At 39.9% G+C, this 144,179-nt stretch overlaps 1 protein-coding gene across 1 annotated transcript; it reads right to left on the bottom strand.

Annotated features, from left to right (window-relative positions):
• Positions 1–70,473: 70,473 nt before the first annotated feature.
• On the bottom strand, positions 70,474–121,492 carry LOC137273041 (cholecystokinin receptor type A-like). The gene is made up of 3 exons (XM_067805483.1): positions 120,666–121,492; positions 72,687–73,064; positions 70,474–71,030 (listed from the first exon to the last, which is right to left on the bottom strand). Exons 1-3 carry the CDS (start codon positions 121,096–121,098, stop codon positions 70,474–70,476), a joined length of 1,368 nt encoding a protein of 455 aa, XP_067661584.1. The 5' UTR covers positions 121,099–121,492.
• Between the last annotated feature and the right edge of the window lie 22,687 nt (positions 121,493–144,179).

Here is a 144,179-nt window from a genome sequence, read left to right as displayed (position 1 = left end):
ATTTCAATAAATGATTTACGTATTTGTACCCCATAAAGTATGTGTGATTTTTAACATATTTGTAACGGTATAAGAAGTGATAATTAAGCTGTCCTAAAAAATGAAACATGATAAGTCTAAAAATAAGAGCTTTAAAGAACGCATCTGTTAATATCAACTGAGGTGTCAGGTTTTGCTACTTAAGAACTGTTAACAGTTGGAAGTCTTTGATCTTTGTAAATTACTTTTCATTACTTGTCTGAAACGTGGCATTAAACAGTGCTGGGATGCTCATGTTCATTAAACTGGAATGTCAAAATGGCTGAGTAAACATAGAGAACACTGAACAGATGATGGACACAACCAGCGTAGTTGGAAGCCGAGATATATATTCTAGAAAGTGACAATGTTTCATGAAGCCATCAGACATCTCGGATATATTCTGAGATGAAAATCTCCTTGCTAGTCGTATGGTTGACTGTAGAGCCGTGACTGTAAGCAAATGACTGTTTCATATTATACTGACGCTGGTCAGTAAAGGTGTCAGATTCGCAATAAATCTTTAATCAAACTTCTTAGAGTGGAATAACAAAATGAAACTAAGTGAGTGAATGAGTCAATATTTAACGTCACATCGGCAGTATTGCAGCCATATCGTGACGAGAGCATTCTTAAAAAAGGAATCTATGCACATGATAAAAACCTGTCGACGACGGACAGTAAAACAACTAGATTATCACAATAAGAAATAAAACTAGCGTGAAAAGTTAAAACTAATATCCCTATTCAGTCAATACAATATAAAAACAGGCTATATAGATCACCAACAACTGAAGGTAGATCACCATACTAGGGGCCATGGGGACTTACAGTACTTCTGTTATCTGCATGGTGTCCAGCTGGATTTACATCATCCCCTCAGCTGCTGGTGATTGTATGCAAGATTAGCCACAAATTAAAATGACAGAAATACTACATCTAAGAAAACATGGAAGATCAAATTTGACATCAAATGTTTTGGGACTTACGTACCCTCTCAGGAGGACAATAATTTTACAGTGCTTTAACCCCCCTCGAGGATACAGCCACTAACACTCTAAGTTACTAATTCAAACTTCCAAGCATAACATATTTATCTATTTACAATTTATCAAATCTAATTCTTTTTAAAATGCAATAATTAAATGAGAGCTAACATAATTAAAAAGATCCTTCAAAGCTCTTGAGTTAAAATATTTATCTCTTGTGATGGAAGATTCAACACAGTCAAACAGGACATGTTTGACTGTGATTCTTTCATCAAAAGGGATACAAAACGGAAGATCTCACTTTTTAATAGATAATCGTGAGTATATCTCGCATGGTTAATGCGACATCGTCGCATAATGACCTCCTCAAATCTGGACTGACAACCCAAGTAAGTATAACCGATATAAGGTTTTATTTAATGTAATTTATTTATACCTACCTGGGTGTCCCACTTCTTCTGCATCAGATCACGGATATAAGATCTCATTGTAGCTTTATAATCTCAGTGTGGATTAAGAAGTGGTGTCACAGATTTGTTGAGTGTTGCCTTAGCAGCAAGATCGGCTATTGTGTTACCAGAAATGCCAACGTGACTAGGTAACCAACAAAGGACGATGCCAGTAGCAAGATTATTGTACAATTCAATAATTTCTATTAAAAGTGGATGTTTACAAGAAATATTTTAATAGCCTGAAGGCAAGAAAGAGAGTCTGAATTCATTATACACTGTTTATGTTTAGGGTGTCTTTTTATGTATTTAAGAGCCGTTAGTATGGCGTTAGCTTCTGCTGTAAAAATAGAGCTTTTTTCTGGTAATCTAGAAGATATTGTTCTGGATCCAATGACAGTGGCACAAGCCACTGTGCCACCGTCCTTGGTCCCATCTGTAAATAAGGATTTATAATTGCTATACTTATGTTTCAATATTCTTGTTGGTTCATGATGGTTCATCAGCCTCGACATACAGGCTGTCAACAGCTGAAGTTCTAAAGGATCGACGGCAAAGTCTTAGACCTTGATGATGGACTGAATCTAATAGTTTTAAGTTGCTTTTGCAGGCTCCACCATAGACGATGGAGCCATATGCAAGTTTAGAACGCACGAGAGATCGTTATAGATGGAAAAGGGTAGCTTGATCCCCTCCCCACTTTGAATTTGAAAGTCAAGTGCTTTCAGGCATTTAGTTTTAAGTGACCTAATATGCGGTAAAAAGGTTAAGTGTGAGTCAAAAATGAGACCCAAGAACGTAGCTTCCTTCACAACTTTAATCGGTGCGCCATCTAGAGATAGTTCAGGGTCTTTATGTGGATTGTATTTACGACAAAAATGTATGCAGTTGGTTTTCGATTTAGAAAATTTAAAGCCGTTTTCAAGACACCATTTATTAATCTTGTTTAAACACAACTGCAGTTGCCGTTCAATGGTATGCATATTTGTACCACGACAAGAAATATAAAAAATTATCCACAAATAACGACCCATCAATTGAATCGTTTTAAACTTTGGATAAACTGTTCAACTTTATACTAAAAAGTGTGACAGACAAAATACTGCCTTGTGGAAAACCTATCCTGATTGTAATGATCAGACAGGGTAGAACCCACGCGGACTTGAAATTGTCTGTTATTTAAGAATTTGGCTATGAATTCAGGCAAACGACCTCGCAAACCGAAATCATGTAAATCTCTCAGAATGCCATATTTCCAGGTTGTGTCATATGCTTCTCAAGATCAAAAAAGAGAGACACATCATGTTGTTTATTAATCAGCGCGTTTTTCACAAATGATTCTAAACGCACTAAGTGATCGACAGTACTTCTGTTTTTCCGGAAACCACATTGTATATCTGTTGTAAGGTTATTTGTTTCCAAATACCAAACAAGTCGATTATTTATCATGCGTTCCATGGTCTTGCAAACACAGCTAGTTAGTGAAATAGGTTGATAATTGGACGGATCTGTATGATCCAGGTTTAAGTATTGGTACTACTATGGCGTCACGCCATGAGGGAGGAAAGTGACCCGATGTCCAAATATCATCAGAAATATTTAGAAGGATTTCTAGGCAGGATTCTGGTAAATGCTTCAGGAGTTGATAATGTATGTTATCACCTCCTGTAGCAGTATTATGAGCTTGATCAAGAGCAGTATGGAGCTCATGAACAGAAAAAGTTTCATTATAATCTTCCCCATTATCTGAGTTGAAATTAATAGTTTTCTTTTATTGCTGTTTTTGATACTGCTGGAATTTAGGTAAATAATTAGAAGAGGAAGAGTGTTTAGCGAGGGTTTCAGCCAGTTTATTTGGAATATCTGATTTATCCGTAAGTACTTGATCTCCATGTTTAAAATGATGGACAGTAGATTCAGTACCTTTACCTTTAATTCTCTGGACCATGTTCCATGGTGTGTCCTCGAATTTATTTTAGATACATAATGTTGCCCAGATTGGCGTTTGTTTTGTTTAAATGTACGCCGTGCTTTAGCATTTAAAATTTAAAATTTATTTAAATTATGGACCATAGGATGGCGACGGAGATAATGTTCTGCTTTTTTCCTTGCCTTCCTAGCTTGTTTGCGATCATCGTTGAACCATGGTGTTCGTATGTATGGGACTGCAGAGGAATTTGGTATACACTCATCAGTGCCCAGTGCCCTCAACCCCCAGACTCCCGTCCTCCACCGACACAGGGCCGCAAGCCACGGCAAACGGGTTGGTGGACCAAATATCCCCCTGGGTCCACAACGGTGGTGTTGGCGAGGTCTTGGCGTTACCCAGCACCCACCACGAGGAGGTGGCTCGCCACGGGTGCCAAATGAAACTAAGCGCGAGACACATGAGTTAACGGAGCAACCCCAACGGATACCGGACTGAAATAACGTAGTGTATATAGACTTGTTCCAATTGTTCTTCACGCCATATTGTAACGTGTTTGTGCTCAGGCGATCAACGAGTCCAACAAAAACGCCACTAAATATTTCTTCAGGTCTAAAACACACCAAAAGCAGATTAAGGCATCTGGTGTTGCGTTCATCGTTAATGACCGATTTTGGCATTTCCGAATAGGACACCCCAGTTGACCTAAAACGTTGGGCAGTCCTGGTCCATCTCAATCTGACACATGAGTGTTAGCACGTCAAGGTCACGACCTCGAATGGCTGATGCGCACGACCACGATGGCGGACGGAGTTTTCTAGCCACCGATTGAATGGATGTCCGTGGCAGTTGGCGCTTTAATGAAGACACTGTGAGGAATTGGTACAGCAGGGGTCGGACTCTTATATCTTCAGTGTCCTCATCATGTTCTCACATTTGGAAATAACCTGCATATCCAATGTAAACTACAATATTTTCTATCCTCTGTTTTGATTCATCACACAGTGAAACAGCGAAGTAATAATGATGAATCCTAGATCACAAACACAAAGCTTTACTCTAACCTTGGATGTTGTCATTTTGATGAAGCAGTCCATGTATCTCACACACCATGACAAGTAGTCCATTTGGGAATACTGCACCCTTTAAATGACATGTTTGACGGCATGTTTAAGTAATCCCTCTTGTCATTGATTTTGTTGGAGCTTTGATCACCCTAAATCTTTATGCATCAATCTAAGTATGACGCAAAGACGACCTTTCTCTGCTGTTTTATTTCCAGTTCAGATGGGTAAATTAGATGAAGGAGAGTGGGTGATAAACCGTAGCTGAACGATATCAGGTTAAGCTTATTTACTTTACTGAAAATGCCTTGTTTTCATTTTTCTAGCCAGCGCAGAAAATAATATATTTATAATATATTTGAGAACTCGGATAAGGAAGAGGAAGAACACAAATGGTGCAACTGGAGATGCTTACATATTGCTTAAATTTCATACTCGCAAGTGCTGCTGAAATATTATCAGTGCGGCCACCAAGCATTTCACATAACATCCTCTCGGCATACTTCATACTTCAAACATCGTCAAAGTGAAAATGACATTACAACAATTAGAAAGTATGCCGTTTTATTTATTTGGACACCGTTTACCTGCTTCTATAAAGGACAAAAATTAACAATTTGATAGGATTGCATAATTTGGCAGCATACGTCCACGACGACTTCTACACTCCAGCAACTGAACGACAGGGTGTCACGATCGACCTGCTGTCCGTTGCTGATAAGTCGTTGTCTTCTGGTCAGGTGTCCTGGGCTTGGCAGATGTTGCACACGTTTATTGGTGGTCTGTGCAGTAGGTAAAAGATGTATGGTCTTCTGATGTGGTTGGCACACTCCTGTTTTGGGTTTTCGAGGAGGTACGTGCTGTCCCTGGTGTTGGTAACTATTGTGAAGTTAGTAAAAGCTGTCTACATAACCAATTCCATTCAGATAAACACACGGAGAATGAGTCCCTGATTATATAACGGTCTTCGTTAAACTATAATAGATTCCTTCTTGCCAAGGACGAATACAACATCCTATTTGAAAAGAATGAACTGCTAACAGTACGATTTCTGATATGGTTTGACATCTACTTCCGTTTCGATGAAATCAAATCCCGCTGATTGTAATACTCTGGCATTATCTGTTCCACGTGGAATGCGTTCGTTACAAGATCTCCTTCATCAATGACAAGAACATATGTCCGATCATACAGTTGGTTGCATCCTGTGTAGCATTTCCTGTAACGTCAATATTGAACTAGGACCATGACTGATCACGTAATAGCACCAGCAAAATTGATCTGGTATTAATCGATGCATAATGTGAAGACACAGAGGTGGCATCTGTTTCAAATTGCTTTATCCAATTACCATGTCCAGCATAAGCTTGTTATCTTTAAGTTGTTGTTGACATTGCATAACGTACATAAATCTGTATGTCTACGATTTAGTCAAATATAGTTACTCATATTCTAAATTTGTGAATCCATCCTTAACAATGATGTAATAGAATATACTGCTATTTGCCTGACTTAAGGTTTAAATGGTTACATATGCGGTTTGTGTGAGTAAGGTAGCGTTGTTTCAGCAAGCAGCACTGATCATTTTAGGTTTCTTGTACATGAAAAGAATCTGGGTTCGTCAAACGAATATTATGTACATCCAGTGTCATCCTCAAACTTGCAAAGGCAAGACAATTGGTCATATGAAAATAATAACAGTGAACAATTTGTACCAACTGTAATGGTGAAGTTAGAGGACTCTGTAACTGACATTTACTCTAAAAGTGAAATGGAAACAAGTGCTGTAACGTTTTGCTGAGAAAGCCACGATGGGCAATACAACGTCGTAAAAACCTGAACCTTATGCATATCATCATTATAGCACACCTTCAACATTTGGAGCGAAGACACAAACTGTGAAAGGACTGTACAAGACCAAATGATGACACTAGATGATGATACTGTTGAATTTGAAAGACGTAAAAGTGTCCAAATACATCGTGATATTTTAATTTGTTTGCGCGAGTGTATTTTCTTTAAATTGTAATAGTAATTAAGTAATAATTATTATTTGGTCACAACGTTTAGTGGTTTGAATGATAATTATTATGGTTAACATTCCGTATCATAAGGTTTCTGTGATTTTAATATTTTGGCAGCAGGTGTGAGTGAGTGAGTTAATATTTAACGTCACATCGGCAATATTTCAGCCATATCGTGACGGGAACAAAACACTGAAATGGAATATATGTGTGTCATAAAACCTGTCGACAAAGGACAGTAAAACAACTACATTATCACAATATGAATTAAAACTAGCATGGAAAGTTAAAACTAATATCAATATTTAGACAATACAATATAAAAGCGGTTATAGATCGCCAACAACAGAAGGTAGATCACTATACTAGGGACCATGGGGACTTACAGTACAACCTGCATGGACCCTAGCTGGATTTACACCATCCCTTCAGCTGCTGGCGAGTGTACCATATGCTAGCCAAAATTAAAACAACAGGAATACTACGATTAAAAGCCTGGTAGACTTAAATTTACTATGAATGTTTTTGGACTTACGTACCCTCTCAGCAGGACAATAATTTTACAATACTTCAACCCCCTTTGAGGGTACAGCCACTAACAATTCTAGTTACGAATCCAAACTACCAATTATTAAAATTGAAATCTTTCTACAGAAACATATTGCTCAAAATTCAATAAAAAAATCAATTTCTTTTAAAAAACCAATAATTAAATGAAACCTAACGCTGGTGAAAAGATCCTTCATTGTTTTGACATTGAAATATTTATCCCTTGTGATGGATTTGGCAGCAGGCTTTAAGGTAGCACTATAAAGTTACCTACTCTTGAGTTTTGTTTTTTTTTGATTACGTACTTCCGGGACACTACCAAAAGCTTCTACGTTGATGGGGATGGTCGTATGTGCTCGAATGGTCTTGAATGAATGACTTTATATATAATGGCTGGTTGTCGTGTTGAGTACCACTGGAGTAACATCAACCTGCCTTCGTCAACGCTTGACCTACATAACCGCTGCCTGAGCCCTCTGGTTCTGAGGGGATTTCCTACACCTTTAATTTTTGTTACGGTGAATAGTTTCCCGTGACAAATGTTCAGTGAGTGAGTGAGTTGAAGGAAGGACAGTAAAACGACTAGACTATCACAGATAGATATTTAAAACTAGTAATTACACCTAAAAGAGTTTAACTGTACACACGGGCACAATATAATATCGGCCCATAGATCACCACCACCTGAAGGCAGATCACCACACTAGGTATCATGGGGACTTACAGTACCTTTGCTACCTACATGGTCCCTATTTGGAGTTACATCACACCTTCAGCCATTGGTGACAGAGGACAAATCTAGCCATAAATTACATGCACACATATTCTACGATTAAACAAGTGGCAAGTCTAATTTTCCATGAAAGCTGTTGGGACTTATTTACCCTCTCAGGAGGACAATAATTTTGCAATACACCAACCCCTTTGAGGGTACAGTCCAAATATTCACAAAAATTCATAGTTTGATGTTTCATTAAAAGCGTTTAGTGTTGTATCTTATCAAACAACTCTTGTACAGGAATCACATGACGCTCTTTCGCATTTTGTTAGTGAGATCGCGTTTGATTGTTCTTGAAACATTTGCGCTTGATATGAAAAAAGGTAAGTCTGTTTTCATTCTTCACTCAAGATGTAGATCAGTAGAAAGGGACATTCTATATTTCCGAAACATGTTAAGAAGCACTTGACTGGTGGAACCATACTGTTACGATAAACATGTTTTAGATTACCTGTCTGAACGAGTGAGGCGCAAACGGTGTTGAAAAGCACAGACTTATTGAATTTAAGGCTCAAATTAACCCAACCTGTGTGGGTAATAAAATCCTTCGTTTGTGCTATGGCAAACTCGAGGGTATAATCAAAATGGAACATGGAGATTTGCATGGCTGTAGTTATGTGTTTAAGATTAATAGAGGCAGTACTTGATTAAAGGTGAAGATTGTAATGTTTGATAAATGAACTATAATGTCTAAAACGCAGCAATCACAAGGCTGGAGTGTTGGTAGGTTACACTCGCTTACCTTTTTATTTTCAAACACATTTTGTCAGTTGCGGGGGCTAGCGGTAGTGCGGGAGGGACATTACCCTTTTGGTAGACAACTGGGTTCCGCATTGACTGTCTGTGATCCTTTCAAATACAGTTCACCGATATTCAGTGCCTTTACTCCATTTCATAATGTTGTGTTCTTGGATATGCAGATTATATGTTTGTTGATACCACATGACTTGACTGACTTCCTCTAAGACTCGTGGTGACCGGCATAAAAGAAAACTGCTAAGGATATCTGTTCAGTGCTGCTTGTAGGCATCAATATAATATATACAGAACATTAATGTTTATCATTTAACATTTGTCCTGCTGCTACATGATGCTTTTCTACCAAGACTGACAAGATTGATTTTGCCCCATAATGAAGGACTTTGCTTGAATGAGGAGGCATGGCATTTATTTGCTTTATGTCAAGCCAAGAATTATCTTTGCACCGTGTGCTCATGTGTAGAGGAGACCTTTAATTAGGAAACTTCAGTTTATCAAATTCCAATTTTTAAATATTTGGGTTTTTCGTAATACAAAGGGAAATTGAAAGGGAAATGTCATAGGGATAAAGCTGGTTTTATTTGCGTTGGCCCGAAGGTGTTGATGAATGACGGTGGAACAACATCTTTTAAGAATTATTAGGAGGATAGTGTCCCGGTATGCCGTTCATTAACAATCAATACTATCTTGCTGTAAATTCAGTTTGTAAAAAAATGTTGATGTTGTGCCTGAAACGTAATCTCTTCAGTTATATAATTGAATGTATTTTCATTTACAGACTGGGAAGTGACAAAACTGAGATGGCTGCAAATCAAAGGCCTAAGTGTTAAGTGAATACGTGAGGCGGGTAAAACATCAGTTTAAACGGCATTTGACAAAGCTGACATGCCGACAGATTAAATGCAAATCAGGGGGTTAAGTGTTAAGTGAAGACGCGAGACGGGTAAAATCGTTGGAAAATATTCCCTTCTCTGTGTTGTTTGTGAGCAATGCAATATTCTAGCTCTATGCCTACTATCTGATAAGATCAAGTCTGGATCACACAATATGTGATAACTTCATGGGCTTCGATCGATGCTTTTGGTATACGATGACACGTGTCAACCATGTCAGCGAATGTAGCCACCCAATCCCGTTAGGCAACTCTTACGACAAGTATTGATTGCTGAAGACCAACTCTGACACGGATACTTCACGCCGCGATATGAATGGATGAATAATTGTAAGCTGCTACAAACTGTCTATTGTATAAACAAAACATGGTGAAAAGTGCAATTACCTCATTTCAAACATATTATGCTGTCGCATAATTAAGCTACCATAACAACTGGAAAATAATAAATAAATAAAATTGCTTTGATGAACCCGTCTGTTAACGTCAACTGACGTTTCCGATAAACAGCAGGGAGGCTTTGATCTTTGTAAAGTAGTTCTGATTTCTGTAAACATTAAACGGTCCTGAGATGCAAATTGAGATTGAACTGATCAATCTGACTCAACGTGACTGAATATAGAGAACATTGACAAATGATACACATACGACCAACCTATTTGTGGCTCTGAGTTATATTCAACTACGACAATGTCTCTTGAAAAGATTAAGTGTCTCAGCTGTATTCTGCGATGAGTGTCTCCGTCTTCAGTGAAGCTGTGAGTCGGAGCAAATGTCTGTCTATGGGTAACTGATGGTCAGTATCACCCGCATATTAGAGGCGAAATTGTTTTTACATTCAGCTTTTCTGACTATCTGCATTTGAAAACAAAGGAAGGCTGCAAACATTTTGATTATGTCTCGAAGATTAGAATGGATGCTCTCTTTCATCACTTTATAAAAGAGAAAGGTTATTCAACACATTAGTTGGTTATAATGATTTATGTTGGCGTGACCTCCCTGTTGGGTATTCTCAGAAGAAAAGATAATCTTTGTTCAAGAAATCAATGCACCGCTGGCACAGATCTACATTTGCCCCCTGTATCGTTCCTAGGGACGTTTGGTGAGTGTCAGAATACTAATGACGATAAAATAGTTACAGTGTGTGCCCTAAATAAAAGAACAGCATCTCGAGACATGTCAGAAACTTACGTGCCTTGCGAAAAAGTGTACACACCACTGATAGACTCAAAAGCATGCTCTTTCATCAGTTGACAGTTCGACTTTGGAGACACGTGTTTTCCCTCTACGCTAGGTACTTTTACCTGCGTTGGCTACACCTTTGACTCCATCGTCCGTTTACTCGATCAACCAAACGTGAGATTTCATGTTGACGTCGCATTAAGGCTGTGTGAAAACGATCTGTAATCCAGTAGCGACGTGTAGGTACTTAACACTTTAGGGTTTTGTGCTCGATACCTTAGAACAAAAGTTTTGAAAAGGTTATCCTAAAGAGTTTTTTTGTATCCTCCGTGTCCTCATTATGGCCTGAAAATAAGGAAACCATCTGAATACCTTAACCACATCAAGGTGTCGCTGTAATGTACTTATGTTACACATTTCGAGTGAAACAGCAAACTAGTAAGTATTGATGATCAGGTACGGCACGTGAATATGAGACACGAATTCCTTCCCGTGTGTAAAGGCATGTCACGTTTCAGCTCAGAAATTTTCATCGAAAAGCACACACGTACCGTGAAAGGTAGTTGTTCCTGGCGTAAATGGCAAGGCTGTAATAACGTTAAAATAGCCCCTCTTACCACCCTAAATCATCAGCCTTGAATTTGAGCCTGGAACACACACGAATGTTTCACTTGTCTGTTGTTTTGTATTTCCAGTTCAGTTAAGTAGTATCATTTGAAAGAAATTGGCTAACAAACTGTTGTTGAACGATATCAGGTTGTCGATATTACGTTTAACAACATCTCTAAGAATGACCTTTTTCCTTTTGCTAGTCTGAGTAGAATATTCAGTATGCTGTATTTGTGACTACAGGTATACAGGTCACAACTGGTGACACTGTGGATGCCAACCTATTGCCTGAATTTCCCCTCCGCATATGTATTACCGATGAAGACATCCAGCAAATCACATATCATCTGCTCATTCGTAAACTACAGATGAGATTTACTGTTTCTAGATCCTCCAAAGATAGAATGATCCAAAGCATGTAACGATCTCTAATAATCTCAGAGGGCATCATGTCCAAATTTTGTCGAAGTAAAAATGTAACTTAACAACAATTAGAAAAGACACAGTATTGTGAATATTATGAAATTCGGGGACTATTTGCCTGCTTTTAAAATTGCGACGTGATTACATGGTCTGACAGAAAATGTTCATGACAACCTCTACACACCATCAACCTCATCAACTGCATGGAGACCCCTGACGGGTTCCTTAACGACTGTCATCAGCAACTGGCTAGAAATCCTCTCTGATGCTGTCAGTTTATCACCATCCGGTCAGATGTCCAGCGGATGGCAGATGCTGTACACGTTTCCGTGGTGCTCTCTGGCAATAGCTGCAAGTCAGATGTATTGTCTTCTACGTTGACTGGCACACGTCCTCTTCTTGGTTTTTGCCAGGGTTGTCCTTTGTACCTGGTGTTGTTATATATTCCGACGTTTGTCAAAGTACTCCCAGGTGTAAATGACCAATCCCCTTCAAAATACCGACCAGAGCACCGTTGATGAGAATGTGCCAAAGATTATACAGTGATATTTAACACATAATGGATCCCTTCTTGACAACATCTTGTTTGACAAGAATGAAGTGCTAGATATCTTCTGTAAAAGGACGAATAGACGAATACGACATCGCATCTAAAATAACACGAACTGATTATACTTTGTACGATTTCTGATTTGGTTTCACATCTACTTTCGTGTCAATGAAATCAAATAGCGGGTAATGCCTACTGATTGCAATGTTATGGTATGATATGCTTCACATGGAATGCATCCGTTACATTATCTACTTTATCAATGACAAGAACATATGTTTGATCACACAATTGGCTGCATCCTGTGTAGCCTTTCTTGCAACGTAAATATTGAACTAGGACCATGACTGATCACGTAATAGCAACAGCAAAATTGATCTGGTATTAATCGATGCACAATATGAAGGCACAGACGTAGCATCTGTTCCACATTGGTTTATCCAGTTATTAATGTACAAGAAAGACTTGTTATTCTGGCGTCGCTGTTCACAACGCATAGTGTACTTAAACGTGCCCGGTCTAAGAAGTCATAAAACATAATCATACTCTGAATTTAAACATCAATCGATAAACAATGATGTAATGACAGAATAACGTATCTGGTTTCACAAGAACATTAGTGGTGTCACTGAAATTTCTAAATGTAATGAGTGGGGTAGTGTTGTTTCTGTAAGTTGGCGTCAATTAAGGTTTCTAAATTCGGTTTAAAAATCAAATCTGCACGACTGATGTTACGACCCTTCGATGTCATCATCGAACACATGCATGTCAACATTTCATATGTACTCTTTTTATACTGTTTTTCTTTTTAATTTACAATTAAAAATATTAAGGAGATTAATCGGAGTCAATCAATGTTGATATGATTTTATTGAATGTTTTGAGAGCGCATCACCATTTACATTTCCTTACAACCATAGTTATTTGGAATGTAGTCGCTTTTGAAAGATGGTGTGTGGCGTGTAATTTGCGCTTGTGTACGATTTTCATTGTAAAACAAACGACTAGAAACAAGCACTAACAAATGTGTGATGCAAGATGAGTGTAAAATTTTCTCGGTCAAAATCAACAATGAATGGGACCCAATGCACGTGTATGGAGCTGCTGTGTCGTGCACGTGCATATCATGCATTGTGTTTAGGGGTGGTAATAGAGGGAAATGATGGTGCGTTCATAAGATGTCTGTCCTTGAAACGTTTACACTTCCTATCCAAATTGAAAGTTCATTATCCCCTACTACGAGTATAGAGTAATAGCAGGGAACGTTTCACACCACCGAGCATTGAAGTAGAATCAACCAGAAACAAAACATTGTACAAACCCTGACTTTATTTCCCTTTCATAGGACCGAATTCCGACTTCACTATCACCAGTAGCCCAATGTCTGCACAGGAGTAGCACGAGTCTCTTTGAAATCCTTGTAGTGAGATTATGTTCAACTGGTCTTGAAACGTTAGAACTTGATAAGAAACAGGTGAGGCTGTCATCATTCTTTGTTCACGATGTAGATCACTGGAAGGGACCATTTTCAGAAACATTTCAAGAAGCATTTAACTGGTAGAACCCTGCTGTTACGATGAACATGCTTTAGATTAACTGTCTAAAACAGCGAGACGCAAACAGTGTTGAGATGCACAGAATGATTAAATTGAAGGGTCAAACTGACCCAGGCTAGGCGGATAGTGAGATCCCTCCTTTGTGAAGGTTGGAGGAAATAATCACAAGTAACACGTGGATCTGTAAACCATGTGAGGAAACTCTCTGTTATGTTCCTGTATTAGCTTCTCGGTGATCGGTGTTTGTGTACAGCCATGTGTCTGAACAAATGTTTCTCAGAGCGCCAAGTGCTCCGCATCATAGTCCCTCTGAACATTTTGTTGTTGCTACAATACCAGAAGAACAACGGCAAACGAGGGATCAGACACATTATATGACTGGAGAGCAATGCCAGACTGAAATGGTTTAATGAATAGATTCCTGTCTGTGTGCTTTAGCCAACCCTTACAGAAGAGGTATCATTTTCGGCGAGACTTGCACGAGGCCATGTTTGATGTCAGAACATATCAATACGAGATCACGTTTGGTATGATTCTACTTGGATGTAAAAGTATTCGAGCTTTATTTTAAGTTGCAGGATTTTTATCTAAATACTTCCTATGTGTTGCAGCTTATGAGAGGTGGAACTTGATTCCAATGTAAGATTTTGAAGTTTTACCAAAGAATTACTTACACGCAGCCGTCGCATGATACATTTTGTGCGTCTGTGGTGATAGTGATAGTACAGGAGATACATGCCCTCTTGACAGGGGTCTTCAATGATTTCCCGTGATTCTTGCATGCTAATAATTTTCACGGAATGTTTATAAAAGAAATAATAGTAGGACAACTGGTCAGTGCTGCAGAAAGGATCAATGTTTAAAGAACACATGCATTTACAAACACGTGTATGCCTCGGTGAAGCTTAATAAAACGAAATATGAAACAGTAAAAAGGTAAGAAGCTACCATCTGTCCAGCAGCTACATACTGTCCACAAATGACAAGGCTGATCTCGCCCCATGATATCAGACTTGAATGAGAGAATATGACTTCTATTTCTTTTATGTCAGGTCAAGAATTATCTTTCAACCGAGTATTCGTGTTGGTGACTCTTCATGTTGGAATTTCAGTTTATCAGGTTCCAATTTTAATTCAAAATTGCTATATTATGTAAGACAAAATGTTATGGATGTCAACTTCGTATTATTACACAACGCTTGCTATTCCTTGCCCCTTCATCGGGTGGATGCTGACTAAAAGTTAAACAGGGTATACGTACCAGAATGTACATGAAGCCAGAGTGATGATTTTAAGCATGTACATACAACACTAACAGCAGACAGAAAACATGAAGAATTGATTGTTGTATCGCTAACTGAAACAAGGTACTCGTTCCCATGTTCACTAAACAAATTGGACGATTCAGCGGTAACTCCGTCTCACCAAATGACGCTCTATATTTTACAGATGCCTCTCTGCTATTAATTATCTGGGTATCTGGCCTGAAGCATATCATTTCCCCTACTTCCTCTGCTCGATAGTAATTGAAAAATCATTTGCGCCACATATACAACTAAACGAGTGTCATCCCTGTTAAAACATCTAATATATTATAATTCTTAATGGGAAAACGAATCCCCCAGCAGCAGGATAGAGCTGGCTTCTTTTGAGTTGTTCCGAAGGTGTGGCGGGTAATAGATGCAGGTTAGAACACATCTTTAAAGAAATATAATAGAGACCAAATTAGTGCCCTAACTTTCCGTTTCTTAAAGATCCATGTCTTCGGCTGTAAATTCAGCTTAACAATAAATGTATAACAATAACTGATGCGCAATCTTCTAAGTTACAGAGTGAACTGAATGGTTTTCCATTCACAGACTGTGACATTAAAACGTGGCACGTAAACTGCTTAAAATGCACATTAATGTTTCCTTTACGAGTTTTGTATCTCTATCTCCCCGGTATGTAATGTAGGGGGATCTGGTCGACGTCTCGCCCATCTGTCTTGCCCCTCCGTAATCATCCGTCCGAAATCATTTTGTTTCCGTACCATAACTAAGAACAATATTTTTCAACAAAAAATGGTGCATATATCGAACAGGACCTAAAGTGGTGCCTTTCGCAATGTACACATTTTTCTTCCTTTTATTTTCCTTGTTTTTTTTTAGGAAACGATTTAAGCTTAGTCACAAAACGGGGAATTAACTTTGTTTCCGGAGCACAACTTGAAAACGTTTTAGTAAGACTTGGCAGATGTTTGCGACAGCTATTAAACTGCTGTTTTTGCTATTTACAGACTTTTTGTAACTTTTAATTTTCAAGATTTCTACGAAAACTATTTTGACTTTCAAATACGACTTGTCCTTCCAAATGTGTTGGGCCCGGGGGATATGTCATCTTCCGAACCCTTTAGTTTTAAAGGATTGTGGCTACGAAGAAATTGCATTTGATGTGTCTTTATGGCATTGTGTTTAGTTTACTACTATGATCAATGTGTGTACGGAGAAAATTGACAAGAGTGACATGGTAGATCTGTCATTAAGAGAGGAAACTTATATCCCAGACAAGTATCGATAAGAGTAGGTGACCTCCACAGCCCTACACCGATATCCAATTACACGGAAGTCAAAACGAACGTTATGAACCTGTGGCTCTCTTGTAGATTTTCCACCCAAGATCAAACCCATAAATGGCATGTCCGAACGTCCATCTGATCAATCTCTAGATACACACACTCTTGTTAAAAAGTTTTGTGTTCGCGAAGAGTCCCAAATATTAGACATCAATCATTACCAGTATTAGACGCTGTTGCATATTTTCGTCTGGTAAGGAAAATATTCAACTTCCGTCCATTTTTTTTAAATGTCTATTTTTTCCGATAAAAGCTTCTAATAGGAAGTAGTAAGTGAGTGAGTTTAGTTAGCAATTTTCTATCTATAAATAGATAGTAAATAGTATTTTTTGGACCAGACAATGTAGTGGTCAACAGCATGAGCATCGATCTGCGCAATTAGGAACCGATGACGTGTCAACCAAGTCAGCGAGCCTGACCAACCAATCCCGTTAGTCGCCTCTTGCGACAAGGATTTTATGACAAGCATGGGTTGCTGAAGGCCTGTTCTACCCCAAACCTTCGCAGGTCAACAAGAAGTAGAATACCCCCTGAAAGGCAACCAGCATTATATTATTTTTCCATCTTTGTATAAAAATACAATCTGGAAATATGGTTGTTAAAGCAATCTATTTTGACCAGGATTCTGGCAGTCCATTAGTATCGCATTTACATATATATATTCTATAAAGCCACAAGTCTAGTCATCAGAGCTGACATATCCAAAATTGGAATTGTGTATCATTGTTATCAATACTTTGGAATATGGTTAAAGCACCCGTAAACATTCACCGCCCTGGCCACCCCTCTATCTCACACACTTCCGACCTCGGATCCTGACCTAAAATAACATCTTTTTTGCAAACCACTCATGGAGTCATCCTATAATTATTCGTATATCTCTCCTGTCTCCCTGTCTATTGCTTATTTCTCAATCCTACTTTGTGTTTTGTGTTGTCATTTCCACTTTCACGTCGTGCACCTTCGACGATACTGCCTCTTTCAAAGAAAAGTGTGTCAGTCGGATTTGCAGTATGAAAAATATTGTGTCCTTGTCTTTGACTAGCAAGTTCTGGATTATCCCATGTCTCTAAGGGTTTCTCTTAGTCCATTCCTATTATGGACATGGTTTATTGTAAGTTTTAAACTGTAAAGAGATTATGTGAACCCGTTCAACGTCTCTGTGTTGTAGTGACGCTTCCATGACATGGTCTCTGACTCGTGCATGGCGTCTGTTACTTTCTCGCCATATGTATTGTAGGACTCGTTTTGCACTTTTGGGCATATCTTAGTTGATGATGTCATTCCCTCTACTTCGCCTTTTTGGATTTCGATTGTACGCGGATTTAAAGTGTTGATTGTATTGTCCAAAGAAATTTCAGTTTCGTCCACTCTATTAATCATACCATCTGGATGATCAAACCCGATGTTAATATCCGTATCTCTTCTTTCATCGACGGCATTGCCTCTTCATTGACATAATATAGGTTGTCATAATATATGATGTATTATTGCAGCATTAAGATCACCTGTGGGTCGACAAGTGAGCTCTATGTCTAGTGCTAAATGAAGTAAGCTGTCTGGATGCTTCTTACAATCGTGTTTGAGGTTCAGTTTTCCGTAAGACGTTGTTTGTTTGTTTTTTTTCAAAGTACCCATCGCCAGGACACAAGTGGTTGGTGATCCATCGTAGACAGAGCATAATCCATAGTAGATCCGATGACTGATCCTAGCGACCACGATTCAAGAGGACATGTACTTCACAACAACCTGATGCACCACGGTCGTCCCACCAGTCCACCGTATGAGCAGGGTAGTTCCAATTCGTGCTCTCCAAAACAGTAGGAGTGTTTCCATTGTCATTGGAATGGTATGGTTATGTCGATTTGCATTGGTAGTTTGGATTATGATATATTTTCTAGCAGAGCTGTCGAATGTGTATCCAGCCACTTGGCGGGGGTAATCAGGTCATGCATGGTATCACCACTGTTCAGTTGTGATTCATAAGCAATTGCTCGAAATCATTTAGTGAATTCTGCTCTTGGCTAAGGTCATAATTGTGCCGCTCTTAAATGTTTCTCGGGGTTGTGAAGAATGGTCATATGTTTAAGACGGTTTGCATCAATGACATGGACACATGTTTGATCACAAATCTGACAAATCTGACAAATCTGACTGTATCCTTTGAAGATTTTGGCGTACCGTCAATATTGGACGCGGATTGGATATTCGTGGATATATGGCGATTATACGCGTTAGTTATCCTTTGTGAGTGAGTTAATATTGAACGTCACATCGGCAATATCTCAACCATATCGTGACGATAGTTATCCTTTGTAAAATATATCTTGTTATGATATGTATGCATCAGGGTGAATTAGGAACGGGTGTCAGCACACAGCCCACCTTCCAATTGCAATTGCTACATAACACGTTTACGGTTTGGATAGGATATAATCGGGGCGGAACAATAATATACATCGCAGGATGCTGGTGCCAGCATGTTTGTCTTGCGGTGGAAGAAAATTATTGTGTTATTTTCTGTGCGAACTTAATACATGATGCGCACTACTTACGTATCTTACCCACTGCACATGAGAGGAATTGATAAAATGCAGTGCTGACACTGCAGAACCTTTCTACAGCTCAAGTAAAACACTTGCAAGAATGCATCTAGACATACCGAGCCACAGCTTTTTCTCCACTTACATTCACTATCCCATCATATCTATATCGATTAGAATTCAGTGAAATATTATTTACGAATCAAGCCATTATAATTATATACTTACGAACATTATGAATGACGCGCCAAAAAGCAAACGATATGCCCACAAATCCTTCAACAAAAAAATGCTGCATACACGGACATAAAAAATATATACAGTCACGTCACAATCATATTCGCAAGCCCATGGAAAGAACACAAACGTGATTTACTCGTCCTATTACCCTATTCAGAGACCCTGTTCTCACAACACGCGAGTAGTGTGACCCTTACATAGAGGGTTAACGCTTACAGCTTCAGCAGTGCGAGTAATTTATGGCTACCTCAATTATAGCTGACTAGGGACAACGTTACGTCTGTCCATAGCAGTAGTTACGCCAAGAGCGATACATCCCCGCAGTAAATTTCGTGCGTCCTGCTCTTTGAATTACTCCATGGACGACCTCGAGCAACATTAGGTGAAAAGGGAAAACCTTGGGATGAACATCACACATTTAACGTGAAAAGAAGACATCTTTATTCCTGTAAACATATTGGATCCACCGACAAATAACAACTGGAAAAGAAACGGTTGATTTCGGAAAGATCCGAATCAAGTTGTTCATTCAGTGGAAGATCAACTGGATTCAATAAATTATCCAAATAGGAGAAGTAGCATTTCAGAAGAACCACTTCCTCGGAACATTTCTCGGGCCATTCATAACAGAGATGACCTGACAAGACCAACAGAACATTGAGTCTCGATTTATGGCACACGTGTATGAAACTTTGCCTTTTTGATGACCGATTCCTTGGAAAATAGTTAAATAACACACTCATGATGGTGGACCGTTACCAAGTAACCTGGATGTATTACCACAGGATATAGTTTATACTTTCATTCTGCGTTTCTGATCATGTGTTTCTTGCATAGTACGAGGGGAAGTCAATATGTTCATAGAACTCGATATAAAACAGAACACAATGGTTGTGATATTGGTTTTATTTTTCAATATAGTCTCCCTGAACCTCGATGCATTTTGCCCATTTGTCTTTGAGACTGTCTATGCCCTTGAAATAGAAGTCTTCAGATTGGTCCCTCAGCCACGCCTCTGTTGTTGCCTTGAGGTCATCATCATTGGCAAATCTTGTTCCACGCAAGTGAGATTTCAAATTGCGAAACAGATAGTAGTCGCTGGGGGCCAGATCTGGACTGTATGGGGGATGGTTTAGTTGTTCGAAGCCACATTGTTGAAGAGAAGCTTGTGCAACACGGCTCTTGTGGACTGGTGCATTGTCGTGGAGAAGCATGACTCCAGCTGTCAACTTCCCACGCCTCTTCTCTTTGATGGCTGCTCTCAATCTTTTCAACAAGTCAGCATAGTAAGCCCCTGTGATCGTAGTTTTAGGTGGTTTATAGTCTATGAGAATCATACCCTTTGAATCCCAGAAAACGGTTGCCATGATCTTGCCAGCAGAAGGTTGTGTTTTGAACTTCTTGGGTGCAGGAGAATGCTTGTGCTTCCACTGCATGGATTCTTGTTTGGTTTCGGGATCCCAGTGATGAATCCAGGTTTCATCCCCAGTAACCAGACGAGCATGAAAGTTATCAGGATCAGCGTTGTAGATGTCCAACAGCTCACGACTGGATTCAACTCTCTGGTGAAGATCATGTGCATTTAGGTTACGAGGGACCCATCTTGCGGATACCTTGGACATGTGCAGCTGTTCATGGATCACTGTGCAAACACTTCCATGTGAAATGCCACACTCTGAAGCTATCTCGTCCACCTTTATTCTCCGATCGGACATAATTAAGCGTTGGATCCGGGCAATTGTATCTTCTGTAATGGCTTCAGAAGGTCTTCCTGACCGTGGGTCATCTTCCAAGGAGCTGCGACCTCGCTTAAACTCAGCTGACCATTTTGCCACAGTGGAATATTGAGGGGCTTCCTCGCCATACACATTGATCATGCGTTTGTGGATTTCGGTTGCATTCACACCTTCTTTAGTGAGAAACTTGATAACTGCACGAAACTCAGTTTTGGAGGTTTCCATGATTTGTGCAGGGTAATCGTCTGTTAAAGGCTCTAACTCTCAAGGAAATGCTCGAGGAAGGTTGGGTATCAGTATACAGAGTCACAGATGAATCAACTCAATAATGACACCAATGACAACATCACCAAGGATATATCAGCACCCACTTCTATGAACTTATTGACTTCCCCTCGTAACTGATTAACACGTACATTCTTTGTAAGAAGGTTGCCGACAGATTATGGGCGTCTAAGACGCCGACTGCAAGGTGAGATAATTGATGTATAATGTGGAGTTATTTTCTCGTGATACAGACAGGTGATACAGACAGGCATATTTGGCTGCTGTACTGCTTCAGGCTTGAGGATCCTTTGTAGCGTTTTCAGTCGAGTAGACACAGACACTCTTCGTCAGTCAACATCAGTATCCATGGCATCCATGAGAGTGAGATGGCTTCGGAACTGTGACACTTGTGTCTAATACGTTTCTTACGCAGTAGCATGTATTTAAATGAAAATAAATATTGTATCGACGCTGTGATGTTGCAGCGATGGCGGTACCTTTAGAGATACGAGGGGCGTTCATTAAAGGTTCCCCTGATCCACTTACAGCGGGCATAGTGGAACAGAAGTTGGCACACTTAGTAGTCCTTCACAGCAACCACCAAGAATACACACTTTTCACATCGTTTATCATCATTGGCTAACTGGCAAACAGTTATACGACGATATACCAAAATGGCAGTCTCCATTTGACGACAATGTCTTCGTCAATGGCTGACGTCGACCGGGAATCGGGGCAGTTTCAACAGATTTCCCAACACAGTTAAACTGTTGATTCCAGTTTTTAACTACGTCACACTATGGGACATTCTCCCTTGAGTTGCTTTCATTTCATCGACGATCCCTTTTGGTGTGCGACCTTTCAAGTTCAAAAACCTGATCACAGCTCGGTACTCAACTGGCTCCATTGTCACATCTAACTTCAATATAACGCCTGTCAAAGGAATAGCTTTCATAGTTCAATGCTGAAAATTACCATATGATCCATGCACATATGAGCCATTACAAACATGAAGTTTCAGCCACATGTGAAAACCAGAAATGAGTCCAGAAATTTTGAATGAACGCCCCTCGTACAGTAAAGCAGGAAACAAATAATCCGATAATCTAATTTATCATGAAAACAGATCTTGCAAATATTCACCAAATATCATTTGGCTGTATATGTTTATAAACGTTGAATTGATTTTGGACTAACATGATTTTACGCGACTACCATCATGGGCTAACAGTTACACGACGATCTTCCAAAATGGCAGTCTCCAATTGACGGACAGTGTCTTCATCAATGACCGCATAAGGTCGAGCAGGTATGGGAGCAGTTTCCACATATTGCAGAACACATCTGGTTCCGAATTAACCATATCACCATACGATGGGGCATCCTCCCATGAGTTGCTATTATTTCAGCAAAGACTTCTTTTGCTATGCGACCTTTCAAGCAGAACAACGTTATTACTGGTCGGTACTCAGTTGGCCCTGTTGTCACACCTTACTTCAATATGACGATTGTTAAAGAATTTAGCTCTCATATTTCTTACCTCATGACCCATACACATATGAGCCATTACTAACATGAAGTTTCAGCCACATGTGAAAAACAGAAATGAGTCAGGGAAAACCTTTAATGAACGCCCCTCGTACAGTAAAGCAGGTAGCAAATAAGCAGATAATCTAACCCACCATGAAAACAGATCTTGCAAATATTCACCAAGTATCATTTAGCTCTAGCTGAATTAATTTTGGACTAGCACATGCAATACTGGTATATAAAGCAGTAACTGTGCTAAGATTACATATGTTGGTCTTGTATATCTCTCCTAACCATGTCTGCCAGTTAAATAGATCAGCTTTCTTAGAAAGCTTTCACCTCTTCGAAATCCAGGTTCCAGCCATGCGCTGGAGATCAATACGGTTAACTACGTTCCCTACTCCTGAATTCTGTAATTTGATTTTATTGGTTAACTGCTGGTTGATTATTGTTCGACTAAGATGATTTGGGGTTGTTTTTGGTTGTTTACTGGTTAATTGTAATTATATGTTGATTGCTGGTCCATGGGATGTTAAGTGAATGTTGATAAATTGTTGATTGGCCCCTAGAGTTCGTGGTGAGAACGAATCCCCAACTACCGATGCTTATCATAAGGTTCTCAGCCACCAAACGGATCCAGAAGTCCGGAGTGGTCATGTGATTGATTGAGCGTCGTCCTATTAAATGAAAAAAAAAACATGTATATGAATCACATTGCGGTTCGTGTCATGACTGTAATATTAATCACTAAAATTTCTTGTACATAGATCTCTGTCATGGAGCTGGAATATGAGTGACTTTAAACAGCAGGGCTGTGCACAATTAGCAAAATGTAGTTGATTATTGACTGGTTACATTTTTTAAAAACACGTCGATAATTGATCACAAGTAAGAAATTATACCCCTTTACGTTTCGAATAGGTGATTACAAACGGCAGATCATGTTCCAAAAGGTTCCCGAATATGCATGGGATAACAATTAGAGAATGTGCCAAGGTGCTAAACGGACAGAGATGGAGGCTGAACAATGGACTAGATAACGTACGTGTAGTGATGCCATGAGAGCAACCTACACGCAACCAGCGTACACAAGAGCTCCAACACGTAACACATCATAAATCTTGGAATTGGGGATTCTCATTTTTGGACTCACATCAGACCTATTAGTGCCGTTGCAGTGCACCGACGTTTGCGCAGAAGAAACCTCCGCTATCACAGACTATATTGTGGTCCTGTCCTCAGCACTCTGTTTTGTATTTCGTCATATGTTCATACCAACGGTAAAAGGATTTGCACATTGAGCCTCGGTTAATCGAGTTATAACGCTGTCTGTATAAATGGGAAACCTCTCGAACTCAGCTTTCTAACAGTGTACACTACTGGTTGAGTTTGAGTCTGGCTCTATGAGTCTGGTACCAAAAATGGCAACGAAAAAAATGTTGCGTGTGATATGCGTGCAAATGAAAATGCACTTATATACTGAACCAACCCAAACGACGAAGGGGAATCCCAAACTCGCCTTAAATAGAGTTTAGCGAACCGCATCTGCGACGACTGCAAATTAGCAGAGTGCATTTTAGGACATCTACCGGGTGCAGGAGCGTTATCAGTAGCGTCCAAGACTGCCCTTCAGTAACATCATAACGTCAAGATCGACAGACTGCGTGCAACCACCTGCAGGATCGCAGACATAGCACGATAGACACTTTTGACTCACAGCAGACCTATTAATGCAGTTGCAGTGCACCGACGTTTGCGCAGAGGAAACCTCCGCTATCACAGACTATATTGTGGTCCTGTCCTCACCGTTCGTCACTGCAAAAACCGAAAGCAAAGGGCAACTCAGTATCGAAAGTGACTTTATTGACAATGTAGAAATCTGTGTTTTTCTCACGAAATCCGAGATTGTGTCTCGATATCGGATGGCAGAGTAAGAGTATGACGAAGGCGCAGGAGACGGTTTTTCAATGAGTCTGTTGTTGAGTGGCCTCCTGGGATGGTCCAAGCATCATGGTGTGGGGTTCTATCAGTCTTAACCAGAGAGTTGTTGGTGTTCCAGACGAGGAAATGATGTGACAGCTGCTCGCTATATTGACCAAGTCAAAAGATCCCTCGTGGTTCCACATTTTTGACGTCACAAGACAACGCTCGTACCCACACTGTCAGAGCATCTTTGGGCTTCTTAAGGCAACATGGCATCAAAATCCAACAATGACCAGTTCTCATTCCGGGCTGAAGGTTCCCAAAATATGTTAGCCATAACTGTCGATTGTGAATTCAATCCTTCGTCTTGGTTGTTAATTTAAACATGCTAGGTCTGCACCTTTTATTTGTACCGTCGTAATGTCCACGAAACTGAAGAATTCGTTTAAGCCTGATATCATGTGTACAGACTCAAATATTTTCTGAATGCAGTGTTAAACAAACACTTGCTTGTGATATACATGTATTCTGGATTTTTCAACTGCTTTTAGCAGTCATGATTTCCTGGGAATTTGTGAAGTGTTTTGTCGCCTCCATTTCACCATCGTCATATACCTGTGCACCATTCGACTATTGGAGTGTTGGTTCGATACGCTTATCCGTGGATGCCCTGGTTCAACATGACGACAAACGTCAACATCTTGTTGCAAAACATCCACTCTTTTAACATCCACTCTTGGTATCCATTTTAAAGTATTGATATAGACAGTCATATCTCCGTGGAAATATTACCGCTATAATTCCATGATGCCATCATCATGTTCATATTTCTGCAACGCCCTGATAGCTAACTAGCTAGGTTACATCCTAACAGCTACAGATAGTTGACTTCACGCCATATTCGTGCAGAAGCTACTGTGACAAAAATATAATGTACACATATACTCTACTCAACGAATTACAATATCAATATGAATGCATAAAGTCATCATACCATGTTTATATCCAGTACTTTCCGAGATCTCAGTCTATATGTAATTCGTTTATTGAAATTTAATCAATACTGTACCGTTCATGTAACGATTTCTTACGAGACATGTCATATTCAAGGTTTGTAGTTAAGGATTAGCTATAGAATTCTCACCACAAGGTCCTGACCCATCACATCAATCCGATATAACCATTTCGTAATCACGAAATTACGTCCCAATCTTGGCGATCTGTGGCTCGTCTTTATGATGCGCTGTTGTTTATTATCTGTTCTTTAAATGCTGTCGGGTTGTTAGTACTTATGACTTGTAATTATCGACGACAGATTTTCATTCCTTATGTATATAGTCTTAAGAGGGACATACGTGTCAAAACTCCCTACGTAAATTTCAAACCTACCAGGATTTTAAACGTAGGGTTCTTGTGATTTTAATTATTGCTAAATTTGACGCCAATCTCCTGCATCTGAAGGAAGGATGCAAATCCAACTAGGGTCCTTGAAAGTACTGCAGGTAACTTTGGTCCCTAGTATAGTGATCTACCTTCAGTTGTCGGTGAGACATAGCCCGTGTCTTATATTGTATTGTGTTCTTTAACTAAAATGTTTTAGGTTTACATGCTAGTTTTATATTCATATCTGTGATAGTCTAGTGTTTTTCGGTGCTTCCGTTCTCAATTTAGTTGGTTTAATACTGATATAAATCAAATTCACCGCGTCACGATATGACTGCACTATTGGCGATGTGGCGTTAAATATTAACTCACTCACTAGTCTCAAGACTCGAATTCTGGTCATGTTGTGGCTGAAACATTGCCTATGTGACGCTAATCACGTCAAGATCTAGCATCAAATACTCAACTAATGCGTTTATACGAGGCATGGATTTGCAAGTTGCGTCTGCTGGTATCCGTACAATGCATCTCGACATGCCATCCTGCTCAGATACCGGTATGAATCTGCGTCTGATCAATCATGCATTATAAACAGATTCTTGATTTTATATAAATACTTTCCATACTAACATTCAGATTTATCTGCTTGTAAGATATAAAAGTATGCATTTAGCAGTGTAAAAACACATGGTGTATTACAAATAGCAGAGAGATAGATATTTCACAGCTGCAAGTTTCTAACACAATCACGGTCTGTCTTGTTATCTGTGCAAGACAGAATAACAACAGAAATAGAATTAGCCAAATAAAGTCCTGAAAGAAATTATTATGCCTCTTCCTTTCATCTCCAGGAAATCATAATTGATTTTTCCAACTGATTACACATATCTCGTTTATGATCAACGATAAGATGATGACGCCTACTTCAAAACAACATTGCATGAGCCACAGCCACCGCGAGGTATTGTTTGTCGGCGTAATGTTTATCTTCACTACCGGACCTTCATACCGCGATCCCAAAATAACATTTAGCGATCAGGGGTCCTTGTTCTTAATGATTGCGAACGGGTTACAGTTTTATTGAATGTGTGTTTGGCGTTGAGGTTTCAAGGAGAGACAGAAGGGGTGTCTTTGAGGGAATGACGTGCATTAAGTGATGTGGGGAGTGTGTAAGTTTCGTATAACTCTCCAAACCACGGTAAAGCAGGTACGCTAAACCCTCGAGATTGGAACCGGATTTTTACCTATATGTGATCTCTCTCTCTCTCTCTCTCTCTCTCTCTCTCTCTCTCTCTCTCTCTCTCTCTCTCTCTCTCTCTCTCTCTCTCTCTCTCTCTCTCTCTCTCTCTCTCTCTCTCTCTCTCTCTCTCTCTCTCTCTCTCTCTCTCTCTCTCAGCCCCAGCCCCATGTTTTTACATCACACAACCGTTCATGATAATTTTCACGATACTACAGGTGTCGTTTCTAAGTATGAGAAAAATCCCTAATCTCATCTGAATTTTCAGGTCCACTGCCGTTGAAATAATATTGCCCTGTTTTTGTAACTCTGCATCTTGCGGATTTCTTCATTTCTTTCTCATTGAAATGAAAATAGAACCAAACACACATGTCATTGTTCACTGTTTCTTTGTGAGGACTTGTTCATATATGAAACCCGTTGATGACGCTGAGTCAAGGAAGAACACATATATCTGTTTCAATATGGAGTTGCTCTCTTAGCCATTTTCTACATTTTCGGGAAAAGGTGTACCTATAGCAAGTGGGTTACAAAGTTACTTCCGAGGCAATTTTCAATGAGACATTGTGGTATATGATGTCAATTACAGACAATGATGATAATGTAGGGGTTTTTGCAGAATCTTCCAACAATGTGAATCTTCCAGATCTTGACACACTGGTGGTTTATCATATGCGGGTAATGTGTGAAATTGTTATGTTTCCGATAAATTGTCATTCTGTAACTATTTACATGTTGCCATGCATTTAGGAAACACCACTTTTATGAACGGTGCAATAGAAGTTAACCTTACTTGAACTCAGTACCCTAACTCTGAAAAACCACACGTCAATCAACATTATTTGGAATGTTTACGCCTTTCACTTCAAAGAGGCTTTCGAACAACGAGGCTTCCTCAGTGATTGAATTGACAAAGTAGGCCACAAAATACGCCCATGTACCGTATATCAGCCAAAAAGCGAACTCCCATGTGGTAGGGGCAGTTTCTAGGGTAATGAGTCGAATCTATTACTACTAGACAGTCGTTTGCCTCCAAAGATAATGGCCAATGTATGGCAGTTAGTGCATGCATTTCTCTCCTGAACTCCCTGGAACTGCAAAGGGGATGTTTGATGCCAAGGAAGGATGCCATTAACTCAGACGTGTCTGTGTAAACGTTGATTTGCTTGCCTTATATCAGCTAAAACAAAAATGCATTGCAATTAAGTCATGCTTGGAATCTCTCATGCTGGTTCCCGTCCTCAACCAGAAACTTTCTATCAAAAGAAAGAGCATTCTCCACTTGTGCATTCATAGAACAGACTCCTTGTAACCTCGGTTCTTTACTCCTCGGGGAACTGAGAAAACGACGTTGCCCTGATAAGCTGACCATGTTAATACGGACATGGCTTTGTAAACAATCTTCGGCTGTCAACTGTGCACGCTGAGCAATGATTTATTCGAGCAGTCGTGACAAAATGTATTGCGATTTTAATGGTTTGGATTCTGTACATTCGCGGTGACATCGTATTTGCGGAAATTGTGTGAGCGAAGGTAGGGTAAGATGCACTTTTGTCTGGAGCCAACACTGATTTTCACCGCTCCATCATTTCAAGTTTGCCATGGACGCCCAGAGGAATGTATTTTCACAGATGATCGAGACTTATTTTTTCCTGACGTTGATGTTAATCAAAGTGACTACGTTTGATTTGTATCAATAAATTACTGTTCAGAACTGAATACAACGAGATCACTGTCACCTTTGCGCTCGTCAACACTACCTTATCTCGCTTCACGATTACCATTTTCTCTCAGACTTTCGATTCTAAGAGTGTCATTGTCTGTTAATATATGGACCTCTGAAATCTTTCACTACATATCATGTTATTCATTACTGTTCAACGATACGTTGTGGATTGTTTCGGGTGTCTCTGGAAATAAATGAAATAATTGCTGGCTTAATGTTAAGCACAGAATTCACCTTTGATATGTTCCAGTTACAATACACCTGTCACCGCACAGGACACCTCGCTTTCTGCTGACCAAGTTAACCCATTTCACCCCAAGTAGGATAGTTCAGGTCCTCGCTGTCAGCTAGACTTAAACACTAATTACTTGTCAGAAATCGAGTGTGTAAGCCAGACATCAGTAATTGTCAGATCGACGAGTCAGTCTGTAGCATTTCAACGTCTGCATCATTCAGATGCACTGTTCATTTGATGAAAGGATCGACTGTTGCGGCTGAAGTTATATAGAGGTATAAGTAGTGGTGTTTAACGTTGTATTGGAATGGATAGCAAACTGAGTTAGAACATATGTGAGTGAGTGGATAGAGGTGTGACAGGGATGAGTAGACGAGTGAGTGAGGGCCTGGACCTGAGGGAAATTGAGTTAGTGAAAGGTGATTTTACTTTCACTCTCACCTATGTGTGTAGTATCTATTTAGTAACATCGAAACATATGTGTTACCTATTTCAAGTGTAAATAGAAGCCTCAGAACCAGAACCATACTCATTTTACATATGTACCATATCTACATCCAGTTACACATATCCGCCTACCTACATTTTTACCTGCATAATCTTTCGAAATGTCATTTCATTGCTGAATACTCATTCAATATTCTTTCAGTTAGGGGGACGCTACATCTTGGTCAACATAAAAACATGTGGAAGTTGACGTTCTCAATATTTCATTTATTTACAGCCACCAAATAACAGCTCTCGCACAGTCAGCAATTGCACATTTTAGTACAATGACGCCACAAAGTGTGAAGTTAATTCGCGTCTCAAGGTGAATGGCTGCTTACATATGATGTATGTTTTGGCTGTTTTTCCAGCCGAGGTGTATAAAACATATGTACTATATCACAATATTTCAGCCAATATTCCCACGGCCCAATTTCTGTATTCTGTATTTCACAGAACGCACTTCGGAGGCAAAATTTTCAATTGTTCCGACACTAAACGTCACAGCATAATTGAATTACCCATTGCGTGGAGTTTCATTTTTTCATTATTCATCGGTTGCATATTCACCAACTGATTTTCGCTTTTCTCAAATTCTATTTACATGTGGACTTTAGGAATTGCTCTCCGAAGTTCTGACTTGTAACTAGTGGTGATTCATCAATAGCTAATCTGAGCGCATGACGCCTCGCCACAGCAGTCCAGTCATGTTGCGTGATATCTGCTTGCTGAGAGAGTCCGTGAACACACTGGAACATAAACTGACCCATTAATTAAAATTTGTCAGACCATCCAGGAAACTGACATCATAATAAGTACATCATTGAAGCATCTTCTCTGATTCTAGAAGGTCAGCCTAACCTGCATTTCATATACGATTTGCAGAATCACTTAGATATACCATCATTCACGAACATAAGTTGTACATGTGCCGTTTCGTGACACATGCGGAATATGACACCGTTTGGATGTTGCAAGGTTTTTTGAATATACTAGAAGCACTTTATCCCGTACACTAGCTACATACATGCTCCAGTTGACTTCAACAATACCTAGAATCTTTCTGATGGTATCGTCACGTGAATTAATATAAAACCTGCACTGTGCAGCGAAGTCTGCAAGCAGTAGCGCCGTCGTGGAAACAATAATCCCCCTTAACGCAGATAATCTCATGAAACATGGAATGCATTTCAGAAACAGTATACCGCTCTTGTGGAGTAATGATAAAAGCTTTCTGATATCAACAAAGATAAACACAGATCCACGCGAAATCCAATTTTAGAAAGGAGGCATATAGCGACTGCAGGGGTTTAGGCTGTCGACTTGTGAATGTTAGATACTGGCGATAGCCAGGTAATGTCAGGGTTTATGGACATTGAAAGTGCGGCTACGGTTTGAGCATTAGCGATAAGGCCTACGTTGTCAACCATGCTAAACACTTGGCAAATATCATTTATCTTATCAAATGCTACCTTGAGTGTATTACATTAACATAATGTGTCATGTCATACACTGAACAACATGTGTCCTTCATTGATTTGTTCACAAAAACACAAAAGCTTTTAGATTAAAAAAAGTAAATAATAATTAAAATAGTTCACGCTTTTTGTGCTTTTTTTCCTGCTAGGTCCCTTTGGAGAGACCACTGCAGGCTTTCATATGTCTAGTTTATAAAGCTTTAATGCATGTACTTATGAAATCAGTTGTTTCCTACCAAATGCGTGGTGCACAGGATATAGCCATCAATGAACATGTATCTCTTTGTTTTCCACTATCACTGTACATGCCTTCATGTGTTTTCCTAATATTGTTTCCATAAGTGACTTCTATCCCATCATGTGTTTTCCTATCATTGTTTTCATAACTGGCTTCCAATCATCCTATCAAGTTATCCTATCCTTCTAGTTGTATAAACAGGCAGTACATACATATATACAGTGTTCCCAGAAATTATTGAGAAAATCTGTGTTTTTTTTCTAATGATGCTAAGATTGGAAAAAAGGGCTTTCACTATGCACTAAGCATACCAAATAAGGGAGACAAATCTTGAAGGCTTAGAAGGCAGCTAATTACGTCAATAGTTATCTCCCTTGTCTAAGCAGACGGCTTCCTCTGTTGACATGGCAGAATTTACAGCAAGAGAGAAAAGAAAGCTCATTCTAGATGATTTTGAAAGGGGTGAGGCTGATGCTAAAGTGTTAGCTTGTAGACATGGTATTCCTCTGTCTACAGTATGCAGAACTTTGAAGAATATTCGAACAGGAACCGGGATAGAGCACAAAGCAGGGGCAGGTCGGCCCAGGAAATACATAGCCCGAAGTTTCACATGTGGGGTGGCATATCGGCTCGCGGAGTGACGCCATTGTGTGTTTTCACGGAAACTTGACAAAAGAAAGATACGTTGACATTCTAAATGGTCACCTTCTTCCGACAGCACAAACATTGTATGAAGATGATTAGATTTTCCAGCATGATAATGACCCAAAACACACTGCACGCTACACAAAACAGTGGTTGTCGGGCGAGAATGTTCAAGTTTTAGACGGGCCCAGTTACAGCCCAGACCCAAACCCAATTGAGAATGTGTGGGGAGTCATGAAGGACAGAATAAACCAAAAGGGACTGAGAAATATTGAAGATATGAAGGCCGAGGTGGTCCAATATTGGGATACCCTGTCACACGATTACCTACAAACTTTGATGGGTAGTGTGCCTAGGCGTATTCAGGCATGCATTGCTGAGCGAGGAGGTCTAGCAAAGTACTAAAACAAGACTGAGACTGTAAAAGGATGATGTTTTAACATGTTTATGTAAGTAAAACGCCAGAAGTTAATAAACGTAATGAGTTACATGACGCAACATGATTCTCAATAATTTCTGGGAATACTAGTACTATATCAACACTTCAGTTAATCCTATTGATGCCTGTATATCTCATCTGTAAATACTATCTCACTGGCTTCCTGTACATACAATTTAAATGTGCTCATCATACTATGTCATTCACCTGCTGAAGGGGCAAGAAGTAGCCTAGAAACGTCGTGTTGTAAAGATTAACGAAATTGTAAATCCATGCCATTTGTTGTCATGTCACTTATGGAATGCTGTGCTCTTCCGTGCGTAAACAAAAAACAATTAATTTTGAACACACCTTTTGTATCCTCATTTTACCATAATTAATGTTTTGTACAGGATAAAAAGAGTGACGCCGACTGTTCATTTTATTATATTCAAGTGGATCAATGACACCATAGCCTTATATCTGTTGGAGAAGTGATCATATGATACCATAGCCTTATATCTGTTGGAGAAGTGATCATATGATACCATAGCCTTATATCTGTTGGAGAAGTGATCATATGATACCATAGCCTTATATCTGTTGGAGAAGTGATCATATGATACCATAGCCTTATATCTGTTGGAGAAGTGATCATATAATTAAGAGCAGTTGTAATTGTCATGCCTGCTTGTGGTCAGCGCTACAGTTATTATCACTGATTAAATTTATGTTCAACCAAGAAAATAACATAACCAGTATAGTCGTTGTCAGTGCTACCATTATATACGTGCCGGTCTACTTTATCAGTTTTCAGAATATGAGGCAGGTATTACATATACCCGTGTTGCTGATGTTACAACAAGCATTATGACATACATCCATGTTGGATGTATTCCAAGAATCGTTATGTCGTACTGCATATGTATTAGTGCAGTAATTATGACGCACACCTGTGTTGCTGGTAATACAACAATCATTATGATGTAAATCCGTGTTGCTGGTATTACACCAATCATTTTGACATACATCCGTGTTGGGGGTATTACAACAAGCATTATGTCGTGTTCGATATTATTACAATATTATGACGTACAACCGTGTTGCTGGTATTACAACAAAGATTGAGATTTACATCCGTGTTGATGGTGATACAACAATGATTATGACGTTATTACAGGATATTTATATAGCACACATATCCGAGCTGCCACTAGGCGCACCGAGTTTGTTGTGGCACTGTCATCTTAACGAAGTACCCAATTCACAACTGGGTGGACTGGGACACATAGTCACAGTACTTTATCCAAGTTTACTGCACGATGCTGTACCCGCAACTAGGTGTATGCACGTATTCATGTGTGTTTCTGGTACCACGGCAATCATTATGACGTGCGCACGTGTTGCTGGTACTACAAGCATCAATATGACGTACACCCGTGTTTGCTGGTATTACAACAATGATAATGACGTATACCCATGTTGCTGGTATTACAACTCTTTATGAAACTACTGGGGATGCCACACGCTAATTGTCTTCCCAAGCTCCTACTACTGATAACGACATATTTTACATTCGGTAAATGTTCCTTTTCGACAACCGAAAAGCAGCACATATCCTGTCGACTTAGCATTGCATGAAACAGACCACGTGGTGGGAACTTGTCCTCTCTTACATTTTCGTTTTACGATTGCAGTAATTTCTCCCTAATGGGATGTTTTGATTACTTTATCACATATTTTATTGGATTACCTATCTCGATTTTATCTTAACGTAGACGAGCGACACAGCGGGTCAATGTGGAAGGACACCAGAGAACGATTGAACTACACTGAATCGATCTATCGCTGCGAAACCAGCAAATATCTTTGCAATTCGTTTTATACCAGAGCTCGATTTGTTTGAATGAAACACAACATGTTATTTTTGCATCAGCCAGTTAGAACAGTCACGCAATTTAAGCATCGGAAAGTTGTTGATTGTTACGTTGGGAGTTTTGATTTATTCCTCTTTTGTACGTGAAACAGTTTTCTGATAAATAATGGACCGTTTACGCTCCTAAATACCAGACGCATGTATGACTTTTTTCGTATTTTCATATATTCATACTTAGATGTAGCACTCTGTATCTATAGGTTAAAAGAAGCCACTACAAACCTGCGACACGTTTGTTATTTCGATTTATCCAACCTGCACGCCTTATAGTACACGAGCAGCCTCGTGCGAGCTGACAGACACCTGCGATTTTCAGAATGGCTTTGGCATTACGACCGGAGTCCACGACGGAAATCATGTTACCATGTGTTCCGTCGTTTGTCCTGTGGGCGGAAACGTGTCCGATGTGTCTACCACGAACTTCTGCAGCTCTGGACATAGGTCACCTTGGCTCTGCAGCCGTTCAAAATTATCATTGTGATGGATGAAACAGATGTCAGACTGAGACACATAGTCTATACGTTGTTTTCTTATCAAAAGACAGTTGTCGTTTGATGATGAATACAAAGATATTGATATCATCATTGTTACAATAACCTTTCGCGGGCATGTATTGGACTTGCCTCGAGTGCCTTTGATGAATCTACACGATATGACATAGATTGAGGTGTCTGCGAGGAGTGAAACTAATCATTGTTGAGTTTGCTTGAAATAATCAAGTGTAAACACTGGGGCAGCGACCAATGTCAGATGGCAGCATCCACATAGTTTCCTGTCGCCATTTCAAGTCGTATATCAAGAAAATATTTTTATGGTCCTTGATCATGATCTGTGTCGAATTGTGGTCCGTATCTAATCTCGATCTGTATCGAATTATATTTCTAGGTTTTTCACCACCTATGCCACTCTTGTGTTCTTCACTGCATCATTTTGGCCTGATGACCTATATACTCATGGGACTCACAGGGTACAAGCGCTGTCCACACGAAATGTGGAGATGCCTCAAAAGCAACTCCATTTCCTCGATTAACAGTGAAAGAGGAGCACGCGACACGTGAATAAACGTAAGTTTTCCTTCACATTTTCATTATTTTGCAAGTATATCAGGCTTTGCCAATTGGCAGAAGGGTCTAGGAATCTACAGATCTTCTGTAATAGCTTGACACCCACTGTTCAATTGGGCGTTAAGTGGGGGCATTCTCCTGAGTGTCGAAACAAGATCGCGGAAGATGATCGTTTCAACATGAAATATCACATCCTCATCAACAGAAGCGCCTCTTTTAAGCTGTCAGTTCTTAGACAGTTATTTTAGGTCTCCACTCTCAGAGTAGGCTTTAATGCGCCAGTAACTGTGTAACTATTGTCCAAAAATCAAACCGTACATTTCCTATGGAGTTGAGATGAAACTGTCCATTGCTTTGAATGTTTACGTTGAAGTAACTGTCCATGCAGTTACATGGATATTGAGCATTAACTGTCGAAATCCCACAGTTGTAGGTACCCTGACGTGGCAATGGAAACGGTAGTGGATACCCTTATCATGCAGTCTCAGACAAATGAAGACTTGCAGAACCGAATGTGTGGCACAAGTCAAGCCTTAATGTTAAGCTTTTAAAAAAATAGTATCTCAATATTTTATAGGTTTAGCAATGTCAAAACCTTCAAGGATCTTTTTTCCACTGTTGCTCCTCATTTAATTATTAGTTTTTTAAGAGAGATTTATTTTTTGGTTGAGTTTTGAATGGTGTGTTCTGTAGCTAGATGTATTTTAATTATTGATAGTTTAGATTAGTAAGTTGACGTGTTAATGGCTGTACCCTCAAAGGGGGTTGAAGTATTGTAAAATTGCTGTCCTCCTGAGAGGGTACGTAAGTCCAAAAGCATTCACAGTAAATTTAAACTTTCCACTGTTCTTAATCGTAGCATATGTGTATTTTTAATTTTTGGCTAGATATGTCTAAATTGCTAACAGCTGAGGGGATGATGTAAATCCAGTTAGGGTCCATGCAGGTAGCAAAGGTACTGTAAGTCCCCATATGCATAGTCCCTAGTATGGTGATCTACTTTCAGCTGTTGGCAACCTATAGCCTGTTTTTATATTGTATTGTCCGAATATTCATATTAGTTTTAACTTTCCACGCTAGTTTTAATTCAAACTGTGATATTCTAGTTGTTTTACTGTCCTTCGCCGACAGATTTTACAATATACATACAGTCCTTTTCTTTTTTAATTGTTCTCGTCACAATATGGCTGAGATATTGCCGATGTGACGTTAAATATTAACTCACTCACTCACTTTATAGGTTTAAGTCACGCTAATGAGACCTCACAGACTGCCCGTTTGATGAGGTCGTAAAATTATTTACAATTCATTTTGCTCACTGCTCACTGCTTACCCCTGATGATTGATACAATATCAAGGCCGTACAAGACCGCTTAACTAGCGGCCGAGTCTCGTTTTGCGATTTCCGCGATTTCCAGTTTTCTGTCTGTCAGAGTACGCTGTACGACAGAGCACGCTGTACGACAGGGCACGCTGTACTACAGAGCACGCTCTACGACGAATGCGTGCTGCGCGGAAGAATATAAGGAGCGTAGTGTTGCAATGTACAGGTGATTAGATGTATCAAATAATACTGGCAAATATTTATAAACCCTGTTGAATGACTTGGTCCAAATAATTTGGACTGGTTATTAAATTCAGTTCCGCAATATGACGGAACCCAGTCTGTTTCTATTTCTTCTTTGTTTTTAGTGTGCTTGACAACAAACGAGTGGTATTGAAGGATATATGCGACTCGTTCAACTTCATTATTCATTTCCTGAAACCATAAACATATCAAACTAAAACATATACAACAAAGTATGTACATGATGATTTCTTCGTAGGTGCTTAGATTTGTACACGTGCCTGCAAATATAAAGATACACGAAAACTTCACTCAAACACACTCAACAGAATAAGATAGTTATCATGCTGCGCATAGATAGTGAAATCTCCGAAGGTACTCGCGACTTGCCCAGTGCAAGTTTGATGGCACGTCATTACACTGCAAACATGCACTGCCTTATCGAAAGAAGCAACTATCTAATAGGGTGGTCAGGCCCATTGACATGGTTGACACATGTCATCGGTTTCCAGTTCCGCAGATCGATGCTCTTGATTACTGGATTGTCTGGTCCAGACTCGATTATTTACAGACCGCCGCCATATGGCTGGAATATTGCTGAGTGTGGCGTAAAACTAAACTGTTGCCGTGATGTTTAGTATCTTTGAAGTATTCGTTGATAGACATCCACCAATATGTGTCATAAAACGTTAGCAGTGAAAATGGCACTTCGTGTTCCATAACGTCTGAAAATTATGGATTTGCTTGACTCTCACCATTGGTATATTATTCAGAATCTACACCAACAAAGCATTTTTCTTGATAACAAGCACCTCTAGAACAGTTGATGGCATGGCGGTTAAAACAACAAACTGTCAACTCCATGGACAAGAAATATTACAATGCAATGGACAGTATTTTCGCTACATGTGACTAACTCCAAATAACATATATAGTTTGATTTTTCAAGAATATCTTGCTAATTAGTGACGCTATAAAGCCGAATGCTACTGCGAATGAAGAGCTAAAATAACTATATCTAAGAACTGACAGCTCATAAAGTCACGTCAAGTGATGAGGATGTCATATTTCGGGTCGAAATGACCATCTTCCGTGATCTTGTTTCGGCACTCAAGAGGCCTAGGGTGTCCTCGCTTAACGAGCAATTGCAAGCTATTACAGAATTATCTGTAGACGTCTAGACCCGTCTGGCAAACGGCAAAGCCTGATATACTTGCAAAAAAGAGGGAAAACGTACCTTTACTTTCGTGTCACATGTTCTTCTTTTACTTTGCATCGAGACAATGGAGTTGCTGTAGGGGTAACTACACATTCGTGTGGACAGCGCTTCCACCCTGCGAATCAGGGTTGGGTCTTTTGAGCAGATGCACTATTCACTAAGCACCATCGTGTTGCTCCAAGAAAAAACGAGAAAGAGCCAAAACGCCGATTATTACTCCGTAAACTACAGTTCGAGCGTGAAATGGTAACTAGTGTATCGCGGCATATCCCATGTATTATACGCTCAGAATTCATTTGTGGCGAATATCTATGTTTCTCAAGTTTACATGGTTTTCCCTTTAACAGCAAATAAATTCATTTTCACTCTATAAATGTGAAAGCTATATTAAATCCAAATACAAAAATGAATAAATAAATAACATATTGAATGTTCTGTCGTCCCATAATCAATGCAAACATTTTATAGCTGTAATATTCTGGTTGTGGCATAAAACTGAACCTAAGCTCTCTCACTCACTTTAAGCAATGCAATGATAAAGGAAGTGCAAATCACACAAAAAAGTCACTCATACTTTACATTGATTTTATCCTCGTTTCAAGTAAGTTCAATTCGTCGTTGCTGTCAGTATTCGTCCAGAGGCTCGCTCTCTCTCCGTGTACTCATGGCGAATACATCTCTTCGTCCATAATGCATCTCTTCGACAACCTCTCTTTTGTCTGATCTCGACTTGACGATTTAAGAGGACGCCACTAATTATTTTTCCTGGAATTTCGAAGCAAAGATTCAAGAAGGACGGTGAAAAATGTAACTTAGATGGCAAATATTTCCTGAAAGTGTGAAAGTGCGAGGACGCGAAAGTCATTCAATATTTTGGGGGTCTCAGTGGAATCGGAAGCAAACTGAATCAAACCGCGGACCTGATTTTTAGCTGATTTGTGAAGCTGAATATAGTGGCAAAGCTGACTGGTATGTGAAACGTACTCACTCTACTCATTTGAACTGCATAGCCTAGCTTCTAACTAACAGTCCGAAATAAGACCCTTAATAAGCCTGTTGGGACAACGGGTTTTCAATTACTCGTCCACAAATTGTGCCATACGAGTTTTAAGTGCAGCCGAATAGCAAATGAAAATAGATAGCTTCCTGTTGTAATTTGCATTTAACCTCCTTTAGCACAAACATTGAATCAATTGATAAATGACCAGCGCTTCGCCTGTAGGACTTTAAAAATCAAAAGGATTGGGCCAGTTAGTGAAATGGGCGTGCATATTTTAGCCACGTTCCTTTCTCGAGTTTAATGGCTCAGTCCCCGTCTGGGGCAAACATTATTTGTGATCGGCAATACATCACCGTGCATCGTGAGACACATCCATCTTTCTGAGATACCATTAATGCTTGAAGCCGAGTTTAGCAAATTTAGCCAACAATTTAAATACTAGGTTACACCATCTACACAGATCATCTAACAAAATATAGCCATGTAGCTGGAATATAGCAGAGTGCGGCGTGAAATAAAACTCATTCACTCACTGACTCTAACAAAACATAACCGGTCTGAATTCATTTGAATGCATCAAAATGCGCTAAAATACACAAATATACACCAGTACCCATTCACAGGTACAATGTGCAATTAAACAACCAAATAACGATATCAACAGATACAATATATTAAGGTACTCAAATGCGTATATCAAATGCATCAATGCCATAGCTACAGGAACAATTTACACATAGTCCACTTAAAAGGTAAAACTATGAAGAAAAGTATACATCTTTGGATACAAAGTACAACTACGCGGCAATAACTATGGAATAATTAAAGTTATATCTACAGATACAACATAAACATATACACATACTGGCTCACATGTATCAGCACCTAATCAACAGGAACAATGCATACACAGACAACGATGCGCATATATACATATGCAATGTAAAATACATGCCACAGTAACCATGAATAGCCACACCTACAGGTACACTGTCTATATTTTTGTATACAACGCACAAAAGGTGACAATTTATGGACACAAAGTACACGTATGCTACAATAAGTACATCTACAGTTATTATGTACAAACATTGTGTATTATATCGTCCAATACCCGATACAAATAGAAGTATTCTATATAGATACTATAACAACATTTACCTAAACTTAATCAAATTACGTATTTCCATGTATCTGTCTTCAACAGTTACATATGAGTATGTCAGTGTGCATGTATCTGTATAATGTATTTAATCATGCCAGCCTGTCGTACTCTTGTCATCCGTCGATACCTTGGATCGACTTCAAATGGAAGCTCCATCTCATTACAACAGTGTCAGATTCTATTTTCTGAGGTTTCGTCTAATGCACAAATAATGGAATGCGGATGTCTAAGTCCGGCACAAATTAGCTCATGGTTATACGAGATACCAAAGCGTAACGCCTCTTACCTGATTCACATTTAAAAACACTCAAGTCAGTCTACGTGGGTGAGCATTACCAATTATGTGAGTTTTAGAGGCTTAAATGAGTGACATCAACATGATTCAAGTGAATACCTTGATCAAAATCTCATAAAAAATACAACCCGTACGTTTACTTTGTGAAAAAAAGTTTTAACGTTGAGGGAGGTTTGCAGTTTGTAAAAATATAACCGTAACTCGTAACTATAATTGACAGCAATAAACTACTATATCCCATTAAATGCATTTCCAAATTAATGCGCAACCAGCCAAGACGTGACTCAATAAAGTGTTTGTCAGTTTCTCAAGCTCACTGGTAGCCTGTTGCTGGAAGTAAATCTCCTTTACGCTCGCACTGTGCAACAGTTCCACTGACACAAGAACTAGCTAGTTGTTTCTTTAGGGTCCTAAGGCAAGGTAACCGAGCGGAAAATGTGATTCACGTTTTATTCAAGTTTTATAATGAAGCCACATCGTCTATCATGGTGTAGTTTTTCAACTGGTGTCACTTCCCGGCAATAGGAATCACTTCCGTCGATTTAGTTTTGACACGAAATCATGTTTTTTCTCCCTAAAGGAAGCCATCTTGTGACATCGGGTCGTGGCCAGATCACGGTCTAAATCACGTCGGAATTACATATATTTTTATATTTTTTTATATATTATTATTGGATATTTATATAGCGCACATATCCACCCAACTATTTTTTTTTCTCAAGACGATGGTATTTGTTTCTCCCGATCATTGGACGTCCGTTTCAGCGTCACATCGTACCTTAGCCTTTGTTTTGTGGCACTCCCATCCTAACGAGTTACCCAGTTCACAACTGGGTGGACTGGGACACATATATAGTCACAGTACTTTGTCCAAGTTTACTGCACGTTGCTGTACCCGCAACTAGGTGTATGCACGTATTCATGTGGCCACCATCTGGTCATACACCAACGGATTCGTGGGCTCTTTTAAGTGCACAGGGTTGTGTACTGGACACTCGGGGTTGTGACAACACTGAAAGAGTCTGCACACAAAGTTGACTTCCAAGGTTTTTACACCCGGTCACAGGTGGGCTCGTTCCCTAGTCGTCAGCCTCGCTGGATCACTAGTCTGGCGATTTTGCCAGCTCGCCCAACGCGCCCCATGAGTCTGAGACTACCTTGGCCTGTGCTGAGCTCAGATCTAAACATGCCACTAAACAAACTGGCTTACTTTCTGACATTTTTGCTCTTGCTTGTGGCCACAATTCAACATTACAAGTTTGCAATATGTGTGTTTGCTTCCTAGTTCGAAATAAAGTCAGACAATCCTATGTATCGTCACCTATCAGAATCACACTTCACAGCAAGTCAGTTGCTCACCTGAAATAACACAGGTCAAACATTAACCCAAAGAACCCCACGCATTGTTTTCATAATTGTATACATACAGGAGTATTGTAGGCTTGAGCCTTCATGTCACGTTTGGGACAGTGTCAGTTGGGTTTAGACCTTGGTTTAACTGAGATGAATATAGACAATGCATTGTATTCCTGATTGTACACATGCAGGAGTATTATGGTTTGGTACTTAAGTCAGACTCCACTATTTCATGTCATGTTAAGGACAGAGTCAGTCTGGTTTAGATATTGGTTTAACCGACATGAATATCGACGAAGTATTGTGACACCCGATGACATGAGTACTCCATGGGGAATGAGTGCAGGGCCTTCTGAGGCGGTTACAGGAATAGAGTGCCACGTAGCCTAATATTCCGTCTGCATCTAATCGTCATTAACCACTACATAACCATCGTCATCTTTATCAACATGTTCGGGTGGTTATGCGGATTTGACTCAACGTGTTGGTTTGGCCGACAGGTTAGATAATCACAATTACACCACTGAACCATTTTCTCAAAAGTGATAAACTTCTGGACGCTAGTTTTCCTCCTTCATCAACAAGCAGAGACACTGTAAGTTTGCTGAAATGTTCCCTCACTTTCTCGTCACTTCATTAGTGTGATTCACAAGGTGAGAGTAAACACCATGCACGAAAGTGTCGTCATTTGTTTCTGTATATCAAAGCTGTGGTGGTTAAATTATTCAGCCTGCTCACGATCATTAAACAATAGTAGAAACATCTTATCCACCAAGCATACCCTTAAATAAGAAATAGATATTGTTAAAACTACCAGAAACCTTTATTGATAAAGCGAAGGTTCACCAAAGTGAAGAGGTTCAATAATCAGTGAATAATAAAAAAAAGTCAAAACCTGTAAGAATATATTCTATTTTATATACACATTTAATGAGGTAAAAAATAGATTTCTGTGTGCGAAGAACATAATAATCAAAGTGTGTAGCGAGGGCAAGAGCTCTCCTTCCCGTAGTTTGTCGTATGGAAATATGGACATATCTATGTGACGATATAAAATTTCAAGACAATGTTGTATAACAACACCAGGGACCCACGAAGATACGAAAATGTACATTACGACCACTGTATAATTCCCTTCTGAAAGATCATGACATGGAGACTTCTGGCTTGAAAAGCATATACATGAGTAAATACGTAATTCTGACGACACAATTTCAGATGGACATTTTTCTTATCTAAATAATATTGGTCCAGTGACGTGACATACAGATGCATACATTAATTTGGGCAATAGGATGGCATCATACAAGGATGATTTATTGCATCATCACTGCATTAAAGGAAACCAATTGTATTTATATTTTCTCGCTGATGACACTGTGTTTAATGAGGTCAGTATCGCTACAGCATCTGTGGTGTTTCATGATGTATATGTACTGAAGTGTGTCTATATGCACAAAGAGCCTATTTGGTTTAATGACATTCAGAACTGTTACACTGTCTTCATTTCAAAACATTTGAGCTACAATTGAGCTTTAGACCAAACACCGTTATACAATTACTCCTCAAAAGGCCGGGTTACAGAATGGAAGTCCAAAGCAGAGCCTTCCCACCACATTTAGTGAGAAAATAGTGGACGGCATTGTGGCTATATTCTACAGTTAAGTATTTTCGTTTGACTTGTTACGTAATCGCGTTCCGATGTTTTTGTGTTTGTTTTCAGTCAAAGGTCTGACATTTGTATTAGTGTACTACAGATGACTTCGGTGGAACAACATGTGCCACGCGGGTCTTGAATCAAACCGTCAGAAACACACGCTGATGATGACATCGAAATATACGGTTCACTCCGCGTGTACCAGCGATTTTTTGTGATGATAGAATGGGAGGCATGTCCATGCAATGTTGTGCCCAATGAAGGATTTCTGTTCCACTGGGCCCTGTACTCGATATGGGTACAATTATGCCATTGTTCGATTTGTAAGACTAGATGTTCAGAACATAATATGGTTCTTCTGGCATATTGTGACCAATATCCGATTTTAAACATAAAACACAATACTAAACAATTCAGACATAAACATGACTTGAGTTCTAACAGCTGTTTTAGTTACAGTTCCACAGCCATGGTGGTCTGCAAAGATCCAACTATGAACCGAGCAGACCAGTTTTTGAAGAGAAGCGGCCCACTACGTCATGCCACGGGTGAGTGATGCCACGCCTAGCAACCAGGCTAATGCATTGTAACCACACAGTTCACCTCAGATAAGGTGTTGTCACTTAAAAGTTTTCTGTTTATGTGCTCACTAGTTTTAAATAACAGGTGATGTACAAGTCTTCTTATCGTCCTTAGGCGGCAGGGTTTTATAACCTTTAAATATATTTCTAAATTTTGTTGCTGTATAGGGTTCTCTAGTCATGATATTGTCGAAGTATTGTCGATGTGACGATAACTTTTACACCACTTACTCACTCACTGGCCTGATCCGACTGGAGTTTCCAGATGCATCTTCTTATTCCGGAAGTGTGGATTTTACATTGTTAAATCGATTTACGTCAGTGTATGTAGACTGGGTAGATATTTCCACTTGGTACAAACACACCAGACATCACGTTTCCTTGTTTCTGAATGCACATTCCTGCCCACAATCTCACTCTGTAAATTTCAACAAACCGGCATTCTGGCTTGTTAACGGGACAGTGTTCATACGTATATGAAGTGTCGTTCCTATAACATCTAATGTACTATTGATGATGATCTACCTTCAGATGTTGGCGGTCTATAGCCTGTTTGTATATTGTATCGTGTTCTGTAGTTAAATTGTTTTAGATTTAATTACTAGTTTTAAATATCTAGTTGTTTGACAGATTTTTTACCATTCTCTATTGTGTAAAATATTTATGGTTCCCGTCACGATATTCCTGAAATATTCCCGATGTGACGTTAAATTTGAACTCACTCTCTCACTAATGTACTATTGCACTATTACGTCACCAGTTCCTTTGCATAACAGAACAACACCATCAGTGAAACCCGTTACTCTTCCTATCAGAACCAATGTCGTTTTAACTAGGTAAACAGCGTGACCAGGTCGCACAATTCTTCTCGTGGCACGTAAACTCCCTGTCTCCCAATCTTCCATTTCTTTCAGCAGCACACCTGGCAAAAGCAACACACATTTTATCTACTCTAAATCATTAACGCCAACAAACTACTCGTCTATGAAGATGTTGTAAGGTACCATTTCCTATGGTGTAGACCTTTAAACCACAAGAATGACGGTGTTAATATGCTTTTACTATGAGTGTGTGTTCCATGAGGAGGCGATGCAACACCATATTGAGCCTTTGTTTTCGTTTCGAGCCGTTTCCTCTCACCGGTTCCGGTTTTCGCATCATTTCCACTTTTGCGGTCAGCCGATAAGGTCAGCTATATAAATAAGCTCGGAAGCCGCTGTTAAAATAAAACAGTAGATAAATGAACGTCAGGGGAATGCGCGTCAGGTGGTTTCAAGAAGATATATTATGTTACGACAATCGTTCTGTATTTGTTTCTTTTAGACTGAAAATAAAGATAACTTCAACACATGTCATCAATAGCAGAGAACGGCAAAAATATAAGACCATCAGAAAGAACACAATATAAATATACCCAAAGTTATTTTGCCATGTAAGAGGCCATGGAGTTGAAATCCGCCTGTTGAAGTGACTCTCACAAACGCCTGTCTCTAAGCACTCATCAAAATCAACGGACGTATTCTATTTCTTTTAGAAATGTAATACTTTGAATAGCAACACCTGTTAACGGCGATTTAACACAGCTTATTTGCATATCACAGACGAGGCCATCCATTGTCTGTATCTATGTGTCACTTCATTCACTGATAAATAAATAAATGATATACAAAATGATGACAAACATACAGCAGGTACTCAAACAGAGGGAGGAATAAATCTGCTAGCAACAGGTATTGGTATTACGAACCTTACTTCCGCTTCGTCTAAAAAGTGACGATCTGCCCTTTTCTCGATAAAGAACCTGTACAAAGAAGGACGTATTGCTGGATCATAATCAGAAGGGATCAGAATCCCTATCCCAAGGGTAAATTCAATCTAGCAGGGATACTATTTATGTCCACATCAAATAATTTTATCCTGTCCATTCTGAAAACGGCAAATGGTTTGGTGGTTTTAGATTGGAGAAAGAACGAAGTTCTGTTTAGTTATATGATAAATATCTTCGATTAAGTGCTCAGGTATCGCTCACGACAAACTTAAATAAAAACATGATTTCATGTCTAGTTGTAGCTCAACCTAGTAACCAAACTGCATTTACACGTCAATGTGTGAGGTTAAAGTTATCTCATGAAAAATGAAAGCAACGTCCATCTTTACTGAGAAATGCTGAACCTCGGGACGTCCTCGTTGATAATATTCATTTAGACAAGAAATAGCCATTGCCACGTGCACTACATTCGCTGAAATTAATGTAAACCTCCGGTATATTGGTCATCTGATATCATTCAATAGCCATCAAATATCCACCCTTTCCTTTCCCCCATTATGTCGAGCAATATCCCAGCAACTCTATCCTTTGGTGTCTATTATCACAACACTGACGAACAATCAATCATGCTCTTTCTGGGATGATTTATTGTGAATCATCCAATAGTTTTGGCCATTCCATTTACTTCAACTGAATGCTGCATGCTTATAATGTTCTTGACAATCGGCACTATCACTGATTTCAGAGGTCCATTTGCTTTACCCTCACTCAGTCTGCCATGTTGGGTTGTACATCCAATTTATGTTTGTTTTTGGAATTGAGACTGGATATTCACCTGTAATGACGTTCCTTGCCATGTTTCCATCACCAGTTGACAGCGATTAATAAACAGAAACATTCACCAGGAAACCGTGGAGCGGGCTTTCTCGCTTCCTGTATTTGAAATGGTCACGGAAATGAATTGGGCACATTTCATTTCACTTATGTTTAAAACAAATGTGACATTAAGACAGAGTTCCACATATTACGTACACTTGGCCATGAACTAGTTTTGTTATAGTACGTGAACGCTTGACGTGTATCGTGACGTCGGTTACCAAGGGTACGTTTCAGTACTAGGGGAAAGACGAGAATGATGTAGTGTGACGTGTGCAAGAAAAAGGTTATTTTATCGCAGGATAAACAGGACATTGTAATGTCTGCGCCTCTGATATTTCAGCGAAGCATTTCTGATGTCCGCGATGTAGCTAGAATAATGCTAAAAGTGACGTAATACGAAGCATCGTAGACTCCCAATCACACTGCTTATGGAAATATTGTGGGAGGGTGTCTCCTTCGACTCCGCATTGGTCTTGATTCAGGCGATATGATGTCAGTCGGGGTGCATAACAAACCGTTGTTAATTTCAACACTATAGTAGAAATAAGGGGGGAAATATTGTTCAAGTACAATTACGCAATTGAGAATATGGAAAGCTGGGACATTTAAGGAAGATAGTTTCCGCAATTTAATGCCGGCTTTGCTCAAACTCGCCGCCATGTTGTTTTTTTTTTCAACCATGGTCAAAGCTTCAGCTGCCAGCTCAAGTGGAAGATTGAATGAGTGAGTGTGTATTGTTTCACCCTGCTTTCACCCCGCTAAACCCATCGCCCCGTCAAGTGGAAATACTCCGCAACTGCTACATCCTTGCATAGTATCATCACTCTAGGAGCTCAGCAATTCTGAAATGGAACACCCCACAGAGGTGCATGAAAGTTAAAAAATAACAAATCGTTGCAGCTATACATATAGCTGAGCCAGTTGTATCGCCCGAAAGAGACAGGTACATGTACCATTATGCCTCAACAAATGGGTTTCAAACCAGAGAGGACAATGTTATGATAACGGAGGACGTTTAGTGTAGAGAACACGAGTGGACCTCTCAGAAGTCGAGAACTGGGATATATTTGTTGGGGCACACTTCCCTGGTTCCCACTGTAGCTGAACCGATGCTCAAACAATATGTTTCTGACAATGATAGAGTTTCTTGCACTAAAAATGTTATCTTTGTATTAACATGGTTGTCTCGACTAACTACTTCCGACCAATCGTACGTTCGTGGTTCGGTTTTGTTCCAGATGCCACAACCGGTGGAGCTGTTTGGTCATAAGCCAGGTTCCAAAACATGCAACAACTTACGGATTTAAAGTCTTCATTCTGTCAGTTCTCTGGGAAGAAATATTTGCACAGCAACGTCGCACTGAAAGCAACAGAGGGTAAAAACTGTGTCTTACTTGTACTTGTACTTCACAAGGTGAACGCTCACTGGGCCAAGAAATACAATCGAATTCCAATATCTGTGTCACATCTCCATCCAATCTACTCGTCCTTGCTATTGCTGTGACACTGCCATTCATTGTTCATTTAGGTCACTTTATCCACTTTCTCTTACTGATGCTTAACTACACTAGAAACGTGTTGGCTGGTTAATAGGGTTTCCTAAGTCCGATCAGGTCTCTGTAATGAATAGGAGAACGATATAATCTTCGGTAAATACATCGATCCTAAGACGGAACCAGCCTAGACCCTAAAGTATTCAGAATTTGTTACAATTTCTCCTTCATGCAGAGCGTGTGCTTCATTACAACGGACGTGAGAAGCAATGGCGACATTAAACGTCAGTATCACATTATCTAAAATTAGCCTATATTTGTTTCACTCATTAAGGTCATCAAGTATTTCGTGGGATGGTAATTATTACTAATTATCCTGTGTAAAACTGTGGTAATAATATTAGACCGACAGTGTCTGACAGCGGGCTTGACTTCGAATATCCACAAATTTCACGTTGTGTTTGTCTGAGTATATAACAACACTGAATGAGATTACTGTGTCTTGTGCAACGCTTTATTGTCTCAGGATATACATTATAGATATGATATTTGTGCAGCATTAGTGTAGTCTTTTCCATGCAGTACCTCTAATGTGTACCTCTCTCCATCTTGACAAATCTTCATATGAGTGAAGCACGTTCATTGAGAAGTCCGAGACGTGATTATACGACGTAACGTCTCGTGTCAGTGTCTAGTGTAGAAACCATGAACATAGAAATAACACGGACTATCGAATTCATAGTCAAACCAATCACGATTCAAAGCTGGCAGTGTATTCCTATACGAGCATCGAAATATCAGATGATCAACACAAATCTCGAGCACCCGATAATAGCCGTGTCTTACTCGTAAGTACACACATCAACGAAACACGACTTTAAAGTCTATCACAATCGATAAAATGAGATAATAATAAGATGGATCAACAGAATCTGTACAGAGTGGTAGGGTCTCGAAGAAGGGCGCCACGTGAGAAGCCATGGACACTGACACACTCACTCACACAAACACGCACACACACACACAAAACACACACACACACATATGGAACATTGACACAAGGTCACTGCGTCCACATCCCATGTCATCATGTCATATCAGCACTTCCCTAATATTGCCTAAAGCTGATACATGAGCTCACAACCCACTACTCATGATCGGAGATAGTAATCAATGATTGATCAATCTCTTGAATGTGGGCTTTTAACGTTTCAGTGACAGGCCCTTTGGTCGATACGTCCACACAACGGACATCAGTCTCTACACCCTTGTTACACACTGACACAATTACCTCCAGTGTAAAGCGAGAGTAATATTTCACGTCAACCATTCCATACTTTTGTCCAAAGAAACAACCATTGCACAACAGTTTAACAGTGCTGGACTTGGTCAGCATTCCATTGGCAAACACATAGCATATTAAGGATGAATTCCCTTCTGTATCGAATCGAACACTCACCTGATCACAAGAGACTCATTGCCACAACAGACATAATAATACTTAGGCCCTCACATCGAATCATTTTACTGTTCTTTAAGTGATACCATACGGGCTACAACGTACTGCAGAAGATGATTCCATGCTTAATGTTGAGGCTCGCTGACGCTGTGAAAATATCTGTCAGTATAATCGTTGTGTCTAGCACTGATACAAGGGCCCCAGGAACTAATCTGATATATGAGAGTAAGGATAAATATTAATCATGCCACTGCCGTGAGTGGTGTATATAGAGTGTAATGCAATTAGTGGAACATTAACAGTCACCGACACCATGGCTGAATGTCTGAACGCGTGGTGGAGACAGTAGAGAGAGTTTGTTATGTTCACAGCGCGTATACTGTACTCGATGTAATATTGTGATACTGACGATTAAGCGTTATTCAGTCTAGACTTCTCAAATGGTATCTAACGCCAACTTTGGGATAAACGCTACGTTTGCCACCAGAAGATTGTAGAAGTATTTTTAACAGTGTGACTGCTACTACGGCCGTGCATCTGAGGACTAAGATATTGGTAGTGCCTGTAACTGAGACAAGAGGAATTAATCCAAGCATTAAGTTTTGTTTAATCTGTCATTGACGCTCTGATTAGCTATATCATGTCATAGGGAATAATTGTGAAGGTCTTGACTTTCTGTAGCCTCCCGGACACTGTCCACACTGTCCACAGTCCATATTAAAGTGTGGGAGCTGAAGAGCTGAAACCACCTTTGTGCTAAAAATCAGTTTGTACATCGACACCCTGACCAGAATGACTCAGTCAAGCAGATTCATACTAAATTATGTCTTGCTGGTTAGTCAAACGTAGACTCCATCCTTGTATATGTGTTGTATGTATGTTTGTTTAACTTAGCTAGGTGCATCGATATTTGTTGCATGTTTTGATTTTGTTTTAGTGACTGAGCACGGCGCTTGTTGATCAAACGTAGATTCATGGAAACATATGTTTATTATGTTGCAATCTGACCTGATGCTAGATAACGGTATTTGCCCGTAGTCGAAAACTATCTGTTCCGTTGATTTCACTACGATAATGCGCCATGGTTGTGGGGCAAAACTCTGTCTGACTAAGTACGAGCTATCCTATAGGTCGAAACTGTGGGGACCATAATGGATACTATTCAACCCATTCTGTTCCTCGGTGGAGAATACTAAACCAGGAAACGAGCTGCACCGCAAGTATCTCAAGATGATGACTTTGTCCTCCTGAAACGTAGCGTACGGATATTGTGTACTTATACTGAAAGTGTGTGAAATGGAAGGTGAAATAATCAAAAAATATTTCATACAATTATAATTACTATTTTGGGCATTTAAACATGATGGCATATGATACATCTGTCCTGTTTCCACTAAACTACTGTACCTATACCAAACCAGTGCTCAAGATTTAATTGACGAAGGTTTCGTTAATCAAACCGTTTTCGGACTTAGACACTTTTATTTGCACGTCGAGACGGTGATTGTAAAATCATGAAAATAGATAGAGGAAATAGTCGACGTTATGGAGAGGCAGAAGGTTTAATGCGCTTTTCCGACGTCATCGAATAACCATATAGCGCTTCCATGTAGGGCTGGAGAAACTGTGTTCTTAGTTATTCTTTAGTCACACGAGTCGTAAATATGTTTTCCTAATGTTTTAAAGACTTTCAGACAGCGCACTTGTCAATAACAGCAGACAAGTGTGTTACTGACGATCTCTAAAGAGAATGTAAGAGGTTGAAAGAAAGGAAGACAATACGTTTGCCTCGACAGAAATCTTCTCGTTTTGTCTTGTGAGACGAACATGGTAATATCATTTGATTAAAAAAAAGCATATAACACTGGAATAGGCTGCAAACTAACGACTTGTCTCTTTACGAGGTTTCTCTCCTCGATTCTTTGAACGTTCAATGTTTGACACACTCATCATCATCATCATCATCATCATCATCCTTTCTGCATATAGTGTATGTAGTATGCACTAAGATATGACATCTAATGTGGATCTGTCAAATGGTGGATGTATTTTACCTATTTCCCAATTATTAGTTAGCTATTGATTCTAGAGATTCAATCCTGTGCTTTCAGTAGAATGCCTTTCAGTTTGACGTCAACAAACAACACACGAAGCCCACATCTAGTGGCTTTAAATAAACCTTAAATCACTTCTATTCTGCCACATTTCAAATTTTGAAGACGGAAAATATTTGTCGTCTTTCAAGACAAATATGTTTGGCATGTGGTGGCACCTGTCCCAGCTGCTCTACCGGTATTTCACAGTCATTAGCTTCCAGAACACATAGAAGTTCACCCTCTTGGCAGCAGTTCCTGTGTGTAAGATAGGTCGGTCACATGTCTGACGGATACAGACACAGCAGTTGGCACCGTAAAGTGCCAATGTAAACCTTGACTCGATACGCTGTCTGTTAAAAAAAAAGCATCAAGAAACCTCGAAAGTTACCGCAAAAAATAAAATCTTTAAACCTTTCATCAATCGTGAACTTGAAAAAAGAATGTTGGCGTCGTACTCCAGACAAAGGGTTTGTGTTTTTGTTGTATATTTTGTGTGTATATTGCCAATCTATCAATGTTAACCACTGTGCACCCGGGCAGGTTTAGCATTAAACACATTAATTTGTTTTAATTCCTAAATTGTGACGTTAAAATTATATTCTGTAACAGATATTCATAACTGCATGGACGAGATATTTTATGAACTTTCACACATTTGTAACAAAGATGTTAAATACACTGACAGAACCAAACCTACACTCCTGGCTTGTCGTAAGAGGAGACTAACTGGATCGGAAGGTCAGGCTCGATGACGTGTTTGCCACATATCATCTGTTCCCAACTACATAGATCGATGCTCATGATGTTGATCACGTGACAGGTTCAGACTCGATTAATGTCATACCGTCCCCATTCAGCTGGAATATTACCGAACGCGACGTAACTAATTTTACTCACTTCTGGGAAGACACCGCCATCATATTGCTGGAATATTGCTCACTCACTCCCTTTGGGGGAAGGTCGTATGAAGGGGCATGAAGCAGCCCAGAATTTATTTTTAAACATTTGTAAAGGTGTGAATCCATACCATTCGTTGCATACTACCTACCGACTTCTAAACAAATTCTAACCAAGCATTTAATCAGTTATAGTTTGGATAAGTGTTGTTTGGTGTCTAAAGCTTACACGCCCATACATCCCATAAACAAGGAAACAGAGTTGTTTACCTACATCCTTTTTCTCTGGGATATCTTAAAAAATATGAGTACAATAAAGAATACATTAACCGCTTTTTCAGCTGATTTAACATTCTCGAACACATACAGAAATCCAGCATATGCACGACATAATCTAATGTGGTTAAAACAGCACCAGAATATTCTGCTTTATGGTTGATTCAATTGGATAGCGTTCTAGACATATAAATCACTGTTCCAGAATAGCAAATAGTCTGTCCCTTAACGGTAGAACAACACTCCGAAGCAATTAGAAACCATTCACTACTTAGACGTTGTAAAGAATACCATAAACACGTTCCGGCTTCAGAATATATAAGCGTGATCCCCCTGGCGCTGCCATGTTTTGTAGTCAAATTTTGTTGTTGCTCCAAACTTAAGATAATTTCTTCTTTGATTATACTAGCGGTAGCGTTTTCAATTACCAACCTGCTTATTCTTGTTAAATATGAGGGCAGTTTCGACACACAAAACTGTTTTAATGTCAGTTTAACGACAAAGTAAATCGGAACATATATCTTTCATCCAGTAACATAAATATGATACTTAGTGGCAAGAAGCTCTTTATTCCTGATAAACAAGGAAATATACCAATTGTCGAGATTATCATGAGACACAATGACAGGCTGCGATAGGGTGAAGCAAGTGTACTGAGTTCTCACAAACACATTCAGACCAATCCAGACGGTTCAAGATGGGAGTCTTTACCTAGGTCACTCGAGATGGACAATCACTGCCTCGTTGCCGCACCCATGCGTGTGATAGTATATGCATCGTCGCACAGAGAGGCAAAATGCTGTCGGAGCGGAATTCAGAGTTAGATTTAGTGAGATTTGCAGGAACAGACGAGGGAGAATACTGCCACAAATTGAGGCCTTTGTGTTACTTCAGGTAATATCCAGAAGTAATTTACTGTGCCCTAATAAACCCGAAGGAGACCCGTTGGACTCAACTAAGGAGAGGCATCAGCCTGTATTGTACATTTGATGGAGAGTAGGTTAGAACGATTCACGTGCATTAATGCCAAATTGTTCAAGATAAAGTACGACGGATGTGTTCAAATAGCCACTAGCACACTTGATACATATACTGTTCTGAATCACAAAACGCAAAATTCGTGTGTCAGTTGTGTACCTGATTGAACTCTTCACAAACACAGCTTTGGAATTTGTTAAAAATGTATTGTACCGGTCAATTATCATTAACACAAAATAAAATTTCATCATGATATTTAAGAAGCCTAAATTTAGAGTCCCGTCAGCAACAGGGAATCCACGTCAGGTTGTGGTAATTCTTATTATCGTATTACTGCATAAAAACCTTCCATTGCAGATCCTGATGCAAGCAAACTTCGAATAATGATCACACCATATTAATGTATCCAGGTGGAAAATCGTCTGTGGTGACGCAATTAGTTTTTCAGAATAACGTAGCCCGGCCATGCCAGATATCTACGACTGTGAGTTCGAACCCTGGTTTTGCCCGGTAATGTTTCTTGTAAAGAGGTCAACACGTAATGAGCTTCTGCACCACTTCGGGATTTTCTTTAACACTAATCTGACGCGCTGAGATATAATTACAACATTACTCATGGTGGTGTTAAATTCAACTCAGTCGCCTAGGTGTTAAATTACCGCTTCTAAATAACGCCCTGCATGCACAGTTATTACATTATCTACGACATATCTCAGGCTTAAAATGTAATGATCAATTACTAATCGTATAGTGTGTGTAGTAATGTTCTCACCCATCTGCAGAGCTTCATTGAGTGATACTATGCATAAGATATGTCATATTTTGGATTCTAGTACATGTTTGGGGCAATGAGTCCATCCAGGATTCGAATCCGTGCTCTCACATTCAAGCACCTAATCGCCAGCACACAAACTCAACCGCCTAACCTTCCAGAAGTCTTGTAAGTCGCGGTGGTTGAGCGGGTTAGGCGGCTGACTTTGTGTGCTGGCGATTAGGTGCCTGACTCTGAAGATGGGGGTTCAGGTCCAGAATGGGACTCCATACCCCCACCCCCAACACACACACAAAGTACTAGAACTTGTACTTACTTATACGTTGTGTGTCACTCTTTTGTTCAGACAAATTATGTTTACATGATACCTTCCAATACGGTAACATAGTATCTCCGTGACGTAGAGCATCTACGTGGTGAAATGTATGGTGTAACTTGCCTTTGCACATGTCTTAGATAGTAAGTCCTACGTAGGAGATAGTAACACCAAAAACATTTTTCACCGTGGCCCTAGTACGCCGCCGTAAGGAACACTCTTCCTGCAACATGTCACGTTTGGGAACTCAAAACAACAAAGCACAACTCATAATCCAATGGATTACATAGAGAAATACGCCGTTAAGCACATTGTCAAGGTTTCACGTTCTGGGTGACAGTTTGGCATTATTTCCCAATGATTCCAGATACCAAACAAATAAATGGTGACAATGACTTCCTGTCATTTCACAGTGACAATGCTTCCCGGATGCAGTCTAATTTCTACATTATAACATACGAACGGTGGCCGTAGAGTCGAATGGAGGAAGCCAATTTCTAGTCTGATATTGTTGGAATACTGCTCAATGCGAGTTAAAAGCCAACTCTCGTCTTAGCATTCGAGCAATGCTATTAGTTGAGATGGCAGTGAACACAATGTAAAATATAGAACACTCAAGACATATGAACCATATGATTTCTCTCCATTAGACCGGAAGCAGGTTGCCACAAAAGCATTACAGAAACGATTGTGTATTAATGCAAAGACACAGATGCTGACCTCTATAAATGAAAGTACTAACGAGCAGCAGAGCAATGGGTAACATCGGCCGGAGGAAAATCGGACATCATCATTTCAGTTGGGTTTGGTTACCATATCGGCATAACAGTTTAATCTGCATTTAGCGAATGCTTTTGAAATTATGAATACAGACACTTCGAAAATTCGACGTCATAGAGACAGAATCTTCAGATTGATCATCCGACGCCATATATAATCGAACAGTGTCTCCAGAGGAAGGAGATGAGCAAACCAATTAAGACATATTGACAACGTCCCCTGTCACACTCGCCGTAAATATGTTTGTTTCCAATGCGTTAGTGGCCTTCAAACAGCAACGTGTCAACACAAGCAGACTGTTTCAGAGACAAGACGTAAAGAGAAAGTAATGGGTTGAAACAAAGAGACGCAAAAGTTCACGTTAAATGCGTGTTGCATTACAAGCATGCATATCATTATGATGATGCCTTTCTTCCGTTGGCATTGCTTCATTTATATACAGTGTTCCCAGAAATTATTGAGAAAATGTTTGGTTTTTTTTCTAATGATGCTAAGATTGGAAAAAGGGCTTTCACTATGCACTAAGCGTACTAAATAAGGGAGACAACGCTTGAAGGCTTAGAAGGCAGCTCATTACGTCAAGAGTTATCTCCCTTGTCTGAGCAGACGGCTTCCTCTGTTAACATGGTAGAATTTACAGCAAGAGAGAAAAGAAAGCTCATTCTAGATGATTTTGAAAGGGGTGAGGCTGATGCTAAAGTGTTAGCTTTTAGACATGGTATTCCTCTGTCTACAGTATACAGAACTTTGAAGAATATTCAACAGGAACCGGGATAGAGCACAAAGCAGGGGCAGGTCAGCATGGGAAATTCAGTGTTGTGGATCGCCGAAGACTTAGGCAGATTGTGAGTAGGGGCAAATTGAAAAGTGTTGAGAACATCAGAAATGAAATGATTAGCAGAGGAAGTCCTCAGGTATGCAATGAAACAGTTAGGCAGGAATTACAGAGACTTAATTGGGTGAAAAAACGTGGAATTCCCTCGCCGTTGATGAAAGATGCACAAAAGGAAAAACGTTTAAACTGGTGTCGGGCTCATGAAAATCAAGATTGGGATAATGTTTTCTTTTCGGATGAAAGTTCTGTTTGGCTTTTCCCTAATTGTGTGAAAATTTGGACCAAAGATACTGTCAAACCTATCTACCAGCGACCAAAACATAGCCCGACGTTTCACATGTATGAAGATGATTGGATTTCCCAGCATGATAATGACCCAAAACACACTGCGCGCTACACAAAACAGTGGTTGTCGGGCGAAAATGTTCAAGTTGTAGACTGGCCCAGTTACAGCCCAAACCTAAACCCAATTGAGAATGTGTGGGGAGTCATGAAGGACAGAATAAACCAAAAGGGACTGAGAAATATTGAAGATATGAAGGCCGAGGTGGTCCAGTATTAGGATACCCTGTCACACGATTACCTACAAACTTTGATGGGTAGTGTGCCTAGGCGTATTCAGGCATGCATTGCTGAGCGAGGAGGTCTAACAAAGTACTAAAACAAGACTGAGACTGTAAAAGGATGATGTTTTAACATGTGTATGTAAGTAAAACGCCAGAAGTTAATAATCGTAATGAGTTACATGACGCAACATGATTCTCAATAATTTCTGGGAATATAATATCAGGTGCAATACTTGTAATTTATCAAGCACCGTATTCGGATTTTATTAGTGTGAGTTTCCGCATGGCGGCCGTTTCATATTGACTAATACTGGTGATAGGTTCAATAATGAAAATGTAGTTTATTCTTTTCGCACTGTGTTAATTTTCGAATCTGAAAATTTTGCAATCGAACAAAAAGTGTCATTGGTTTAAATTAAGCATAAATTGCCGGTTGTCAGGATCACACCAACATGTCACAGGTCCTGTTTTGAGGATCTCGGTAAGGGTCACATGTTATCTATTAATCTTATAGGATATTTATTTAGCGCACATATCCATGTAACTACTGACTGCTCAAGGCGCTGGTATATGTTTTTCCACGATCACTGGATGTCCGTCTCAGCGTCACATCGTATTATCAATATCAACTCCCTGGGGAGTATTTAACTCTTGCTGCCACTAGGCGCACCGGGTTTATTGTGGCTCTCTCATCCTAACGAGGTACCCAATTCATAACTGGGTGCAGTGGGACACATAGTCACAGTACTTTGTCCACGTTTACTATACGTTGCTGCTGTACCCGCAACTAGGCGTATGCACGTATTCATGTGGTCACCATCTGATCATATACCAACGGGTTCGTGGGATCTTTTAAGTGTACAGGGCTGTGTGCTGCACACTATGGGTTTGTGACAACACGGAAGGAGTCTGCACACAAAGCTGACTCCAGACACCCGATCACAAATGGGCTCGATCCCGACACCTCAACCTCGCTGGATCACTAGCCTGGCGCTTTAGCCAGCTCGCCCCAAAATAAAATCTCAGTAAATTACATACATGCAGCTTGAATCTACGAAAATCTTTTGTTGTTGTTGATCAGCAAGTATGGGGCTTCCGCAACTGACAACTGTTAGAAGTAGATGGGAAGTTATTGATATGCAGGATGCTGACATGTCATTGAGGGCTTTTGCAAAAGATGCATGTGATCGTCCATCAAATATTAGCGAATTAATGACATAAAGGGATAGTCTAAACAAGGGAGAGGACGCATCCCTTTTCAGAATCACAAGACTTCACCCATAGATGTGAACTGTTTGAAACAGAGTGGCTTTCGCTTGACCATCAAGACTGTCCGAAATCGCCTAAAGTCATCCGGATGTAGAGCCAGACGAAATATCAGACGTCCGTTGCTATTGCTTCAGTACACAACACCACGCATATTTCAAGCTAGACGTCACTGGGAATGGTGCAATAGTTGGACGAAAGTGGGCTTCTTTTGTTCTTAACTGATGGTCAAGCTCGTGTTTGGCTTCTTATACCTTGGAGTACCGTTTGTTAGGGATTCAGTATGCAAGACAACACCGTGCTGGTGGCGATTTCCTTCGTCAAGTTGAGGTTTGGATTAGTCTGCCACTGGTTCAAGGAAGACTTTAAGACGTCCCTCGTTCGAAGAATTCCGAATGGTCAGTAGGTTAGGGGTACCGCAATGGTCACTTACAACAACATACATGTGCATGTGTACAATCAGTAGCAATGCAGCGTATCTGTAACACCATAATCATTACAGATGGCATAACATCGGGCTCAGAAACTTAACAAAGCCAAATATTTGCTCAAAGGTACCATATGATACTGACTTACATTAGAATAGACGTATCTATCCTTGGGCTAAAGTATCGTCTTCTGAAAACACTAAACAATGCATGTGATAGTATTTACCTATTGATTCCCAAGACAGCAGATTAACAGGCAGTCTGTGTGAAACCAACGACGAACAAAGAGACGTGATGTCGCTACCAACTGTTTTCCAAAGTTCACAAAGTAATTCAAAGATGTCAATAAGGTTATAGTGTGACAGTATACACTCAAAGGAAATATAATACAACAGCAGTTATTGCAGCAATAGAGACAATCACGATAATCATTCATCGATCGTTTGTGTGTTCAATATATATCTGAACATACTGCAGGCATAAAACACAATGGAATTCAAAACACTAGTGAGTTGGTCAGTTCAGTTTTACGGTACTTTTGGCAATATTCCAGCAGTATCACCACAGGGACACCAGGATTGTGCTTTACTCCTTGTACATAATATTTATGAAGAATGGAACCCAGGTCGTCAGCGTGGCGAGCGAACGCTTTAACCATAAGGCTAAGCCAAGTGTCTCTGTCATTTCCAAAGATTCACATGGACCGATGTTTTGGATTTTATCTGGTTTATTTATTTGTTTTGGTGGTCCCACAACAATTTGTTTGATTGCGAAAGTGACAATGAACTTGAACGGTTATTATATTTACACAATATCAATACTTGTATCACCTGCTGAAACGCCATACCTTGTGCCACAGACATGATGATAAGTTTGCATAGGACGTGCAAGTGTGTCAGCCTTGAGCAGTCTTCTTCAGACTGTCACTGTGTCCAGACGGAGTCAGACGGAATGCATTCGCAGCGAGATCAAGAGTTGGATCTTGTAAGATTTGTCGGCTTTGGCGAGTGAAAACTGGGACAAATTGAGGTATTCTCGTGACATCCATGATCATGTGTAGTATGCTGTCACACACCATAAGTCGCTGCACACAGATGGAATCTCGAGAGGCAAACACATGTATGGGACATTTGACTGAGAGTAGGTTATAACGATTGTCATTTGCTCAATTTTATAATACGGCTTATTATGAGTGCTGAAAACGGTGCACATTTCAGTCGTGTATCCGTGTGGCGGGGGTCCAGGGATAAGGACAAAAGTATGTCTGTATATCTTATCTAGATAACGCTGTACTTATGTATTCAGGACACGCATGTTATCACAATGGACGTATATACTACGTATTAATGTATTCCTTATCAATCTTGCTGACAGTGTAACGATTGCACATCAACTCAATACCTATAACTTATGATCCAGATATGGAGCATTCTCGCAACATACTTGCTGAAGACATGCGGATGTTTACAGCTTTCGTGAAACATAAAACCCTGGTCCTTGATAAGAAGTACCTAAAGTGCCAGTGTAGGATTCGAACTCACGATTAACGGATTTTATTTTGCAAACGAAATGTGCACAAAGTGGTTCAGACTGAAGGAGGAATTGAGTTTCTTTAACGACAAGAGAAACAACCAAACGATAGCCACTACAGAGAAAACATGTGTTTGTGCATGTTCGTCCAGACATACCACTTCACACGAGAAGCGCTGAAGTTCCGAACATTACGTATAACACATACACTTCCATGGCATTCCTCTACTCCCTATATTTTGGCAAAAAGGTTTACAGAGCTCCATTCATACTTGACAAATAAAAACACGGCCGGTGATTAATGCCAACAGAGGAGGTTTTGAAATCCAGTACAGAGCTTTCAAGCATATTTACACACAACAGCTCAGAGCAAGCATTCATATTGGCAGCTGTGTAAACATGGAAACAGTTCGCAGGGGACCACCTTACTTTGTGTAGAAAACGTATTACACCATCAGTTATTACTACCATAGCCCAATCATCACCTCGTTTAAGACGGCATGTCATCTTTTCGAAATTGTTATCAATGCGTAATTGTTTGAGTAGGTCGGTGATTTGGACTGACATAATAGTTCGGATTGTGCCCCTGTGGGCTGGCATTATGACATCGGTAGCATGCTGGACTGATTGAAGCAGTAACACACTACATGCACATTGCTATACAAGTTCAGTACTCTTCAGCGTAACGTTAAATGTCACATGGAATGATTAGTGTACACACTATTAGTGTGATTAGTGTTCGATATCAGTTTCGCTCGGAACATGAATACGAAAGACTAGAATTATGGTGCGCAGTACGTAAATTCTACCACTGAAGTGAGGCTAATGACATACGTCGATAAGGTTAGACACCAAAGAAAAAGAGCTGAGATTAAGCCTATGTTTACATGGATTTAGAGATGTGTTTAATTTCGTTACATAAGTGAAACGGAGAGAAACCGGAACATATCTTTTTGATGCAAACCGTGTTTTGCTCTGTTCTTAAAGTGAAACATGCGCGTTGCTTGGTCTTTAAGAGGACGTTCGCTTAACATATTGCTCAGTTTACTCCGCGACGTCTGTCATAGACGACATTAATTTACGTTTGAAATACGTGTAAGCACATGATTTGTATAAATAAGAGCTGCACGAAACGTTATAACTTAATGTTGGGGGAAGATGACTAGTTGTCACCATTAATTCTTTTCATAAAGATTTCTTGTGTTCCGAAGAATGTTAGGAAGGGAGTAGCGAGCAAATATCACAGTGAGTTTAAACGGTACATGCGAAGGAGATACTGTACTCATGCGCTTTCAGACATGCCATTAACATTCCCTTTAAACAGGGACATATCTCTTCAGTATGAACCTTTCCATCCTCCTCCTTCTGACATAATTTGATGTGATGTTAAATACCCAAAACAAAGCAAAACATAAAAAAACAAAGCAAACAGTAACAAAATAAAAGCTAAAACAAACACAAACCAAAAAATAACAAAAACAAAAAGCCAAAAAGAAAACAACAACAAAAAAAACCAAACCAAACAAAACAAAAACAAAAAACAAACACACAACTGAAACAGTGAAATCAGTGTTGTAATAAGATGTTTTGTCATAAGAAACCATCATGCCCGAAGGCTGTGTCTAGGTATAAACTCAAAGACCCGGCACCTATATATTTTTCCTTGTACATATGTTGCATTTGCTTGATAACAGTGAAGAACAAGAAAACATGCCAAATGCGTTATTGACAGTGTGACTAAGAAAATGTACGTATCTGTTAGGCTAGATTTGTTTTGGCAGATGTGTATAACCTTTGTGTTTGTCCCTCACATAATGACCAACAGTTAAACTCGAGAAATGTGTATGATCATTGTCTACGCGGGACCCAAATGTGATACCACAAATCTGTTGTCAACATCATTTTACAGCTGTTGGAATCAAAGATGTACGCAGATAGGACTGCTTATCAGAACCTTAATGTCTTTCATCACATTGATAACATCCTGCATCCCTTTAGGCTTTCATATCCCGTTAACACGGTGATGTAACACAAAATAATTGATCTGATGTTCAAGGACAATAACACTTACCACGATGATTTTTTTTCTTGATTGTGCTTCTACTGCAAAATACCGAGGTGTCGGTAAATTGATACAATCTAAAACAAAAGTAGGGGATATAGAGACAAACAGGCGATTGCAGATGATTTAAAAACTGTTAAAAGGTATTGAGTGGTGGTAATGGGTGGATAAGAAAAAGATAGAACTAGGTGTAACATGACAAGCTGCAGAAAACGTGGGCGACATTGAGTGGTTCTAGTACACAATGTACGTTTGAAAAGACTTGATCAATAAGGGGTGGCATGGTACGAAACAATCTGGAAATGGAAATGACAATATGAGTTAGCTGTGCCCACACCTCTTAAAGGACGTGACAGTGCACTGCTGACATCGATGGTAGCCTTCGGCATCTGCGTAAGCACCTCATGACGTCCCTGGTGTTCTCAGTAGGGGAAGATCGGAACTAATGCCCATGCTGGTGATGATTTGTTTCAGTTACAGCATATATACTACTACCAAAGGCGAACAGATATTATACGATAGTGGATGTCAGAGTCACCCTGCAGCATGTCTCCAGAACATGTCATGTTGTCTTACACTGAAGTTGGCATGCTATTCGACAGGACTCGCCCTAGCGTGTGAATCGGGACTCATTTGAAATCTATCCACGAGATCACTTACGGTTCCTCCCTTTCTATGCTCATTATCGGTTGGATGGAAAGTGACTGTTTGTTAACAGTTGTCCAACACGTGGACATTGTGCATGCATTACCTTCATGCAGATGATGTCTAATCGCCTTGCCAATCACTTGAATCACGGTGATGACATGTATGTTGTCTGCGATTTCTTAAAGCCTGATTTCTGATTCTTTCGATAGTAGAGTTTTGTTTGTTTGTTTGATTGTTTATTGGTTTATAGTTTGACACCCGCACACAACAATACTCCAGCCATACGGCGGCTGTATGTAAATACTTGAGTGTGGATCAATCGAATAACAACTTCGTAAATGAGAAATCTCACTGTGGTTACCACTTTAAACTTAGTTACATCAATATATTTAGCTAAGTCCTCCTAACCTAATATATTTCGTGTAATCCTAACAAGAATTGCTCTTTGTGTCTACTTTATTTTTCACAATAAGTTTTCTTTGGGTGTCAAGGATATAACAAGTGTATAACTATTTGAAGATGTTTGGTATATTCGTGACGTTTAATCTTCTTCGACGTTAGATGGTATGTCGCACACCTAACGCTCACCTTCTTTAATATTCTGTTTGGACCGTGATATTCATGGAATACTGCTAAAAACTAAAACCAAACTCCTATCCCTCCTAAGCTGGAATCATTTAGGTTAGCTTTAGCCTTTCCCTACAGCTGCTTTCGCCAAAAAGATATACTAAAGGTTATCAAGTAAAATGATATTTACCCTACCACCCACAGCACCCCGTGAACTGGATACGTTGATCTTGCATTCACATCTACATATTATAAATATAATACATATACCGCTTTCCGTTCTGACCATGACCTAAAGCTAAATAAAAAGGTGGTGTCAGGGACCTTAACATTGAGAATCCAGGGCAGGACCATTCCTCAGCATCAGTGTCTGTCATAAAAGCCTTAACGGGTTGGGTACTGTGACTTGGTTGATTGTTCCCTATAGCTATATTGTAGCTGTATACCGTCACTGCAGTAGTTGCTTTGCTTTGCCCCTAACCTATTTATGTAAATGCATTAGCTAGTTTACTGAGAACAAAAATATCGAAGAAAAAAAACCATATGTTTACTCGAGCCTGAATAATCACCAATCCGGGAAAGTGAGCATGTAAATGAGTAAATTAGCCGCCAGTGTATAGACAGGATCAGAGCAGCTGCTATCGTCATCTGGGCACGAGAACACACAAACAGCTAAATCTCCTGGTCCACTTCAGTTCCGATGCTGAACATCCGATGCCAGGACTTACATTGTAGAAATTGTGTGTGTAAGATATACAGCACAGGGACACTAAATATTAACGGAAGTCAAACTGTTGTACATTTTGTCTATTATATGATGATTTATTAGGTACGTTGATGAATTGGATTAATGTTACATTTTTATAGCTGCACTGACTTTAATAAAGCGCCACTTGTTGCAGTTGCAGACGTTTGAGCTATCCTGTCCATGCAGTCGGGGCGAGCTATTACACATGTTTTCCTTCTAACATTTGTCAGTACATAGTAGACTAGTCGTATCTGGAGGTGCTGTTGTAAACTGTGATAATGATTGTCATTATGCAGATTTGTGTCTCCTTAGAGTGTGTGTGAAACGTTTAGATGTGTATTGGTTATGATGCTGACCAAGCATGTCACAAGAAGCATAGACCTAATATATAGATATATACATGTTTCCGTGTGGTGCAAGAGAAATAATTCTTCGCTAAGATGTAGGGCAATATTCCAACAGCTTCAGGCTGTGGCGTTTACTTTTCACCAAGGTTGAGGAACAGTCGAGCGTGATATTTTCATCAAGGTTCATACTGCCATTCCCGACCTCAGAAACGCTTTCAAGAAGCTTTATTGCAGACAGGTATGTCATGCTGAGGACATTTCAAATTGGAGACTCGCTGCTGACAAAATACATGTTCGATGCAGTTCCATATGTTGACTTATACTCTGCGTTCCAGATATATTAGGGCAAAAATACGACTCATGCATAGATTGTGTGCCACCTGTTGATGAGAATAATGCCTGATATCATTAATATTTGGATGCTGATTCATAAACACAAAATCACGATACGGCTGTATTTGTTCATTCGACTCTTGTACAATGTGTATGGATGGTGTATGGATATTGTCATTGTGTCAAACCGCGTGTAGTATTATTTATAAGAGGCTGTATAGTGAGCAAAAGAAGGCGAACCCTTGTTAATGATCGAAAATATCAAAGCCAAACACATACAACCATAATGTAGCATTCGGCTTTTAACTAAAACAAATCACTCGCTGCCAATGTCGTACCGATCAGCGACATATGGTCTTTGCCCACTGTAACGTAGACGTCGTACAACGGTACGTCGAATGTCCAGTGCCGTTGCCCCCATTTTCCGTCGCCGTGATGACCCGGTTGCGCAGATGAAGAGTAGGCAGATGACGGTCTTCCCGCGGGGTCTCTAGCTGTTACCGGTGTCATAATTTCGGTGGTTTTCTGTCAGCTGATATGTATGGCCACCGATTCGATGTCGTATTATATCGGACAAGCATTTGCTCAGATGCACGTTTTGCCAGTTTTCGCAAAATCACATGCTTGTACACATCCAGCATGCTGCCTTTGGGGCATGATTAGTCAGTGTGTGGGCGGATCCTTTCGGTCTAAAAGGATTTTACTAACTTGAACAACTTTGTCCGAAAATCAAAATAAAAAGTATTCACTTTCCTTGGCCCACTCAATAACAACCTCCTGATGTCGATGATAATGACTGCGTTTGTGTTCACGCAGGTCGACGTGGAGTGAACATTTCATCTTTTCCAGTCCATTATACTTTTCCGACTGGTACATGATGTTAAGGCTGACCAGCGTCGTGACTAACACAGCCCGTGGCAGCTTTGATATTAAGCAGCGGCAACAACACATTTCTTGAACCTTGCAAGTACCGTTCAAATACATGTATACTGAAACATATATTGCGTGTGAGCTTTTGTTTGCACGGACTGGTGCAGGGTTCTCTTGTCCTCGTAGATTCTCTAGAGATACCAAACCAGAGTTGGAATGGAACTTACCATACCTTAATTTTATCGTTAGCAGAACATGGTAGCAAAATGTACCATCAATTACTTGTTTGACAAGGACTCAAGCACTGGTCGACCCTCAAGTGGTCAACAAAATTGAAACGTCGTCAACCGATCATGACTACTTTCTGGAACCCTCGTATGGATTAAATGGCGGTACTACATACCTACCTGCCAAGATCAGGGCCTAGATTTTTTAAGCTCTCTTATCACTAAGATAGTGCCACATATTAACGTTAACTTGCGACTATCTTGGCGCTGAGGCAGCTTTGAAAGTCTAGACCCAGGGTTAGAACCCACCGGTCAGGCTCCGTATTCCAAAAGCAATGGTCGATGGTCATGGTGTCAATTACTGGACTGTCGGGTCCATACTCGATTGCTTACACACCGCATTCATATATAAATGGACTATTGTCCGGTGCTGCTTAACCATACATAAACTGTAACGTCCACCCTCTAGGCGTTTCCACCGTCATATAGCTGATCCATTGATGAGACATCAACGACAACGACGTTACAGCAGTAGGACTGGTAGCAGTCGAAATATCCAGGTGTTAATGTAAGTGCATTTTTATGCATACGAATCAGCTGGTCTTTGTCGACACGAATCTCTTCCGGGGTCTTCGCAAAACATGGAAACAAACATATGCTTTATTGATCTAAAACAGACGAACAAGTACATAAAATAGTGTCTGCAATTTCGTAACATGTGACCCTCAATATTTACCACAGACCATCGCTCCGTTTTGCAAAATTCCGCTCATACCGCTGCTTTGTGGAACAGGGTCTTTAACAGTCAGGAGCTGTGCAGCTGGGAAAGCACGGTGATAACAAATTCATTTATAACACATTGACATGACGTTACATGGGAAACTATATGGACACTTACTGCAAGTTGTGGACCGAACATCCCATGTCTCCGTGATAATTAACAATAACAATTATTATAGTTAATTTCTACTGTAGGTACAATGAACAGGAATACCGCGCTTGGAGCAGTATGCCTTCTGAGAACAACGGAAATGTGGTGAGTACTGTGATTTTTTGTCACCATGGCTATACACAGGTTCTGGGAATCCAAAGAGGAAACACCCCTTTTGCTAGTGCTGGATAATGTCGGTGTGCCCCCATTTGCCCCTTTATGAAGCGGGTGAATGTTTAAGCAAGTGACAACATACTTCCTGTTCAGTAATCTGCCGAGTCTGGTTTTATCCTGAAAACCGTAACTCATATTCATCTGCACGTATGAAGTCGTAGGGTCAACATCAATTCTAAATCAGAGATTTTCCAGGTGAACATAGAAGTCCTTAACTGAATATAAATATTTACAGCAGTACCAAACATATCTTGTAATTGTCATATCGAACTCTGTAGTTGCTCTTCCACGGACCTCATCAGAATACGAATGCACATGGTGTATGAGATAAACAATACCGTAGGAATATCAATGACTGTAACGTTTTGTACAAACTGATAAACATGTAGTGATAGTTCATTTTCATGGATACAAACAAAACCCATTGGGACAAAAAGGAAAATGGTATGAAAACAGAAACCGATCCCGTCTACAGAGAGACCTTGTTACAATGGACAGAAATACAGTGCTAATTTCTGCGACAATAATCATTGCAGCATTTTGGTACTATTCATGATTCGTAGCACTGACTATCCCATATCTATTTCATGTTTACTGAAACAAGGAAATAACAAATTTTTACCAGACAGAAAAGTTAACAAAGAATAACAATTTTGTTGATAGTGCTTCTGACGACAAAGGCTACGCGTGCGAGTTTACGCTGTTTGTTCCACTAATCTCATTTTGTCTCTATGTACATAGTGTCTAACCCTCTCCAACTGGATCCTAATTGTCATCTGTTGTATACTTTGAATCTCGTGTGCAGACCCCTGAACCCCTGTAAAACCACAATGCTCAAAGAGCATGTTTCAGATTCTCTTTGTGTTTCGTTTGTGCAAGACTTACATGCATACATTGCCAATGTTGTACGGTACAAAATTCTGTTAATCTACATCAAGTGATGAAATAATTTGATTTAGTGCCAACAAGATAATAGAAACCTGGAACGAAAACGTAAGAGCTTAAACAGTTACTCGTAACAAGAACAATATTGACTGTCGCCTGATCAATAATAACCTCGTCTGTAAGAAAACAATACATACTTCGTCTGAATAACGAGCCAGACCACACAGACAATGAGAGCCTTAAGGCTTTGTTTTCGTTTACTGACCGTGCCAAAAGTAACAACTATATTTGACTACAGTCGGTTTCCCAAGTTTATGAGTGGACTGTTTCGTTAAATGTATATGCACATGTATATGCCAGTACATGGTTGTTTTATTCTTTTATATATTTAAATGTGTCAACTCGAAAACCGCGACTGGTATAACTCGCATGGAAACATGTGGGAATAATTACAGTATTAACTGGAGAACATGGAATGAAGCTCAAGGCACGTGCTTTTAACATTAATATCAATATGGGCGACACGGTGAGATAAACATTCTAAACAATCGCGCAGGGGCTGAAAATACATGGCATGACTTTCTCTCTGTTCTCATTTCTGCAATGGGACTTTTCATCATCATTGACATGAAAGAAGAGTTTCACAAAATGTAATTCGTTTTCGCACTTTTCAGTAAAATACAAATGCTAATACATTTTATCGGGTTGAGAACCGTCCGGGATTGGAACTCACACGAGTCACCTAATCGCCAGGATACAAAGCAGTCTAACCCACTCAGACACCGCTGGTTTCAAGGAAGCCGAACTTTAAATTGAAAGTATAACCCCAAATATAGTACGTGTTGCACTTGGGTACTTTCGAAATGGTGAATAATAGGTATAGTTGCGTATAATTGCACAACTACCTACAATAAACATGTTTAGGCTGGTAATACTAATAATGAAAACTGAATTACCTTTTACTTGATTTACAGGAATATGCAGATACGTAAAAGTTCATATCTTTCTGTCTGTGTGTCTAACACGAAAACCCTTAAACGTGGACGACATTCACCTGTGAAACTGACACCATTAGTCCCTCCAAGAAAAAGTGTATTTTTTGTAACTGAAACGTTGAAATTACACCATGCAGAGTTGTGCTTGTTATAGCAAATCACAGCAACTGATTGAAATCTTGTAACATGTTTCAGTGCAAGGCCATACTGAAGTTCCAACATATGCATGACATCGTGCTAAAACACATAAAATGTAATTCAAATGAGCACATTATCAGAGTTTACAGAACTGATGTGTGAATTCACTTATTATAGTGAGACCACTATTTGGTACGAAAGTAGCATGAACACATTTCAATCTTATAGACAACCCCTGCGTTCACAACACTTCAACTTTTCAAAACAATAAATATCACAAAATATTCCGATTCTTCCAACGTTTCTGTAACGAAGCAAACATTGTAATCAAAACACAGTCAACGTATGATTCACCCATAACATTCCTCCCCTGTATAAGTACCTGCAACCCCAGAAAGATCAGATGTTCACCTGACATGGTAAAATGGTGCTTGGAATCGCTGACAGACGACATGATGTCTCGCGATATCAACAAAGGGATTATAGTATTGGCTTGCATCTTGTTGCATTCGGGAACACGTGTTTGTCAGAATGTTGAGGAAAAAGTGGAGTACAGAGAATATAACAAATAGTTCTCACAAACATATTCACTTTTATCGCAGTGTTTCATTTTTCAGTAGCATTACTGTTATGCTGTGGCAATAAAGATACCTTTGCCTTATTTCAAAACAATTACATGTTAAAGTACACGTCACGAATGTGACATCTTGCACAATCCTCTTCTACCACAGACTGTTAATTATTTAAAATAAAATAATTGAACACTAAGTCTTTCCTCAGACGTATCCATCCTGATTGTTTCTGCATATAAATATCAGTCATGATAGGTTAACTCCATTGATATCAATCTATGGCTGAGTATGGACCTGCGACTGATGTTTTTCCCGTCACAACTGACTCCTTCAAAAGCTCTTTTCTGATATATCATCCGAGTCGTGTATCTTATCGTAAGTTCCCATGTTCGTTGCCCCTGTGCGAGTGGTTGCAGTATTTCCAGAGAAAGACAACTCATTTTGTCTGGCGTATACGTAACGTCTTCGCAAACACCTGAACGCTGACAGAAATCCTTGTCGAAAGTTCTTGTTAAGGAAACAGTATGTGATTGGGTTTGAACACGCTGACACATATGACAATAAATGAATTAAAGATTTCGTCAGGGGAGAGATGTTCGCCCGTGCACTGTCATTATGGAAAACAATCCAGGTTGCCATGACATAAGTAGGCGTCCAAAACAGGAAAAATTCAAACACAACTGCGAACAACATTTTTATAACTCTTTTTTTAGCGGCACGACTTTTCTCGCTATTAGACTGCCTCATTGCTCGGTTAAATTCGAACTTCCTGAAGGTTCTCTTGGTATTGCTGGTTGCTGTTGTTGTGTAGTCTGGTTCCATGTAACCAGCACCGTTTCCTCGTGAGCGGTCGCTGTTCGACAGGCAGCCATTTTTGTCTTTCTTATCTGTAATAGAATTGTAATAAAATATACAACACTTGAATCTGTTTATGTTTTCTCATTTTCCTAATGTTTTACCACTATTAAAAGTCACAATGCCTGATATAAAACTGTAGGCTTCAGCGATTCAGTGAGTGGAATCAATTTTCAAATGTCACTTAGTTCGGTCTCCTGATATGGGTTTCTATTAAAATCACAATCTCCTTACTACAGCTTGTCAAGAGGTGTTGATAGCAGTCATGTCCCTGATGTAATACGTTAAAGCAATACACATTTTTAAAAAAAACATATCTCTAACATCAGCCTCAGTTCCTATTGGCACGAAGGCTGCATTGTGGACCGTGGACGTGTTGTTCGGAGAACATAGTTTAGAGGCAGTTTGTCCTGATTACGATTCGTGCTTTCTTGTTACAATATCTGTACTCGGAGGTTGATGAAATGTCTGGTTTGGTTCATATAAAAATTCAGTTTTTAGAGACAATGGGATAGAGTCATTTTTTGAATGCATCCGTGAAAATTCTGTAATGACACTGGATGTTCGCGAAATGGCCAAACACGATCTTTATTTATAGATTTTACTGAAATTGACAGCGATATGATAATTAATATGAATCATGTCTGCTATGCACATTAATCCTTTGCTCATACAAATCATGGGGTTGTTTAAATATCGCGACGCGATTCATTCCTTTGTAGTTGACTCGGACGAAATGAAAAATGCTACTGAGCTTATATGACAAGACTCGAGGACAAACATCACCCTTGTTAGATATAAAACATGAATGCCGGAGGATACCAGAGGTCTGTAATCCTACTTAAGCTTACACTCTGTGATATAACTGAAATACCTGTTCAAAGAGGCGTAAAACCAAACTCAATCTATCAGTTCAAGCGAAGGCTACGTGTCTTCTTCCAGGGATGCATTGACTATTGAGTCTGTTAGAAATCATACATATTCAGTGGAACATATCATTTGCAATTTTATAGAATCCCTTATTTCAGGAGGACTACGGACGTTTGCTGAAATTCCACTTCCTCGTAAAACTGGGCTTGGGGGAAACTCCACGTCAGGTGTTTGTCTCACCAAGTTGACACTGTCAGATTGTTGATGAAAGAAGGGTGTCCTGAACTGAGATATACGTGTATTTAACATGGCGTTGGATCGACCAATAGAACTGAAGATTGATCTTAAACTGTTGCCTCTATACAAATCATTGCATCAATTTAAACTTTAGTTTGCTTGGTTCCTGCATGAGCGAGCCACATTTGCTACAGATAATGAAGGGTTCGGACGGGACCGTTACGGGTTAAGGTAAAGGTTAAGATACAGCTAACCGACATGTCATTTAACTTGGAAACAAATGCGAGTCAGTCACAGTATCAATAGCTGCATGTCACATCGGAAATGGTGAAGGTACAGACTGCTCGTATATACGTTCAAAGAGGACATTATAAAATTGGAGGGAACTTGTGAAACAAACGCGTCATAAGCACCACTACACACACGCATCCACGCATCCACGCATCCACGCATCCACGCATCCACGCACGTGCACGCTTATCTCTTGTACGAATACACCTTTAGGCCAATGCGCTGGTCCTACAGAACCAAAGAAGAACGTCATCTTGACGGAAATATCACCAGCGCCAGGAAATACTTACTTTTATTTCTATCCGACTGTTCCTCCATCTTAATACCAAGCCACAGTGTGTAAGATATCATCCCATACGCAACACTCATGATGATGATGGGCAGAATAAGCAGTATCAAATTGAGAGTAATGGTGTACGCTTTTTCCAAGTTCTTGTCGCCCCACACCTCGCCACAGATGCTGACGTTGACTCTGGGATAGTGAATGATCTTCTGGAACACGGCTATTGGAATCATCACAACAAAGGCAAGGAGCCAGCACACTGCCAGAGCTTTATACGCGTGGGACAGGGTTTGCCACGACCGAGAGTGGAGGGGTCTACAGATGGCGAAGTAACGCTCCATTGAAATCGCCACCAAAGTAAAACAACTGACCCCGACTGAAACACCTGGAATGGAAAGAGATAAAGTGTCAACAATTTACAGATGCTTTATGAAATTATAGCTCAACTGAACATGTAATTCGTCATGTTGATTTGGAATCACCCTGTGAATGGTCAAAGCGGGATCCTTTGGTCAACGTTTTAAAACTGTCATTCCCTGATATGATCCTTGCTATTGGATGGGTGGCCGTGATGTCATCGCTGGCACAAGTCACTATCAATGAAAAGCAAGAAAACGTTGATATATGAGTTTTCCCTACATTAGCCCTGATTACGATCCCGGTTTGTCAGTACTTCGTGAGACAAATGAAAATATATATACAAAGGCTACGTATATAAATTACATTAGTCACTGACGTATTGCTATACGTCAAACAGTGAATTTTACAATGCCCTTTACTTTATTTTATCATCACAATGTTATATGTCAGTCATTACACAGGATGCTGATGACATTAGAATACCCCCAGTTATATTGCAGTTCATCAGATCATACTATAGTACATTACAAGGTATTGAACACTATCATACTATCAGACTGACCTACGCTGTAAGTGTCTGAAGCCCTTACGTATCAACTCCGAGACTACCTCAAACTCTTCTTTTAATATGGAAGATGAAGAATGTAAACTGTCCACCACAGGGAAATATACGTATATGTTTGAAAGTGACTGAATACGACACAAACAAGAAAGAGGCTGTCGATTGATGTCATCTCAAATGTTTTAAGTGTACAGTCTTTGCAAGATTTGTGCCTGTGTAGGCGATTTGTCATAAGGAAATTCGCGTTAGGAAGAAGTTAAATGTTTAAAATTAATTGCATTTTTCGTTTCAGGTTTTATTATTTTTTACAAGATGTAATATCTGCTGCTTTAGGAAGAAGTTAAATATTGAAAATTAATAGCATTTCTCGTTTCAATTTGTATTAGATTTTTATTTAATATAATATCTTCTCGTGCAATTGATCTCGTTCGTTAGTTTCCGACATTTAAGATGAAAGACAAAGTGAAATTAGATACTAATGTCAAAGTGTGGTATGTACACTAGTAAAGAGTTGATGTTAGGAGATGAGCAATCACCAGGATGATAAGATCGATCAAATATCACTCAAAAACCTGTAACATGATCGGGCTGATCGGATGTCACACAAGAAGAACCTGGTCTGATCAAATGTTACCATGAGCAATATGGGATATATTTATCGATAGCTATAATTTTGTGTGACAGTACGTCCAAGGAGAAATGTCATGAGAACATGTTCATCTGCTACTTCAGTGTCTTGTCAAAGGAGCAGATGTATATGGACACCACTTGCAAGTGTTTGCAGGAGATTGCACTATATTTAGTGTCAAGTTAAAGCCCTTTCGCCGGAGACGTAGACGTACGGTGAAATGAAGCCTGGTTTTGCAACGCTTTCGAGTTTATTTCCATAATGCACCGGGACACATGCACCATTGATGGCTGTCTCACAGTTCGCCACGAATAGCTGCCTAATTGCTGATGCGGCGCTTAGTAGTATTCATTCACCCACCGAAATACCGCTCCCCATAATGTGGTACCCTTATCCTTAACTGATGACCGTGATACGGCTTGGGATGCTAGTGAACAAATGTAATATATTAGAACCACAGAGACGGTTCCATGATCAGAGGCTTAATGAGTACATAGATGTATATACCAGTATTCGTTTGCTTAGTAAGTACAGACGTTTCAGAACGGTAACAATTCACTGACATTCGTGAAAGAGTCAAATAGTTAGCTTAAGACATAGTACTGTAGAAAAGGTACAAACCCAGTCGCCTTTAATAACATTTTCCTCCCACAGACCACAGATTGAGTAATTATCGATTTCCTTTGACAAAATTTAATTTACAGTTGTTCCATACGACCGACGGTCAATAATTAGGAACATCAAGTTACATTAGTCAGGTCAAAGGTTATAATATCAGACCAAAGTCAGTGTGAGACTGCTTTCCGAATGAGGACGTCGACAAATATTGATGGATGTAAACCAGGTCATACATAATCATAGGGTGAGCGTGGTCAATATGAGACGGGTAACTAATAAACGTGAGTGTGACCGGTACGGACGTCCCAATAGTTTTCGGCTGGTAACAGGAATCCTTACCTAATCTGCTCCGGTGTATCGACAATTCTGAATATAGGTTCCAGTCGATCAACATCTATGTCGATCAAATTGCTCCTGGGTTCCTAGATATAAATATACTGTTATTGAACAGACATTGCCTGAGATATAAGAACAATAATAACAGGGTCAAACATAAAGGATCGTAGCAAAATTAATTCAGTTGGCCTGGTCTTATACCAGCATGGACTGTTTCCAGCAACTGCTTCATTCAGTCGTCTTCCACTGTTTTACAAATACAGTGTTGTTCAGATATGCTCACCTCACTCATCCTCTCGTTCGAGCTGGATGGCGTCTTCTTCGACGGCACATCGTATGTAAAGCCTAACACAAAACTGACAGCGCCAGAAACATCCTCAGGTGGATTTCTCAGTATAATGTGTTGAGGATAATCTCATTTACCTTTCTTTTCCTCCCCACGCTAGACACCATAAGCTTCTCAAAGCTGGACAATCCCGCACCCAACAAATTCCATTACTTAGGTTTCTGGTGGCTTTTTGAATCGATTTGGCTTCCCGGCAATGTCTTAATTACATCGTCCATAGCCGACACATGTTTGTTTGACATTGCCATGTCATGACAGAACCCCTGGTGGCATGAACCGTGTGCCAGACTTAGTTTGGGGTGTTTGGGGTGTTTCAAGACAGGTTCATATATCCTTTCCTCATGGTGGCAACAAAAGACAATGTTCACAAAAACACAAAACGTCATGCCAGTGTGTATGAGTAGGGCGGATACTGGACAGTCGTGGATGTTCTATTGCAGAGATCTTGCGTCTTGCCATGTTGGATCTCAAAAGTCAGAATTCCGTTTTATCAAGAAGTGGGCTGTCATTCATACCTTGAAGTCGGTGAAGCTTGCGAATACGTTTACAAGCAGCTTCTAAGCATATGACACTCTGGATAAAAAGTGCATGCATGATTCAAAAGTTGTGAAATGTACACGCCCAAGGGTTGGACTGACGGAATGTTGCTCGACAGAGACAAAAACATACAGCCTTGGGTCGAGTTTTGTCACTCTGAAGCCTTTTAATTTGAATAAACCCAAATAAGAACAACTCGACGCTCTGCCACTTGTCTGCAATATTTCAAGTCCAAATGGGCAAATCATTGGAAAGGACCGTCATATATAAGTTGAGGTGGGATGAGCGTCATACGTATCATTGTTATGACGACGTGCATGCGTGTGGCTGTTTGAGCTAGCTCAGACATTAGCCGTTTTTAGTGCTAACCAACTAAGAGACCTTGCTGCAGTTATGCCCTAATACCTCACTTAGACACATTATACTGATTCCCAGCCGACCTGTCCTTGTTGTGCCTATACATTCTGAGTGCCATACAAGGACCAACATGTATGATATTTTAACGTCTTTTGGTATTACGCGGCCGGGGATCGAACCGCTATCCACGGACCACAGAAGCGGCAAGACATATAATAGAAAACAGCAACACAAGTATTCACATCACAGCAAATGGATGATAAGTAAAGTAAAAGTACGACAAAGCTTCGACTTTTGACAGATTTCTACTAACGAGGAGACACAGAGATCCGTTGCCACATTATAGCACCAAGATCATAGTGTGATATATGTTCATGTTCAGACCAGTTGCATGTCGACCTGGAAGCAACGGGAAGCATCGTTTACAGCTCAGGAGAAAAAGGTAACGTTTAATTTCGCTGAGGTGCTGATTTCTGCTACACTGACTGTTTTAACCTAAGCCAGATTAAGGAGTTACAGGCAGCTGAGACAGCTCTGTCGATTGAATCGAAGCCCAGGGATTGCAGACTGTTACAGGACGCTGAGACTTCAATTGCGTCTGGTGATAACCTAAATTGAATAGAGTCTTTGGGTACAGTTCAAAGTGGGCACAACATTGCCCACGTCTACACGTACACCTTCGATCGTTCATCATTATGGCTCAAATGGAACGGAAAACTAATAGGAAACGAACGGAAAAGAGGAATATTTCGTTTTATTTTTCTCTGAAATGTGTGGGAAAGTCAGGCCAGTGAGTCTGTTTTCATGTAGGTTTGGATATACTTTGCTTGCAACGTGGCGACAAAAGGCGACTATGCTTGTCGTAAGAGGCGGCTAACGGGATCAGGTGGTCAGGCTCGCTGACTTGGTTGACACGTCATCAGTTCTCAAATGTGCAGATCGATGCTCATGCTGCTGATCACTGGATTGTCTGGTCCAGACTCGATTATTCACAGAACGCCGCTACAAAGCTGGAATATTGCTGGGTTCGGCGTACATATAACCTCACTCACCCACTCAGCACGAAGCACGGGCAGTTCCTGGGCCGCTATTGGACCAATTCGACCTCATATTCATTCCTTTCCGGTACATATACAGAAACTGATTCCCTACGCCTAATGACGGCACCATTTCGACTGGGACACCCGTGTTCCCAATGTCGAATATGGAAAGTCCACAAGAAAAGAACACGATACGTGAAAGGCAAAACTGTTCATTTCCGGTTAATGGTAATAATTATTAGTACAACAAAATCCTTTCCACGGGAACAAGACGTCATTGCGCTTTGTCCGAGCAAACAGAAACGACAAGCTTTCAAACCCCACGCCAGTCTGCTCAAATGTACCAAATCTATCCAGTTATTGGCACATTACAGAACGACGTAAACGAAACATTAAAACTTGGAATGGAACTTGTTTACTATCATTCCAAGTTGGTAATGAGAGCTTGCTGTAACCATCCAGGCAGACACAATCGCGAAACGATTATAAACATGCACCACCCTTGAGTAATGGGAACGCTGTGAGCATGCTTCTTGAAGAGCCGTTGTCCCTGCGAGAGTACTGTAGCGTTCTAATATGATGGATGATCTCGTCAGCCATAGTCTGTTGCTAAACATCCTCCTCCAGTAAGTGTGGCTATTATCGGACGCAAGATTTACATTTACGCCCAACACTCCTCAATAGCAGTAAGTCGTTATCAGTATGATTGATTAGTTGACCAGCTGGACATCACCCTGACCAGCTAGACTGATCCGTCGACACCTCTGTCAGATGCGACGCTTTTCCAATTCTGTTCATTACCAGGACATGCATGTGGGTTTAGAAATGCGGCGCCATATTTGGATATTTCGTGACTAGCTTTAATTCGCCTTATTGCTGTCGGTTCGTTTACCAACCACATGGAACCTGGTGAGCACGCAAGTGTGCTTGTTGGACTATATCGTTTTTAAGAGTCTGAGGAAGTTAGATAGAATAGTCTACACTTTCACTATTCTGTGAAAGTAATTTAAGATAAAAACATTATTGACACTTCGGGAAGAGTAATATAACACTATTTCAGCACCATGCCTAACTATTTCATATTGAATAATATATAGATGAACAGTGAATTCCACATGCATCTTCCAACCAATTCCGGATTACCGAACTAAGAAGAAATAATTTAGAATTAAAGCGGCAAATGCCATTTTCATTATCATAAAACTGTCTTCTATAGCATGTAATTATCATGATAGTATATGAGTCACTATCACACAGTAATGAAAAGAAGAGAGAATAATGCACGATGGACTTTGACAGATACTCGGTGCGCTTGTATGGTGCTGAGATACCACGAAGCATACCTGTAGAGGCGAACGTAGGGTTCAGGCCAACCGTCACAGGTGATTCGTTATGTAATAGAGATACCTTGATGGTGGAATCCCGTAGAGCTGAAGAAACAATTTGATCGAAAGCCGGTAACTACCCCAATCGTATCTAATCATTTCCCCTGGCGTCGTCACTGTTTTTCTGTGACCCATTAATATAGTTTTCAGTTTTGTCCCTTGATCCATTGAAATGTGATAATCGTTTCTTATTTTCTTCTTCTGGGTTAAATGTAATCCTACGATTTATACCTGGCCTCCACTGTCCTGATCCTTTCATGTCCGGAATGGACTGACTGTGACTATAGTTGATTGTCAGAACACTCACACAACCAAGGCAGATTGATATGTGTAGTGATTACATACCCATCCCAGCAGTTATCCTAACAAAGTCCATTGTGCTGTAGGATGGTATTATGGATTGAAGGGAACCATCTTTGAGGAAAATCAACCACGTAGAAACTCATGAATGCAATGCCACATAAAATAACAACGGCGTCGCCTGGCTTTGCTTGATAGAAGTACATTCATCTCGCTAATGAAAATAACATACACTGAATAAATATAATCTATCTATTCATTCCATAATGTACCTCACATAAAATACAAGAGACTAGCTAATTAACGAAACCCAACTAACGACCGTATTTACAGGCTTACTACGTCGCTGAAATCTTTACTGCTGATTTCTCCAATTATCAACGTCATTCATCTAAGTTAATGTAGACTTTCCTTGAGAATAGCTGTCACTTTCCTACTAAACATATCGAGTTCACATCTGATTCAAATGGAAAACGGAGTTATATGAAGTTAAATACTTTAAAATATATTTAAGGGAATGAATGTCAATGAATTGGATGTACATCTGGTGAAATCTGGTGAAAAGAGAACTTGCTCTCAGAGGAAATGGGGGTTAAAATCAATGTCTTAAATGGATTAGCGTCTGAGGTGGAAAGAGTTGTGAATTCAGAGCCTCCGTGAGCGATATGTGTAGCCACCTCGAGGAGGTAGCTCATTTAACTAACTCAGTCAAGCCACACTGGCACTGTACGTAACAGAGACCCGTTCGAAGCCGACTCCATCAGCAGGTTTCAAATATGTCTATCTTCAAGTACCCCTGTCAAAGCATCACCAAATCTAAGAGTGCGGTATGGGAGACTAGTTAAGAAGCAGATATTGCCATTGCAATTACATACACTGTGCATTTTCTATCTGTATGGTTACAAGATAGAAACAATCGTTTTGTTTGTCAGTTTTGTATTATGAATGGAACAGACTACGTCTGAGAGCATCTGACGACCAGCTGTTTTGTAACCACCACCATGGCAATGGTTCCATTGTGCACCGTCGGGTCTCCTAAAATGCTTCCTTAAATAAGCATTTGTCTACTGTAGTTAGTTCTGGAAGCTCGACATCAAATGAGTTTTGCATAGACTTACATGTTATACACCGTGCAACAAGGAGTTTTATACGTTGTACAGGTAGATTCAGAAAGCGACAGTGATATATCATGTTTACACTAGATGTAGACGGTATGAGCTGAAAGGTGCTACAAGGAATTTACTGCGTAACCATTTATTTATTGTTCCCATATCACAATTCATTGGCGCATTGTAAAATGTTATGGAATATTTTGCTGTCAGAAGACTGTAATTTGTAAAGCACAAGTGTGTGCCGAAGCTCTGTTGAGATATATCCGATCCCCAACATCTCTTTACTGTCCACGTGCTTATGTAATTGTGTTCCTTATCATCGATTTTCTAAATGATCTATTACATCCACCGTCATGCCCTACGATAATATTGGGCAAGGAATGTCGCTGTGGAAGTAGTGTATGAAGAAAACTGATTACCCTGGAGCAGTAGGACTGTAAAAGCCATAACGTGTTTATCCCAACAAGGTTTCTTTACTCTGACAGGAAAATCCGATGTTCACGAAAAGTTGTATGTAAAAAAAAGAAACTGTCGACCTTTTTGCATTTTCAAAAATACATCTGAGCGTCTCAAATAGCCAGTTCCCTCCCTCCCTTCCCTGGATTAGCCACGTGAACAAATGCAAGGGTGACATCAGATATCGCATCATGTGTTTCATGTTTAAATCTGTGATCAAGAACATTGTTAGTGTACCTAAACTTATCAAGAAGGCTGTATGACAAGGGTGTGTGTGTGTGTGTGTGTGGGGGGGGGGGGGGGGGGGGTTCTTTACCTTCTTAACAAACAATGTTTCACTTTTTGTAGAAAAATTCTCCGGAAGCATGACATCAGTGTCTACAAAGACAGTCTCACCTTCTGAGCAACGATCAAACACGTTCTTTCACCATCGAGTCCAAAATGGCGTACTATGGATCATGCCCAATCTCCAAGGGAGTCTCAACATTTACAGTCTCAGTAAACCTTTCGGGGGCATGATTGAAAATGGAGGACACTTCCAAGTTGAACTTTCTGTGACTAACGCCATTGTACAATTTCTCTACTTTGATTTATATCAGTTTTTTCCTACTGATCAATTTTGTAAATATTTTTTTTCGTGTTTTCCAGCTCTATCAAATAAACCGATTTACGACAAAAAACAAAACACTTTGCGTTCTGTTTTGTTCTCCTCCTACATTTAAATTATCTCTTACAAATGCCACTGTCTACTGACTAAACGCACGAAAACGCACAGAAAATTGTAAATGTCATAAACAATACTTGCCAAATAAACTGAAGCTTTCATACTTGATGTAAGCCTGTGCAGTGAGACATGACTACTGCATGACCTGTTCAAACACAGACAAGACGGATTGCTTCCCAAACCCATTACACCATGCCAATGAACATATTTTCCCACTAACCTTCTCCTCGCCACCATTATTAATTTAAGATACTGTTTGCTTAGATATCGCGCTCAGATAAACACAAGCGCCCCGCGTTACTGAGAAGTTGACTTGGAACACTATTACTGCAGTCCAAAGCAGTGGCATTCAACTATTAGCCATAATCTAATGCAACCATACAACCTGACAAGCAAATGACACCAACATTACCCACTCATTTACAATATAAATGGAGGTATGACAGGTTGTTGGGTATAAGAAATATGTATATATGCCACAACATAAGCTTAATGCTACTAGCACATACGCTATTAGGATTTCTAGAGTACGGTAAAAAGAACGATGTGTTCATTAACTCCATAATATCTTTACCGTTACCATGTTAACTTAACTGATGCGCAGTCACGAGACTAATACAACTAAACACGGGCTTTATTATGTTTACTGGCAGGTTGTTGGTATTAGATGAGAGTAGGTGTGTAGTATTTATATTCACAACGAAACGGCGAATTGCTAAAGTGAAATCATGTTTAGATTACTTTGCTTATGTTAGGTATGTATGAGACAGGTGTCAATGTAAGTGCTTTCATACTTCTCTCACGACAACAAATACTCATTGCTCTGGTTGGTCTTGAAAGTGAATCATATGTCTTGGCTGCAGTTATGTCAGGACTTCATTCAATTTGATAATGTGTTAATTTAATAATATGTTTCTGTTGGTAAACTGATTGGCGGAACTCTCTGAGGTAGGGCCTAGCTGATTAATAAGGTACAATGTTTCATTATAACACTAATACGATGTACATCTTTTCAACTGAAACGAGATCTCGGTTTCTGGGCCGCAAAACCCAAATGACACACTTTGACGCCCTTCCATTCTTCACCAGGCAGTATTCTTGAAATCACGTAAAACGACGGAGAACTGCTTTCACATTCCAGGGGAAGCCCCAGGGATTTCCCAGGTGCGAAATAATGATTACTGAATCGTCAGACTCGTCCAGACCCTTTACTGTTGAAATCTGCATATTGGAATAACCTCAGTCAAAAACATCCAAGCTGCAGCGTCGTACTATTATCATCCCTAAAACCACCCTTAGTTATCGAAATGAATAAATGCACACCTGAGCTACCGACATGCTCCGAGCCTAGAATAGGAGTGATAATCTTCAGCTATCTGTGGAAGTACTCTATAATCTGTTTTACCCGTCTGTATGATCACCTCAGAGTGACTAACCGGCAGATCCACGATGACAAACAATTGGGAACAGGTCACAGGTTCATATAAGAACATGGGAAATGTCTTCAGTTACGATTATAATCGTCGGCCATTTTAGACCATTGAACTTGATGTAAATGAATTCCCATGTTTAGTCAACATGCCTCTGTAAATGATGGTATTATTCAAAATATTTTAAACAAACTCTGCTCGCAGATGTCAACTCTGCTTTTCAAAGAACTGATACATTACTCGATATAGCTGCTTGTTGTGCGGCTATGTCATACGGAACATGGTATCCAAGGCAATCTTTATTTAGATTTTGTAGCCCAATCCCACCATATTTCTATTCGAGAATATCTACAATACTTTTGATGATAGTGAAATGAAACATACAGGTACTAAACATGTTAAAAGGTACAAAAAGGTGAGACATTTCAAATGGCACGCCATCATTTTCGTGTGTGTATATATATGATGGACAGTAGTACATATAGTGCAACTAGTTTTTTAAATAATCTCACGACACGGCTTTCCGTCTGTGACTCAGATGCCCAGCGTGAACGGTAAGCTGCTGCCGGTGTTTTATTTAGTAGATAAATATCGCGTACACTACGCTACTGTCCTACATAGACGTTATCCCATCTTAAAGTACACAGCTAACAACGAGGCAAAGCGTAAAATGTCAGGATGATTTATGTTGAATACATATACTTCCTGATGAAAATACCATATGTAGGTGGATATCACTTCCAGCTGCTTAGACATGTGCACACACTGCTAGGGATGTTTTTGGAACCTTCTTGATAATCTTGTAGATATGTTTTATTAATGTTTGAGTGTCTACATAATTTGTCTGGTCGCACGTTTCATGAATGGATTTTGTCATAGTCAGGCAGAGTATGATACGAGGCACATAGTTTTAGGATGTCTAGTTTGTAATTTTTGTGATGTAATGCTGATTGATATGCTGGAACCAGACGTTAATGTATAAATAACAGGTTTGTGTTGTGCTTACGATTTTCTTTCCTTAGTTCACAGTTTCCTGTTACAGTATCTTACAGAGAATACTGTTGCTGCTCTAGGTCGCCGCTGACACACTCAAGACAATATTATAGTGTCTTAATAATACAACCCAGCGTATGTGTCAGTCCAACAGATGGGAGATAATAACATAAAGAGTAGAATTCAGCTTCAATTTTCAATGCTGTGAAGATATGTCTGCACTGTACGGGAATTACCGGTCTACCTTTGCCAAATGTTGACGTGGTGCTGTACTTTCAAGAATTTACAAATCTAAATGTTCATAACAGGGTTGACCTTGACGGCAATGAATTTATTGAAGATGAAGATCCCTGACAGTGTACCTTATTTGATAATTCTTTGAACAAATGATACGTCTTAAGGGTCCACCGTCATACCTTTGCTGAGCTAGGAAATGCCATGTGTCCTTTTAAAGCAAAAGTTCTGCCTTTCTGCCAATACATGCGTTTTAATATAATATAACAGAAGCTTATACTATATGAATCAGCTATATATTCATATGTATATAAGTATAACTTCGGGTATATTTTTGCCGTCTCTAAGGACTTAGTGTTGGTGGCACTCTAGCACGTTCTTACTGTGCCTTGTCTTATGTCGGCAAACAGGTTTTTTAAAGATGTACAACGGGGTTAGACGAAAACCAGCATTAGGATATCATTACATATTCTAATTTGCCAAAACCGTTCGTGGTATACTCGCGTCCTCTTGTCGCACTCAGGTGTACTCCTAATTCCATTTGAGTCATAGTTGACTAATTCCAATTTTCCGCCGATGTGACGTTACATCTCACTCACGTATTTCCAAAATAGGAAATGGGCTATAGATCGCCAACACCTGAAGGTGGTTGACCATAATAGAGACCATGGGGCCTTAAGGTAAGTGTTTTTGCTACCTGCGTGGACTCTAGCTGGATTTATACCATCCCGTCAGATGCTAGCGATTTTGAGCAAATTAGCAATGGATTAACAAAAAAACACATATTCTACGTTTTAACGGTATTACATGAATAAATAGACTGTTAATGACATGGGCGTACCTAAGAAGTATAGTGATTTTAACATAGCATATATCATTTGGTAGTAGTAGTGGTAGTTACTTGTTTGTTTCTGTCACTCAGCATGACAGTAATCTGTAAATAATGGAGTATGGCAGGGACAATCAAATGAGTGACATACAGAGCATCAGTCTGTGTAACTGGGATCTGATGACATATGCCAGTAAGTCAACGATTTCTCGCCCAACGCCTTTTGTCCTGTCTCACATCGATATAAGCAGCTGGAGTATGATTACGCATACTAACCATTCGGCAAGGTGGAACAAACGAGCCCTTAACATCGAATTCTGAAGATCAAGTCTAAGCCAAATCTTTACGGGTAACCTTGATTGTAATGGAGGTGAACGACCTGGCTTTCATCAATATTGAATTCACAGCTTATTCCCTCAAGTTTGGAAGGTCAGGATTAAAATGTGAATGTCTAGAAATAATACCGAAGTACAATGTACTCCAAAGCAGGATCTTTAACTGACACAGACACGTCTTACGTCGGCACCAATAATCAATTATTTTATTTCCATAAGCAGCCACATCAGAGAAAAATCCTTGTCATTGACCACAATCTTCAGGCTCTCATTAGTGGGGATAAAGAGGTAAGAGGTAATAATGTCTGAGTTTTTATCTTTGAAGACATGGTATCAAGCCGCATGACGCAAGACAGACCGTCTTAGATCCACAAAGCCTGAGATTCGGAATATGTTATATCTTAATGCTTCAAAGGACAGCCTTCAATTAACAACGGCTTCAGTCTGTGCGATGATGTTAGCTGCAACAGCGTAGGTTCTTTATTATTAAAAATGTACCTGACGATGCAAGACAGCGTTCTTAGCTCGATAACTAATTCAGTATATTTAAAGGTACTCATCGAGAGCTCATTGCAGCTGCAAAAATTGTTTCTCGTGTCTTGTCGTTATCTTAAATAATATCAAGATTGGTTTTACTCAAAAAGGACTTTATCTTGCCAAATGTGAGTTTACAATATATAATGGTCACGTGTGTGTTTAACTTTGAGAGCTTCGGTCACCTCAGCGTCACGAGCGCCATCTACAGGGGTGGGGTGAGGATGAGGGGTATCACAACCTTCTTTCATATGTGTGTCGACGAGGGAGGTGTTATCTAAACCCGACTATCAGTTTCTCTAGCATCATCAACTGGTCTGTCATGTCAAGGAATGCAGAGTGATTGGTACCTGAAAGACCTCATACTTCGACAAGACGTATTTGAATCCTTTCTAAATTTTGTTATGTAAAACAGCTTGTAGCATTGGTAGTGATTTATACAAACTTCTTGAAGTCAGCTACTCTTTAAGAATGTGATCAGCGGTGTACGTCATCTCGCGATCAAATCAACGTTTAACACACATCTGCTGTCTGAATCAACAATTATAAAAAAAAGAAACAAACCCCTGGCCACCCTGCTCTGAGTCGCCGGGTATGTAATTAACAAACGTTGCTAAATCCCCGGGGTGATATGCTGTTGATCTGAATCACACTATATTGGGGTTAAAACCGTCTGTGAATATAGCGAAACCTGAATCGATACAGAAACGTCACGAACAGACAGTATAGATACACAAATCGACGAATATCACATGTATACACCCCTCACTAATCATCTTCAACGGAAAATTAGTTATCGAATTTCATAATTATTTGGAAAACGAATCAATAGAAGGTATTGTATCCCTTGTCACATCGGGGGATCAGACAGGCAAGCTTTCGGGGATCGATAGTACTTTTGGCTTCAACTTAATACCGAAATGAAGTAACACTGAATTTTAAACAAATTAGCCAAACCAGTGTTAAATATAGTGCGCAAATCTTTATGGGGTCATTCGCCCACTCATCACTAAGGATTCAAAGGATTGCCAACCTATTCCTCTACATGATTGGGCTCTTCGAAAACCATATTTTCAAGTGGAGTGTTTACTCATTAGGAGCTATGTTGTGCAATGCTCAATATCCTTCACAGGAGACAGATGCACAAGCATGTGGTCGTATCTCCTATCACCACAGTCACACTCTCCTACTGACAATAAGATGTTAGTATCTTCACAGTCTTTTCGAACTTGTTTTTTCAAAGAAATTGATTTCGTGATGGAATTTTGATTAATATGTTCCGTACATACATGTATTCTAATGGTTGGTAGTATAAATTAGCAACTGGTAATGTTAGTGGCTGTATCCTCAAAGGGGGTTACAGTATCTCAAAATTATTGTCCTCCTGAGAGGGTAGGTAAGTACTCTAAGTTTTTGGCGATCTATTGCCTGTTTGTATATTGTATTGTCCATATAATGATATCAGTTTTAACTTTCCACGCTAGGTTTAATGATAGTTGTGACATTCTAGCTGTTTTACTGTCCTTCGTTGACAGGTTTTCATTGTTGATTGGTCTCGTCACGATATGGCTAAAATATTACCGATGTGACGTTAAATATAAACTCACTCGCTCACTCATTCTTTTCAAACTACGTCAGTAGAAAAAAAACTCAAAAACAGCAACATCTGTTCCCTGTCCCAGACATCATATACTGAACAAAAAGAGAAACTCAACCATATTTTTGTCGACTTGAAGACATAAACATGAACGCTTACTTTCATGACATTTCATTTTGTCGAAGCACAATTTTCTTCTGCTGTTGAGTATATGTTTGCGGGATCTCCTTGTTAAACGTGAAGCTCATATTGACGTCAAATACGTCAGCATATTTGTCATTTCGACATCGCTGTAGACATATCTGCATCAGAAGGGGATACTATTGTGTTCACGCGTATCAATTCCAAGAATGAAATGCGTATTGGTAGTTTTCGTTATGAAGATTATTAGGATCAAGATTCGAACCATGCGTGTCAAATCTTTATCCACGCGGTTGTCTAACAACCTCTAGTTGAATTAAACGGGAAAGCAATTGAGATTCAAACAGCCTTGCAATCACGGAATGATTCAAACATACTTGAAAGTCACGGGTGTTTAGAATATGCCAATGGTAATGCAGAACTCGAAACTAACCGCTGTGTTCATGTATCGGTTAAAAAGTCCGGTTTGACTATACCTTCTTGTGATCGTTCTATCGTGTTACAGGGGCTAATGGATGTTGTCAACCAGCCGATTTTGAATTGCTTGATCCTTCCACAATCATAGTTCCACGTGTAAAGTAAGCCACCTCATCCACGAGGCCCATCAGAGGAAGTAAACGGCAGAAAATGAAACCTACATACAGTGAGTGAGTGAGTTAATATTTAGCGTCACATCGGCAGTGTTGCAGCCATATCGTGACGAGAACATTTAATTTATATCAATATTACAATTAATAGTCATCGAGGGGCAGTAAAAGTACTAGATTATCACAGATATGAAACTAGCATGAAAAACTAAAACATTGTAATTAAAGAAGACAATACATTATGAAACACGAGCTATAGGTCGCCAACAACTGAAGGTAGGTCACCATACTAGGGTCCATGGGGACTTACAGTACCTTTGCTGCCTCCATGGACCCCCTAGCTGGATTTACACCATCCCTTCAGCCGCTGGCGAGTGTACGAAATGCTCGCCAAAATTAAAATAGCAAAAACACTACCATTAAAAACTCGGTACACTGAAGTTTACATCGAATGTTTTGGCACTTACGTACCACCTACATACAGAGACAAATATATACATATCCACCTGAACTTTTTAGAAGGCTGAGTAACTTTTAGCAATAATTTACATCTGAGGAGAAGTATGATAAACATTTCACAATCAGGAGAAAATGTGGATGAAATACTTTCGTTTACATATATCACAGATACGAACGTCAAGAGAATCCGTTAATGTAAGAAATCTGGAACGAATATTATTATTATCTTAGTATTATAGCTATGACCTTCCAGCATGGCTCTACTTTAGATCACAGGAAACATCATTTAGCATTGTTTTGTATAGACACGAACATTCAACATAAACAATGATGAATGTCATGTTATGAACGTCACGTGTTGTATACACTCAGTAACGGATATCTGACTACATAGGTGAGCTGGCTTACACATGCTGGTCCTATTATCCCGCTTGTTACCCCAGAAGAGTCTATTCTGTTTATCGTATCTACAAGATGTCCCCGAAAAGAATTGCCGCACCTTCACGGGATACCGTTTGCACAGTTTACTTCAAATAATATTGATAAACCAATAGAAGAATGTTCGCACTGATAAGGTACGTATGTGACTTGCTGTCTGCTGTCTTGATTGTTGATTCTGATATTAATTTTTATACATAATGGTGAGCACTTTCTACCCTTTATATCGAAGATACGTTGGAAAGCCAACCATGACTCTCAACTGTCCAGGTAAAATATTATTTTTGAACTGCACAGGCGATGGGTAAACTATATTGATATCTGAAATGTTAATCGTTTATTGACGATTCCTTGAGATAATAACTGATAAGTTTCAGTACAAAGTAACAAGGATGTGTCCCAAATGGCCTTGCACTACGTACCAATGATTGATGACAGCGGTACATTGTCCTTTACCATTTCCAACTGGTGACTCCTGGTTCAACAAACAGGGCAAAGAGCACAGGGAACAATGGGAAATACTGGGACTGGTGACCGTGTTTGGAGCTTCCTTTGGTCCTAAGTGTCTCAAAGCGAAGCATATATTACATGCCAGATCCGTGGGCTAATGAATTTGTCCAAAGGACGCCCATTGTTTATATGAATGGGTTCCAGATACGTTAATCTATGATGATAAACCTTCTGGTGTCTAAATAAGGGAGCGGAGAAATGACATTTCGGTTTACACGGATTCAGGTGTAATGACTAAACGTGATAAGAGAGTCGGTTTATAGCAAATTACTCAAATTCTATAGTCTTATACAACATTTAATAACATCGATATGTCCATGGTGCATATATTAAAGACATTTTCTACTTCGAAACACGTGCAGTATAATGACACCAAAGTACTTAATCTTGTGTTCTATGAAATTTCGAAGTTCAAAGACATTCTCCATGTCGAAACACGTGCAATACGACGATTTTAGTACTATGAAACAAGCTTTTTATCAACACTTGAAAGCATATTTTTGTTCCTTGCGTCTACTAGGTAAAACGTAAGAAATATATAAAGTACGTCTGCTCAGATCTCTTATCCAACTCGACTGAATGTATTAATAGCCTCAGCAGGTCGAAGCATGCACGCTAATTCCATTAAAGGCTCCATTGGGTTTAAGTAGGTGCCCTTGCCCCCGGAGATAACACCCTGAAATACGCATTATCTGTCTGTGGTAGATAACTGGCTGGCTGGCCCCGCTCTCCACATAAAACGGTGTATCCCGTCGTATATTTCACCATGGTAGATACACACCCCGGAGTATATATGTACATGGCTAACGGATACCTTGTGGGATACAGCAGTAAGATCCTTTTCCAGTTTTGTTAACTAGTTCTAACGAAACATTTCATTAATAGTGAGTGGTTTCGATGTGGGGAAACATAATGCTCTTGGTTATGTGTAGCTCAGTGATTCAAGTGTTTGGCTACCGAAGCCTCGAGGTTGATTTCACGTATGGGCATTTTATGTGGAGTCCATGGGAATCCGTGTCATACTGTCCCGTTATTCATGATAAAGTGATATGACCCTTGTCCAACAGGAAGCTAAAATACTATAATAATTTAATTTCCCGTACCTCAAAATGAAACCCATATCAAGGGTATGTACAAGAAGGTGAAATATGAAAATCAAAAAAATACAATATGTAATGACAAATTTCATTATTGTGTGCTGATTAACCTTATGTAAATATATCCATTTTAAGAGATAAAGGCCTACACAAAAGAACGGGACGATCAATTTACATAGCAGTAAACATCGAGACACCGGTAATAAGATAACGTGTCTTCTTCATTGTGACTTCATATACAGATCCGACAGCTCGTATTGTTCAACGTCCATTTTAAACTCGGAAAACACGTGGGAGAACGACAGATGAGGTAATTGAAATTACGTTGAGAGCCCATTTGCTTACAACAGAAACTCACATACGTTTATACATGAACCGAACTCGGATGTACATGATTAGATTAACTGATGGGAAATTGAATTCATAAGCCTGACAACAATACAGATATGTCCTTCAAAATGCAAGAGTCATTCACTAATAGAAACGACCTTATATCTAATGGACCCCATTATTAGTCTCCGAAATGCAGTAATTTGTTTAAATGAATATTAACGATGTTTGGTGAACATTAAGAGAACAGTCGTTTTGTATAGGCAACACGAAAAAGACCCAGAGTTTAATCAATGGATGTATTCTAATACAGCAGACACGACACGTTAATAATGCACAAACTAATGATAATGGGTTGGGAAAAGACTTCTGAGGGTGATCCAGTTCAGTGCAAATCCTGATTTGTGAAACAATGCTTTGTGTTGACCTTTCGCTGGTATCATTCAGTATCGGTCACTGTGTCAGAGCTGTTTTTATGTGTTAATATGGGACGTGATAAGACCATCATGCCACCTCGGTCCTCTGGTACATCAGCATGATGACGAGAGCAAGTAATGCTGGAGCTGCACACAGCACAGAGATGAACATTAGAATCACTGTTAAGACTGAGCGGTTCATTTAAAGACCGTTGCTGTAGTCAAATGTGTATACTGACTTGCATCAGCTCTTGGTTCATACAACCATAGGGATGATGGACGACACTGTATGGAACTGTCCCATCACCTTTGCTTCAGAGGTTTCATCGGAGTGGATTCGCGTCCCTTGGGTGTCGAAGGATCCAGTGATCATTGGAACAAATCCCTGAGTATGATACATGGCTTACCAGTATTATATTGTGACCGTTTGTGTCACTTACGTGGATGCGGCGTTCAACAGTTAACGAGCGTAATTTGGATATACGTACGCGCCGGAGTGGAATAAACACTTATACCTGCTAAGCGGTAACGGCAACCAAAGCTTCACAGAATACAAAATGTTAGCTTCAGTCTATTAGCCCAGCAACAGACGCGAAGCGATATGTTACCAGTGAACTGCCATAGTTGCTCTAACTACACCGTGCCTGAGCAGTACGTAATATAGGTAATTTAGAAGCTAGCTAAAGAAATCAAATGAATGATTAGTTTCGTTGTTAAAATATCTAGATTTTCAACTCGTGCAAAATCAACGGAAATGGAAATAAACACATGCATTTTGTATGAAGATACATAGATAAAATGGTTTAGCAGGTAGGATATGGTCCAGTCCTCCTCTAGTTGTGCATTTCTGGTTCCCTTTTTGAGAAATTGAATAGGTTTGCTTGAATTAAACTGATTCGCCGAATATTGATTGACCTCCGTTTGAATCCGGGTTAGACATTGTCCCAAGCTGATATGAAGAAGGGGCAACATGTCGTTCAGGTGGCCAGTCGTAGGATTAGATTGAACCCGTTTCTTCATCCTCATTCGGTGTACATCGTTGTTCATTATATCAATAACTGAACGGTGTGGTTCAGACTTGCCGTTCTTACACGGACGTTGCCTGTAGTGTGAAAAACTGCACAAACAGTCGCGTGGCGCCGAATGGATATGGACGAGTTTGTTGTTAAGGCGATGTACAATACCACTATACTGAACAGCAAAAGAAAGTTTAAAGCATGTCGACAAGAAGGAAATTTCATGAAAGTAAGCGTTCATGTTTATGTCTTATATTACAGAATGCCTGCCTCAGCAACAGTTGCATTTCCTTTACTGTTCAGTACAGGTTACTCTCACATCACTAACAGATGAGGAGGACAGGAAACTGTTCCATACTAATCATACTAACGCATAAGAAACATAGCTATAAGTGGAAACATTTGATGACGTCTTCAAAAAAAATAACATGTCTATTGAACATGTGTGGAAAGTTGTTTCCTGGCTGTTTTCCACTGTACATGCACCTCACTTTATACCCAATCTGTACTGAGGCAAGCATCCGCTCTTTCATTTTCAAGCAATACTCTGACTGCCATGTATCATTCGTCACAGCTGTTCCCTCAAACAAGAATGTAACTCCGATCACTACAGATTGAAAGAAAAACATGTATTAATGTCAACGAAAAACACGAAGTGCCCTGTTGCTAACTGCTGAAAACTACCCTTTGAAGCAAATACACTTTGAGTTAGAGACATCTCCGTCCTGATTGGCCTGGACACTCGTGTTAAAGTCATTTATTACAAGTGGTTAGTTCTGCGAACGTGCATCTTTGAAAGTGCATTACGTCGTGACGTTAAGACATATTGAACGTCACTGTAGTGGTCGACATTAGGGTCTGACACTCGAGAAATGAGATACCCACTGAAGTCTTTTACAGAGGTGAAATGTACATTTGACTGACGTGCAATCGATCACACCGTTTAATCATTTGTACCATATGGCAAGAGCAAATTCTGAAGTCACGTAAGACATCACAGGATGAAGCCAGCAGTACGTCGTTTGTAATAGCTTTTAAATAAAACAGACAGTCCCGAGGCGATAACGACGCGCATATCACTTACGTGCGGAACCCTGAGTCTTACTATCTGGCGGCGAACAGAGAAACTGCGCTAAAAATGGCATAACGTTTCCAAGAAGCATCTAGCCATATCACGTAGCTATGGTAAAGAGGTTGTTGACATATAAGCTTCTGTCACTGGGACGGAAATAGACACCAATCATATGTGTCATCGGACACCCGTTAGTATAGCTTGAACACACATACAACTCAACTCGAATTCGGAAGAGTCGATATAAAGCATAGGATAAAAGGGATGTTTGTGTAAAATGTCAATGTGTCGATGCATCATCATAATGCCTTGATGTTTGACAAATGGGTTTGATTGGTTTGAGCGTGCTGTGCTCAGGCGATACAACTCTAACGGAAGCTCGACCAGCCAAACCATTGCGTTGCTTTAGTCAAACCAAGCGTTGACTAAAGCCATTCACTGACCACAAGATCGCCATTTGATTCTTGTCGGTGTGCCATTGTGCTCTGGTAATCTTATTGTTAATACCAGGTTTGCACGAGGGTTTGATCAGAATTACACCAGCCAAGGCCTTTTCGAAGATACTAAAGATACTACTTTTATGAACACGTGCGGAGGCTATTTTCAAATGTGATGCATCGTTTGATAACTTATGACATATGTCAGCCTAGTCAGCGAGCCTGACCATCCGATCCCGTTAGTCGCCTCTTACGACAAGTATAGTCGCCTTTTGTGGCAAGCATATGTTGCTGAAGACCTATCATTCTATCCCGGATCTTAATGGGTACCACGCATGCGTGTCCACCAAATCAGCGAGCCCGGCCATCCTATTCGGATAGTTGGCGCTCATAACAAGCATCGGTTGCTGAAGACCAATCCCGGATCTTAGGGGTCGAATATATTTAGTACAGAAAGAATCTTCAGATGCAAAGATGTAGAGACCTCACGCTATGAGAATCATTGTGAGAGGCTCAAAGCATAATGTTTCCACAACGTTAATTTGCTTTGTTGTAAATAGGTAATAGGTTGTGACATAACATTGCAAAGTGACGTGATATTATCGTTGTCAGTAAGCATATGACTGCAGTATATTTATGGACTGGTAATAGAAACGGTAGTTAACTACGGCATTGTTTTCAACAGAAATTACGAATAATTCAGTGTAAGAATTTCTAGAAAGAGGCAGCTTACGTCGCCACAACGTCAGAAACAGAATATTGTATAATAGTCGTTTTGACAACTGTGACAATGTATATATGCAACGTTCGTGTAACGTTGTAAAATAATGTCACGAAATAATGTAACAGTGATGATATTGATGGCGTCTACGGGCTACACCCTAACGTTGTCTGTTAGCTGGATTGTTGCCAAGACACAGAGAATGAGAAACCCGAATTCGAAGATCCTAACATCAATCAACTGTGCCCAGTTAGCAGTTTCATTACAGTATATGAAACAGTGTATTGTCGGATACAAATATCAACTTTAAAGGTAACAAGAAGTACTCTTTAGACAGATGTAAATGTCCTGTTGTTTTGAAGCCTGGGGAGGACCATTTTCTGCTCTTTTATGTCATGGCATGAAAGCCTTTTATACTGTTATGTACAGTATAGAAACGGAGATCAATTATGCATAAGTTGCATGTCAATGAAGCAATGATTAAGTTGATATTCATTGTAGCCTAGTATCAAGTGTTATTACTGAGGTGACGGGTCTTTCGTCCAAATAGTTTTTATGCCATATCGTTTGTCAAAATGAAATGGAAATAAGTGGCAAGTCTGTATGTCAATAGTATCAGACGCGATAAGGGCTTCCCCATATCCCACGATTGCCCTCATGTTTATTTCATGCTTATTGAATTCTGCGTGAAATCGAACCCTCTCAGCATCTCTTAGCGCTGGCACAAACTTCGCTCCAGTGGCAGTGCGAATATCGGATCGACCTTATACCGGAGTGTGCTTAAGATTGTTATCAGTCCGTCTTCCGGCTAAGTGATGGAGTAATTGCAACTTCCCTGTCTGTCAATGCAGGTCTTGAAGCCAAAATACATCATTCATGTTTTATTACAAGAACAGAAATAGCCGTGTATATCGAACCACACTGTTTTAATAAACATCTTGCCCGTCATTTGGATACATGTTGGATAACATTGTATATGTGAGAGAAATCATCCAGAAAGTATGTTGAATTTACTTATTTTCTTGTTGTTCAACGCTTCATATTTCAGTGTTTATTTACTCATGGATGATGTTTAAATATAATATTTTGCATTTCGGTTGATTGCGTTTTCATGGTGTTACCGAGTTACGAGTTAGTGAAATTATGTGCATGTATCTTGTAAAGTGTACCATGCTATACCAACTTTGATCATTTCTTGAAAACGTGATTACCAGTGATATTAAGCATTAAGTATAGCGCCACGATCTATTCAATTAAGTACCTGCCTAATGCATTAGGGAGCACCGAGTCGTGTTCAACAGGTGCTTGATTAGATCTTTAGTTATCGTGTTAAAATCATTATCACTGCTAACTGCGCTTAAAGTATGTTTACCTAACTTCGGGAAAGGACGCATGTGTCATTACTTTTGCTGAAGCAGCTGTTCATATGGCATTGAATTATAGATCTGAAAATATTTTCTGATGAATAATCATGCCATTTTGATTGGTAGTACCCCAATAACCCCTGAAATTGTGAGCAGCACAAGCTGTTGGCTATTAAGAAGAAAATGAAGGTTTGATCATCGTGTCACCGTTCCTTAATATTGAGCTTGATATTGACATACAGCTAAAGTTGTCTTTCTGTAGTCTCGGTATACACCCTGTGCTGCAGCTGCCACCATTCTTCTTTGTATCAGGTACGACAGTTGGAGATACACTCTTGACCATGTGTTACGATAAAGCAAGCTGATCTAATTTTAAGTACATGCATGAAATTGCGACGAAAGCAATAACGTATTTTGTCTGATGATGTACATCTGAAGTGAATAATAGTTACCAATTGCGTTTGTTCAATACGTCTTACCACATTCCACATTAAAACAAAGACATGAGAAACGAGTTCAACACATCGATTCCATGTCGAGTCTTCGATGTGAAGAAGGAAAGCTTTACCCACAAGCCCACCCTTGTTCCATATATTTATGTCAGCGTTTTCTGTACATAAATGTTCAGACACTACAATGACTGAGTGAGCTTTAGCAATATTCTACCGATAATACTTAGGGCAAATGCACTTAACACATTGTGCCCATGTAGGGAATTGAACTCCGGCCTTCATCGTGACGAGTGGACGGTTTAACCATTAGGCTACCCCACCGCCCCTTAGACTATACAGGGACAATGCTGATGGCAGTGCATTTGATTGTTGTTGCTTAACCCTTCTCTCAGTTGTATCTGCCGAGATCTTTTTAACTGATATACTGTTAAAAGTGGTTTAAAAATATCCATGTATCTATAAACTGATATGTCTGAACTCAACATATCACAGCAGACTTCATATAACTTCATTATTCTTATTATTAACTCTAATGAACTCAAGCTTGTATTTCATCAACCACGTGTACACGTGCATTTTCGTATAAGTAGTATTTCGGCATTTAATTGTTACTCCCAGCTGTTAATGTTTACGATTGTTTATGCGGTTGTACATTTTCATATATAATTAATGCTCTTGACATATTGCAGAATATTCCACTCGTGTGGAGTCCATGTCCAACTGGGTGATAACAACTTTGTTGTTTCGGAGTCGTCGCTTGTATTACCTAAGGTATCAGAACTGTGGAAGGGCGTGGTGTGTGTCTAAGGCACTATAGTTCGATGTGCACAGAACTTTGCGTTCCTTGAGCACCTGAAACCTGCAATCGTGGTGTCCAGTCACGGTCTCCCTCTATTATAATTCTATGTTTGCCAACATCGTAGTCGTGCTGGTGCGTCTTACCAAAGTAGTAAACACCCGAGACCTGCATTGCTTCCAGCATTTACCCCACATCCTGACAGCAGAAATACATGGATGTTTACCATTGTGTTACCTGTAAGTGAAGAACAGAGCCGTAACAAATGCTGCGATATCGATTAACACATCGACACTGTATTCAGCTTGGTTTCAGCATGTGTAGTGCAAAACTTTTAAATTTAAAACTTGACACTTTGCACGTACACTCTCGGAACTCATATCGTTTTATAATTATGTATGAAAGGGTATCGTCAAAATCGAGACAAGCGATTTGCTTCAATAGAATCAGAATGATGCTGTTGCGACCGTATATCTACTTCGTCCTATATAATGATGTTCGATTTTCTTGATTACTCTGTCCACCACGTCAACATTCATGAACCTCGCCCGATCGACACCCATACAACAAGGAGAGAGAAATGAAAATTGGACCAAACGAAATACGTGTTGTACCTATTTTTAATCAGTTTAGCCTTCCTTGCGGGTCAAAATATTGATCTTCAACAAGCCAAAGAAAGTGAGATTCTTTCAGTGCGTTGCTACATCCGCGGTAGCCAGGGTTTCCCACTAATGAGCATCGATAAATTACATCAAGTATTACTTAATATATCTAGGAGAGATCACCATGAAGACATGCTGTCCGTGATCAGCAAAAGCACATTGTGATATTCAAATCAGATTCTCGGTACCAGACCTTGGCTTTAATGGTACGTGTGTCACTTTGTCTCGATCCTTCTATTTAAAGTCAAAGGAGGAATTAAAACGCCAGATGTATGGAGACCGCTATTTTCCAAATGCAGGTCTTGCAGGAGTCTGGCTGTGTGGAGTTCGGCAACAAATGTATACTACCCTTTCAATGCAGGATCCAGGAGCAGTAAATGTTTAACTCTGTTGGCTAGTACGGGGTATTTTCACTCATGTTCAGTCATCATATAACTGTCATTCTCCAGATAGTGCATGCTGCCTATTCTCTGACGAGGACGTAATACAGCTAACTTGTTATATATATTTATTAGAATACTGACCTCAGATGGACCTTATATGATAACCTGGGCCCTTATTCTCGAACCGTTCGTAGTTCTAAGAAATCTTAACTGTGATCGTAGCCAATGTGTTAATAATAGCCTTAGGAAGTTGGTAGCACTACGAAAGTATAGGGGATTTATCCTGAACATGAACGAAACCATTTAGCGATCTCTGACTAGTTACTCACCCAGGCCGTAAGCGTGCTCCACTCTGAAACATATACTATTTGGGCACGTATGCCCCCTAACAGTCACACTGGTGAAAGAATGTGGTCCAAACATAGGACCATTACAAAAATGCATGTATGTCCCAAACATTATCCATGTCAGCGTTACTCCTTTCATTAAAAACCCCTACACGTAAACTATGTATTTGTAACAACATAAGTGAGTACATACTTTGAGAGGCATATAGGAGATGGGGCAGTAAGGCAGGATAACAATATATGGATGAACAGAGTCTTTATAGCTATGACAGTTCTCACAGCAATAGAGAAAATGTTCAGCCATATATTGTTATCCTTCCGTGTCCGAAAACATGTACCTATTTGTTGATAAAAGTTCCGTACTTGCCATTTGGATTTAAACATTACAACACTTACGTTTTGTTTGCTTGGGCTCGTTTGTCTCTTAATGTCATCTTCATCAATATCCAGCCTGAAGATAACAGCGTGACCATAATCAGCTCAATTACATCATGACATTTTCTGGGTACAATTGTGATACACACACCAAGCAAAAGTTATCACTTTAGTCAGCTTTAAAGAAAAGCAGAGGTTGCTGAAAACCTCTGTAACCAAAAATATCTAGATGTTTCCTGTGTTGTGAGACATAATTACATATTCACGACGCACTCTCTGCTAATATCTGCTTCTATGAAGTAGAAACAACTTGATGAACAATTCAGTGAAGATTGTTAAATGATAAATATATTTTACTGATCCCGACAACATAGCTGACATCGTGAGAGTTATCTGATAAAACTCGGAGAACAGCCATGTGGTGTCAGAATATTATGAACACATTGTATTTCTTGTAAGTTCTTTCTAACCATCATTAACAAATATCAGGTAATGTGCAAAGAATATGCCTGGAGATACATTTTTATAATACAACCTTAAGATTTTTTCTCGTGTATCTTTCGTAAGAGACCATAATCGAAGAAATGGAATTGAACTCAACATCTTAAAGGATACGGTACAGTACATATTTCGCGATTCTTTTCCAAATGCTCTGAATACTGGAACATTTAAACATTTTCGCGCTGAATCTTCACTATATATATACTCTTTGTTTCTGTACAACGGATATAATCAACACATTTGAAAAAGAGATGTAATGAAGCATGAAAAGGGCAATTTTAGTCTATATAGACAACAGGTAGGATTTTACTTAATAACTTGAACTGGGGAATTGCGTCCATTCGAGTTGGAATAAAACACATAACATTACCCCATTACGAAACTAAACAACAGATTCCGCGTCTTTAAAATCCAGCCTGATATGGCCTCAGAGCAAGTTATATAAAACAATGCACTGATTTAAAGACAGGAAATAACTTAAGAAATGCGAACCAATTTCTTAAGAATTCTCTTGGTACTTATATTTTCTTCGTGTCATGCTAATGACAATTTCTCAACAAACATTCCAGAACATACTCATCGTTTGTCACGAAATAGCTCAGAGCATTCTAAAAAATATAACATTTGCTCATTATAACAGATAATGGAAAACACCACCCAAGGCAGAATCTCTGTCGTGTCCCGTTTCTCCCTGAGCGACAGTGCACTCCATCAGGCTCCCATTCAATGAGGTGACTGAGCAATTCACAAATACGACACACATGTGAGATGAAAAATAAAATGTTAACTCCCGTTACTAATAAAACAATACGACATTGCTGATCAATATGTAACGGAACACGCTAGTCAGAGTCAGCGTGTGGCAGTCGATGATAGCCTGGAATATAACGGCAATACAAGAGACGGGCTGCAAACATTTCTTATTTAAAGAGTCGAACCCTGTCTAAGACAGATACAGACGTGTCCTATTTGGGAACACTGAAAATCTACAATGTGCTCTGCGTCAGTTATTGCTCAATATGTGGCATACATCACTTCATTAAGTGCTAAGCCCGTCGAAACATGACATCGTATTATGAACGACTCCGAAAGACCCTATTGATCAAACAATGTTGATGTTAGACAACATTCGTATTGGAAGGGTAGTGTTACGAGTGTGTATTTTCTGTATGTTTTTTGTTATTAATTAAGTAATAATTGTTATTGGGACACAACGCTTAGTGTTTTGCATAATAATTATGATGGATCACATTTCGTATAATAGACGGTCAGCATTTTTTAAGATTTTGGAAGCAGGCTGTCCGGGAATTATCTGCCCTTGGTTTTCTATTTGTACTTCCGGAAGCTGCTAGAGATTTCTACGGTGTTTGCGATGGTCGTTTGTGCCCGAACTTTCGGGAAATGACAGAATCTACATCTAAAAAGGTTGGTTGCCATGTTGCGACGGACAAATTCTGGAGTATATTCATCATCGCCAAGCCGCTCGCTGTGTTTATATCCTACATGACTGTTCCTCTCTAGCACTAAGGCTTTGGTGAGTTTGCTATATTATATTTTGTGTCCCATTGACTTAGATTTTGTCTCTCCTTTATTGTATTTGAAATCGCTATTGTGAAATTGACTCGTGACTTTGTATACCTTGCTCTCGTTGCATAATAATAATAATTGAATGTTTTTAGATTTGTCTTTGTTCTGTTCTTAACCGCACCAGCAGCGACAAGAAATATAATATTTCGAACGTGGAGATCCACACCTAGTGTGTCTAACATATCGACGTTACGGGCCTATTCAATCTCTCAATGTTTCCTCCAGGCATTAACTATTTCTTAACACGACATCAGCAATACCTAAGTTATAACACGATCAGCAATACCCAAGCTATAACACGGCATCGGCAATATCCCAGTTGTAACATCAGCAACATCCACGTTATAACACATCAGCAATATCACCGCTATAACTCGACATCAGCAATATCCCAGTTATAACATCAGCAACATCCAAGCTATAACAAATCAGTAATATCCAAACAATAACACGCCATCAGCAATACCCCAGCTATAAAACATCAACATTCTTCCAGCTAGTGACAAATAGTCCGGTCCGGACCATTCAATCCACCCGGTCAAACTCAGCTGTCATTACGAAGCAACAGAATGCTTGATATCACAAGGAACTGCTACGTAAAGAAGCATTATAACAGGGCCAGGTAATTGTCAACAAGACACTAGTATTTCTGGTAACATATATTACAGTATTGAACGGTCATAACTGGATCTCTAATCAACAGGCAATGGACGATGACAATCTTACCAGTGTAATCACTCACGCAAACGACTCAGATCTACAGTATTATGATCTGGGAGTGGCTGGAAAATTCCAGCAATAATACAAATGAATTATGTTATACGCTTTATTAGTAATGCCAACCGAAATTTTGAACGCTTTAGGGACGATTAGGTCAGTTAGTTTCTGCCCTTGTATATAATTATCTGCTATCTCAAAAATAAATAAATAAATAAATAAATAAATAAATAAATAAATAAATAAATAAATAAATAAATAAATAAATAAATAAATAAATAGACAAACCCGCACAGGCGACTTGTATTTTTACAAATCTAGTAATTACCTATTGTGCTCAAACAGAGGTGTTGATAACATGGTGTTACACAATTGCACAATTGCACACTTAAACAATCGTTTTTACCTGAAAATGTAGATTTTGATGAGATGTCTTACAAGAATTAGAAAGGCGTCGTCACAGCGCAACAGAAATCACCTTCAAGTTGAAACTGTGCAGCAAAGAACATTCACTGGCAATCAAAGTCCAGATTACGTTCAGGAATTGGCATTCGCTTTGAAGGAGATTCAAGGGCAAACCGCTACGTCACGTCGTGACTCCGTGATCCGGAGATTACCTGTTTCCGGGTGTCTGAGTGTTAGTCTGAGCAAGATATCATGGCTTGCAGCTCATTGCAACCAAACAGGTATAACAAATGTCCGTCCCCATACAGGCAGACCTCGAGTTACCACTGCCACCCAACATAAGTACACCCGGGTACTACATTTGAGTGATCATACTGCCATGGGTGAGGGCACAGCAGCCAGAGTGGCTTGACTTCAGAGGATATCCGGTCAAGCTGTACGGAACAGGTTGAACGAGAGTGTTCGGAGAACCAGGAGACCCGACGTCAGGTTCGTGCTACGTCGTCACCATCGCGTTCAACATCGTCATATCCACTTGGTTGTATGAACATTACCTTCTTCTAAACTGTTGTACATTTTCATGCACTAAAGTCTATTTGTGGACGAGTAATGCATGTTTGAATATACAACATTTTCCCAACAGATTTCTCGTCAATGCCTTTCTTTTTGTGTGGATAGTATACAAATTGGAATGCTACCGGAACAAAAACATGGGGCACCGACAGATGACATAAATATAGGTTTATGCTGGTAAATGTGTAATTTCTAGCAATCCCTTGAACCACGCCTTTATTCCTGAACGTTGGCTGCCGTACAGACCTGATGCACGGCCAGAAGAAACGCGGATCCCCAGTACCTTTTGGCACAAACTGCAATCTCAACCGATCAATGAACTGGACTTGTCGCCAAAGTGGTGTCTTTGTAATGAGAAAGTAAATGGCAATGTAAATACATCGGTCGAGTTGCAGCTAAAATTAAACATGTCAGGTCCACTATTGACCTTGTCCATCCTAGCCCTTGTGTCCGGTCAAGTTCATTTGTCCACAGTCAGCAACACAACACCAATTGTCCGGCTACATCCAGCCAAGTGGGAGATAACCCGTTCCCAGTTTGCTTCCATTCTGTAAACTTTCAAGGAGCACGTGGTGCATCTCATCTGCCAAGTTGGCGTTTCAGATGTCTCATTTTTGAATTAACCGATATATTGAATCTGCTCATTTAGGTAACAAGCTACGGCTACTGCAGTGTAGCGGCAGTGGTAATAACAAGAACATGTCGGAGGGGGCGAACGGAGATAATTTCCGCTTCCCGTGATGCAAAACAAAGGGCACAAACAGATTTTAACAGATATGACGTCGAGGTCAACATGTCATTATCGGCAAAAAACAGAATACCAAATGCCCATCTCCAAGCACAATTTTAGCAGTCGATCTAAACAAATTGCAGTAGTTGTACAATGAAGACTAATTTATTGAACAACGCTTTGCTCTAAATATACGACACAAATCGCAGATTGGCACATTGTTTGCCCTTTGTGTTCCCTTTGTGTTGGTGAAATAAGAAATAGTTTCTGTACACTTCCTGCTTTCCATCTTCATGCAATATATGCCTACATTCTTGACAGTCCAGTATTTCGAGGCACCGTACGTTCTAGCATAATTGTCTTTGTTAAACGTCCTACTGGATATAACTGGTTTTCTAGCGAGGACACGTCTGCCGAAACAATCAACCTTTGAAAACTTAACACGAAACAAAGGTTGGGAAATTCACGAGCATGCAGATAATTCTCTCAGTCGACAATTTGACGGGGAAAGTGTGATGTTCACCCTCAATTGGCACAGTTCAATTACGCATACCGGGTAACTGATCACGTAATTCTACTGGTATCATCTTATTATACCGTCACATTGGGGCGTATTCTTCAAAGGGGTTGAAAACGTTTCCTCACTACTGATCTGGTGTCTTAGGTAAGAACTTTGAAACATCAGATGTGAGTAAAATAGCTGTTATTGAGACTATCCAAATTAATAAGTGTATCCCTATATTATGAAGCTTATATGTTTAACTGTTCCGATACCAAAACGTATACGTATGGACAAGTGAAGCTGATATATTAGTTTTGTAAGAACTGTAGCAATATCAAGAATCCAGAGACTCCCTTTGGTGTTGTTTATGTACGAAAGGGTTCACAAACTAATCGAATAACATTAACTGAGTTATCATCATCATCAGCTGTTTCTTGAAACCATGAAATGATGTCCCACGGCTTCTTGAACTATTGGCTTCTTAATGATCAGTAATGGTAATGACCAGTAAATCTGCTATATGCTTGTTTTCAGTTTATCCTATCATTATTCCTTGTAAATCACCATGTCTAATGGCCATGAACAAACATCCGCAGCTGGACTGAAGCCAAGTAAGAAAACACCGTCCTCTCATCAATGACAGTATATTCTGGTGACATTTACTGTCAAACAATTCCTAAACCAATATCACGTGAATGATAAACCAACGTCTTTTTGCGGCAAGACACCCCCTATTGTAGATCTGCTCTTATGCTTATTACAAAGAGGTAAAACATGCCATAGCGTCTTGAAAGATCGACGGTGTGACGGATGACAGAAGACATACTTTACACAACCTCAGAGCAATCCAAGGATTTAAGGATAGATGTTTTCTCTGTATAATTTCTAGATCTAAAGGGCGCATAATTCACGAGATCAAAAACGGACCACTGTATCGATCAAGTTCCGTTACGTATGTGTACCTACAAACAATACACATGAATTTTTCTTTAACATAAATTTCTGTTTAAATTTACATCAGTTCATTTTGGTTTCAGAAGATAACCTAATTACAAAGGTGCTGTGTTGATTTCACACTAACAGTAGACTTGAACTTTGTCTCTCAACGTTAATTAATGATCCTGTGAGAAGGCTGCCACCATATTTCACTTAGTCTATATTTTTTAAGGTGCAATTACGTAAACGCGTATATAAAAGGCAAATGTCATGTTCGAAAATTTTAAATAAGATTGAATATATTTAGGCATATTTGTGTGAACGTTCAGTTTAAGACACGTGCCATTTTAGAACACAGCCTCAAAAATATGTCCGTTGGGAACTACTTTATGGCTTCAATATAACACCGTCATTTCTTTTGATAGCATTTGCTGAATGAAATTTTCCGGGAGGTTCTGGTTGCAGCGCACACATTGAATAGCGTAAGATGCCGAAGGAACCATATCTCGTCTGTATCATCTGACACAAATATAAAAAGTGCAGTTTCAGAACCTTGATGTGATTCTTGTTTTGCCCATGGGTATACAATCCTGTCATGTTGGGGTTATAAACACAGAACGGTGTCATCTACCTGTTCCCACTTGCATAAACCAAACTTAGTTACAACTAATCTCAACTACTGACAGTCGGCTTTATGACCATCTTTCTTAAGTCTTGTATATCACTTGTACACAACCTAAAGGCGAAGGACGCCTTCACCTCTCGGTTGCAGTACGAATACATTTAATTTATTGTATTTCAACTCATATCTGGTAAATGCAACAATATCTGCAATTACAACACAGTCTAATACACTTTGCATGACAAAACTGTTTAGACAAATTCACGTATTAAATATTTAGTATTAATACCAAAGAAATTAATCCCATTGTTCAAATATTCTCTAGAGGCGAACATGAATGCAGATCTGTAGCAATCTCCGTCAGCTGTACTCACATCACCGTACTGTGTCAAGTATCAATTCAGAGAAACTGAAGAAATTGAACTCCATCTGTTTACGATGTATAGAATATCAGTGTCATTCTAATCTTAAATCTTAGGTATAATGGCTATGTACTATACATAAGGGATGATATCCTAGACCGTACTGAATACGGAATTGAATTGAAAAATTTTAAAATCTCTTACAAAACTTTGCAAAACACGAATAATTGAAAAATCTCATACAGAACTTGGAAAAACACGAATAATTGCATTTGCAAGTAATAACACAAATATGTCCAATACAGCTGAAACGTTTTGCCATATGTATTTGGTAATCATTATTAAAACAAACATTTTCATTCGGATATTCAGTATCTTTTATAAAAGCTCGCCTCACTAGAGTCAATATGTAAAATGTGATGGCCAATGTCCATTGTTTTTAGACATTCATTAAATACTTATTAAAAGAAAAATCTGTTCCTGTTAGACTCTACAAAAACAAAACAAAAAATGGTGAGTATGAGTTTGGACATGGAGAAGAACATTGACAAAACGTGACCAGGAAGGAATGAGACGAACACTTTTCATTTGGGAAGTGGTTCTTCGAGAGGTGAGAGTTGTCATGTACACTACTGGAATAAAGTAAGTACGTACGTTATTTTGTGCCATGCAGTTCCTTAATGCAGAAAAGACAATAACATGATTTGATGTGCTAAATGATAATCTCGAAATCTGAATGATGTAACAGTAACCCCTATGGCTCATTCTGGGCTTGACGTAAAAGTCGCTCCATTTTACCCAAAGCATGCTTGATATGAACCCTGTTTCCCGTGCTGTAGATCCGGTCTGTACCAGGCAAGACATGCATCTGAGAACAAAAATCAACGTGTTGCAGGCCGTCCGACTTCAGCCGGTTCCGTACAGTCCTAGAAGTGACAGGATGTAAACCAGGAATGGTCCAGGAACTGGCTGTGTGGAATCGATTTCTTACATGGACCAGCCGAATGTGGATGTCTTGTAGTGACGTCACACAAAAACGGCTGGTCTGGTGTAATCTCTCGTGTTCTCATTCTGCTGAAAACGTCTCCATTCCATTCTCCTGCATACCCATGGCGCGGAGACGCTGATTTTCCGTAAGCCGTTGCAGTTTAGGCTGAAGGTAATGTGCATTCCACAACATTCGGAGGCCAGAATAGTTAACTGTCCTTTAATTTTCAGTATGAGGTGTCCCAAAAAAATAAACAATGCGAACGCTGAGTAAGTGGATTGTGCACAAAGTGCACGTAGCACGCACGATACGCGACATCACATATCATGTAAAGTGCTTTGCTACATGTTTATCTAGACTTATTTCAACTAATTTTATATCACACAATTCTATGTTGTACACAGTAACTTTCATCCGTTAGTACGTTGCGTATTAAGAGAATAACCTGCGAGCTACAAGAGATCACGGAAAATATGTCCCGAGTGAAATTAATGTTCACTGTCGTAAGGTTTACGTTATGAATGAACGCAGTGGTGTGAAAAGAGTTCCGTCATCCAATGAAAATATTCAAGTATACGATCAACCAATCAACGTTAAGAATCAATATGCTGCACACTATGCACATATCAAAAAGATATTACATGGGATCGCCTAACCAGTACAGGTAGTATAAAGCGAAGCCACTCCTTCGTGATTTGAACTATGCTCTGCAGCCTCTAAGTTCACCAAACGGTCAAGGTCATATTCGTAGTTTTCAGACACTTTCCATTTTAATCCTTCCCAGGGGACGAGAGATTTATACAAATTTGTCGCTCCTTTTATCATATATTCAAATGGAAAATAGGATTGTAGCCCTTTAACTTGATAACTAAATGGATTACTTTTGAAGGGAATCTCTGACGTTAAGTCTACAATGCGCTCGAAGTGTCAGTTTGAATCGCTAAGTGTAACAGAATAAAATGTCAGTGTTTGAACGTGATACTGATAATGATAGAACTCTATCTCCTTTAAACGTCATTGTTTCAACTGTATTCCAAGACTATAATGATTGTAGATTGGTTATGATCAATCTTAAGTTTTGATTGCGGCTTGCAATGATGTTGGTCTACATAACTTTGTGTGAATCGATTGCAACCGAAGCTGAAGTCTCAGAGTAGCAACATAGAGACGTACAATAATCGTACAGCAAAGATTGGATTGTATTAGATGGCAAGACACGGTAGGAATAGAGACGTTTCCCTGATAATCGAGTCCAGATCAGACAGTCTAATGAGTGACGTAACGACCATCAGTCCAGGCCAAACCGCACTCATTCACAGAGTCATCGTTAAATTGCAAACGTCATCACATCTCTAATTAGGCTAAGTTATATTTTCATGTTTAGAATGGCCACAGACCGGATTAATTCAAAACAGAATTATTCAATTAACAAGAAGTACCATTCAAACTAATCCTTGATTGTGACGCATACATTTCCATTACAACAGTCAGAAATGTAATTTCTGCTTTCTCAAATAATGAATTGACTTTGGTCGATGAAGCTTTGTGAAGGAACGACAAAAGTTGAAAGACGGACAGTAATAGAATTTTAATCAAATCCAAGACAGTCCATATTGTAGTTAATTCAGTAATGCATTGACGTTCAACGTCGTCTGCCGTTGAGCAGATATGAGTCAATTCACCGTATTCGGTGAAGTGCTATACCTTGGGCAACAATGTGTCATGTGTCATACCGTGTACATATAGATTCCATAAGGGGCAGTGGTCTGCTACATTTGGACTTGCGCTTTATTCAGAGTTCTGCAGGCTGCCATTGTGCTCTGGCTAACAGACTGTTATAGAAAGAGTATTGCATGCGAAATCACCAGGTCAAACATCCATGACAGACCAGCCGGACAGTATAGCGGTTACAGCCACTCTAGCCCGTTTGCCTTAAAAGCAGACCGATGCAGTCTAACTCGAAAAGTAATGGACAGTAAAAGCTCTGGTGTTCGAGAACTGCGTCAATACTTTAATGACATATTGTTACACACCTTTTTCTTTTTCTATTGGGGACTACGATCATCGTTTTGTTGAGTATAACATGTTTATTAGTTTTCGAGTTAGACTGCAAATCATCGGCCCACTTTTGAGTCAAGACGACTGTGCCTTACGGGCTCAATAAAACTTCCTGCTTAGTATTGTTGTATTTATTTTTATCATAACTAGTGTGGTTCTACCTGATCTTGTAAGCAAACATAAACGCTCTCACTAAATTGTCATACTATGCTTCAAACATGCTTCAAAACCAGCTAACGTAGCACTTACTACCGTCTATGAGACATCTCCCTTAAATGCAGAGCTTATTGTACAATTCAGACTATAGCAGTAAGCAGACCTTTTGCAACCTGAAAATAACCGGAAGCTCAATCTCAAAGTACTGCGACACGAAACATTATACGGAGCTTGTTGCACCGGGGCTTTTGTAACCATAATGAATCATACCATTTGATATTGTTAACGCATATACCAATTGCTGACGTATTCTTAAAATATTCTACAATTGCTAACAATGAACTCGGAACGAGAAACATTTACAGTAGAGTCAATTTACACAGTTGGTAATACGCTTATTGAATGACTAACGAGCGGCGAAGCATTATGGATTTGCAGTCCCAAGAGAAAGAATTAAATAAAGCGTCGAATCGTTGGCGACGGACGTACAACTTTAATTCACAAGGGACGGATAATCCGTAATGAGAAGTTTCGAGTATTTTGAGAAAGAAAATAGGAAAACCTCACGGACGTGACAAGCCTACAGAGAAGGTTCACGTAATGTAAAAAGTCACCTCCAGAGAATAGGACTGGTCTCTTTTCAGTGTTCTGTAACTTTCTCAAATCGAGCAGTACTCAAATTCAGGATAATTTCATTTAAGTTTCAAACTGACAAAACATGGGAGTTCCGTCTTCAGTTCATTGCAGTTGACTGATGTTGACTGCGCCACATTCATACATCATGATGCATACAGGCAAATAAATGTCTGTTGACATTTTTGTGAAACGTATAACTGGTGACATTTAGCTTATTTCATGTACATGTCGCTAAAAATGCCGTAAACAGAGAATTCGTTTAACTGTTTGAACGTGTTAGGCGAATGTACAGAAGCAGTATGCTTCGCGGCTGTACGGTTTCATATTGGCGATAGATTCACTGAAAGTCAGTCGACATCCGTAATGTGACCCAAGTGTGTCGTTATTAGCAGTTCATGGCATTGTTTCCAACAATGTGTCAACAAACTGATCTAAACCACAAATCAGTGATGTCCCATATGTGGTATGGTATTAAACTTACACTTCAAATACTCACGTTAATAAATAGTTCACTACTGTACATTAGCCTGATTATCGTACCATACCATTTTGTTTTATGCTTGAAATAAAACAGATTACGTCTCCTTAATAACTAAATGAGTGTTGTCCTTTATTATATAATTATATAATTTTATAATTTATATAATTATATAATTTTAACCTACACTAAAATACAAAATTGATACTCCGTATATTAGAGTATCACAGGGCTAAAACAACGACTGCAGGGACTGGTTCATTGAACCATCCGCATCATTAGGTCTATGTTTAAGTGTTGGAGTTTAGATGAATGTAGACTAAATGCCAGGGAATGACATGCATAAACTGATTTTAGCTTTCATCTACCCTCAGATTTGGCGTCGTATTTGAACACGGTTATGAGACGCCCCAGCACAAACACCTCTTTGTGAATCCGAGCCAAGGGAAACATTTACAAAGATGTAAAAAGAAATATCCAGCAAATACTCATCCACTCTTTTCGAAAACCGTTAGACCATTATGAGATGAATGAAAGATACTTGACAGAGCTCATAACGTCCACGATGCATGGCGAAGATCAATCAGAAACAACATGGAACATCATGGTATGAAAGAATCGAACCATCGGCACACAGCTTAAGTGGCTATCAACGGCGCGTACCTTCTACTCAAGAGATTTAAGTCTGTTAACTCAATTGGTGGTCCGTTTATGCCTCCTTTTGAATTCAACAGGGTCGATTTAAATGATAGCATCACTTTCGCGGACATTACGATCATTAACGGGAGTACTTGGGTTTTTTCTTTGCCGCATATTTTTCTCATTCCATTTGCATTTTGCAACTGAAGCATATAAACTGGGTGTTCATTAAGTCACGTTCTGTAGCCCCATTCGTTTATGCATGTATCATTACTGTAGGTAATGGATGATGATAGAATGTATATGCAGTCTGTGCCTAGACCTATGTCCAAAGCTAAAATGCATGCCAGTGCTCTTCAGATTACGTGTTTTCCTCTGTACTTATTTAGTGAGTGAGTGAGTGAGTGAGGGAATGGGGGAGTAGGGGAGTGAGGTTTTAAACCGCAATGTACCAGCAATATCACGGGGGAACACCATAAATGGGTATCACATTGTAGACATTTCGAGATTCCAATCCAGGACTTCGGGTTGGCGCGGAACACTCGGCTACTTCACGATATGTTCCGTTATATAACCAAGACTGTTCCATACGCAGAAATCACCACACACACAGTATGCCTCACCATCCATAACACGCACCTCGCCTTAGCTTCATCTCACCTGTACATTGTTCTGAGCCTAGCTGCAATAACTGTTCAAGTTGCATGCACACAAGCTCGCACGTATGCGCACACAGACGTACATATCATATAGGTACAATAATGTTGAACGCAGTGGTAACCCTGCTTGCTCCTCACCGTCCTAATGTATTTCTGAATATGTTGAAGATATTTGTTTCCAGACTCCAGATTAGCTCTGCTCACTTTGGAGTCGTAATAGGTTGTGTAATGGGTGCTTAGGTCTTTGAGACCACTTTCATGCAGAGACGCTAAACGATAGAAAACTTGAATAGATGCTCCGAATCTTTTTTCGGTCAGTAATGTCCTTTTGCAAACATCGGTTTTTGTGAGTATATTTTGGAGCAAAACAGTTCGGTGAATACAATAGAAGTTTCAGAGGATCATTGTTGACCATAGGTTCTCCTTTTTATGTAACCTGATCTGCAATATTCTATATTGGAGCGATAACAATAATCATAAATATCGCATTCCAAGACGGTATTTAAGCGAAGTCGCAATCAACGTTCTAGTTACTTGGTATACTCCAAAACATTTTGTTCATTGGAATAATAGACATCTATAAGAAATCTGTTGGTTGGTACCTATCATAGTAACATAAAGTCAGTACATATCTCGACTGAAATAGGGCTTCCAACATCCATCAACGTAACGGTATTTCATCTCAAACGAAGTGTAGAGGTTGAAGGTAAAGGCTTTCCATCGTTCGTTTTCAATTAAATGGATATAATGTATATGTCACCACTTCATTAGTTTGGCAATATCTCCAAGCTCTGTAATGTTTCCCAGATAATGGCAATGGAATAATTTCACACATAAAATATGCCTTTACACTTCCCTCAAAGGAAAAACAATTGCTTGCAAACTGAATTAATCTGTGGACCACATTGATACCAATCAATATTCTTTTGCTTTGCATTCCAGTTCGTTTCAACTATATATACACCAGCATATCATGATATGTACAATCGAGCGTTCCCACAAACCTGGGATTAATCTAACGCTCATGTCATAACAAGAAGTACGAAACTTCGAATCCATAACCTTTCGTATTCGTTCAAAAACTAGTCTTCATATTACGATCGCCATAACGGTGTGATATTAAATTTGTTCTCTAGCAGATCCATTCTTACTAATTAGGGAATAATAATCCACATGCACGATAGCGTTTTGTCACGTCTAGGCAGTGTCAATACTTGGCGAACACTGCTACGCATACCGATATTGTTATTACAGGGAGGCTGGAGGCTCTTCGGATAGGCAAACAGACAGATGGATGACGTATAGACTCCAGAACTCATGTTAAGAAATAGAGGGATACTAAAATCGCTTGGGTAATTAGATGGACACATATTTCGGGTGTATAAGATATCATATTTGATAGCACATTGTTAAAAGGCACAGTCTTTGTAATCGTAGAACATGGCTGAAATGAAATGTCACTTTGTATGACAATTTTCATGTGAGCACGTCCGTAATTGTGCAGCATCTGCAATTTGCAACATAAACATATTTAATACCATATACACAGACCTAATTCCAATGATGACCCGGTCCATGTGTCATATTGTACTTATATCCTGTCTTCCCCCGCCTCGCATAGAACGAGACTAGCTCTTCCCCACATGGGTACAATATGTGAAGTCCAATTTTGGTGTACTGAATGTGGCATAAATGGTGAAGGTGAAATGCGGCGTAGAAAGGTGCCTTCCTCAATCATGCGAAAGCGTCAAAAGCTTTCCATTTCTCGAGATAGTTTTAGATTGATGGTTGATTTCATATTTGGACACATACACGAAACATTCAGTTTTCAAACCACATCAAAATGTTTATGAACACTAGATATGGATATATGCATGCCATTACATGTACATTAGCACATAGATGCACAATGTCCATCTACATGTCGCAATGGCCATATTCCATTGATAATATCACATGGCAAACTTACAATGACGTTTTGATTTTTTTTTATCACCGACGATATGACAGTTAGTGAGAGTTTTCTTCACTGATACTGGCGATCGATGTATAATGTGATACAAGAGGACACAAATGTCAGCATACAACATTAAGCAAGATGGCTACACAAAGTCTTATACGTGCCGATACATTTACACACGGATCCAATTTACCCCATATGATATGATAGCAATTGTATGCATAATTATATCTTGTGGTCTTTCCAGCAACTTTGACATAATGGATTAGATATTATCAATCTGGCAATATGCATCTATTTTATTCCATAAATATATAAATAATCACTCGACTCACAAAATAATCGTCTTCATTATGCAAGTTTCATACATTTTTTTGGTTAAGTACCAAGATTGCAAGTGAAGATGAATCGTTAATAAACATATTTTTCTTAGAAATTGCGTTATGGAATATGTTAGCTTTGTACGCTGACCATATCGCTAGAGTGATACCCACCGGGAAAACGTATTGGAAATGTCGAGTTGATGATGTACAGCGGGCTTATGGTGACTGACGGCAATTGACACCATTAACATCAATAGGCTACTACAGACACATAAATAATGGATAAACCGTTACACAGACGGCTTTTCATGAAGATCCAGTACACTATTAGGACCGCGTGGATCGACTATATGTATATAGCTTATCATTCATCGATTCAACCTTTGGTGAATTGCTCCAATTTCTGGTATCATCAATGCCACAAGTACAACAATTGTGGAGACCACTTACAAAGCAAAGAACAATCCTTATACAGTGATATTGTCCCCAGATAAATTAGCTATTGTTACAGAAATATGTCCTTCATAGATATTCTGTAAATATTATGCTAACACGTGCAATGAAGCCTGTTTTGAATGATATAACATCTTCTAACGCGTATTAAATGTTAACATTTTTTTCAAAATCGGTCTGTCTTTTAATGATTCCCTCAGACTGTCTCGTAAAATATTGAGAGTGTATAGTCAACTTGATTTGAAGTATAACGCAAAACATGGATATATACATGCATGTTCTTTAGGCTGACACATGACTATGTTTTCGCGGACGCCACTGTCATCGTTCATTTCCATTCACATGACTCTCATGGCTGTGTTGCGAATTAAACCGAAAGAATTTATTTATTTATGAGGACATTCAAAACTGGATATTCTTTGCGTTCACATTACATATTCTAATCAGCCTGGTCAACAATGCCTCGTTACTTATGTTCATTGTCAACCGTTGATATCACAAGATCAAACGTATGAATACTGACCAAGAATTACACGTTTGCATCGAATGAAATGTTCCTGTGCGCTTGTATATTAATAGAGGTTGTATTGGTAACCTGGTCCGCAAATAGATGAAATACCGTTTTGTATGTTTGCGAATCAGTGACCAAAACATTATGTTCCTGACGTTATTAACTATAATTATGATATTCTAATACAATTCCAAAATTTAACTTGATGGGCTAAACTAGTTTCATCGTTGTGTTGGTGATAAATTATGAAAACAGTTTCGGAATTGCAGAAAAGGTCTCTACGTTTTGCACAGAATTCGTCTGAAGTTGGAAATGGCTCAGTCGTTTGAATGTATGTACAAACACATACAGGTAGAGAGGAAAATGTGCTTAATATGGAACAGTTCGTATGGTTGTCAGCACTGATGAGTCAGTGAGATTGATTTGTGAGTCGTTATTAGTGTTACAGCTGAGTGACGGTGGTTAGTATCGGATATCCTGGCAATATCCAGTACGCGTGGCTATGAAACAAATCTGTAACTGGACAAACGTAGCAAACAGTACTAAACTTGGGATAATTGATGAAGAGATATGCATGTTTAAAAGACTGAATCGCTAGCGTGCAGATCCTAAACAACTTCAACCTAATTTTGCCTTTAAGCCTCTTTCGATTTATGACAAATATTTACTTCACCTGTTGTCAGATACGCGCTGCATGTATGCTGAACATGCAGACTTGTCGATCAATAGACGAAATGTATGTGCATACCACCACGCAACAAACTTCTCTCTGTGCGAATCTTACAATACTTCAGGTTACAATGGCAACAAGTTATAGTATTCCATACAATGCAGATTTGAAAGAGAGTTGAGATCAATGGTGTCTAATGGGCCACTTGATTGATGTAGTTCTCATGCGTTACCTAATAAAGACGGCATCATTACGACTCTCTTCTATAGATAGCTTGAAATAAACATACAATGCCTCTCCAGGCTATTCACAAGTAATGTCTGAAGCGAGCTGTTACAACCTGCGGTAGTAATGTGTCTACATTAACCAGAAAAAGTTAAATGGGAGACTATGCACGTTGCCAAGCTCCTTGCGATATTCTGTTGCATTGTTTTATTGTGTTTTATCACTCTTACACACGGAAAACGTCCACAAAAATGTTTCAGATGGTGGCAAACAGTTATCAGAGTTATTTGTGGTTGAAAAACATTCACAACAACGCATATTCTTTAGAGTGGGTGAGTGAGTTTATTTTTACGCCACACTCAGCAATATTCCAGATATATGGCGGCGGTCTGTAAATAATCGAGTGTGGACCAGACAATCCAGTCACCAACAACATGAGCATCGATCTGTGCAAATGGGAACCAATGACATGTGTTAGCCAAGTTTTGCCTTTCACGTATAGTGTTCTTTTCTTGTGGAATTTCCATATTCGACATTGGGAACACGGGTGTCCCAGTCGAAATGGTGCCGTCATTAGGCGTAGGGAATCAGTTTCTGTATATGTACCGGAACGGAATGAATATGAGGTCGAATCGGCCTAGGAACTGCCCGTGCTTCGTGCTGAGTGGGTGAGTGAGGTTATATTTACGCCGAACTCAGCAATAGCCAAGCCATGTAGCGGCGTTCTGTGAATAATCGAGTCTGGACTAGACAATCCAGTGATCAGCAGCATGAGCATCGATCTGCCCCACTGGGAACTAATGACGTGTCAACCAAGTCAGCGAGCCTGACCACCCGATCCCGTTAGTCGCCTCTTACGACAAGCATAGTTGCCCTTTATGGCAAGCATGGTTTGCTAAAGTCCTATTCGACCCCGGGACCTTCACGGGTCCATATTCTTTAGAAGTATCTAGTACTCTCTTTGACTTTTGTACGTGGTCCTTGCCTTTAACATTTTGATATAATACTATCGTAACTGTGGCTGAATGTTATTGACAAACTTGAGTTTCTCTCATGCTTAGTTCATCTATATTCATTGCTTTCATAAGCACGTTTCTTTATAGTCTGCGTTGTACAATGGAATAGTTTCCTGAGATTTCTTGTGAATATAAAACGTTTTATGGCAAATTTTAAGTGTAGTATGGAACTGAGTCTCAACTATCAATGGCACACACGTGGTCAATACGTCAAGCGAGAGAAATCGTGAGTAATATGTATTGCTGTATAGTTGGGATAGAATCCTAGTTTTGGAAAGATTTCTAAAGACGAAATGTGCTTCAACAATCATCAGTCAGCAGTCAGATTACACACCACATGTGTCCGTCACAAAGCTGATATCTAGATGCCGCACGCGTATGGACAGTTCATTGTGTGAGTGAGATTAAATTTAAATATTTCATCCATATCGTGACAAAAACAAGTTGTGAAGTACTCTAAGTACATGTGAATTATATATATATATTAAAACAAAACGAAACTGTCACCGAAGGACAGTAAAACCGACTAGAATATCACAGTAATTTAGAAGTAAAATTAGTATATATCTCTAAAATTTGATTTCAAATACGAAGAAGACTGCATTGAAAAGGCTATAGATTGCCAACAACTAAAGGTAGATCACCATAATAGGGACCATGTGGACTTACTCTACATCTCCTTCCTGAATGGACCCTAGCTGGATTTACACCATCCCTTCAGCTGTTAGCAGTTTCCACACATCTAGCCAAACATTACAAATGAATAGTTCAGTACATTCAAGGTGCCCAGTATAACAAAAAGAGAAACACCCAGTGGGAACTGTAGTAACTATGAGAGTGCGCCTAAAGACATTTGTTTGGGCGGGTAATCGAGAAAATCATTCCCTAGAAATAATGTTATAGTTTTGAAGCCACTTTACGTTTGAGTTCCATCGAGGAATACCAGATCAGTTGGGGGCAGATAGTTCAGGATAACAGACGACGCAGATATCACCCTGACGCAGATATCACCCTGACGTAGATGTGAACCCTCGTAGTATTTCGGAAAGCATTCACTTACATGAATAATGTTCACATGAACATTGGCTAACAGTCAAATATGCAGTCGTTCACGTTTGAAAGAGGCCATCAAAATATGGATTGAATCGTCTTCCAACTCAGGTTTCGTAAGCTGGACCAAGCAGGCGTCAACTGGTTATACGTGACATGATACAGACAACATCAATGTTACACAAGGCATTAATGACAAAGTCTAGACTTAGAGTAGAAATGTCCACTTTCTGTATGATCTAGCGCCTCTTTAAATATCGTGAGCTCGGTTAGATGGGAACTAAACAGCTGTATTTCATAATCCGTAGCTTCGTTTAATATTTCTTCCCCTCAAAATTACAAAATCCCGCAATCAGTCCGTCACATGTTTCAACATGACAGCGTGTATACGGGTTATTATTCATCGCTAGCCAAATCAGTGAACGCCTTAGGGTCGCCGTCACCTACTGACTTCAGATAATTAATTAGAACATAAAAGGCCATAGTAATGATGGCAATCATGTATGCATGTTGTATTAGAACAGGATATATCATATGCCTTCGTTCTAATTGGTTTGGGCTCATAAAGGCAACGTATCGGAGTTTTGATATCATACATGCAATACATGATTATGTCAATGGATGTGAATACTGACGATATTTATAAGCGTATGTCAGTGCCAACTTGGCAAACATTTTGCCTTGGTTTCCACTTTGATGTATTGTCGTCTCAAACGTAATGCTAACATACAGTAACTGATCATGTGATTATACCATCTCGTACATTTTTCATGTTCTTAATACTGTGGACGCTAACACTTTGCATAACATACGTTGTCGCTTTACTGATTGTATGTTACACATTTCATAAAATGCACGCTACCACTTCCGAGCAATGCATGATACCCCCTCACGTAATGAAGGCTACCACTTCACAATGCATCATCCTATCCCCTTCACACATTTCACCCTACCCCTTCACAAAATGCACGATACCCCATCACATAATGCACGATACCCCTACACAATGCACCCTACCCCTTCACCCCTTCCACTCAACCCCCTTCACACATTTTACTCTACGCCCTCCCCACAATAAACGCTACCTGTTCACACAGTGCCCGCTATGCCCTCACACAGTGCACGCTACTCCATCACACAATGCACGCTACCCCTTCACACAATGCACGCTACTCTTTACACAATGCACTTTACCCGTATACACGATTCATGCTGCCCCTTCACACAATGCACGATATTCTTCACATTTAGCATGCTAAAAGTTAATACACAGCACGCTACCCCTTCACACTGGTTCACTGCATTGTATGATAATAGCTAACCATGGAATCACGAGAACTTGGTAGTCAGTGATGACGTAGCGCTACTAGTATAAATGATTGGCACATGGTGTCTTGAGCAACAACTGGATCACAATATCACGGTGCGCAATTGTGTATGAACTTTGAATCTTCAAACATATTAGAATTACTTTTTGCCTGGCAGCTGATTGCAAGTTTACCATCGATCTCTCCTTTGAAAATGCGCTGCTTGTAGGCTAAATAAATCACCCAGGCTCTCCCAGGACTGCGATTTTTGTTTTGCAAGATGCGCTCACGCAACATGCTGTACTATATTAAAACATCCAGTTTGTTGTATTTCACTGGCTGCATTACCGTCTCCGTGGTGTAGTGGTTATAGCGTCCGCCAAGAGAGCGGAAGGTCGCGAGTTCGATCCCCGGTCGCGTCATACTAAATAGACGTTAACATATGATACCTGTTGGTCTCTGCTAGGCGCTCGGCATCAGTGAGTCGGACTGGTTGGTGCTGAGTCAGTGTAATGTGTCTGAGTGGGGTATTCATGCTTAACTGTGGTATGGCATCACGGTGAACTGGCACTATAACACCAGCTTAAATGTAGTTAGAGCAGCCGAACACACACACGCATGCACGTCGTCATATGAGCTAAATATTCTCAAGCCTGTCATCTCACCCCATGTGTTGTATTATATAGCTCTTCCAGTCGGTTCGTCAGATGTCTGCTTCTAAGAATCACCATTGCGGATAACGCAATGTTTATAATTACACTGTAAAGAGCGTATGTAAAGCACGTGCTTGAAGTGTATGCGTGTGTGTGCGTGTGTGTGTGTGTGTGCGTGCGTGTGCGTATACGCTTGCGGGCTGGAGGGCGTATGTGTGTGTGGATGGGGGTTGTACCGTTGTTGTGTGTGAATCGCGGAGCTAGGAGTAAGAAGGAAACACGCCACGGGCACTACAGTGACTGAAGGGCACATCTGTTTCCTCATTTAGGTAAAGTAAACACTCACGAGAAATTCGTAATTCAAGCTGAAAGTTCAGGGCTATCACATTTCGCATTTGGAGATATATGCATATATCATCAAATCATTAAGACGAACTCCCGCTCATTGAACGACACGTGCAAGGAACATTCCAGTTTAATCCAACCCATGGATAGCTGCACTGTCAACGTCATCACCGTAATTGTCGTCGTCGTTCTAACCGTAATTATTGTGTGACAGTCTTTAAATCGATTCCGTGAACGCTACAGTCAATGTCTGCCACATGATATCGTAATCAATGGCTGATTAAAATTCACTTTTCAATAGGTCATCACTCGAATCGTTCAGGCAATCAACACAGCATCATTAATAAGAAATGTACAAAACACTTTACTGCAATAATGTATTCCCAACCAGCCAAGCTTGTCTGGTTGCAGAGAATCGGACAGTCGGGTTTAACAAAACGTTAGCTAAATCTTAAAAGCTCACATCGATTAATTGTCTCGAGGACAAATAACTCAAATCTGTTTAAATCGATTAATTGTCTCGAGGACAAATACATCAAATCTGTGTACAGGGAAACGGGAGCAGATTGCTTGCCAATATTGTAAATTAAAATCACTGTAGTACTTACCTTGTAGATAACGGATGGTAATACACATAGTTTCTCCGAACACAAAGTTTTTGAGCACCATGGGGATAAGGGTAAAAGGCATGCAGAAAACAGCTAGAAGCAAGTCGCTAATAGATAGGTTTAATAGGTACACGTTCGTGATTGTTCTCATTTTCTTGTTCTGTATGAGCGTCACAATGACGAGGATATTCCCAATCACCGACAGAAGAAACAGTATCACATACAGCGGAATTTGAATGTTCATCTCAAGCGGTTTGGCCATGGGACGCCGTCGGAACAGTGTCCCGTTACTGTCGTTGCCGGGTAGGGTAGTTGTCAAGCCATTGTCGAACGGCTGGGACAATGCATGAATTAAGTTCTCCGAGACATTACACAGGGCCTGGGTGATTGCCTCAGACGTGATGTCGGTACAGTTTAACTTCACGTCTGTCATGGTTGAAAGTCCTTCTGTCAAAGTTTCTGAAACGTTAAGCACAGATCACGAAACTATTCCACAAAACCTTGTAACTAATCTTCAATCATCGTTGTACCAAACTATCATTAAACGTTTCCTTAAAGCAGATCCGAACTCACTGGAAGTCCCTGCATTTTTTGGCAGCAGTAATTCGCGAGTGTTGGGTACAGGACATTCCAAATTTAATAGAGATCCATCTAGACTACACTACAACAACTTCTCAGTCCAATTCACTTGTGTTGGGTTTAAAATTGGAGATGCACTCTTGAAACCATCATCGAGAAGATGTTTTGAAAATCTCAGACAAACATCCATAAAACGCCCGGCGTAACCCTACGGTAACCGTAATGAAGGAATCAAATTAGCTGAAAGTTGTTTCGCTGAGGACGGCGACTGGGTTTGATACAGACGTGCTGCGCAAATTCACCAGTTAGAATTCTGTAGAGTAACAGCTTCCGTCAATAAGCACCGCCTTTAGGCGAGCCGCGTCGCCCACCGGTAAGGTACTAAAGCGAGCGCACCATCTTTCCAACTACACGTGAGAGAGACGTGTTTTTCGCTTTTGATTGACGTCGAGTAGGAGGGTTTGTCATGTTCGCCCGCCTTAAAATCGATAGATTCAACGCTAACACTTCATGACGCTATATTCCTGCCTATCACACTCCTGGCTCTGTTGATGTTGCAGAGCCTTGTAGATTGAGAACGGTTCGGAGGTGGCGTACTGCTCCAACAATTCATCGTTTGTACTTCAGAATGAAGTCCTGCAAATTCACTTACGTAAGAGCCCTTCTTGTGCCTGTGGGTCGGATGGAAATAGCATTGCAGCTGGTTGTGTACACGGGCTGTGATTATTTTGACTCAAACACTCATTTAATCATCAATGTCCAAGCTCGCACCCTAAAACTATCTCTTCAGTACTATGGAATTATGTTCATGCTGCATGTACAGAGTTCCGGTTTTAGATAACTGGATCGTATGTGCAAATACTTCCCATTGAGTTTCTGTTTGACAATGTCTCGTTGATTAATAACAGTACTTCCCTCATCCATTACATCCGACGCTGCACCTTGCGGCGGAGCATTGCTTGTAGTCATGTTTTCAGTAATAGTCAGGATTCAATTTGTATATAAACGCCGCTGAAAAAACTGTAGGTTGTTGATTGTGATTGACGTGAGTCCAGTTAGTGGGTCAAAGTGCAAAGTTAATCAATAATAGCTAGTTTGAAGCCCGTATTATATGAATGGCTCAAAAGTCTTCTCAAGTCCCTGCAGTAGTCTAGGCTTGTAACAGCGGCCTTGTAAGTATGCAGTTTCAAAGGAAATATTCCAAACAGTTTTGAGAGATGGCTGGTGATGGTGTGAGATTTGAACAGGGTGTCCTTGGTTGAGTTGGGGAAGGTAACAAGAGTTGAGGGTTCAGGTTTCCATTGGTCAAAATCAACATTCCAGGCTGCTTAATGTCTCAAGATTAAATGAGTGAGTGAGTTTAGTTTTACGCCGCACCCAGCGATACTCCAGCTATATGCCGGCGGTATGTAAATAATCTCCTCGGGACCAGTACTCAGCGGCATGAGCATCGATCTGCGCAAATGGGAACCAATGACATGTGTCAGTCAAGTCAGCTAGCCTGACCACCCGATCCCGTTAGTGGCCTCTTACGACAAACAAAGTCGCATTTTATGGCAAGCATGGTTTGCTGAAGGCCTTTTCTACCCCGGACCTTCACGGGTCCTCAAAGTTTAAGTTTGGAGGTTATTTATATGCCATTTAACCTTCAAAATATTAGGTTGTATGTACACGTAAGGGAACGATCCATGACGTATAGTATTCCCAGAAATTATTGAGAATCATGTTGCGTCATGAAACTCATTACGTTTATTATCTTCTGGCGTTTTACTTACATAAACATGTTAAAACATCATCCTTTTACAGTCTCAGTCTTGTTTTAGTACTTTGTTAGACCTCCTCGCTCAGCAACGCATGCCTGAATACGCCTAGGCACACTACCCATCAAAGGTTGTAGGTAATCGTGTGACAGGGTATCCCAATATTGGACCACCTCGGCCTTCATATCTTCAATATTTCTCAGTCCCTTTTGGTTTATTCTGCCCTTCATGATTCCCCACATATTCTCAATTGGGTTTAGGTCTGGGCTGTAACTGGGTCAGTCTAAAACTTGAACATTTTCGCCCGACAACCACTGTTTTGTGTAGCGCGCAGTGTGTTTTGGGTCATTATCATGCTGGAAAATCCAAACATCTTCAATGTTTGTGCTGTCGGAAGAAGGTGACCATTTAGAATGTCAACGTATCTTTCTTTTGTCAAGTTTCCCGTGAAAACACACAATGGTGTTACTCCGCGAGCCGATATGTCACCCCACATGTGAAACTTCGGGCTATGTTTTGGTCGCTGGTAGATAGGTTTGACAGTATCTTTGGTCCAAATTTTCACACAATTAGGGAAAAGCCAAACAGAACTTTCATCCGAAAAGAAAACATTATCCCAATCTTGATTTTCATGAGCCCGACACCAGTTTAAACGTTTTTCCTGATGTGCATCTTTCATCAACGGCGAGGGAATTCCACGTTTTATCACCCAATTAAGTCTCTGTAATTCCTGCCTAACTGTTTCATTGCATACCTGAGGACTTCCTCTGCTAATCATTTCATTTCTGATGTTCTCAACACTTTTCAATTTTTCAACTCACAATCTGCCCAAGTCTTCGGCGATCCACAGCACTGAATTTCCTAGGCCGACCTGCCCCTGCTTTGTGCTCTATCCCGGTTACTGTTTGAATATTCTTCAAAGTTCTGTATACTGTAGACAGAGGAATACCATGTCTACAAGCTAACACTTTAGCATCAGCCTCACCCCTTTCAAAATCATCTAGAATGAGCTTTCTTTTCTCTCTTGCTGTAAATTCTGTCATGTCAACACAGGAAGCCGTCTGCTCAGACAAGGGAGATAACTCTTGACGTAATGAGCTGCCTTCAAGAGTTGTCTCCCTTATTTAGTATGCTTAGTGCATAGTGAAAGCCCTTTTTCCAATCTTAGCATCATTAGAAAAAAAACAAAGATTTTCTCAATAATTTCTGGGAACACTGTAAGTAGGCCTCGCCGAGGTCAACCGTCCCGTCAGCATGCCTTATCGAACATCTGTGAATCATTGATATGTATGTTTCATCACTATATCGCTTTAAGCCCAGGAGACTTTTGTCTGCAGATATCCGAGACTGATTATTCAAGTTAAGTAAGGGACACTAGGACCTATGTTGTCCCGTGTGAAAGGAATGTCAAAGTAAAACCATAATGCAATATTTCAAAGCGTAAGAGCAAAACGTGTGGGTGAAGAAATCGACCACCCAAATGCAGTGAAGGAACCATACATTATTCATGTATAAATTTGTTTCAGATTATTTGCTTTAAACATGTACAGTTACATCCAGTATCAAAAGAAAGTATAGCTAGGTTTTATGCAATTTTATAAGTAGTTCCGTTAGCGTTGTCACTGGCAGGTCGATAAAGACAGAATCAATTTATTGCCCAGAGGACAGACGTTTCCATAGCGATTGGTGCATTACACTACGCATGGATGTTACCGGTTGTACAATTACTGATGATACTGTTGTCTTTAATTAAACTGACTCTACAAATAACAGAACATTTGTGTTAATTACCACCTGGAAAGGGAGGGCAGAGAATGAGTTGCCTTTGATACCGTCCTCAGTATCTCTGATTCAGGTCGTCGCAACGCGACAGAACGTAGAGTGAGTGGGTGAGTGAGTGTTTCTCTCCCTGGGGGTTGCTGGGTTGTGAGTGGGAAGAACAGGAACAGCAGATCCTCCAATATACAGTGCATATGTTTTTTTTTACAATTAGCGGAAATACCCATGCAATATACTATTCAAACTGAATATGGAGCGTGTGTGGGGACATTGTCGTATTATGTTATTGCTGATGATCTGAACTGAGGCATCTTAAATATATAGTCACTGACTAAGTGAGTCATAGATAGCCCACCGACACGCCACGAAGTCAGCCTTTGGATTTTTATAAGCCTCTGGACGGTCCGCTTTGAAGTTTGGGTGTTAGGTTAGCACTGACTAAGGGAGTCATAGATAGCCCACCGACACGCCACGAAGTCAGCCTTTGGATTTTTATAAGCCTCTGGACGGTCCGCTTTGAAGTTTGGGTGTTAGGTTAGCACATGGCTAATCTTATGTGACATGCTATTACAAGATCATATTTCTGTTTTTATGTGAAGGAATGCTTGGAAAAAGCTGAATTTTGAAGATGAAGGCATCATCGGCCCTCACCCTGATGCCGTGCGTCTACGGAGGCCTTAATGAGATCAGAAATGGCACCTGGAATGATGAAACCAAGGTTTTGGCTTCTTCAATTATTTATTTGAATCCACAAAAAGTACAGGTATATACCCATCTTTTGTATCATCATGGTGTTTACGGACACTGTAAATAATGAATATAAAATCCTTATGGTTAAACATCCCTTTGTATGAATTGTATTACCCATGGTATTTGTTATAGATGGACTATAAAACCGCCTCAAGAAACGCCGCCGCTGTCGTCTTCCCGCAGACCGAGTGGAAGGGCTGCTTCATTCACTACACTCAGTGTGTCTGGAGAACACAGCATCATCACCAACAGAAATCCTACCATGATAATAAGGAGATCCGTAGTTTTGTCAGATGTGCCGTTTTGCCCTTTGTGCCTGTTCAAGAGTGCCTGTACATTGCTTGTTTTTGTTTAATTACAATTTTTCAGCTATCAAATATACAAAATGATAAATTATACATTCAACAATGCCGTCATTATAGCAATTATATAATTATAGCAATATTCATTATAACAATTTATGTTTTATTTTAAGGTTGAGGACCTGTGGCTTAACACAACTGAAAACATGCTAGACGACGAACGCTGCCACGACCTTGTCGAAGACATCACCAGCTTCTGGGTGGAAGGGGATCTCTACAGATAACAGAGGAACCACCACGAGGATGGGGGCCCATGTACAAATAACCACCTTGAAGGCTGGCCTTCCGGCCTTAAACGCACCATGGGCAACGCCCACCCGAACATATTTGAAATCATCACGTTCCTGTCCAGGGAACAGGTCAGCACGTAACACTAGTTGGCACAATATGATGGAGGGAAATGACCTTTGCTCTTCAATTGTCCGTGATGATTTGACCAAAGATCGACGTCCTGAGCCCGACACAGTGACACAGTGAAAGGTTGAGTGAGTTTGCTTTAACAACATGCGATGTTACCATCATGATGTTATTTTAGCTACATCGCAGCAGGCTAGCTTGGTGTGGAGAACAGACTTCAGTGTACAGGCAACATGACAAGAGGTACAGTGATGACAAACATAGGAACACATCCCGAACTGATTCTAATGTCCAGTCCATGACCAAAACGTTTCACAGGCTCTGAGGAAACAATTTAACACTGCTAAGCCGTGCTTCTCGGAAGACTTAGTCAAACATTTTCTGGATGACAGCTGATAAGGTAGCTGTCTGGCTGACAATCGGATAATGTAGTTGTCGCTATGCATTGGACACGAGCCAGTTAGCTACCTATATCAATCGCTCAGTTAAGTCTGTCATCGAGATTTGCTTAGACGTGACATGCCAGTCTGACTTATTACATGTACGTTTTTCAGCAATGAAGCAAGTATTACTGCAAGAAAGATAAATGAACTGTAGGGTGTTTCCGTTAATGAGTACTCATTAGTGACAGGAAATAAGTCCTTGCAAGGCTGTTACAACACAATGCAGGCATTGTTCCAATCCCAACTTGTTAAGAAAACATCTTTGCTCAAGAATAGTTATTTTTCACCTGTTGGAGCATATCCATTTCGATAGTTGCGTCATCATGCATCTGTATTAACACGGGATGGGAAGTAGCGCATTCATAATCGTATATTTAGTATAATTCAGTAATAGCTTTCATGAGACAATTTAAAATGTTCTGAGTAGCCATACTCTACACGACGGACTTCCGTTGAACTTTGCGGTCCGATACTGGGGATTCTACTTTCGATTCAGATGAGGGTTACTATACATACTACAAACGTGAGGCGCTTCCTGTTGACTGAAGCTTTGAAGATGGGATTATTTTCTGAACATATTTCCCTCTCCAGGAGTAAGTTGTAGATAGCGGCGATATAAACAATCATGTTGAAATAATTCGCATGATGTAACTGGTTTCTAATATGTTGTAAAGTGCTTACGAACTGTATCCTATATGGAATGAGGGAGTGATTGTGATTCTATCCCGCTGTTAATATCATCACCTTCTGTAGAGGCACTAGAAAACCCGTCGGGGATATTAAACCCATGGGGGAAATCGAACGCGTCTTCAGTGTGACGGGCAAGCTCCTGAACTACGAGTCCCAAATCGCTGTGATGTATATAGCCCAATGAATTAGTCAGTGGGGTTTCCCGATTAAAACGCTCACATTGTTTGAAAGAACAGATATACACAGAGCATAGATTTCTTTACATGTCAAGTCACACAAGTTTGCTCCACAACGCACGGCGCCGTGGACGCCCCGTCCACCCACGTCCCGTTAACCTTTGTAATAAACATCGCATGATATGTTCAGAAACCAGCACATACTGTCATATATGTCTCTGTGTTACAACACCGTGGAAAGTTGATATATCATGGGCGGACCCCTGCTGATAAATGAGACGTAAGTTATTGATGCATTCCAACTTGTTGCGGGCCGCTCCAGTTTCTTGTGATCTTTAATAGGACTGTCTTACGTCTTATCTGTGTTATCGCAAATAGGCTCATTTATCGAATTGCAACCTGAATTGCCTCAACAGTAATGTGAATGTTAAACTGGGGATAGGGCGTATCATGGAATGGTGCTCCAGGAATAGGATAACCCGCCTAGTAATAGAGATAATGCACAGGCCAAGATATAAATTTGATCAGGAGATAACTAATGTATATGTGATTGATGGAAATCCTAGATACGGTTATTGTAACGACTCACAACAACGAGTAGTCATGTTGTTTATAAATATAAACTTACTTCCGCAGTATTCGCATTTACCATGTATATAACTTGACAGCAATGTCATTAATCCTCATCCAACTGTTGCTTTTACTATAAATAATGTAGCTATTTCGAATAGCCCTTCATCATACTTCCAGCATCACCACTCGTGCAGATCTGGGTTAGAACTGATCTTCAGTAAACCATGCCTGTCGTAAGAGTCGACCAGTGATATCAGGTGGTCAGCCTCGCTAACTGGGCTGACACATATCATCGTATCCTAATTGGTCCAGATCCGATTGTTTATAGACTGTCATCATATAGCTGGAATATTCACTCAATCCACCATCACCTGTGCTTGGGCAGCAGCTACTGCTTTTACTACCGCTGTTACTAGCAGTCCAAATTAAATATAGCTCCGGGCCCTGATGAAACCGGTATTGGAAACTGTTCTCCCGTGTCCAGACACCATTACGTGCGTCAATGCTTGAGTTCTTTTATGGACAAAGGTGATGGTCTTCCATGGTTCTGCAAAGGTCACACAATACTCCTTCCTGAAAAAGGACGACTTGACGGATCCAAAAAACCTCCGCCCTATCTCGTGTTTGAATACACAATATGAAATATGCACATGGTATTTGCCAAGTCTCTTGTCATCTTATTGCTCTTCCGGTAACATAATATATAGAGAGCGGAAGGGAGCGAGGAAGGCATGTTCGGGGTGCACGATCAACGTATTGTACAGAAAATGCTTTTGATGAGGCTAAAAGATACCATCGCAACCTCTCCGTGTGCTAGATTTACTACAAAAAAGGCGTATGACGCTGAAATGGATTCTGAAGTCTCTTCATTGTATTGACTTTCGCTGAGCGACTACTTGATTTACTGAAGTTTTGCATATGTTGCTGGTCATCTTACCTTTAGATGTACTCGCATCTCATACTCATCTCCATTACATGGATGAAAATGGGGACCTTGGAAAATGAGATACCAATTTTGAAAGAGCAGGTTCTCCTTGTCGGGTTCTTTTCAATTGATCTTGACATTAAGACTTGACAAATGCAATGCTCTTCATTCGAAACGTGGCAAGGTAACTAATGTTGGATCGGTCAGAATACAGGTTTGAGGTGTTATTGGGCATCTTGTCGAAGATCAGGCCTACAAGTATCTTGGAATGCAAGTTCGAGACAATCTCCGGGCCGGCTCTTAATCTCGCTGAACAAAGGTCTGGAGTTCAGAGTCAAATGCTCGATACAATATCGACGTCACCAATGCTTCTGCTCCTATTCTTTGGAGTAGTTGATTAGACAAAACAGGATAAAAAAGGATATCCAGTGTCTTGACCGCCTGATAACAGAGCCCACCAACCTCGTTACTCTCTTAGTCGTATACACACACATATCGGGAGGTTGGGCTTCTAGTGATGTGGATGCTCTTTCTGATAGAATTTTATCATGTACGTTTGCACATAATTATTTATCGGATGATCTTCTGATGATCACGTCAAGACTCTTGATGAAGGAATTCCACATCTGTTCTAAGCGTGCCAAAGTTGTTTGACATAATCTCATATTTGAGGTTGATCTTATCAATGACTATCTGCTACTGGACGGTACCGCACGGACAGTAAACCAGGTGAAGTTATTCACCAAGTCTGCTCGGTCATTTGTGGAGAATCTTTCCGGGAAGCTATTACATCGTATGTACATGGAACAGAATAGCGGTCTCACTGAGCATTTCTCCTGGATGAAGTCGGTTGATCTTATATGTGAAAATAGGGATCTTGTATCTGCTGACAAGTTACTTATCAATAGCATATCGCATGAATGTGATTCTAAAAGAAAATATTAACATGAAAAGTCGACTGTGCAATGGATTCACACCCACCTTGTCAGTGGATGCCCTCCCATAGCACAAACAGCATATCTTAACGATATGATGGCATGGCTCGTTCTTTTCTACTACTGTCTCTGCCATGCTTGCGGTTGTGACCACGAGGTTCATCCACGGTACGACACTGAACATGTCCATAACGTCATGGAAGAAGACGGCTTTAAACTTCTTTGGAATAGGCCCATGTACAGCCTGAGAAGAATTACTGTCAACATACCTGACCTTGTCCTTTTTGATACAGCCAATGGATTTATATATATCATTGAAGTTTCTTTCCCTTTTTGTGATTGGCAAGATTCAGGAAAAAGCATGTGAAGTACGCCCACCTCGCCTTTGAAATTCTTCGTTGCATCCAAAGTTCACTGTCGTAAGGCTCCCCATTGTTCTCGGTGCCCTTGGCGTGGTACCACATGATCTCTTGGCACAGATGAGGAGAGTACCGGGTTCTCCACCGGGAGCACAGCCCTTCTGATACCCTGGGTAATGCAGAAGGCTGTCGTGTTGGGGACTGAGTCTATATACTTTCCGGAAAATTCTTGATGGGTTTGACTAGGTAGCGGTTCCTGGTAGAAGTGCCATTCGCTGTCTACGCTACGTGTAGAGAGGATAAGGGCCCCGAGCTGTCGATAAGCCTTACCAGACTGTCTGTGCCAGGATGACATAAGTGAAGAAAAAATGACAGTAAACCAACTAGAATATCGGAGTAAATTAGATGTAAAACTAGCATCTAAAATTTAATTTCGAATGTGGACAAGATAGTAGAAAAACGGACTGTAGATCATCCACAACTGAAGGTAGATCACCATACTAGGGACCAGGGCAGGATCACAATGCTATGAACCATCTCTGCTGCATACTAGCGTAAATCTGTGAAAAATCTAGAACACAAATGCTATTACTGCAAATAATAATAACAATACTGCTGATAATACTGCTACTACTATAATTACCACCACTGGTACTACTCGTAGTACAACTACTGCTAATATTTACTATTATTACTGCTACGTCTACTGTTACTGCTGCTGCGCCGTCTGCTACTACGTGTGCTACCATTGCTGCTACTGCTATTACTATTTCTGCAGCTACTACTACTACTACCTCTTACTGCTACTACTCTAGGGCGGTCCACCGGGTTTTCCTACTTCTCCAGCTACAACTGCTTCTACTTCATCAACTGTTTATACTGAAACTGGCTTCAGCTGCCAATATTGTTACAACCACCACAACTGCTACCGTGACTACTACTGATATCACTACACTGCTGCTGCTTCTGAAACTACTGCTACTGACGTTCTTGGAGCAATTGCCACAAATATTGTTTCTACTAATAAACTACAACGGCTGCTACTACAACTACCACCACTATTCCTGCTGCTTCGTCTATTTCTGTTATCAATACCCACCTCACCCCGACACATCAACTACTGGACAAAGTTTAGAGCAGAAAGTAAAGTCAGTGAAAATGATAATGTATTTAATCTTACATACGGTATAGCGTGTGCGCATTGCATGTGTTCCGTAACACTAAGTTTCTAAATATATTATCCAAAAACAAGAAACGGATAGACGGGAAATTTGTTGCGAAAATATGCTATTTTCAAACATGAATAATTCCTCCCCAAATAGACTTTAGTGCATGCATTTTAGCATTGACTTAGAAGACGGTAATGTCTATACAACCAAGTGGATACTTTTAGACAAGGTGGCGACGCAGAACTGCCCCGACGTCGGGCCTCGGGCCTCCCGACGTCGGAGCAATCCTTTTCAGCCTGCAGTTTCGCACAGTTGGACCGGATATCCTCTGAAGTCCAGGCACCCTGGCTGATGTGCTCGCATCCGTGGCAGTACGATCACGCAGCTCTAGTACCCAGATGTACCGATTTGGGGCTGCAGCGGTAACTCGAGGTCTGCCTGTACGGGGAAGGTCATTTATTAAACCTGTTTGGCTGCAATGAGCAATCTTGCTCAGACTAACATTCAGACGCCTGGAAACAGAAGACTGGTAATCTCCCGCAAGCATTCTTTAAATGGCGATGTTCGGTGTCGCAGTGTCAAGACGTGACGTAGTCTTTTGACCTTGAAACTTCAAAACGAATGCCAATTTCTGAAAGTCATCAAATCAATTTTTTTCCGGTAAAAATCGACTTTTTACTTGTGCAATTGTGTTAAATCATGTTATCAACACTATAGGTAACAGATTCTTCAAATATAAATCGCCTATGCGTTTCATTTTTGGGATAGTATAAATATGAATTCGCTAACCTTAGAGAAGAAAAAAAGTGCAAGAATGGAACCTAATTCATCCGTAAACAATCACACCACAGAATATATGCTTCTTTCAAATGAGTTATTGATGTTAGAACGACCTAGAAAGCATCGCGTTGATATTACAGTTTGCTCAGTCCTTGTCTCGACATTCTATCCATCCTCACACGTCCTCCGTATTCCAGGTTAAATGCCGTCATGCTCAACTACATACTGTGATACTGTTGAGGGAAGATCATAAACTGGGAATGTAATCTGGCATATAACTCTATTACTGTCTAGATGCAACAATTAAAGTATCGCATCATTCCAGATACAGAATAAAAGACGAAAACCTCAACCTTTCTCGACTCAGACTGGATCACCATCACCGGCCTTGCTGCAACAGCGACGCCATGCGTCATTGGTTTCGTAAAGAGCGTATTACTTCACTCTTGCTTGAAAACGGTAGAAGGATTCAAACCGGTACTTATTGGTACTTTTACGTCTAATTCCATTTATGTCCACAGTATACATACAATCAGCCAATTCCATCGTTCTCCACGTATTGATGTACTGATTCCATTGCATGTGTATGGAACAAAGTATCAGTAGATCCACTGATTGTTTCATTGTCCCTGATCAATCGTCAGAAAAGCTTCGTCTTGAAGTGTTCCAAGTGCACGTATATGGCGTTACGTTACTTTGTATCCCGAAAGGAGTTACCAAGGTCCTTACACGTCTTTACCTAAAGAAACGTTACCTTCCTTCCTTAATGACGGAGGTACGTATCTTCAGCTGACTTTATGATGCGTGTAGGTCCACGTCTTTGTCTTCGGTGACCCCTCTCCCCTTGTAGCGCTGAATAAGTCTCATAACCGTGATACGATGGCATCCGAGGGTGTTGCTTGGAAGTCCACTTCTTGGTCTGCCTTTAGCGGCGACTAAGTCCTTAACCGTTATACGGTGGCATCCGAAGGTGTTGGCAACAACATTGTAAGCCGACCCCATCTATACCATCCCAATTGCTCTTTCTTTCCAACTGTTATTCGTGACATATATGCCTCGTACTTGTGTATAGTATCATTCATTCTTGTCTCTCTTCAATTTTCACGTGAAATTGATGCACATGCTGCTTCGTTTTGGCGACTGATATGTAAACAAATGGACAAATGATATTTTGCAAGCAGAAATGTGAACACAAACACCTTTTTCACAATATCAAAAACACGTTTCATTTGTCTCCAATAATGCAATTCAGGCTGAAATCGTAGGAATGATTCTTTCTACAATTCCACACACTCCACAATGGTTGTTTCGTCTTCTAAATGCAAATCTTTGTCTCACTACATAATTTTCTTCCAACCTTTGTTATAATCAAAATAGCTGTTTTTTTACTTCAGTATTGTCGTGAATAATGCCAGTAATTATTCGAAAAGCGATAGGAACAAGCAATATCAGACACCCCCTTACTGCAGCAGGTGCACATGCAATATCCTTATTTCTTCCCCAAATAGACAATTGTAAAGGCGTTTTCATGGACTGCCAGAAATTCACTTTCGAATGTCAAGCGTGTCAAAAACACTGCAGCCCGTATCGTCAGGAGTTTCACCTCGTGACACACATACTGCAAGATTTACATTAGTTGCCTGACAGAGCCAGGGTGAAGTGTAAAATCCTGTTTAGCATACCAATGTTGACATGAGATTGTTTCAGGCTATTTACTTAGCTAGTCGAAAAACAAAACGAAGAGTTGCAGATAGATATTCATTGACAGTCCTGCGTCGAAAACTCAAGTTCCCTTGTCTCCGAGTATTCATCTATTGAACTAATAAACCTCTGAAACCGACTGCCGCTTAAGCCAAAACGTTCTCCCTCTGGGGTAGCTTTACGACCCCAACCCTTTCTCGGAAAATATTTCTCTGTCTAAGCCACGTTGTTCTTTTATTCACTGAAAACAATCTGTTTTGAATCGTTTGAATGTTCTTGATATTATATTGCTTTTTTGGGCATACATGGCGTTTGAAATGCGATATAAATACACGTACTATTATTAATGTAGCTAACATTCTAGCTGACGTCGCCTAAGTCTCTGCAACGTGACCCTGTGATACTGATCTCGCCCCTAAATAACGACATCAGTAATTATGGGGAGAGTATGATTATGAGCATGAGTACGATTACAGTGTTACCAACAATGTTGATGTTACGTCACGAAGTAGGACATATTGAGTCTGTGATCAGGTTACAGAGTACAATTTCTCTAAGCATTGTTAACGAGGACGTCAAGTCGTGGGCAATGGAATATCCAAGCCGTCACAGCGTTCACTCGTCATGTCCACCGGTTCGAGTCAGCATAATGCGTGAAGCTGATTACTCCTCTCAACTGTTTTGATACAAATAGGACTTTCTAAAAGAGATGCATAAATCCACACATACTCACTTACAACCAAATATGTTTGACTATTTAAGAATAAAGTGTAATAAAACAATCGGGCATGCACCTCCTGTGTAGACACCTTGTCCCTAAGCCATCCGTACACCTAAATGCAACTACATGAAGGTATTGTAAGGTATTGTGCTCATAATCTGACCCTCTCCTCCCACCCGCCGGTTCTTATAGCCCAGAGTCAACTATTTGCCTCAAGTCGAAATGCACTGTACATGGAATTTAGCGAAGTTCGGCAGAGTACAGATAAATCATATTTTCAATAAGAATGCTGACTATCATGGACAAGGACGAAATATGTATTGTGACACAGACAATAAATATGTGATGAGACTACAGTAAGTGTTCCCGCCAGCTGTTCACCTGCCTCTGAAGCTTCGATCCCAGCATCTCCTCATCTTCATGACAGCCAGTAAAGGCACACATGTTTAGCGGTTGAGCACCCATCCTTAATTCCCACGTGCTGGATATCGCGTTCCGCAGCACAAGCAACTGTTAACAGTAGCGGGATGGAGGAGCTATGACACCTTCGCCACAGTCCAGTCTGGCTTATCGTTGTGGTATAGCTGTCTTGCTGTCTACGTATGATGCTTTTGTCAACGTCCATCTCGAAAGCCTTTGAATTTGTAATGGAACTTTACGTTTTCCGAATTTAGTTTTGGTGTATTCAAATTCACCTCTTCCGAGAAAATATCTATTCCGAGATCACAACGGTTTTCCGTTAGCGCGTTTAGGTTTAGCATTAACATTGTTCGCCGGGGGATTATCCATTTTCAATTCTTTGTTAATCTTTTGATTTGTGTGGCACTGAGGCTTCAGCTACCATTTTCTGTGTGAATATCAGACTTAATCTGTGAGTTTCAAAATACCTACTTGTTCTGAAAGATATGTGGGCATTCGCTGTGCACTACCTGCTATTTATTAACAGAAGAAACGACACTATATATCGATCAAAATATTGATCCTACGCCCAATCCAAGTATATTTATCATTAATTAAATAATTTTGTGTGTTCTCCTTCGTTACCTGCTGTCTGTTACCGCAGACCAGTGGAGAGTAAATTTGGTGCTATATTCGCTGTCGTGCATCATTGTTTAGATGTGCAAATAGTACTTTGTCAAATAGTACATTGTCATACTTTATTTGAAGCGGAGCCCTTCAAAATGCTTCGACGACATACTACCCAAGATATACATGTCTTCTTTCATGCCTCAGCATTTATTTATCTCCAGCTTCCGACAACACGCGATTCTCGATATGGGGTGTTCTTGCTCGCTGACTTGTTTGATGCACGTCATCGCATTTTCCGTCATTTTCAATTGCCTAGAGCTGGCTTATGATGCCAATCACGTGAATGTCTGAACTAGATTCGAACAGATCGTCATCATATTAATGTTGAGTGCTGAGACCTGGCGTAACACTGTGACTCGTCAGAACAGACATTCCTATTACTTCCTGTCTATAATTACCATAACATTTATACTCAATTTGTAAGTTTGGAACGGTTTGAAACGACCCCTGACCATTTTGCAGGTGATACATTTTCAAGGACGTCGTTGACTACATTTGCCATAAGCGAGATCGTTCTGTAAATCAATTTGTCTTAGTTTAGATTCTTAGTCTGCCTTAATTTCCGACTGCCTCATGCAAATTTCTCTCGCCATTTTTTTTTCTTCTTCAGCTTGAAATCTCGATTACATTCTAACTTTCTCGTTTTCAGCTTCAGATTCTAATTTAATTTCCAAATCTGCGAGCGGAAAGTCTTCATCAAATTCTATCCAAATTTTTTTCGAAATCAAAGCATTTCTTCCTCACCCAAACAAAAACAAAATTGATAAAACATCGTTCACCACATTTGATGCAAGTAATGGAGATTTATTCTGTAGAATATTGGCTGACAATCTCCTTCTCACTAAACACCAGACGTACATGCAGTGATGGTTTCACTCCGCATTCAACAAAGAGAATTACAATTCAAAACGTTTGGCTAATATTTTTCTGATATATTCTGTACTTATTTCGGACGAGCCTCAAGTTTAGAAACCTAAAAGTTTACAAATCAATTAAAATCGCAAAGGAAACTAGATTGTCAGCACAAACGCAATGACAGTGTAATATGAAACAATAATTACCATGCTAAAGATAATATTTGTCTCGTACTTGTGATAATACTGAACTCACTGGTACAACTTCCAAAAAACATTGATACGTACTAAGAACGAAAAATATTGCTTTTTCGTAATTTGAATTAAGTTTCTCCTGCCCATGGACGAGGATTCGTTCTCCTCGTCCGACCGAATGTTGTAGCTTGCAAATAATTGAAAGTGCGCCTACACTTATCAAAATGCATGACTGAACCTTACATGCTGTAACGTACATCTGAGTCATTATATTTATTCATTCTCAGGGAGATTCATGACAGATTTCATCTTCCCATTCTGTTTACATAGCCTATAACTTAATCCGCCTATGTGTACTTATGGCATATGTGAGGCCTGTTGAAGATAACGATGACTTTGAGATAATGGTCAGTGCTCTGTGCATTTACATTTGATTACCACAAACACTTAAACGCCAGAAAGTAATAACTAGAGTTGTTTTAAGCTAATACACTGTCCACAACTTCCTCCACATTTACGAAAACTATGACATTTTCGTATTATGTCGAAATCGTTGCGTCCTTCTAAAGTTGATCCTGCGTGCATATTTAATCGATACAATTATTTGGAGTCGTTGGATGTTTTGTTTTTAATTTCAAAATTAAAAAGGGAAAGTAATTACCTGTTGGTGTAACTTTCTGTTCTATCAGAAAAACTGATGTCCTTTCGGGAAATCGTACTCTTAACACTTCAAATGAAACATCTGTAGGACAAACAATTAGAATAATTTAATTATGGAAGTCGCCTCATCAAATGGAACTTCTAATTACAACATCGCTTTATGAACAAAATTGTAACATTTGAAATTCAGAATATGAAAGAGCAAGTCCTATGCCAAAAGACCAAAAATGATTCGTTGCATCATGTCATCTGTATTTCCAAGAGCAAGACTTTTCCTCACAGGCATTCTGAAAGGAAATTCAAAGTGTATTGGTTTCATGTCTAATGATGGAGGTGAAAGCAAAACGCATCCCATTCCAACAAAATCTACAAACAGTTATGAAAATATATTCCCGATAACAACATTACAACAGTTGCTTTCTATTTAAAGCAGAGGGCGTGACTGAAGCATCGGCCAAGATGAAAGGTCTTGGTGTCATTGAGCATCTCAGAACAAGAAACGAGCAACCACTTGGACACAACATCATGTTGAGATCATCACGTCCTCTCCGAACATCGTCCGATCTACCTTTCCTCCAACAGAACAGCAATACTGACCCAGAATGAACGTAGATCTATTGACCATATGGATAGTTATGTAACGCTTTGCGTATGTGGAAGTACATTTCTTTGTTGTCTTCTGGGCATGCGCATGTTATGTTTAATACTGGTGAAATAGATTTACTAAAGAATGCGATTACGGCCATCCAGACACCAGACATGTCGCGTTGGTCACTGTGACAGTTTTATGACTACAAACATATAGAAAACCCAAGGCAACCAAAGCATAGAGGTGTGGATTAGCCACCCAACTGGTTTATTTCCACACATTTGGTGAAAATGTATCAGCATGGCCTTAACAATGTTTATTGGTGGCTAGAAATTGCCCTGCTTATGCGTTTTGTTTTGCAAATATATGTACCACACAAGCAGTTTTATCTGCGGTGCGTGTTATATTGCAATAACTAGTATTTGTCGAAATGAACAGCCCAAGCTTCCCTTTCCTCTTCACACAGACAATAGACTGGTAGCCACCTATTACATTTTACGCTATAATTTGTTTGACTCGTCAATATATTGTACACAGTTTTGTTGGAGACAGAAAAAAGTAATGCGTTGTTAAAAAAGGTAAATAAGACCAGGATAGACACAGTCTTTGGCACACGTTAGACATTACACGTGTTCAAACTGAACACTATCGAGCTGAAAGTGGACAGTGGCAAACACAAATGCACCCCCTTCTCAGCAAACACTTAACGTCAATAATACGCCACTCCTATGCCATGTCCTTTGTTTTAGTACATTTTGGGGGCAATCAGATGGATGTAGCTGCAGCAGCCGGCTGAATAGAATGCACTCATGCGATAAGAAACCCCAAACTCCTAACACGAAGAAGAGAGCGCTTCAACTATTGAGTCGCAGATTTTGACAAAACTGACTTTCCATAAAACATACCAGCACGAGTGAGCTGTCGTCTCTGGCAATGTTCCAACTGTTTTACACGGAAGAGGTCACCAGACACCTGGTGTCGTGCCGAGTTCAGTAATTCATTCATATGATTTACACAACTGTTGTCTGCAACGCCCACTAAGTTCTGTTTTAGTGGATAAATGAGGACAATTATTGTCTGGCGTTCAATATTTTACAATGATCAACCTCCACAAACTCCAACGAGCATTATTTTAACAGAGATTTCTCGTGATGCCTTTTGGCTTTTATTTATTTGGACAAAGATAAAACATCTGGTCAAATGTGTCTTCATTTAGAAAGTATGGGCACTTGATTGCAGTGATAATAAATATCGTATTCCTAAGTTAGCAACCGGAATCAAATGAAAGGTAAATTGTGGAAACTGGCCGTTAAATGCCACAAACAATCATTATGGAAGAGACACTATAACTTTAAGTCATTGCGACTTTTACTTGGATTATTGTCCTCACACTTACATACAAATAAATCATAATATGAGGAAATGCAATTCTTCCATTAATAATAAGACACTCATTTATAGAGCGAATAAATTAACAACATATATGTGCTCTTTGTGGTAAAGGAACAAAACTATGGCTTTAAAGTTAGTGAGAAACGATGGCTTTTTTTATGAGAGACTGGAAGCAGATTTGAGATATTTAAGGAGATTGCTCCATTTTGATGCTGCAGCGTCCAGGAGAACGTTCTTTTGATTGAAGTTGACGTTTTCACTCTATGGGGTTCTAAAGAAACATTTATCTTCTGATCTTAGAGTCCTTTATGGGCAGTAAGCTGGTCGGAGTTTTGTCAAGTAAGAAGGAGCACTGTTGGTAAAACATTTATAGGCATGGGCGAGAATAATTTACAGCCAGTACGTGTAGCAATTGGAAGCCAGTGAAGATGTCGTAGCAGAGGAGAGAGGTTTTGTAGATTACTCTTGCCGCTGTATTTTGGATCTGCTGTATTCGGGTGATCTGTTCTTTGGAGATGTTGGTCGGATGGCTGTTGCAGTAGTAAATTCGTGAGACAATTAAGGAGAGCTGTATTTTTTCAGCTCATGATTTTGTTAGGTAGGGCCGACTTTATTTTTCCAGTGTTTCGTAAATGAAAGTATCATGTCCTGACAGAGCTTTGTTACATGATGTTTCATCGTGAGCTGTTGATCCAAAATAACACAAGGGTTGCAACATATGTCATATTTGGGATTTCACTTTCTTAGTAAAGTACAAATTCTAGTACTTTTTTCGGTTGAGTCCCATTCGGGATTCGAACCCGCACCCTCAGAGTCAGGCACCTAATCGCCAGCACACAAAATCAGCCGCCTAGCCTGCTCAGCCACCGCGACTTCCAAATGAAAGTCGGACAACTGGTAGTCTAGACTGCGTACTTTGTGTACCCCTCTGATAAGTGTACATTGGCACGGCTCCCACGGCCGAAAGCTATGATTACACGATGCCATTTAGAAAGTGGTCAAATGCAACATATGTCATATTTGGGATTTCACTTTCTTAGTAGGCTAGGCGGCTGATTTTGTGTGCTGGCGATTAGGTGCCTGACTCTGAGGGTGCGGGTTCGAATCCCGAATGGGACTCAACCGAAAAAAGTACTAGAATTTGTACTTTACTAAGAAAGTGAAATCCCAAATATGACATATGTTGCATTTGACCACTTTCTAAATGGCATCGTGTAATCACAACACAAGGGTTCTTGATTTGTTGGGAAGCAATGATGGCATCGTCGATTTTGAGTTCAGCAAGGACGATGCAATTAACATTGGTTATTCTCAGATGGAATGTGAGTGAGTGAGTGAGTGTGTTAATATTTAACGTCACACCGGCAATATTTAAGCCATATCGTGACGAGAACATTCAACCTAAAAGTGCTTTATGGTTCAACTTCTTTATTATACAAGGACAGGTACTAGTCTCTTCTTCAGGTGAAGTGAGGGTAAAAACTAAAGGGTTGTAGTATATATACACATAACAGTAGACCGATAACAATGGGTAACAAGATATACAGGTTTCTATTAATTGATGTACAGGCTTCAACTTATGTACAGGCTTCAACTGATTGGTGTGCAGACTTGTGTTGATTGGGTTAACGAGTTACAGGTAAAGATGTTTGGATAAAGATTAGTCACTGAGGATAAGGTGGTTCCATGCATTGGGTAAGTAAACACCTCCGTCTCTGTTGATTGAGGGCTTGTTCCGCTTAATTGCAATGGCTTCTAGGAGCTTCCGCTTTTTTAAGTCATTGGCGTTCCTAACTAATATCCTGGTGTTGTCCCAAACAATCTTGTGATTGGGGTTGTGCATGATGTGTTCACATAAAGCAGACTTCTGATCCAAATTTTTAAACACTGAAATGGAAATGGAATATATGAATATACCAGATTGGCCCATGAGCCAATACTCTAGGCAAAGTTCATATGATAATATTTCACAATCCTAAAAGTTACAGATCAACAGTAGTGCCAAGACCGGAACCCCCAGGAACCCTTCCTCCACCGACACAGGGCCGCAACTCACGGCAAACGGGTTGGTGGACCAAATATGCCCCCGGATCCACACTTGGGGTTGACGAGCACTTAGCGTTACCCAGCACCCAGCACGAGATGGCTCGCCCACGGGTGCCCAGATGGAATATGAAAATGTAACATGTACATCGCCCCAAAGACGAAGTAGGCACCAATTATAATAAAAATAAAACAAAAAAACCCAAAACAAACTAACAAAAAAACCCAACAACAACACTTTATTCATATAAGACTAAATAAACACAAATAACGCGACACAGTGTTCGCATAAACATGCCTGACCTGACATCTATTATTCATGATTACAATATGCACTTATACGCGGGCAGATGGCCAGGAAATGAATAACGTCCTAGCTCGTGGCTATTGATGTTTGCATCTGTGCCATCGGTAGAGACGCCACTGTCTGCCCTGCCAGCTTGGAACTTGTTCCCCAAATGCTGAATATTCTAGTGAGTGAGTGAGTCAATATTTAACGTCACATCGACAATATCTCAGCCATATCGTGACGAAAATAATTTAAATAATAAATCATGAAAATATTTCGAACAGTAAAACCGGTCGACGATGGACAGTAAAATACGAGATTATCACAAACATGAATAAAAAACCAGGATGGAAGATTAAAACATTTTAATCAAAGTAAACAATACAATATAAAACACGAGCTATAGATCGCCAACGACTGAAGGTAGATCACCATATTAGGAACTGAACGTTCACGACATAAAAACGTGAGTAAATGAATAAATTTATGTGACTCGTTATGTGACTGTGACGAACTGTCTAATCCTTAGCTCAGTCATTAACTCGAGCATGTATGAATAGAACAGAGAGCTGACACTGCACAATATGTCTGTCATAACAACTGATACATTCTTGGACTGACGATGTTTAAAGCTGAACGTCATGTCTGACTGAAGACTGTTCGAAAGCATACTACTCAAAAAAAAGAAACGCATAGTTGGAAATTGTTATCAATTTATGCACTTAAAGTTCAGCAATACAAGGCTGTCATGAAGAAAACCTGAATGAAGATTAATGGTCCAATGCTGCAAGAAACTGTACGTCACATATGAAAGTGTTTCACGGTCAAGCTCGCAGAGCAGTCAGTGTCTTGTGTGGCCAACATTAGCATCAATGGTTGCTTGACATCGGCGTCCCACAGACAGGACCAGATTTCGTACGAAGTGCATTGGGATGAGTTGGTACTTTTCACTCAAGGCGACTATCAGAGCAGGTAGCGTCTGTGGCTGAGGCTCACGCTGTCTCATGATGATCAAATTCGTTCCACAAATGGTGAATAGGGTTAATATCCAGTGATCGTGACTTCCAATCAAGAACCTGAACGTTGTTCTGGGCACAGGCAAGCTCTAGCGCAATGGGGTTTCGCAGCATAGCAATATTTTTCACTCGCGTGTGAGAAAACTGCTCATTTTCTCTATGCTGCGCAACCCATTTGGGCTACAGTTTGCCTGTGTTCTGGGCATAGAAATCCATGGTTATTTTTGCTGTATGCGGTCGAGCATTATCATGCTGAAAACTTTACCTCTGGAGGTTCATGAAAGAAAGGACATGAGTCCTGATGATTTCATCACGATAACGTCGGGCTGAAAAATTACCCTGGACCTGAATGACGTGTGTACGAGATCCAGCCCAAACCATGACACTTACACCACTTAATCTGTCCACTTCCTGTACAAAATTTCCAGTGTAGCGTTTGTTACGACGTCGCAGCATGTAAGATAACTCATCACGGAAGATAACATTTCCCCACCTTTGCAATGGTCATGGGAGATGTTGGTGACACCACGGTCTGCGTTGTTGCTGATGTTGACATGTAAGGACAGGTCCTCGCAAAGCTCATCGGGAACGAATACCAGCCTCACGTAAGCGGTTCCTCACAGTGCGATCGAGTATTGGCACTACCGATGTTGTGGAGGATGCTGTGGTGAACCTGTTCCGCAAGTCGAAGCCGTATAAACCTGTCATAAGCGGGTCGACCTGGCCTGGGGCGATCACGTGTTGACCCTTGCTGCCGGTAGCGATGCCAGTCTTGGTATGGGACTCTGTGACATATTCAGTGCCTTGCAGTCGCAGACTGAGACTCCTCAGCCTCCAAATGACCAATTGCATTATTGCGCTGAGCACCAAACCTAGCACTTGTGCCATATCCCGTTTTACTCAAATCAATTCACAAACGTATTATGTTCAAGAAGCCTAAGATAGGACAAACTACAACACGATCATCTCCAGTCTAAACGAGAACATTTTCCGTTTTGATTAAACGTTGTATTATCTGTAGAAGAAAGATTGCACCACATAAAATGATCTGGGAAATTTTATGATGATTTCAGAGCACTCTTCTTTTCCTCATTCCATGGTCAAACACTAGACTACAGTCCGTTTGAGACCGATGAATTGCTCACTAACACAAAATCTAATAATTGCAAAAGAACCAAATTTTGCACAGACACATGAAATCGACAGCCCAACTAGTTACCTCTGATGATGTATCTCATAATTTGGGACACCCGAATAAAAAAGGTTGTTTAACGAACGATCATCATTTTCTTGTCACCTTTCGCTCTTTTGTACGAGGGGGGCACTTT

The sequence above is a fragment of the Haliotis asinina genome, chromosome 2, assembly GCF_037392515.1.
Source record: "Haliotis asinina isolate JCU_RB_2024 chromosome 2, JCU_Hal_asi_v2, whole genome shotgun sequence".
In the NCBI taxonomy this organism is placed as follows: domain Eukaryota; kingdom Metazoa; phylum Mollusca; class Gastropoda; order Lepetellida; family Haliotidae; genus Haliotis; species Haliotis asinina.
This window is presented reverse-complemented; position numbering and strand designations above follow the sequence as displayed.

Bases quoted from the DNA above. Each gene is read 5' to 3' on its own strand.
- LOC137273041 (XM_067805483.1), bottom strand. From the start codon at position 121,098: ATGACAGACGTGAAGTTAAACTGTACCGACATCACGTCTGAGGCAATC. The intron at 73,065-120,665 runs GTAAGTACTACA...TTTCCATTCCAG, and splicing joins TACCATCCGTTATCTACAAG to GTGTTTCAGTCGGGGTCAGT. The intron at 71,031-72,686 runs GTAAGTATTTCC...ATTCTATTACAG, and splicing joins ACAGTCGGATAGAAATAAAA to ATAAGAAAGACAAAAATGGC.